The following is a 124,721-nucleotide window of genomic DNA, read 5'->3' as shown; positions in this document are numbered from 1 at the left end:
TGCTAGAAGGTTTTTGCCAAAGCTCATAATTTGGCTAGGGACCTTCCCAACTAGGGAGTGTTACTGAGGTGGAGTCAATTGATACCTTTGCTAGGGATCCTTGATTTTTTGAAGCTAATTAAGACCAATCTCTTCCTTCTACCATCTAACCTTGGGCAGAACCTGGGCTTTGTGCATGGCAAATGTAGCCTACCTAACTCTGAATGGATTACTGAACAAAAAGGCAAAAACGTATTTTTCTCTTCTCCCATGGCATAAATGAACTTAGGTAAATCACAGTTTAACCCCTGCCATTATATGAGAGACACAATGCTTGCTGATTTGGCTCAATCATTGCAAAATATTGCTGAGGTGAATCAATCAGTCAATGTAAATGTGAAAAGATAAACAAGCATTGAATCCCCCTGTGAGAAAAAGCCCAACAACTGAGCCTCAGGATGTTTGTCCCTGGCTTGTCCAAAGAGAACCTCATTGTTTCCATCGAACATACAGATCAAGATAGCCACCCTACCTTTGCTGGACTATAATCTATTTTAAGGCAAATGAACTGAGCATCCAGTAAGGCTGCAGCAGCTTGTGCTAATCTAATATGGTTGCCATGGTGACTGGTTGTTGCCAAGGATACCTGGAATCCTGAATTGCAGACATTCAGGTTACGCCTTTATAAGGCTTCCATTATGATCCCTAAGTAGGAAGAGGAGGGGGCTTCTTCCAGCTTTGTCCTGGACTAAATCACCAGGGGTACAAAACTTTAGGAGATATCAACATATGTACACACAAGTACATTATACATATGTGTGTGTTTTCTCATTTGAGTCATGCTTGATCCTTGTTGTTTTGTTCTATTTCCTTCAGAATTTTGGGTGTTTTTCCCTTGGCAAATGTTACGGCTATTGTGTATGCTGTTTTCTTGGTTCTGCTTGCATCACTCTACATATTAGTTCATATAAATCTTTCCATGCTCCTCTAAATTCATCATGCACATCACTTCCTACAGTATAATAATATGCTGTTACATTAATATACCACAAATTATTTAGCTATTTCTTATTAGCCTTAGAAATTTACTTGTTTCCTCTTGTTATCCATCACCAAAATTCCTTGTTAAAAACTTTTTCAAGAATGTAGGACCCTTCTCCTTATCATGGCTTCCATGGGGTATAAGGAAAGTAATGGATTCTTTGATTCAAAGGGTATGGATATTTTAGATACTTTATTTGCATAATTACAAACTGCTTTAAGAAGTGGTTAGACCATTTCACAGCTCTACCAACAATGTATTCGTGTGTCTATCTTTCAACAATGAATCCAAGATACAGAGTTTAAATATATTAATTGAATCAAACATCACCAAGTTCTGCAAGCAATGGAGAGTTGCTGGTCATACCTGACCTATCAGTGGATCAGTGATACTGATCTGCAAAGGCAATGGTGAAAAAAAAAGGAATAAAGGTGAGTGAGTGGTTTACAGGGTCAAATTGAGCATTAGCAAAGGGGAAAAGTTAACTCTTGTGGTCTGAGGATTTAAAGAGGCTTCAAGGGAATGGGTGAGGAGAAGGAGGGAAGGATTCAAAAAGGAAACAATAGAGGAGGGAAGGTTTGTTTTGTCTGTAGGAGGGAGAAAGTATGGCAATGAGAGGTAGATATGGAGGAAGAAGTAAATAACCTGAAAAAAAGAAGCAAAAGAATTGGAACTAATAAGCAAAACCCCAAAGAGAAAGAGTTAATGAAAAGAGGTAATCAGGGGTGAAGAGAAAAAAAGTTGTTGGAAATAGAGCTATGTGAAAAAATAATTCACCAAAATAATTGAAGGAACATAGTACTGAGTTTATAGCTAAAGAGGGTGTTGAGGTTCAAAGATATCTCAAAAATCTGGGGTTTCAGAGCATTATTGTGAGGTATCTCAAAAGAATTTGTAGGCTTGAACCCATCTCCAAGTCAAAGGGCATAGTTTATTATAATTGTAATGCCAATTGAAATATGCTAAGTTCCAAAAGAATTTAGCAAAGCACTAGGAGCAAGAAGTTAAATTCATTGGAAAAAGTTAGAGACCAGGTAATTTTTGTTACTTATTTGCTAATTTTATGGCTTATAGACAGGTTTGAGGGGTGGTCTATTCACTGTTGTCTCAGGAACTTGGTTATCATTTATCACTGACCAACAAATTATTTGTCTGACGTTCAGAAATGTTGGTAGGACTATATTACCCCTAAAGCTATGGGACTTCATAGTTATTGCCACTCCTTAGGGTTATTGACAAAGAGATTACTTATCTGACAGTCACCAACATGTTGGAGAGGAAAACAGAATTCTTCAATACGTTATTTGCAATAAATACAACTGAAAAACAAAACACAACAAAACAAAAAGACAAAGACATATACTAAACATAACTGAGTTGATGGAGGGAAAAAATCATATTATGCCATGCATGAAGTCAGGCCAAAAGAGTAGCCAATGGAACCATAGAACGTGACAAAGCAAAAGCAGATATTCAAACACTACCAAAGATCAAAAAAGAAAACTACATTGGACTGATAGGAATCATAAAAAGTAAACCTGTCAGACCGAAAAAGTAAACCTGTCATACCAAGGTCACTGTCCTTTGATCCTGAAAGGCACAAGGAAAAAAATAGAGGATACAATGAGCACCAGAGGGAGGGGACCTTGAATGCCAAACAGATGATTTTATAGTTGATCCTTGAGGTGAAAGGGAACACTTTAGGTGTGTGTGTGGGGGGGGGGGAGGTGGGGACATCTTCAGACCTATGCATGAAAATGGCCACAGTTGGGAGATGGAGTGTCTTGTGTAAAGAACAACAAGGAGCACGGGTCAGTGGATAACACATTGTCTGGAGAGAGGAGGTGAGTGTGTAAGAGAAATGCACAATTGGGGCAGATTGTGATGCGGCTTTTGAATGTCAAACAGAAGATTTCACTTGATCCTTTTCCAAATATATATGTGTGAGTATGTATGTATATATATATATATGTGTGTGTGTGTGTGTGTGTGTGTGTGTATGTATGTATATATATGTATATGTAAGTTTTTAACATTTATCTTTGCCATATTATTTCCATTTTTCATCTTACCTATATTCTCTTCCCTTTTCCCAAGATTTCAATCAGTCTAATATATATTATACATGTTCAATCACATTGAGCCTAGTTTCATATTAATCATGCTGTAAAAGAAGAATCATAACAAAAGGGAACAACACGGGGGAAGAAACAGCAAAAAAAGAGAAAATAGTATGCTTTATTCTGGATTCAGACTCCAGAGTTGTTTCTCTGGATATGCATAGCATATTCCATCATGAGTCTTTTGAAACTGCCTTAGATCATTATATTTCTAAGAAGTGCAAAGTCTATCAAAGTTGATCATCTCCACAATGTTGCTGTTACTGTGTATAAAGTTCTGGTTCTGCTCACTTGACCCAGTATCATTTCATATAAGTATTTCCAGGTTGCTCTAAAATCCACATGCTCCTCATTTCTTATAGAACAATAGTATTTTATGATATTCCTATATCACATTTCGTTCAGCCATGGGCATCTTCTAATTTCCAATTCTCTCCCACCACAAAGAGAGATGGTATAAACATGTTTGTATACATGGGTCCTTTTGATGAGAAATAACTTCACTGGACTTGGGAGGGGTGAAGTAAAAGGTATTTATGATGAGGTTAGTGTTCCTGGTGGTCAGGGAGTTAAGTAATAAGGTTAGTGGCAGGTTCGGGGTTCAGGGAACCAAATGAAGATGTTTGGCTCCCCTAAATCCCCTTAGAATTCGGCACAGGGCAGGGAGTTGGGGGAACCCTTTCTGGCAGCACAGGGGTCCTTCATAAAGGAATTTACAAACCCGAAAAGCTAGACTGGGAAAAGAAGTTTATTATTGGCATTGGGAAGTCAGCCTTTGATATGCATGAATAGAAAGACTGAATTCCTTGGTGGCAAAGTCCCAACAAAGTAAAGTTTCTAGCAGAGAAATCCTGACAGAGAGGTATAAAATTTTGTTAGGGAAATGGTGAGAAAGAGATAAAGAGAATATCGCTGAAAGAGAATATCATTTTAGTGGGCAGAGGTTGCTGCTATGCCAGGGAGAGAGGGTCCTTGGCATATTAGGTCCTCTGAAAGGACTGAGCCCCAAGTTGGCTCATTTTATAATAAAAGCCTAGGTTAGCAGCTCTTGATGGGGGCTGGGTGCAGCCTGGGCTGGAATCAGAATAGAAAATCTTGAAATTGAATGACTCTCTGGGCTAATCTTCAATTCAATAGAGTTGGAATTCTCCAGCTCCAGACTCAATTAGCCCCACTTAGATAACAGAATAACTTTTTCTTGATTCCCTGGGGCAGATCTCTCAGGGGAGAGCTTCTCTGAGAGAGTTTCCAAGCTTTCTCCCCAAACTCCGAAAGAGAGAGTGAGAGAGAGTTTCAGGGCTCCCTTCCTCATTGATACAACAAAAGAAGTGAGTGACCAGTATAAGCACACTTACAGGACCAAGGACTATCCTTTTTTATACCTCTCAATTCTCTCTTCTATTTTCCCATTGACACAATACTATAGAGTTCAACTCTATACATTTTTGCCCTTTGCAGTGTACACTTTCTACCACATGCATCCCATGATCATTAAAGTGAGTTTTTACTCTTCTCAGAAGAAAAGTCAATATTCATAACTTACTGAGTACAAGCATTTCAGGCAAGTCTTAATCTTTGTCCTAATTAACTGATTCCTAGCCCCAAAGTAGAGTAGAACCAGTTGGATCTTGTTTTACTTATCTTCTCTGCTTTTAACTGCTGCCTAATTTGAATAATCCTCAGTCACAAAGGACAAAAAAGGTCTCTGACATCCTGTTCTGTTTAATTTCTTCTGGTGGCAAATATAACCACATATCCTTTTATGGAAATAAAAAAAACTGTTTTGTAGCTTTCATTTTCTATTTTTATAATCTCTTTGGGATTGCTGGATCAAAGTATGCCCAGTTTTATATTGCTTTGGGCATAATTCCAAATTGGTTTCCAGAAGGTTGAATCAGTTCACAATTCCCCCAGTAATGCATCAGTGTTCCAAATTTTCCACATTCTCTCCAACATGTATTTTCCTTTTCTGTCATATTAATCAATCTGATAAATGTGACTTGACACCTCAGAGTTGGTTTAATTTTCATTTTTCTGATCAGTAGTGATTTAGAGCATTTTTCCATATGACTATGGATAACTTTAATTTCTTTATATGAAAACTACCTGTTCATATCCTTTGACCATTTATCAGTAAGGGAATGAACTGTATTCTCATCAATTTGACTTAGTTTGACTTAACTATATATTTTAGAAATGAGACCTTTATATCAGGTGTTACAAGTTTCCCAGCTTGCTGTCTTTGTTCTAATCTTGGTTAAAATGGCTTGCTTTGTACAAAATGTTTTAAATTAAATATAATCAAATCATCCATTTTGCATTTCATAATGTTCTATCTCTTCTACTAGTCATAAATTTTTCCTTTACTCATAGATCTCACAGGTAGATGATTACATGCAGTCTTAATTTGCTTATGGTATTACCTTTTTTGTCAAAATCATGTACACATTTTGACTTGATCTTGGTATATGTTTGTTTATTACTGAGTTTCTGCCACACTATTTTCCAGTTTTCCTAGCAGTTTTCGTCAAATAGGTTTTTTTCCCCTTTCATTTTTGCATTTTTTATACTTCTCATGAGTTCTATATTTGAAGATCAAATTTTCTGGTCAGCTCTGGTCTTTTAATAAAAAATAAATGGAAATCCCCTATTTCATCTTCCTCTATAGGTAACAGGGGCTTCACACTGCCTTGGGGCTGGGGCTTTCTTCCTGTACTGCATGGGTGTGGCCAAAGTTGCCAAACAAATCAATACCACCCCTGGCCTCATTTGAAGTATAATTTGGACTGCATTTTATGGGGCAGAGTCTATTAGTGACAGAACAAATTTAGGATTTCAAAGGAATAAGGAACCTTCACAATCATCCAGTCTAATACCCTTACTTTAAGAATGTGAAAACTGAGGCCCAGAGGATGTGAAATTACATGATCAATATCATGCAGATCAGAAATTGGAGAATCAGTATTTGAGCCTATGTGTTTCCATGAGTTTGAGTCGGTACCTTGGAGGCAATGGGCATTCAAATGTGTTTAAGGCTTAATGTAAGAAGACATAGCCTCTATATTCAAGGAGCTAAAAAGCTATTTATCTATGAAGACCCTAAGCAAGAGATGATCTATGAGGTATAATTGCTAAATTATAAAATCTTAGTTCAGTCATTTATTAAAAACTACATCTAGGCAAAAGTTTGCTAAAAGCTTCATTCACTAAATTAATTCTTTAACATATCTCAATGCCATTCTTAAGAAATTTGATAAAGAGGAAGACAAAATTTAGCAATATATTTTTGACATTTGACAATTTGACATTACATATTTTGTAATGTCTGGGCTAGCTCTCTGGAGGGCTTTGGAATCAGTCAAAATCAGGATCAGTCAAAGTCCTTGGTCTTTAGGAGAAGTGAAGGAAGCAGGCAAGCGGCCATGTGGCTCTTCAAAGATAGATCCTGGACTCTAGAGTCTGGAGCCTGAAGTCTTCTCTGCTGAGTGCCCTTCAGCAGAGAGATTGATTCCTTCAGCACTCCAACCGTTCCCTACAATTACCACACCACAACACATTCAGCAGGTGCCAATCTTGAGGAGAGCCATCACATTACCATTTTATCTAAGTATATGTTTGTAGAACCATTATATCACATTGAATAGGTACTTAGCCTTAAGTATTCTGTTGTCTTAGATTCAAGTACACCTTTTCAGAGTTCCAGCCTTCTTCAATTGTTCCAGCTCTCCCAATTTCTTTTATTTTAGAACACAAGTGGTCAAGTTGTCCCTGACTTCTCAAGAAAGTCAGAACCCCCAAAAGGAGGTGATTACACCCTCCCTGACCTCAGGAAAGGGGCTGAAAACACCAAAAAGGAGGTTATCACGCCCTCACTGACTTCTCAGGAAGAGAGGTGAAAACACTAAGAAGGAGATGATCACAACCTCCCTGACTACTCAGGAAGAGAGATGAAAAACACCAAAGGGAAGTAGGGAATCAAACCAGATATTGTTAGCGAGTTTTTTGGCTGAAGGGTCTCACTTGAAACAGGTATACATAAATCCATCAGCATGGGAGGTATTACACAAGCACATAGCAATATAGCACAGGCTAGTAATGATAGCTCTCCCCACACCCAGCACAGCTCAATGTGGTGTAACAAACATAAACTGTACATGTAAGTAGTGATATAACAAACAATATGAATCAACATGGTGTTGTAAAAGATTTCCAGAAGTCCTGGAAGGAGGGTATGTAAACAACAGTCACACATACACCTTCTTCAGCAGCCAAGAGATAGTCCAAATTCAATCTGTTGTCCATTACTTCACGTGTCAGGGAATCCAATGATACCTGCAAGTTTTTGAAGTCCTACAACAGTCTTATCATGTCTCAGGGAATTCAATGATTCCTGTGGGTTTTGAAGTTCTGCAACAGTCTTATCAATAATTGTTGATACTCATGAGCCAATTGCCATAATTGCCATGCTCTTTCTTCCTTCCTTCCTTCCTTCCTTCCTTCCTTCCTTCCTTCCTTCCTTCCTTCCTTCCTTCCTTCCTTCCTTCCTTCCTTCCTTCTTTCTTTCTTTCTTCCTTCCTTCCTTCCTTTCTTTCTTTATTCCTTTCTTTCTTTCTTTTTTTCTTTTTAAAATAGTTTTATTTACCAGATATTTGCATGGGTAATTTTACAACATTGACAATTGCCAAACCTTTTGTTCTAATTTTTCCCCTCCTTCCCCCTCCCCCACCCCAGATGGCAGGTTGACCAATATATGTTAAATATGTTAAAGTATAAATTAAATACAATATATGTCTACATGTACATACAGAAAGAATTTGGACTTTGAAATAGTGTACAATTATCCTGTGAAGGAAATCCAAAATTCAAGCAGACAAAATTAGAGGGATTGGGAATTCTATGTAGTGGTCCATAGTCATCTCCTAGAGTTCTTTCGCTGGGTGTAGCTGGTTCAGTTCATTACTGCTCTATTGGAACAGATTTGGTTCATCTCATTATTGAAAATGGCCACATCCATCAGAATTGAACATCATATAGCCATGCTCTTTCAGTGGTGGGGACAGTCAACAATAGAACCACCTGATGTTCTTTGGGTCTTCTCCTTTGTTTCAAGGGTCTTCTCTATCTCTCTCCAATGGACAAGGTGAATGCAGTTCTTTGGCACCTATCTGATTCCTTCTCCATCTGTAGAGATATAAGCAAACCCTCTCCCCCAAGCAGTTAACCTATCTGGTCCCTTCAACTAACCACTTTCTGGATCTCTCCACATCACCTGGTGATTATCTAATGATAGTGGAGCTGCGTGCACTGGACACTGCCCTTCCCGTGGGTTGTAAAACCTGTCTGCTGGAGTCCTTGCATCTTTATAAAAAATCAAGAAGTTAATTGTATAAAGAGCTAAATTTAGAAATTCTCTAGGGTTACCTGTGGCTCCCCTTTTCTTTTGTTTTTGGAGGAGTGTCTTGATGTCTCTGTTTCTCCTCTCTACTATTGCCTGTCCTTGAGGATTAAAGGGTATACCAGTGGTATGTACAATCTGATACTGTGCACAAAAGTGTGCAAAATTTTTAGAAGTATATGCAGGTCCATTATCTGTTTTTATTGCTTGTGGCACACCCATAATTGCAAAAGCTTGTATAAGGAATTCTTATAATCCTTATAAGGAACTTGGGCTGTCTCTTTTGCTGTATTACAAAAGTAAATCCTGAAAAGGTGTCTACTAAACATGGATAAAAGACAGATGACCAAATGATTTATAATGGGTCACATCCATTTGCCAAATTTCATTGGGTCTCAAACCATGAGGATTTTTCCCTAGAGGGAGGGTAGGAGGGTGGAAAGGAAGGCAAGTTGTACAGGCTTTTACTATGCTCCTAGCTTCCTCTCTTGTTATCCCAAATTGTAAACGTAAATCCTGAGCAGCCTAAATCATTATCCTGAATCAGATATTATATTTATAACTCCTGGATAATAAGTAAGAGCTAGAATGATTGCATACAATTCATTCTGCTGAGTGGATTGTAAAGGAGTTCTGTTCAATTCTGTTCAATTTCTGAAAATCATTTAAGGTGTTTAGCTTCTCTGTTCTTAAGGAAAATTTTTGTACTGTAAGCACCTTAGAATATATTTCATATCCTAAATATTGAAAAGGAGTGTGCCTTTGATTTTTTTTTTCTGGAGCTATATGCAATTTGTAGTTCCTTAGTGTTTCTTTGGTCTTTTGTAGATATGCTTCTAACATTTGTTCCTCAGGTGCACATCCCAAGATATCATCCATGTAATGTAATAACATAACTTTTGGAAATGCTTTTCTAACTGGAGTAAGAGTAGCAGCAACATACATGTGACTCATAGTGGAGCTATTTTTCCTTCCGTGTGGAAAAACTCTCCATTCATATCTTTTATAAGGCTCATCTAAGTTAATGCTGGACACTAAAAAGGCAAATCTTTTCATATCCTCCTTATCTAGAGGATAGAATAGAAACAATCCTTAATGTCTATAACCTAAAGAGGCCATTCTCTAGGCAATTGAGTAGGAGATGGAAATCCAGGCTGAAGAGTTCCCATAGATTCCATTTGTTCATTTACCTTTTTTAAATTAGTCAACATCCTCCATTTTCCAGAATTATTTCTTATAACAAATACAGGGGAATTTCAAGGACTTAGAGAATGTTGTAAGTGTCCTTGGTCAAGTTGCTCTTGTACTATATCTAACATGGCCTGAATTCTATCATTCACTAAGGGCCACTGTTCTACCCCACTTGTGTATCAGTTTTCCACTGCATAGGAACAGGTGAGAGTGTTGGCAGACCTTCTGTAGAGGGCTGAAATTCTGAAAAGTTGTACTTGAATCAGTTAGCAGAGCACTTAAGGCTAATTACCTATTCTGTGTGTGATAATGGTTCTGTATATATACATTTAGTTGAGATGATAATGTGATGGCTCTTTTCACCATTGGTTCTTGCTGAATGTATTGTGGTGAGGTAATTGGAGGCAAAGATTGGAGGGCTGAGGGAGAGGGTTAGAGTTGCTCTGCTGAAGGATGAGGAGGAGATAGATTTCAGGCTCTGGACTCCAGAGTCCAGAATTGATCTTTGGCAAGCCTCATGGCAGCTTGCCTTCACTTCTCCCACTGAAGACCAAGGATTTTGATTGATTCTGACTCTGACTGATCCTGAGGCCCTCCAGAGAACTAGCCTGGACATTATAGCCTTCATCAGCAGCCCTGCCTAAAAAGCCGAAGTACTTGAGTACTTGTAATCCTATCTGTTGTAAGATGTCTCTTCTCCACAGATTGATGGGGATTTTATTTACTACAAAAGGAGTAAAAACTACTATTTCACCTTCAAAGATCCATCTCAAAGGGGTAGCACTAACTTCAGATGCTATTGATCCTCCTATGCCAGATATTTAGGTGTCTGCCTTAATCTTTGGGCAATGACTGGCCAATAGGCACCTTTAATGACTTTACAATCTGCACCTATGTCTACCAACCCTTCCAATGGTATGCCATTTACATAGATAGTGAGCATAGGTCAGTCAGCTGTAACTGCTGCTGTCCAGAATATTCCTGGATTCTGCTTTTGGGAGCCAGAATCTGGGCAAATATCACCAAATTGCCTATTAGGAGTCTATATCAGTAAACCTGATGCTATTACTTCTCCCGGTTGATAAGTCACACATTGTCTACCTGTATTAGTGACTGGGATGTTATTTATACATTCTCCAATTTCCTACATCAGTGTATGGATGAACATTGCTTTGTAAGTACTCTCAGAAGGTGAAATGGTCAAGCCTACTATGCCTGGAGGCAAAGGATCCATAGGCTGGAGAGGAACAGATTTCACCTCTCCAAGGGCTCTGTAGTACCAGCTGCATACAACTCTATTCTCCCCAGTTGTAATCCCTTTCCCTCATCAGGTTGCTTCTTGGCTGATTGGTCATGTCTAAGTACTGAACTTCCAAAGACTCTCTGGTTGTAACATCGGCTGCCATCATGCCCCAAGTGTTTTTTGCCTGGGTCCCTAGGGCTGAACCCTGCATCCTGTTTCCCTGAATCTTCATCCTGATGCCCAATGGAAGCCTTTGTTGCATTTTGGACATAGGATTTTGGATCTTGTTCTCTCACCTTGTCTTTTATGCCAACATTGAGCTTTCAGATTTTTTACTTTACTACATTGAAAGCACTGACAAATTTCTCTGGAAGTCTCTTGCCAAAAGAGACCCTGTCTTCCCATGTTCAGATCTTGGGAAGTCTACATCATAGCCTGAGTATAAAAGGTATTTTTGCCCACTATGGCACAACGTCTTATGATCTCCTCTAAAGGAGCATCCTTATGTAGTCTTAATATAATTCTTCTACAAACCCCATTAGCATTTTCTTTAACAAGATGGCTTATTATAATTTCTATTGCTGCATATTCACCAATAGTTTGTATGACAGCTGTCTGCAGATGTCCCAAAAAATCAGCAAAGTGTAAATTTGGACCTTGTGCTATTTTCATGAAGGCTTCCCCTCTTATCTTGCCTTCCTGTGAAGGTGTCCCATGCTTTGACAGCAGCAACAACAATTTGCTCATATGCTATCAAAGGGTAATTATTCTTTGCTAAAGTGTCTGCATAAGGACCTACACCTGTTATTTGGTCAGAGGTGACAGGTATATTAACTCCAGGTTGCCTATTTCTTTGGGCTTGTATTCTACAGAGTTCACTATACTCAGAAAGCCACAACAAATTTTGTCCAGGTTCTAAACATGTCCTTGCTATATGTTTCCAATCATTAGGGGTTAAAACTTCAAAAGCCAAACTCTTTAATTTAGTTAAACTGAGAGGTGTGTAATGGTATCTCAGAGTTTTCTTAATTTGCATTTCTCCCATCAATAGTGATTTGGAGCACCTTTTCATATGACTAGAAATAGTTTCAATTTCTGCATCTGAAAATTGTCTTTTTATATCTTTGACCATTTATCAATTGGAGAATGGAATGAATCCTTATAAATTCGAGTCAATTCTCTATATGAACAGACAATTTTCAGATGATGAAATTGCTGTGCACAGTAGTAGCACTGCTGGATCAAAGGGTGTGCACAGCTTGATAACTTTGGGGACATAATACCAGATTGCTCTCCAGAATGGTTGGATTCATACTCAACTCCACCAACAATGTATCAACTGTCCCAGTTTTCCCATATCTCCTCCAACATTCATCGTTATTTGTGCCTGTCATCTTAGCCAATCTGACAGGTGTGTAGTGGTATCTCAACTCTGAGAGTGGTATCTCAGAGTTGTCTTCATTTGCATTTCTCCAATCAATAGTGATTTGGAACACCCTTTTATATGAGTGGAAATAGTTTCAATTTCATCACTTGCTCTCCAGAATGGCCGGTGAATCCAACACTTCTTGTGCAACAAGAGAATTGTATGATTCTGCACACATATATTGTATCTAGGATATACTATAACACATATATATGTATGGGACTGCCTGCCATCTAGGGGAGGGGGTGGAGAGAGGGAAGGGAAAAATCAGAACAGAAGTGAATGCAAGGGATAATGTTGTAAAAAATTACCCATGTCTAAGTTCTATCAATAAAACGTTAAAAAAAAAAAGCTAATGATAAGATAAATGTGATTTAAGACCACAAAAATAAATAAGACCTTTATCAGAACTTTTGAATAGAAAAATATTTTTTCAGTTTATTGCTTCCCTTCTAATATGTCTGCATTAGTTTTGTTTGTACAAAAACTTTTAAACTTAATATAATCAAAATTATTTATTTTGTGATCAATAATGATCTCTAGTTCTTCTTTGGTCACAAATTCCTTCCTTGTCCATAGATCTGAGAGTTAAACTATCCTATGTTTTCCTAATTTGTTTATAATATCATTTTTTATGTCTAGACCATGAACCCATTTCGACCTTATCTTGTTATACAGTGTTATGTGTGGATCAATGTCTAGTTTCTGCCGTACTCATTTCCAATTTTCCAATTTTTGCCAAACATTGAATTCTTATTCCAAAAGATGGATGGAGGCTTTTGGTTTGTCAAACATTAGATTGCTACAGTCATTGACTATTTTATTCTGTAAACCTAACATATTCCACTAATCAACTAGTCTATTTCTTAGCCAAACTTAGCCATTTGATTTTGATGATGATTTTGACTGCTTCTTTATAATATAGTTTTAGATCTGGTATAGTTAGGCCACCTTCATTGGCTTTTTTCATTAATTCCCTTGAAAGTTTTGACATTTTGTTCTTCTGGATGATTTTGTTGTTATTTTTTCTAGGTGAGTAAAATAGTTTCCTGGGAGTTTGATTCATATATCACTAAATAAATCATTAGTTTAGATATTATTGTCATCTTTATTATGTTCACTAGACCTATCCAAGAACACTTAATTTTTTCCCAATTGCTTAGATCTAACTTTATTTGTGTGGAAAGTGTTTTATGTTTTTGTTCATATACTTCCTGACTTTCCCTTGGCAGATAGATAAACAAATATTTTATATTATCAACAGTTATTTTAAATTAAATTTTCTTTATATCTCTTGTTGTTGGATTTTGTTAGTGATGTATAAAAATACTGATGATTTATGTGGATTTATTTTGTATTCTGAAACTTTGATAAAGTTGTGAATTTTTTTTTACTGAGACAGTTGGGGTTGAGTGACTTGCCTAGGGTCACACAGCTAGGAAGTGTTGTTAAATGTCTGAGATTAGATTTGAACTCAGGTGATCCTGACTTCAGGGCTGATGCCTCTATCCATTGCACCACCTGGCTGCCCCAAATTATTTCTAATAGCTTTTTAGTTTATTCTTCAGGGTTTTCTAAGTATACCATCATATCATCTGCAAAGAGTGATAATTTGGTTTCCTCCTTACCTACTCTAATTCCTTTAATTTATTTTTCTTCTCATTGCCAAAGCTAGCATTTCTAATACAATATTAAATATTGGTGGTGGTGGGCAACCTTGTTTCACCTCTGATCTTATTGTGAATGCTTCCAATTTATACCCATTACATATGATGCTTATTGATTGTTTTAAATAGATGCTACTGATTATTTTAAGGAAAAGTCCATTTATTCCTATACTCTCAAGTGTTTTTAATAGGAATGGATGTTGGATTTTATCAAATGCTTTTTCTGTATCTATTGAGATAATCATATTATTTTTGTTAATTTGGCTATTGACATAGTCAATTATGCTAATAGTTTTCCTAATATTGAACCATCCCTGCATTCCTGGTATAAATCCTACTTGGTCATGGTGTATTATCCTGGGGATGATTTTCACTCATCTCTTTGCTAATATTTTATTTAAGATTTTTGCTTCAATATTCATTAACAAGATTGTCTTTAATTTTCTTTCTCTCTTTTCATCATACCTGGTTTATGTGTCAGTATCATTTCTGTGTCATAGAAGGAGTCCTTCATTCCCCATTTTTTCAAATAGTTTATATAGTACTGGAATTAATTGTTCTTTAAATGTGTGGTAGAATTCACATGTAAATCCATTTGGTTCTGGGGATTTTTTCTTAGGGAGTTGATTGTTCCATTTCTTTTTTCTAAAATTGGACTATTTAAGCAATTTACTTCTTCCTCTGTTAATCTGGGTAAGTTATATTTTTGTAGGTATGCCTCCATTTTACTTAGGTTATCAGATGTATTTGCATTAAAGTTGGGCAAAATAACTCCTAATTATTGCTCAAATTTCCTTGTTATAGGTAGAAAGTTCTCCCTTTTTACTTTTGAGACTAACAATCAAATTAACTAAAGGTTTATTTTGTTGTTTTTTTCTTAAAACCAACTTTTAGTTTTATTTATTATTTATTTATTATTTATTTATTAATTTAATAATTTTCTTACTTTCAGTTTTAGTAATCTCTCTTTTTATTTTTAGAATTTCAAGTTTGGTATTGAATTGGGGGTAATTAATTTGCTCTTTTTCTAGCCTTTTTCATTGCAAGCCCAATTCACTGATCTTCACTTTCTCTATTTGATGCAAGTAAGCATCTAGAGACATAAAATTTCCCCTTATTACTCCTTTGGCTGCATCCCACAAATTTTGGTATATCGTCTCATTATTGTCATTTTCTTGGATTAAATTCTTGATCGTGTCTGTGCTTTGCTGTTTCACCCAATCATTTTTTACGATGGTATTATTTAGTTTCCAACTATTTTTGGTTTATTTTCCCCTCACCTTTTATTGAATGTCATTTTTATTTCATTGTGATCTGAAAGAAATGTATTTATTATTTCTATTATTTCTGCCTTTCTGCATTTGATGTTGAGGTCTTTATGTCCTAATATATAGTCAATTTTTGTATAGGTTCCATGAACTGCTGAGAAGAAAGTGTACTCCTTGCTGTCTTCATTCAATTTTCTCCAAAGATCTATCCTACCTAGCTTTTCTAGTATTCTATTTACCTCTTTAACTTATTTCTTATTTCTTTTGTGGTTTGATTTATCTAATTCTGAGAGTGCAAGGTTGAGATCTCCCCTATTATAGTTTTGCTGTCTAATTCTTCTTGCAGCTCTCTGGACTTCTCCTTTAGGAAGTTAGATGCTGTACCATTTGGTGAATATATTTAATATTGATATTGCTTCATTATCTATGGTACCCTTTTGAAACATACAGTTTTATTCCTTATCTCTTTTAATTAGATCAATTTTTGTTTTTGCTTGATCTGAGATCAGGATTGCTACCCTTGATTTTTTGACTTCACCTGAAGCATAATAGTTTCTGCTCCAGCCTTTTATCTTTAATCTGTATGTATCACTCTGCTTCAAATGTATTTTTTTAACATATTGTAGGATTCTGGCTTTTAATCCAGTTTGCTATTCACCTCTGCTTTATGGGTGAGTTCTCTCTGATGATTTCTTGAAAAATAGTGTCTATGCTCTTTTTTTCATCATGGTTTTCAGGAAATCCAATAATCCTTAGATTGTCTTTTCTCAATGTATTTTCCATGTCAGTTGTTTTCCCAAGTTGGTATTTTACATTTTTTCTCTATTTTTTAATTTTTTTTTTGTTTTGCTTGACTGATTCTTGATGTCTCAATGAGTCATTCATTTAAATTTGTTCATTTCTGATTTTTAATGAATTATTTTCATTTACTCTTTTTAGTTCTTTTTGTATTTGTCCAATTGAATTTTTAAATGAGTTTTTTTGTTCTATGGATTTTTTCCATTTCACAAATTGTATTTTTAAGGAGTTATTTTCTTTTTCCATTTCACAAATTGTATTTTTAAGGAGTTATTTTCCTTTTCCATTTCACAAATTGTATTTTTTAAGGAATTATTTTCTTTTTCCATTTTGATAAATCTATTTTTAAGGTGTTATATGATTTTTCCATTTCACTATTTTGTAGCAAATTTTCTTCAGATAATTTGTGTTGTCTTTTCCAAATCCTTTTGTAAGGGTCTCATTTCCTTTCCCCATTTTTCTTCCAGCTCTCTTTTATGATCTTTTATAGTTTCTTCTAGGATATCACCCTTTGGGGCTTCATCTGGAGACAATCTGCTTTTAGTCTCCTCAGGGTTTGAAATCTGTTCTTCTCTTTCACCATAAATCTATCTATGATCAGAGCTTTTTTGCTTTTTTACTCATTTTTTTTAAAGTTGAGATTTGCTTTTAGGGCAAGGAAGGTTGTCCAAATCTGCTCTACAAGTGTCATCAGCTGCACTGAGTCTGTGCTGACTCCTAGTGCTGGCTGGGCATTACAGTGTTTACTATTTACCTTTTGTATTTGTGTTGGATGTTTTATAACTTCTCTGCTGATCTACTGGCTTGAAACCAGGGCAGAATAGCCAACATTGCTATAGATTCCTCCCTGTAGATTCTCGACCACACACCACCCCAAGTCTGCATTGCCTGCACTTGGCGTTCATGCTTGGCCTGCTTGTACTTGGTCCACCTCCCTCCATGGCAATTTTTGAAATTGTCTTTTGCTGGTAATTTGATACACTTTGATATTTGTGATTTCTGCCAGTCCAGAGTTAATTCAAAGACTGGATTTGGTAATTAGTGTGAGGGTAGTTGGAGAACATGTGCCCTCTCCACCATTTTGGCTCTGCTCCCTTACACCCTCATTCTTTAGGATTAAATTATTTAGTATCCAATTAATTTTTGGTCTATTTTCCCCTAGCATTTTATTGCATGTAATTTTTATTGCATCATGCTCTGAAAAAATTGTATTTACTATTTCTGCCTTTCTGCATTTGATTTTGAGGTCTTTTTGTCCTGATGTATGATCAATTTTTGTACAGCTTCCATGTACTGATGAGGAAAAGGTATATCCCTTTCTGTCTCCATTCAATTTTCTCCAAAGATCCATCTTACCTAACTTTTCTAGAATTCTATTTACTTCTTTAACTTCTTTCTTATTTCTTTTGTGGTTCAATTTATTTAGTTCTGATAGTTCTGAGAGCAAGGTTGAGATTCCCCACTAGTACAATTTTGCTGTCTAATTCTTCTTGTAGCTCTCTTAACTTCTCCTCTAGGAATTTGGATGCTATATCACTTGGTGCACATATGTTTAGTATTGGTACTGCTTCATTATCTATGGTACCTTTTAGTAGTATGTAGTTTACTTCTTTTTCTCTTTTAATTAGCTCTATCTTTGCTTTTACTTGATATGAGATCAGCATTGCTATGCCTACTTTTTTTTTTTTTTACTTCAGCTGAAGCATAATAGATTCTTCTCCAGCTGTTGACATTTACTCTGAATGTATCACTTTGCTTTAAATGTGTTTCTTGTAAACAACAAATTGTAGGATTGTGGCTTTTAATTAAGTCCACTATCCACTTCTGTTTCATGGGAGAGTTCATCCCATTCATATTCGTAATTAAAATGGCTATCTCTGTATTTCTTGCCATCTTATTTTCCCCGTCATATGTTTTTGTTTCCTTTCCCCCTTTCCCTCACCCCAATATTTTCCTTCTGATCACCCCTCCCTCAAACAGACCTCCCCTTTTAAAGCCCCTCTCCCTTTCTTATACCTTTCCCCTCTACTTCTGTTCTCCCTTCTAATAACCTCCCCCTTTCCTTTCCCCTTTCTTCTTCAGTTTCCTTATAAGGTGAGATAAGCTTCTTTGTGAAGCAAGATGTGTCTGATATTCTCTCTCTGAGCCAAATCCGATGAGAATAAGATTCACACAATGCTCGTCACCCTTCTTTCTTTCCCTCAATATAATAGATGTGTTTTGCTTCTCCATGAGATATAATTTACCCAATTTTAACTCAATTTTCTTCTTCCAGTAATTTAGTTTCTGTTTATATCATCACAATAAAATGAAATTATACCTGCACCCTCTATGTCTATTCATGCCAAGGATACAGATCTCAAAAATTAAACATATCTTCCCCTATATGTATATAAGCTTTTTAACTTTTAAAGACAGTTATTTTTTTCTTTCCTTTTCAACTTTTTATGCTTCTCTTGAGTTCTGTATTTGAAGATCAACTTTTCTATTCAGTGCTGCTTTTTTTTTCATCAGAAATAAATGTAATTCACCTGTTTCATTGAATGTTCATCTTTTTCTCTGAATGATAATGCTCAATTTTGCTGGATAGTTGATTATTGGCTACAGTCCAAGTTCCTATTCCCTGAAGAATGTCAGATTACATGCCCTTCATTCCTTTAAGGTGGAAGCTGCTAGATCTTGTGTAATCCTGATTCTGGCTCCTCAGTATTTGAAATCTTTCCTGCTGGCTGCTTGCAATATTTTCTTCTTGATTTGATAATTCTAAAATTTAGCTACAATTTCCCTTGCAGCTTTCATTTTGGGTTTCTTTCAGAAGGTGATTGGTGAATTCTTTCAATGGCTATTTTATCCTGTGGTTCTAAGATACCTGGGCAGTTTTCCTTGATGATTTCTTGAAGGATGATGTTTTTTTTTTTTTTCTATCATGATTTTCAGCAAGTCATATAATTCTTTGAGTGTCTCCCCCAGATCTATTTTCTAGGTCAGTTGCTTTTCCCATAAGGTATTTTGCATTTTCTTCTTTTTTTCATTTTTTTGTTTTGTTTAATGTGTTCTTGAAGTCTCCTCAAGTCATTCACTTCCATTTGTTCAACTCTAATTCTTAGTGAATTATTTTCTCCATTTAGCTTTTTTATCTTCTTTAGCATTTGGGTAATTAAACTTTTACATGTTCATGTAAAAGTTTACATGTAAACATTTTTCTGTTCATTCATTGAGTTTTTTTTTCCCTTTACATTTCACAAATTCTGTTTTTCAACGAATTGGGTTTTTTTTTTCATTTTTTTAAGGAGTTATATACTTTTTCCATTTCATTAAATTGATTTTAAGGAGTTCTCTTCATATAATTTCTTTTTTCCTTTTCCAAACTCTCTTGCAAAGATTTCATTTCCTTTCCCCAAGTTTCTTCTAACTTTTTTTAAAGATCCTTTTTGAATTCTTCCAAGAGAACCTTGTGCAATGGCAATGAGGTCGTATGACACTTTGGGGCTTCATCTGTAGAAGATTTGCCTTTAGGATCTTCAGATTTTGAGGTCTGGTAATCGCTTTCTTTCTAAAAGCTATCTATGGTCAGAGTTCTTTTTATTTTTTTTTAAAGTATGAGGTCTGTTCTTAGGGCAAAGGGGCAACAGCTGCTTTAGGCTGCCCTGGGGCCAGTGCTGCTGACTGGCTTTCTGTGCTGGATAGACGTAGCCAGGTCCCATGTTTTTCTTTGGTTCAGGGGCTTTGATATTTGTGTAGATAAAAATCAAAATGAGAGAGATTGAGGAACGATTAAAAATAAATAAGAATAATCTAAGAAAAAATTATGAAAAGAAAGTCAATCAAATGATATTTAGATCCCTGATCTTAAGAAAGAAAATGACTCCTTGAAATCTAGAATTGGACAAGAGAAATCCAGTGATGTTAAAAGAAACCAAGAAATAATAAAACAAAATCTAAAGATTAGTGAAATGATGAGAAAGTGAAACATTTATAAATAAAACAATTAACCAATAGTTCAAGAAAAGATGAGAATAACTGGACTACTTGAAAGCTACTATGAAAACTAGAGTCTTGATACAGAAAGACAAGAAATAATTAAAGAAAAATATCTTGTAGTATGAGAACAAGAGATGAAATTAGAAGTAGAAAAACTCCACTGATCACCACCTGAAAGAAATCATACCTTTGGTTTTTAAAGTTTTGAAAGTTCTTCTAGGAAGGACACAGCTTCTCTGGACATAGCTCCACCTCATATAAACACATCTGGTTAGCTATATGGAGGCAGCAGGTAGAAAACACATATGAGAGACTTGAAGATTTTGCTTAGTGTGGGATTCATGGTCCAAAGGCAAAGATACTGGGATATGGAAATGGAGGAGCCACATTGGAATCCTAGCTCTACTATTGCTACAAAGATCCATCTAGAGTCTCCCTGACACATTTTTTTGAATTTTACAGTGAGTTGTGCTGAATTATTTTTACTCTTTAACAAATACTATTGAACATATCATGTGGTGCTCTGGGAGAGAGAAGGGATGGGATACATAGGATAACTACAATGAACCATAAAAAAACAACAATAAAAACTTTTTCTTTTAAAAAAGAAAAATTAAACCATAACATAGAAAAATATTGAGTGAAAATTTCAGAATTATTAGACAAACTGAAAATTATGCCATGCAAATAAGTCTATATATAATATTTCAAGAAGTTCAACAAGAAAACAATTGAGACCTCTTAGTACCAGAAAACATAGAAGAAATGGAAAGAATCGTTAGGTCATCCCCAGAAAGGATTCCCCAAAATGAAGTCTCCTAGCAACATTTCATCCAAAATCCCAAGATAACAGATCAAAAAAATATTGCCAGCAGCATGAAAAGAAAAGATTCAAATACTAAAGAGCCACATGTAGGAATACACATGATTTTCACATTTTCCCTAAAAGTGTTGAGAGCTTGAAATATGATATTCCAGAATACAAAGAATATTAAAAGTTATAAACAAAATAACTTAGCCACCCAAATCTCACAGAGGAAATCACAATGTATATTGAAATGATGGACATCCAAATATTCCTGACGAAAAGCCTAGAGTTGCATAGAAACATCAAGGTGTAAACAAACAATTCAACAAAAGCTGGGCAAAGGTCGTAGGTGAAAGCATGTGTATATTCACTTCTAGGACTTGAGTCCCATCTATGAGCAACCTCCAAAGCTCATCATGCCAACGTGGAGATCTCAGGAGAGCAATAAAATGGAAGGTGGACTCCAACAGAGAGAAACAGGTGGCTTCTTATGCAGAGGGAATTCATGGATCTTGGTGAGAGAAGACCATTGGAGAGGAAGAAGAAAAGTCTTAACTTTTATGGATCCAGTCAATTCAACAAGCATTTATTAAGTGTCTGTTGTGCATATGTGATCAAAAGCAAATACTTTGTAAAATGGTAAAAATAAAACCTGTCCGATATTTTCATATTACTAGCTTGATTGGTCACATGAAAGCTTAAGTCCTCTATGCATGGGTAATTTTTTTACAACATTATCCCTTGCACTCACTTCTATTCTGAATGTTCCCCTCCTTCCCTCCACCCCCTCCCCTCTATGGCAGGCAGTCCCATACATGTTAAATGTGTTATAGTATATCCTAGATACAATATATGTGTGCAGAACCGAATTTCTTGTTGCAAAGGAAGAATTGGATTCAGAAGGTAAAAATAACCTGGGAAGAAAAACAAAAATACAAACAGTTTACACTCATTTCCCAGTGTTCCTTCTCTGGGTGTAGCTGATTCTGTCCACCATTGATCAATTGGAGCTGAATTAGATCTTCTCTTTGTTGAAGATATCCACTTCCATCAGAATACATCCTCATACAGTATTGTTGTTAAGTCCTCTACTCTTAATCTAAGAACAATTTAAAGGGCAAATTCTGATGTCCCCTGGGGAAACCATGGTTTTGTGGTAAAAGGTACTCTGAGAGCCAAATTTTATTCTGGAAATAACTTCAGCTGTATTGGGGTCAGAGGACCTGGGTTCAAATGCAGCTTCTGAGGCTTAGTACCTGTCTGACCCTGGACAGCAACTTGTTGAGCATCAGTTTCTTCCCTTCTGGCTAGGAGATCAGTGGGATCACCAGAGAGCCTGGTATGATGTTTACAACAGCTACTTGCTTTACAGGTCTTCTTATGCATATTATTCTGCAGTCAGCATCTATATTTCTCCAGCTCTGGCTCTGGTTTTCCCTTTCTCTATCTCTACATTTCCAGATATATCTTTGTTCTCTGTCAATACATATAACATATACAATGCCTGTATGTACACATGTGGGTATGTCCTGATACTTTGTAGACCCTGGTGATTTAGATCTGCTCCCACTTGACAGTCCAGGACAAAGCTCTGAAGAAGCCTTCCCCCTTCCTCTCGAAGAGAGATCATAATGGATGCCTGATAAAGAGGCAGCCAAAATGCCCTCAACTCAGGATTCCAGGTATACATGGCAACAACCTGTCACAATGGAAACCAGTGATTGAAACCAGCTGCTGCTTCCATGCTAGACACTAAAATTTGCCTCTACAAGGGTTATGTTTCATCAAAGGTGGGCTGGCTGACTTAATCTTGATTTCCACTAGAACAGGTCTTATGACTCCCATCTGATGCCCTGTCCTTTCAACAATCCAGAGAAAGCATACTAGTGCCTATTGATTGAGCTTTTTGATATTGGAGGCTTCACTATCTGTTTATGCTTTCACACTACATTCATTAAATGACTCAACTCAATAATAATTTGCAGGGAATGAGCCAAATCAACTAACAGCAATCACTCATACTGTGGTAGGGGGTAAACTCTACTGGAGTTATATAAATTCCTTTACGGTACCTGGCAAGGAAAGAATTCCTTTTTCCTTTTTTAATTCAGGTATTACTAAAGATCTATATTTGCCCCCCTTTACACATAAGCTTCTACCAGAGGTCAGATGGGGGTCAGAAGAGTTTGGCCTTAGTTAGCTTTGAAAAATTAAACTTGGCAACTATAATAGGAGTTCCAGTTCTTTAACTGGGAAGCTCTCTAGCATAACATATGTGAATTTAGGCAAATACCCTTCCAGCAGTAATATTCATTCCCCACCTGTCCTTTTTTTAACTGATCTAATTAAAAATGAAACTACTATTTATTTATTAATAACATTCCTTTTGTTTTAAATTTTGAGTTCAAAATTCTCCCTTGCCCATCTAGCCCCTTTTTTGCCTACTGAGAAGCAAGCAATATGATATCAATTAGAAATGTGAAATCATGACAATCCTATTTCCATATTAGCCATATCAATAAAACAAGAAAAATAAAGTGAAAATAATATATGTAAAGGAGTGAAACTCTGAAAAGGTGTATTTAAGATTCAATATAGTTGATGAGATAATTCTCTAGCTATTGATGTATTCACTCTAGTCAAATACTTAAGGTAATAAGGTGATGTGATGGCTCTCCTGACAAGTTGGCGCATGCTCAAGTGTGGTTGGGGATGCTCTTTGTGAGGTAGTGACGTGATTGTACTGGAGTATTTAAAGGAGTCACAGAGGACTCGTGCTTTCTTGGAGGTGGTGATCTCAGCCACAGAGAAGACTTCAGGCGCCAGACTCCATCTTTGACCAGCCACCTGTCTACTCTCCTGCCTCCTTCACTTGACTCCCCGACTAAGCCCAAGGCCTCAGGCTGATCCCAAGGCCCACCAGAAAGCTAGCCCGGACATTACAGATACATTTCAGTTTGCATTCAGAATCCATCAATGCTTATTCTAGTGGAGAGAATTTTTCCATCATGAGTCCTGTGGAAGTGTCTTAAATTATTGTATTGATCAAAGTAGCCATGTCTTTCAGTTTGTCATCCTTACAATATTGCTGTTATTTTGTACAATGATTTCTTATATCAGGCCCCCTCATTTTGCATGAGTTCATACATTTCTTCTCAGGTCTTTTTGGACCATTTCCTGGTCATTTCTTATATATAGCACAAGAGTACTCTGTCAGAATCATCTTTTCACAGCTTCTTGAACCATTGTCCCATTGAGGAGCATCTCCTCAATTTCCAATGCTGTCCCACCACAAAAAGGGTGTTACAAATATTATATGTATGACTCTCTTCCTTTGATTTCTTTGGATACAGGCATGTTAGTGAAAGTGCTAAGTCAAAGAGTTTATAGTTTTATACCCTTTTGGGCAGAGAATATTCTCCAAGAACGGTAGGACCAGCAGAGAACTCCAACAATTCATTAGTGTGCTTATTTTCTTTCATCCCCTCTGCCATTTGTTATTTCTGAAGATGTGAGGTGTACCTCAGTTGTGTTCATTTGCATTTCTCTAAAAAACAAGTGGTTCAGAACATTCTTTCATATCACTATAGATATTTTTCATTCTTTTGATTTTGTGTTATTGCAAAATGAAGCCCCAATCCACTGAACAGCCAGGAAATGGAAGGTCCAGAGTTAGGAACAACACCTTCTAGACCCTACCTACAATATTACATTGTCACAATCACTATCCAGGATAAAGGTGAGGGAGTTAGTGTGGCCAGTGGGGAAGAAGAAGAGAAATTGATCACTGCTGGAACTAGTGCATTTGTATAAACTGCATGTGAGCTTGTACCCAGCAGAGTGCCATCCCTCAACTTTTCTGTCAGTGCTCCCATTACCCAGCTCTAGTGGAAGAAGTCCTGAATTCCTGTTCCATTATGACCTTTATTCCTATTTGAAAGGAAATGTCCTTCCCTATGGTGGTGATGGGGGAAATCCCCTCCAGACTCACAATTCTGCAAGCCAGGCTCCCCGATATTCTTAAGGAAATCCTGGGCCTTGTCATTTGCCCTGTATAGGCATCTATAGTGACTCTGGCCTTTCCTTCCACCCTGAAAGTAACCCTTTCCATGGACATTGTTCTCCACAATTAAAGTAGGACATCTTTAAAAAAAAACAATCTACTTGTAAAATACCTATAATCATGGTTTGGGGCACATAGTAAGCACTTAACCCATGCTCTTCATTCATTTTTTAAATTATACTACTAGTGCTTTGAGTCTTGTGAGCTTGTGTGCTTGTCAATATAACTGATACAGCTGGAGGAGGTGGGAGTGGATTGTTACATGCTGAAGTCGCCATATTACCCAGAGGTGTGGGAGACTAGGTCAAAGACATGAAAGATCTTTAAAGGTATCTGTATCATTCATGATAAGAGGGAGCTTCTGATCAAATGTCATTTGTCTTTGTCCTCCTTTTGTGATAGGGCAAACTCTTCAGAAAGTGATTTTTAGAGGACACAGGGACCAAGTCCTCAGCTGCATGGCAAATTGAGAGAATGAGGTCCCCTAGGGAGGGCAGGGATGTGAGTGACATTGTATGTGTGTGTGTGTGTGTGTGTGTGTGTGTGTGTGTGTGTGTGTGTGTAACTCATGTCTGTTTGTCCAGTGCTCTATGCCATAGCTTCTATAACTAGGGGCAATTCAAATTGCATTAATACAAGAATGGGATGGAGTCTGAGATAGACAACAGGGGGCTAGTCTTGGAGCCAGAGAGACATGGATCCATGTGTTCCTTACTGGCTTGGCCACATGAACATAAGCAAATCATTTCACCCTTCTGTGTCCCAGGCAGCAGGCCTCTCCGAGGCAGAGTGGCCCCACACTAGAGAAATCACAGGACTGGAGAAATTAACCACATAGATGAAATAGCAGTGGTAAGAGTAGTTAGTGGAATAAAAAGGAATACCTTTTTAATCAGGTAGTATTGATGGTTTACTTTTGATTGTAGGATTAAGCTTCCTTCTTTAGGAAAATGTAATCCTCATAGCTAAACCAAATTAACAAAGATATATGCTCTTATGTCTAGGTTACTTATAGATCTAGAATGTTAAGATGAAAATCCTGAAAATAAAACCTGAGATTAAGAACATTTTTTTAAAAAATCGAACTAAAAATTAAAAGTAGGTGTTGGTTTTACAAAAATACTAATAAAATAGATTAACTACTGATTAATTTGATTAACAAAAACAAAGAAGAAAACCAAATTACCAGTCTGAAAAATGAAAGGCTGAATGCATAACCAATGTACATAAAATTAAAGCAATGTTGAGAAATTACTTTGTCCAATCATATGTTAGCAAAAGTGACAATTACATGAAATGGTTGAATACTTATGTATTCCCACGTTGATAGAAGACAAAACAGAAAATTTAAATAATGCTACCTCATTTTTTATTAGAGCTTTTTATTTTCAAAACATATGCACATATAGTATTTAACATTCATCTTGCAGAAAAACCTTGTAATAGCCCTATCCTAAAAAAAGAAACTGAACAAAGTATAAATGAATTTCCCTGGCCAGAGAGATTTGAAAGTTAATTCTGTCAAACATTGTCAAAACATTTCATTTCAAATCTAGATAATCTATTTCAAACAAGTAAAGTAGTCCTGTCAAATTCCTTTTATGGCACAAATATGGTTTTAATACCTACACAAGGACATGGGAATATGAGCCAAACTCAGGAATAATCAAGTGGATTCTCAATGAAAGGAACACCATGAGAAACTGAATCAGAAGGATCCCACCTTAAGCAGATGCCAAGGTTGACCTCCCAACTCTTACCCAGATACTTCACCTGTAACAATTCAGGATCACATTCCTCTAAATAGCTGGTGGCATATTCCTTTCAGATGGTGTATTACTAGCTTGGTGATCCATTACAAAATCAGACCTGAATTCAAAACTCCAAATAATGTCAGCTACAGTCTCAAGAGATTTTATCTCAAATACAAAGTCTCATTAATTAAAGCTTCAAGTAAATTTACCTCTCAAGGATCAGTTGTTCTATATAAATCTTGACTATACCTACTTACATTGATAACAGTAAGAGATTCATCCTAGATGGTTCGCAGCTTATCTTTATATCTAAGTACATGGATTATGTGTTCAACATTACACAAATCATTTTATTTTAAGATGCTTAATAACCACTCTATATCAAAACATGTTCGGGTATTAACCATGTTCAAAAGGAAAACAACATAGAACACTACTCTCAGAATCTCATTAAATAATGGGAAAAGCTTTAAGATGAGTCAATACAACCAATAAAAAACTCACAGAGTATAGAATATATTGTCAATTTCACATCGAAAAACTATTAGAATTAACATTAACAATTTCTTCACCCCAAAAAAATGTTAATTCAACTTCCTCTAGTTGAGGATTCCCTATAAACTTTTCTGGAAATAGAAACAACAGATACAACACCAATATTGTTAAAATTCCTCTGAGCACAATTAATCTCCCTTCCCATCAAAAGATTCCTATTGCTCTAGTGCAAAGTTAATTTTAGAGAGTATTCATTCTAGAACTTCCTCCACAGGTCCTTTAACCCTGATGTTCTCAGCCTCCAGTCTCAGTCATCTATAAAATCTTATAACTTTCTTCTCACTCTGCTTTATCCAGGATTAAATAAGTACTTACTCTCCTGGAATTGCAAATTCCAAAGGTGCTGTCTGGGCCAGCAATCCTTGATTCCCAAGGGCGGAAAAAGATGGGGACACTGACGATATATAATTCCTTAAAAACTTATCTTTTATTTCAAAAGGGTATTTCCTTTTCTCCTCCCAAATAAAATAATGTAAACAGTATCCCAGATCACTTTTAAGAACAGCTCTAATTCTTTAACAGAGCAATAGGCAAACATTTAGTTCAAGGCAATTTAGTCTCTAACATCAATTGAATAATCCATTTCTTAAGAATCTGATTCATTCTTTCCACTTTCCCTGATGAGGAATTCAATTAAAAGAGAGGCAGCCATTTCAGAGGCTAACCCGCTGATGAGTCCAAGGAAAAGAGCAAGTAACCAAGCTCAGAGGCTGTGCTCCAGGTCAAAGTGTTGATGTAGCTCATTTACAAGGACAGAATTTAGAAGAAAAATGTGCAAGAAAAGGGCTGACCTGAGTTATTAAGGATTTTTGTTAAATAACTAGCCAGTTTGGGGCAAGACTACCAGTGACAAATCAGGAAAGCCCAAGCATGGTGTAAAGAAAAATTAACTTTACAGTATACAAAAAATCAGACACTGAGAAAGACTGAAGGTATCTTTGTATCAGTGATAGAGCTGGGATTGCATTCTAGTTCTTTCTAACCCCATATCCTACTAATCTTACCACCTAACCATAGTCTCTATCCCAAACAAAGTCTCTCTTTCAAGTCTCTTATGTGTGTGCTTTATCTGCTTGTCTCAGTTCCCTCTTCACCCAGTCTTTACCTCAAATCATCAACTGGGTACAAGAGACTTAAATCTCCAGCTCAAGCATGCTCAGAGTTTACTTCATCCAATCACTTTATATATACTAGAGAGGAAAGAACCGAACCCCAGAGTGGTGATTAGAGTTGTCTGAGGATACACAGCAAGAAAGTGTCCACAGCTCGTAGATCTGAATTGAGATTTTCCTTATTCAGAAATGAGCAGTTTGGTTGTTAGATTGTGCTGCCTTTTATACTCTCATCTCTTTAGTGTACCCTCATGTCTCTATTTGTTCTAAAACTAGAAGGATGAAAGGTAAGTTTCTTTTTCAAATGCCAAGAGAAAAGTCATTCCCTCAAGAAAGACCCATCCAACTTCACCTCATTAACATTCAACAGTCACTTATTGGTCTGAATTAATGTCTTTGGCAGAATTCCTGTCTACATCCTTCTCTTTCTCTATCACTTCAGCACCCAAGACCCTGGAAAGCTCTAGCAGGTGTCCTCTCAATAAACTCCTAATCTAGAAATACTCACATAGACATAATAATGACCCAACATGGACATGATAGCCCAGCCATGGGCAGCTGGGTGGTAGAATAGATAAAACGCTGGACCTACATAGCTTGTGTCCTATTGAGATTTATGTCCCCAGAGATTTATCAAAAAGTGAGTTCTTATCACAAAAGCTAGGGTCACTGAACTTATCACATACTGATTTATTTTTGTTGTTAACTCCTATATATTGTGTACCAAGTCTATTCCACTACTTTCATTCTTAGCCACTGCTAGAGAGTACTGATATTTACTGCTTTATAATATAGTTTGGGGTCTAATCTTGATAAGCCACTTTTTTATTAATTCCCTTGATATTCTTGCTTGATCTTTTGCTCTTCCAGATGATATTAAATTTTTTTTTCTAGCCCTATCAGTTTGGAAGTATGACTGGTATGGCAATAAATATATAAATTCTGGCAGAATTGTCATTTTCAATTCAGCCTACACATGAGCAACTAATATTTTTCCATTTGTCTAAATCTGATGTTAATGTTATGAAATGGTTTTGTGATTGTGTCCATATAGTTCTTGGGTTTGTCTTGGCAGATACATTCCTAAGTATATTTTATTATTTACTGTTGGGATTCTTACAAAGTGCTAAGTCCCTGGAATGGATATAATTATCTAATTTAGCATGGTAGTTCATTAATGTACTTACTAGAATTCCATGAGATTCACACCTTTAAGAGAGCATACTTTTAAGGAACTCCCACAAGCCCAGGGAGTACCCACAAGCCCACACTCTGGGAGGAGATTCACAACTAGGATTGACTTCTGGGAAACCCACCGTCCCACACTCTTGGAGGCAGAGTCTGATTCATTCCCACATCTACCTTAGTGCTGGCTGGAGACATTGGGAGGATGAGAGGCTAAAGCTGGCTAGAGACATTCTGACAAGAGCTCATCAGGGAACCAAGGAGAGAGATAGGCTTCTATTAAAGATAGCCAAACCCCAGGAAAAGATTCAAGACTTTGAAGGGCACAATAAATGATCCCTGCTTTAACTGCTGGCTGCATTTTGGGATTATTGAACTGAACTGAAGCCAAGGCTGCCTCCAGTCGCTCTCCAAGAAATCTGTTCCCAGAGAAGGATTATAATTTAGAGAACAGAACACTACAATTTACAGTTATTTTAAAGTAATTTCCTTTTCTATCTCTTGCTCCTGGGCTTTCTTGGTCATATAAAGAAATGCTGCTGATTTATCTGGTTTTATCCTATATCCTGTCATTTTCCACAAGTTTTTGTTTCAAGGAAATTTTAATTGATCTCCAGGATTCTCAAAAGTATACCATCATATCATGTGCAGAGTGATACTTTTGTTTCTTCATTACCTATTCTAATTCCTTTGATTTCTTTTTCTTTTCTTATTGTGAGTTAACATTTTTAGTTCTATACTGAATAATAGTAGCAATAATAGGTAGCCTTGCTTCATGTCAATCTTACTGGGAAGGCTTCTAGTTTATGATCATTACTAATAATACTTTCTGATGGTTTTAGATAGATACTACTCATTATTATTTTAAGGAACACTCCTTTTACTATGGTCTCTTGTGTTTTTAATAGGAATGGAACTTGGATATTGTCAAATGTTTTTTCAGTACCTACTGAGATCATTGAAGATAACCATTTGATTTCTGTTGCTTTTCCTACTGATATGGTCAGTTATGTTGATGGTTTTCCTAATATTGAACCAATCATGTATTTCTGGTATAGATGAATATCTCATATAACTAGATACATTCAAAACAGTTGCATGATTTAGACATAAAGAGTGACATATGGCAATTAGAAGAGCAAGGAATAGTCTACCTGTCAGACCTATGGGAAAAAGAAAAGTTCATGACCAAACAAGAGATAGAGAGCATGATAAAATGCAAAATAGATCATTTTGATTATATTAAATTAAAAATCTTTAGCAAAAACAAAACCAATGCAACAAAGAACAAAAGGATAACAGAAAGCTGGAAAACCATCTTTACAGCAAGTGTCTCTGATAAGCACCTCATTTCTAAAATATATGGAGACTGTTTAAAATTTGAAGAATACAAGTCATTCCCCAACTGAAAAATGCTCAAAGGTTGGGTCCCCTAAAGGCATAAAAATCCCAGCAATGGGCAGTTAAGACTTTTCAAACTTGGTGGATTTATGAAGACCACTCAAGTCCTCATACTCTTCCCTGACACCCGTCTCTGATAACCATTTGCCTGTTTATATAAGAGAGGAAAGGTGTTCAGAAAAAACTGTGTCACTATATTGTTGTTCTATTTCTTTACTGTGTTAGCTTAATGCAAACCTGTTCTTGTTAACTAGCCAATGACATTCCAGTACCTGATTTCATACACATCCTGTCCTTGAATTAAGAGATTGTTGGTGATCAGACCTCGTCTAATAGCCTGGAACAAGACGGATGCTGAGAGACTTGTGGACACAATGACACTGTCCAAAAGAAGCCTCCTCATGACTGTAGAGCCTGTAGGGCCAAACATTGTCCTGTTTGTTACAGTCAGAGAGAAGAAAAATCATAACAACTCAGTATGTGAAAGTGTTGGGAGGATTGGGAACACCATTTCTAGGCTCAAAAACTTTGAAAAAGCAGAATTGACAAAACAAAATCAGGGTACTAGTAGTTCCTTGTTTATTTGATTTTGAGTCAAATTACTTTAGAACATAAAACATTTGGTGATTGCCTACTGAATGTGGAGCATAATGTTGAGTTGTACAGAGGAGTGATAGGGGACAAGAAGGAGGAAGAGTGGAGATCATGAGGAACAGCGCCTCTGAGGCAAGTTCCAGGACTAAGTAGGCTGGCTCTATTCTCCTGATTCCTTTTTGTCTGTATTACCTTGCAACCAGATAGCATGATTCCACCAAAGTAGACATATGTTGGGGATAATAACATGGAAAAAATGAACATGGATTTGTGTGGTCCAGAAAGTGGAAGTGGAGATTGCCATTGGGGCTATGTAGTACAGTTCTTTGTTTTTGCATTCATTTATTCGTGACTGGCAGAAAGGAGCTCTCCTTAAAGAGATGATGGTTTGGCAACTGTTAATCAAGAGGCTCCAAGAATTTTTGTCTGGAAAAAGTCTAAAGGAAATGTCAAAAACATCATGAAAATTCAAATGGGACAAGAACTTGAGAAGGTAGTGCTGTCATGGAAACTCTAGAGCAGCTAAGCCTTTCACAGTTGATCATCATTACAACATTGGGGTTCCTGTACACAGTGATCTCTTGTTTCAGGTCACCTCAATTTGTATGAATTCAAATAAGTCTTCTCAGGTATTTCTGAAACTATCACCCTGGTCATTTCTTAGAGCAAAATAGAACACTGTCGCAGTCATGTGCCACAGATTGTTCTGCCATTGCCCAATTGAGAAACATCTCCTCAATTTCCAATTCTTTCTCACCCCCAAAAAAGCTGCTTTAACAGTTTTTGTACGTATGTCTTTTTCTTTTCATCCCTTTGAATGTAAACCTGATGATGATATTGCTCTGTCAAATTTGTAGCCTTTTGAGCCTAGTCCAAAATTGTTCTCCAGAATAGTCAGACCAAGAAAACACTCCTCCAACAATTTATTAGTGCAATTATTTTCCTTCATCCCCTCCAGCATTTGTCATTTCTGATAGAAATAAAGTGGTATTTCTGTGTTGTTTTCATTTGCATTTGTATAAAATTAATCATGTAGAGGTACTTTCATATGACTATAGATAGCTATGATTTCTTCTTCTGAAAGCTCCTTGCTCATATCATTTGACTATTATTCAGTTTGAAAATGACTCTTATTTTTATAAATCTGACACAATTTGTTTTAATTTTTACTATTGTATATCCACTATGAAAGGTATTTATCAGAGAAATGTGATGTAGAAATTTTATATGAATTCCCTAACTGTGACAATTATAATTTCCCTAATTGTGTCATTGAAATAGGCCTCTTTTTACTTAGTCTGAGATCATGATGTGTACCCCCTACCTTTTTTGCTTCAGCTGAAGCAGAATAGATTGTGCTCCATTGACTTATTTTTACTCTGTGTGTCTTTTTTGTCTGTTATGTTTCTTGAACTAAACAGACTCTGGTTTCTAATCCATCCTGCTCCTAATCCATGTTTTATAGGAGAGCTCATCCCTTTCAAATTCATAGTTATGATTACTAACTGAATATTTCCCTCCATCTCATTTATTTTTGTTTATTCTTATTTTCTGACTCTTTTATATACTGTCCTTTCTGTCTATACTGTCCTATACTATTTTGCTTCTAACCATTGCCTCCCTTAATCTTCTCTTCTTTTCTTCTCCCCATCCCTTTCCTCTTATCCCAAGTAAACAAAAAATAACAACAACAAAGGTGGAAATACTATGTTTTGATATACATTCATTCTCCATAGTTCTGTCTCCGGATGTAGATGGTGCTTTCTATCACAAGTCTATTGGGATTGACTTGAATCATCGCCTTGCTGAGAAGCTCCAAGTTCATCGAAGGTGTTCAACACATAATTGTGTTCTTACTGTGTATAGTGTTCTCTTGATTCTGCTCACTTTCCTCAGCAGGCTTTTCTAAAGTCAGTCTGCTCATTATTTCTTATAGAACAATAATATTCGATTAACTTCATATACCATAACTTGTTCAATCATTCCCCAACTCATGAGCTTCAAATCAGCTTCCATTTCCTTGCCATTATGAAAAGGGCAATATAAACACTCTATAACATAAACATTTGATAACATTTAATACATGTGGGTCCTTTTCCCATCAGCCTATGTTTCTCTTGAGTCTTGTATTTAAGAATGCTTAAAATTTTCTATTTCATCAAATGCCTATTTCCCCCATGAATGATTTTACTCAGTTTTGTCACATACTTTGTTCTTCATTTTAAGCCTGCTCTTTGCCTTCCCAAATGTCATATTTCAGGCTTGTGCTCCTTTGTGTGATCCTGACGATAGCAATGTCCCATAGAGACTAAATGAATCACAGGGACTTGCTACTGCATGAAGAAATGGAGAGAAAATCCATTAATAATAATTTAGTAATTGATTAAATACAATAGAAAAAATAGTTTCTCTCAGTCAGATGAGATTTGGATGCAGCAAAGCCTGTTTGGAATCTCAGCCCAAGTTCAGTGACTACAACTATAGCATCACTATATGATTTTGTATACTCCCAGTTTTTTTTTTCTTATTGGCCCTAGAAAAGGCAGTTAGGAATATCTGAGTTCAAGTCTGGCCTTATACACTTAGACTCTGGGCAAATAAATTAACCCTTATTTGCCTCAGTTCCTCATCTGTAAAATAGGAACACACTGGAGAAAAAAAAAAAACAACCCATTCAACTATTTTCTAAGAAAACCCCACGAATAAAGGTCTATGGCATCACATAAAATTCCGTGTCACTGAGTAACTAAACAACAACAACTCTGGACAAATATTTAACTGACTGCCTGATTTCTAGGTTATAGTCTCATTCAAATTTTATATTTCGTTCATCAATTTCTTTCAGAACTTAGTGATTTGGGGGTATTTATTTTTCTCAAAATGTTTGACTGTTGATTGGGCAAAATTAAGACTCTATCCTCCTAATTGCTATGGAATTTGAAATGTTCTTGCCACTGCTAGCAAATCTTATCCTGTATCAAATAACTTTTAATATGATAAAGAGCATATTTAGATGTTGATGATTTCGTCTAAATTCCTACTGACACTGAAGGAATTCAATATTCTATTCATTGCATCAGTTTAGGATTTCATAAACTTAATTTCCTTCTGCCTGCTAAACTAGGAAGGAGCTGTAACATGGCCTCAGTTTAATAAAGATATAGTTTAAAATGCCTCTCAGGCTTTGACACAAGATGGCTAAAAGTCGAATTAGACTAAAAGTAGAATGCCTTTATTGGCAACCAGAAAGGGATCTAAGCTGTATAATCTCTCTCTCTCTCTGGCCTACCAGTTTCATTACAATTCAACATTAAGTCTGTACACAAGATAGCAAATAAAATCGCAAACTCCTGAAATGTTGACCATGACCACAAGGTGTCACCAACGATAATGTGGATTATTCACTCAAATTTTTTTTTCCCTCCAATTTCTAATCACTAAATTGGTTTTTAAAAAATTATTTATTAGCCTTTTATATGTCACAATCTATTCTGGGTGCTCAGAATCTAAATTTAGAGAGAAAGTATTCCCTGTCCTCAGAGATAAGTATAAGCATATCTTTAAACATTTCAAAATGATTTTTAAAATATTTTAAAACATCAAGAACCTGTCCAGAGGTGAAAGATCCACAGGGATGATTGAATGCATTTATCAGACATTTTTAATATTTTGACTCATTTTCTTGACTTTTTCTTTATTTTCTCCTGTAGAATGGCTTTCTGTATACTTTTGTTGTTTAGTCATTTTTTATTTCTGTAAGGTCCTTCCTGAACCCATTTGGGATTTTCTTGGCAGAAATATTGCAGTGATTTGCCATTTCCTTCTCTAGCTTCTCTAGCTCATTTTACATGTGAGACAAACAGGATTCAGTGGCTTGCTCAATATCACAAAGTAAATTCAGTAAATCACGATAAACATAGGAACCATCAAGATCAAACTTCTTACAGTGAATGGTAGGGGACTAGAGAGCTGAGCTCTAATGGGGGTCCTTCCTTCCAGCAGCATTTCCTCATCCAAGCCTCTGACCCTCTTGCCTATTAACCTCATTCATATTCAGCTTCCTCATCTCTAAAATGGCAACGATCCTGGCTTTTGTAAGGAAAGTACTGTACCCATCTCAGAACTGTACAGAAATATGAGTTTTTCTTTTATTATAATTGTGTCAAGGGAATTCTGTCTTGGGAATAGGAGAGAAAAAAGAGGAAGGCAAATAAGAGGAAGCTTGTGCAAGGATGAGAAATGGCAGCAAAGTGAGTAGCCCAAGTACAGGAAATACCAAGTGTTCTGGGCCAAAATTCTTGTACTTGAAACAAGGATTCTTACAAAGTGTTAAGTCAATGGAATTGATGAGACAATGGTTATCTACTTTAGCATGGTGGTTAATAGTTCTCTAGTTCAGTACATGTACTTAATACTTAATATAGTTCCACAAGATTCACACCTGTGATAATGTAATTAGAATAGAGCATATAAGCTGGGACAAACTCAGCCAGAGGAGAGCCAGAGAAGACAGAGGACGGAAGCTCAAGCTCTCAGAGCCAAGGAGAGACATTCATTCCATCTTCATCAGCCTTGTGGTGGCTGGCCTGGCCTCCTGCTCCCCCCACGGAGACCAAGGCCCGTCTGAAGGGCCTCCAGAAAGCTGGCCTGGACCCCAGGCAAGGAGACAGACTGTGAAAGAAACAATAAAGGATTTGGACTTTAACATTTGGCTATTCTTGTGGTGATTACTCTACTGAAATGAAGGCTGCTCCAAGACCTCCAGAAAACCAACAAGAACATTACAACCAGGGATCACTAGACATGTAGGGGAGACTGAGTCCTGGGAAGGGGAACTTTCCCAGTGGGGTGTTGAAGGGAGCATGAAGTCTGGGCCAGTAAGAGACGGGCAGGGACAGGTGGGAGTGGGCCCAAGAAGGATGAAAAGGGATTTCCCACATCACTCAAAGGAAGGGAGCCAGAGAGCAAGGCCCTGAGGACAAAGCCTGCCCCAACAGGGGAGTGGGGGGGGAGGGAGACACTGGTGCTGCTTCAAGGCCCCTGAGGGCATGAAGCCTATGGACCTTAAACATAATGTCCTTCTGAGAAGAGAAAGGGGATGGGGAGGACAATAGGGTGGGCAGTGGTTAGAAGCAAAATAAGCCATTGAGGAGGGACAGGATAAAAAGAAAGAGAAAAAAAAATCAGAAGAAAGTGGGATGGAGGGAAAGAAGCTGAGTTCATCCATGAAACAGAAGTACATAACTGATATATTAAAAACTAGAATCCAACAACATGGTATTTAAAAGAGACATGGCTAACACAGAAAGACACAGAGCAAGCTAAAATAAGGAATTGAAACAGAATCTATTATGTTTCAGCTAAAGTTAAAAAAAAGGCAAAGGTACAAATCATGATTTCAAATAAAGCAAAATTAAACTTGATTTAAAAAAAATCAACCAGGGGAAAAATAAAAATAAATCAATTGGGGAAACTAATTTTACTAAAAGGTAATTAAAATAAAAATATAACAGTATTTATTACAAGAGCTAAGCTATTATATTTCAATGCAACAAATTAGTTGAAAAACAAAACTCATTTACTTGGGGTTTAATAATAGGTGATGTACCTAGCTCTACCTAAATAATGAATTTGGTTAAATTGTTGAGGCCATTTGTACTAATCATTTTAGCAGGAAATTGTTCATGTGAGTTTATTTCTATAATATTTATTAAATAATTTTGGATCAATGTAAAGGGCTAGAACTTAGCAAATGCACTTGGATAATGGAGCACTTGAGACTAATTGCCAATTGGACGGTTCTCTATTAACTCGTGTGAAGGTTGACCCTCCCCAGCTGTTCTGTGCTGACTTGATTGGTGGGACAAAGAGGGGGAAGTGACGTGTGTGGAGGGAGCAGGAGGAGGAAATTGAGGCATTCTCTCGTGGCGGTTGAGAGAGGAAGGTGGTGTGGAGAGTACTAGATCTAATCCCCTGATGGTGACCTCAAGAGACCAAGAATAAAGACTTTTGGTGATCCTGACTCCGGCTGATTTCTGGGAAGACAGAGTTCCAGCAGATCAAAAAGACAATAAGGTTCAAAGTCATCAAATTACCTATGGAGACTCCAACGTATGAGTGTGAAGATGATTCTCTTCTTGTTTACTGGAAAACACTTTCAGCACTTGGTGATGGTAAAATATGACCAAAGGAAGAGATAATGGTCAACATTGGCTGGAAATACTGTGTCCTCTTGAAAGAGTTAGTGAAGCATTTGTGGTAATCTTTGTGACTAGCTGCTCCAAAAGAGCAATTAATTTGCACATATTGTAAAAGCCTCTCACCTTTAGAGACCATCCTCTATAAGGGGAATAGCTTTTCCACCATGCCACATGGAAAAATTGAGAAATAATTTGATGGACCTATTTTCCAATCACTGAATTGACCTAAATGTACTGTTTTAACCTATAATAGAATTATTCTATTTCTTCTTCTATCTGAAGCCTGATTTGATGCTAAGCCATGACTCAAAACTTTTAAAGTTTTTCCATTAAAATTTTATTTTTTAAAAATCGAATAAAATGAGCCAAGGATTAAGGACTTTTGAAAGCAAAGTGCCGTGTCCATCTCAAACCTGTACAGAAATATGAGTTTTTCTAGCATAATTTTTGTTTTAAGGGATTTCTGTACTGGAAATAGGAGAGAAAGGAGAAGAAGGCATCTTTATATTCTGTTTTAATTATGATAAAAATTTTAAATGTTTCCCTTAAAACACAACCCACTGAGTTTCTTTATAAGTGTAAGTAGAACATAACTTCTGTTGAAAGATGAATAGTGTGCTTGTGCTGTTACGAAGCATTACCCAAGCAACACTGTTTAATAAAGCTTCTGTTTCTGAGTTGCTTTTACGAAATAACACGCTCCATCTCCAAGAGTTCACAAAGTGTGGAAATTCCCACATTTTAAATCTTGTATCAACTGTTAACGATACTGCCATTGTGGCAGTCACCAAAAAACTATTTTGTCTCTTTTTCTTAAAATGTTAATAAGCTAAAGGATGAAAAAGAGTGACACAGTGATGGCTGCCTCAAGCTAGAAGGGCCATGTTTTCTTTTTCTCCATTGAAATCTTGGTGCCAACTTCATACATAATGGAAGCTAATCAGTACTGAAAAAATTAGTGACTTTGTCTCCCTTTTCACAAGTTGTGTTATTTCTCAAAATCTTAATATTTTAAGTGAATGGCCAAGAATATATTAAAATATAAATTAAAATTAAAATATTAAATATAGGCTAACATCACATCTTACAATTTATTGTGAAATGGAATCACAAACATCCCAGCTCTGTTTCTTTTTTTGTGATCTTGAGCAAAAGAATTAACTTTTTAAGCCTCATTTTCTTATTTTTAAAAAGGAAACAGTTGAACCAGATGATTACTGTGGTCCCTTTAGCTCCAAATCATAGGATTTTGATATAAGAAATATTTTTGCTATATGATTGATCTTGGCAGTGCATTTTTTTTAGCAAAAAACAATCTTGACAAATAAGAATAAAAATATTTTCAGCATGTTAACATCATCTCATCTAGTTTCCATGTCCTACAGATGAAGCAATGAATACCAAGAAAAGGTAAAATGACTTGCTTAAGAAAGTAAAAATAATTTCATTCATGTCAATGAGGAATGCTTACTTTGGCCGTTATTTTCTTGTGTGTTAAAATAGTAGTCCTTTGTAAGAACTTACAAAATAGATTTTAATAATCTTATTAACTTGCCTTTTGTTAAAGCAATTTGGAGTTCCAAATTTTCCCTGCCCCCTTCCTTTCTCTATCCATAAAAGGATAAGAAATTTTGTCGAAGTTATATATGTGTAATCATGTACAACACATTCCCATAGTAGTCATGTTGTACAAGATGAAACAGACAGAAAGAAAGAAACCATAAAAAAAGGGGGAAAATAATATGCTGCAATCTGTATTCAGACTCTCAGTTCTTGCTCTGGTTGTGAATAAGATTTTTCCTAATGATTCCTTTCCAAGTGTTTCAGATCACTGTGTTCCTCAGAAGAGCTAATTCATTCCTAGTTGATCATTCTACAGCGTTGCTGTTACAAGATTCTCTTGGCTCTGCTTACTTCTCTTAAATCTTTCCAGATTTTTCTGAAATCTGTCTGTTCTTCATTTTTATAGCAAATCATATTCCATCACATTCCTATATCCCAACTTGGTCAACCATTCTCCAATTGATGGGCATCTACTCATTTTCTTATTCTTTGCCACCATAAAGAGTCCCTACTATATTTTTGGACTTCTGGGCCCTTTCCCCTCTTTTATGATTTCTTTGAATCATACAGTGCTACAGAGTAGCACTGTTGGCCAATCTAATAGATGTGATGTGGGATCTCAGAGTTGTTTTAACTTGCATTTAGACTCATCAATAATTGTTTAGGTCTATTTTTCATGAGTATTGATAGCTTTGATTTCTTCAATTTTACATCACTTGTTCATATCCTTTGACCATTTATGCATGGAGAATGACTTGTATTCTTATAAACTTGACTAAGTTCTTTATATATTTGAGAAATGAAGTCTTTACCAGAGATGTTTGCTATAATTGTTTCCCATCTCTGTTTTCCTTTTAATCTTGGTTGCATTCATTTTGTTTATGCAATAACCTTTTTTTCATTTCATATCATCAAAGTTACCAAATTTACATTTCATTATTCTCCTGATTTTTTATTTTATCCTACATTCTTCCTTACTCCATAGATCTGACAGGTAAATGCTTCCATCTTCTAATCTGATCATGGTATTACCCTTTATGTCTAAATCATGTACCCATTTGACCTTCTCTTGGTAAACAGTGTAAGATATTGGTCTATACTTAGCTTCTGTCATATTCTTTTCAAATTTTCTTGGAAGTTTTTGTCCAATAATGAATTCTTGCCCAGAAATTAACATCACAGGTTTTATAAAATGCTTGATTTTTACAGTCATTTATTACTATGTTTGTGTATCTAATCTGTTCCACTGATCCTTTACTTCTTACACAGTACAAGATAATTTTGATGATTACCACTTCATAGTACACTTTGAAATCTGATATGGTTAGTCCACCTTCTTTCTCATTTTTTTCATTAATTTCTTTGATATTGTTGACCTTTTGTTCTTCTGGATGAATTTTGTTACAAGGTTTTTTTTTTCTTTCCCGGCTCTATAAAATAAGTGTCTAGTAGTTTAAATACATATATTAAGTAGAATTGTCATATCTGTTATATTGGTTCATTCTGTTCATGAGCATTTGATATATTTTCCAATTATATACATCTGACTTTATTTGTGTGAAATGTATTCTGTATTCATATGGTTCCTTGTATTTGTCTTGGCAGGTAGACTTGTAAGTATTTTATATCAATATTATTTTAAATGGGATTTTTCTTTTGCTACTCTTCTATTTCTTTGTTACTACTTCTCTTGCTACTAGTCTTTGTAGAAGAAATGTTGATGATTTATGTTGGTTTATTTTATATTCTCCAACTGGGTTAGAATTATTAATCCTTTTAAATAGTTTTTAGTTTATTCTCTAAAATTCTCTATGTATACCATATGCAAAGAATGGAAGATTTTTTTCCGTCATCCTATTCTACTTCCTTCCATTTCTTTTTTCCCTTTTATTGCCAGAGCTAATGTTTATAGTGTCACATTGAATAATAATGGTGATAATGGTCATCCTTGCTTCATGCTTTACTGGGAAAACTTTTTACTTATTCCCCTTACAGATAATATTTGCTAATGGTTTTAGAAAGAAACTATCATTTATGGAAAGTTTCATTTTTTCATATGTTCTCTCCTGCTGACCCAAGGACAGGTGGGTTAGAGAAAGAGTTTCTATATCATACAGTGTTAAAGCTGAGAGTATCCTTTTGTAAAAATGTAGAACTTCACCAATGATTCCAACCCCTTTAAAAATAAGTAAACTCCATCCATAGGAAAGAACAGTTATTAATAGAGTCAATCAGTCAGATCCAAGTGAGAACAGATCTTCTGGAAAGAATGAACAGCACTGCCTGAAAGGGTTTGGTTTTACCTTACAAACCTGAATGAAAAAGAAGATTTGAATGAAAAAGAATGAAAAAGAAGTTTGGAAACAGAGAGGAAAGAATAAAGTCATAACCATCTGAGTTAAGAACTGGTAGAGTTGGATCAACCAAAAACAGGAGAAAGAGAAGTAAGAACTGATGTCTGGCAGACAAAAATATTTCCAAGATAGACACTGACTTTATGAGCATCTCAGAATGGAAGAGTTCTGCTTCTTTCCCAACTTACCTTCTAATCAAAGATACTACAGTAATATGCTTTTTAGTTGTGCAAAGGTTTCTAGTAATTTGAATTTTCCTCAAATGCAAAGAGGCCAGGAGCAAAATACAGATATAAATGTCAGTTTAATAAGTAGAGAGCCCAAGGTCTGCCTAAATGTTAGTTTTACCAAACCAGAATATTGCATCAAAAAGAAATTCCTTAAACCTACAAAAGAGGGAACCATGTCACCCCCACCCATTCACTTTCAAAATTAAATCATGATTGTAAGGGGGTATTATGTTTAGTTAAAAGATCACAGAATGTCAGAGCTGGAAACACCATAGAATCTGAGATCTGGGTGAACTGAGAGATAAGAGCATATGCTGGAGCTCACAGCTGGAAAATCCCTGGAGAACAAACTTTAGAGGATCATGTTAGGACCCTAAGATGCCAGAGCTTAAAGGGACCTTGGAATACACAATGTCACTGTTCCAAGATCCCCTCTGACTATATATAGACTCTTTACACTAGAGGGGTTTTCAAAATCCAGACAGAGGTGGGAGAGCCTTCAGAACACTGACTCTCATTGTTAGGAGAATATTTGCCTAAGCTCACACAGTTTAAGTAGAGACCTTCCCAGTTATGGCGTGGAAGTGAGGTGAAGTCAATTGATGTCTTTACTCAGGATCCTTGATGTTTCAAAGCTAATTAAGACCAAATTCTTACTTCCACCGTCTGACCTTGGGAAGAACCTGAGGTTTGGAAAAGGCAAATATAGCCTACCTAACCCTGGAGGGATTACTGAACAAAAGACAAAAAGGCATTATTCTCTTGTCAGATGGCATAAATGAACTTATGAGTTATAGTATACACTATGCCATTATATAAGAGATGGATGCTTGCTGGTTTATTTCAATCATTGCAAATTATTGCTGAAGTGAATCAATTAATCAATGTAAATGTGAAACAATAAACAGGTAATGAGTCCCCCTGTGCTACAAAGCCTAACCACTGGGCCACAGGATGCTTGCCCATGGCTTTTCCTACAAGAACCTCACCTTTTCCAGTGGAAATCCAAATCAAGACAGACACCCCATGTCTGGTGGACTATAATCTCTTTAGAAGCAAAATCATTGAACATCCAGTAAGGCTGAAGCAGCTTGTCCCAATCTCACGTACCAAAGAGTGCACAACTTCCTAGTTCACCTATTACATGTTTGCCTTTTGTTATGTCTCCCTTCTACTATGTATCCCATGACTACTGAAACGAGTCCTCACTCTTCAAAGAGGAGGAGAAATCAATGTTGATGAGCTTATTGAACATGAGCATTCCAAGGAAGGCTTAAACTTTCCCCTGCTTAACTGACTCCTAACCCCAAAGTAAGATAGAAGTAGGTGTATCCTATTTTATTTAGCACCTCTGCTGATATGAACTCTTACCTTATTTGAGTAACCCTCAGTTCACAAAGGCCAGATAAGGTCTCTGAATCCTGTTTTGCTTAATTTCTCCTGCTGACAAACATAATCGCCTATTCTTTTATGGAAACAAAAAGACTGTTTTTAATCTCTCATTTTCCATTTTTTATGACCTCTTTGGGATTGCTGGATCAAAGGATATGATCCATTTTATACTGCTTTGAACATAACTCCAAATTACTTTCCAGAAGGGTTGAATCCATTCACAATTCAAACAATAATGCATTAGTGTTGTAAATTTTCCGCGTTCTCTCCAACACATATTGATATATTAGTTAATCTGAGAGCTGTGACATGATACCTCAGAGTTGGTTTCATTTGAATTGTTCTAATCGATAATGCTTTAGAGCATTTGGCCAAATGACTATAGATAGCTTTAATTTCGGCTCATATCTTTTGACCATTTACAAGTTGAGAAATTTGAGATGTATTCTCATCGATTTGAATCATTTCTCTCTATGTTTTAGAAACGAAAAAGAAATCCCTTAAGCCTTTGGAAATCCAGCATCCTAGGGTTTTTCTTCTGATCTTCTTTGATGGTCCAGAGTTGGGGTAGAACATCGGTCTTCCTTGAACCAGAAATGAATGATCAGAAGATCCCCGAATGCAGGTTTAGCCTTGTGCCATGTGGCCACCTTCCCACTGTCTCTGATTAACCAGCGAGGTGGCCACAAGGACAAAGGGAAAGGAGAGGTGGAATGGCGCAGATCATTTCATATTAGAGAGGCAGAAAAGCTTTTCTACACTAACTCGTGTTTATGTTTATCACTCTACTTTCACGTGAGGTGCTATTTTGTCTCGGCACATCTGAAGAGCTTAACATTTCCTGATTTTCTCAGAATCCTCTTCTTTGGAGTCATTATTTAAAGGGATTTGGAGGGATTTAAGGGAGAGTTGCTCAGGCCATTCCCTGACTTCACTCTGCCATCTTGCTTCCTCCACCGACAGAAAAGAATCAATCATGACGGAAGCAAGTTCCATAAAAAGGCTAATAGTTAATAATATTTAATAATCAAAACACTTGCCACAAAAATAAAGTCAGATTTAAATAATTGGAAAGACATTCAGTGCTCTTGGATAGGCCGAGCGAATATAATAAAGATGACAATACTCCCCAAACTAATCTATTTATTTAGTGCTATACCAATCAGACTCCCAAGAAACTATTTTAATGACCTAGAAAAAATAACAACAAAATTCATATGGAAGAATAAAAGGTCGAGAATTGCAAGGGAACTAATGAAAAAAAAAAGTCAGAGGAAGGTGGTCTAGGTGTACCTGATCTAAAGCTATATTATAAAGCAACAGTCACCAAAACCATTTGGTACTGGCTAAGAAATAGACCGGTAGATCAGTGGAACAGATTAGATACAAAGGACAAAATAGGGTACATCTATAGCAATCTAATCTTTGACAAACCCAAAGATACCAACATTAGGGATAAAAATTCATTATTCGGAAGAAACTGTTGGGAAAACTGGAAATTAGTATGGCAGAAATTAGATATGGATCCACACTTAACACCATATACCAAGATAAGATCAAAATGGGTCCATGATTTGGGCATAAAGAATGAGATGATAAATAGATTAGAGGAACAGAGAATAGTCTACCTCTCAGACCTGTGGAGGAGGAAGGAATTTAACTAATGCAAACAAGATTAGAAGGGAAGTAACAAATTAGGAAAATATTTTTAAAAGCAAAGGTTCTGACAAAGGTCTCATTTCCAAAATATATAGAGAACTGACCCTGATTTATAGGAAACCAAACCATTCTCCAATTGATAAATGGTCAAGGGATATGAACAGACCATTCTCAGATGATGAAATTGAAACTATTTCCACTCATATGAAAGAGTGTTCCAAATCACTACTGATCAGAGAAATGCAAATGAAGACAACTCTGAGATACCACTACACACCTGTCAGATTGGCTAAGATGACAGGAACAAAAAATGATGAATGTTGGAGGGGCTGTGGGAAAACTGGGACACTGATACATTGTTGGTGGAGTTGTGAAAGAATCCAGCCATTCTGGAGAGCAATTTGGAACTATGCCCCAAAAGTTGTCAAACTGTGCATACCCTTTGACCCAGCATTGCTGTTATTGGGCTTAAATCCCAAAGAGATATTAAAGAAGGTTAAAGGGACCTGTATGTGCCAAAATGTTTGTGGCAGCTCTTTTTGTTGTAGCTAGAAACTGGAATTTGAATGGATGTCCATCAGTTGGAGAATGGTTGGGTAAATTATGGTATATGAAGGTTATGGAATATTATTGCTCGGTAAGAAATGACCAGCAGGAGGGATACAGAGAGGCTTGGAGAGACTTACATCAACTGATGCTGAGTGAAATGAGCAGAACCAGAAGATCACTGTACACTTCAATGCTGTATGAGGATGTATTCTGATGGAAGTGGAAATCTTCAACATAAAGAAGATCCAACTCACTTCCAGTGGATCAATGATGGACAGAAATAACTACACCCAGAGAAGGAACACTGGGAAGTGAATGTAAATTGTTAGCACTACTGTCTATTTACCCAGGTTACTTATACCTTCGGAATCTAATACTTAACGTGCAACAAGAAAATGGGATTTACACACATATATTGTATCTAGGTTTTACTGTAACACATGTAAAATGTATGGGATTGCCTGTCATGGGGGGAGGGAGTGGAGGGAGGGAGGGGATAATCTGGAAAAATGAATAAAAAAAATAAAAAAATAATATTTAATAATAATATTTGGTCACGGTTTCAAAGGGGCTTTGGAAAAATCTTCTTTGAACCTTGTAAGACCCTCGAATTTACTTAGCATAGGTATTATTAAACGCACCCGCTTCCATTTTACAGATAGGAAAATTGAGGTTTAGCGAGTTTTAGGGGCTTGCCTATGGTCACACAGTACGACAGAGCTTCGGCCTGGGCCTTGTCACTCCCATTCCAGGTGTGTGTCCTCTATGGTAAGTGCTGGGGGACAAAAACCATTCCCAAATCTGAAGTCGTTTGAAAAGGAAGTGCAGTAGAGAAGACTGCGTCACCAAGGAGGGTGTGAGTCCCCCTCAGCCGGCTTGCTCCGTGCCCAGAAACAGCCGGGGTGCCCACCGTCCCTCCCCGCCCGCTCTGCTCTTTGTCTGCTGCCTGGGGTGGGGGTGGGGGGCTGAGAGGCGCCGCTTAGGCAGAAGACGCCCTTCCTCCTCGGCGGTCCGCGCTCTCGGGGGTCCGAGGCCCGTTCCGGGGCTGCTGATGCTTTAGCTCTGGCGCTCTTTTCTCCTGTGGAGCCAGGACACCCCTCCTCCCACTTTTCCCCGGCCACCCTCCACCCCGCAAGCGGCGCTCGGCCGCGGTCCCCGCTCCCAGCCCCCCAGCCCGGCCCCGGGGACCCAGGACCCTGGTCAGCGCCGGCCCCCCCCCCTCGGCCGCCGGGGTGGAGGAGGGCTCCCGGCGCTCCGCCCACGTCCCCAAACCCCACCCCGCGGTGACGTGGCGACCACTTCCCCCTCCCCCCTTCCATTCATGGTTCGCCTCCTTTGTGTATGGGGACTAGAGCGGCTCAAGGTCTTCGGGCCCCTCTTTGCGTTCCCTTTCCTTCCCCCTTGAGCCCCTCCTCTCCATCACCTCATCTGTCCGAAGCCGGCTAGCGCCTAAGTGGTTGCGGGAGGTAAGCGCCCCCGCCCCTCATCCTGCTGCGGCCCCTCCTTTTTCTCCTCTCCTCTCCCCACCCCGCCGGGTCCCGAACCTCCCCCCCCCCCCCCCCCCCCCCCCGGCTTCTTTCTCGGGACGGGAGGAGGTGTGGAAGATGGGAGGAAGGCCCCGGAGCATCCGCGCCTCTGCTTTTGAGTGCGGTAGGCTAATCTGAGAAGGTTGGGGTGGGTGCGCATGAAGGTCTGTGCCCCCCCCCGGGACTTCCCTGCCTGCCCCGAGCTGCCTGGAGGGCCGGGGGACTAGCGGGAGGGTGTCGTCTGACGGTCTGGGGCGCCGGGGAAAGCGGCGGCCCGTGGGGACACCTCTTCCGCCTCCTCTGCAAGTGGACGTTTCCAGCCTCGCTGCTTCGCGTCTGTCCGTCCGTGGCCTCGGAGCTGCAGAGAAAGGAGGCAGCTTAAAACTGTTCGGTAAAGCATATTAACCCAATATGTATTGCAAATCTTATTGGGAAGATCGAAGGGAACCAAAATTGTAGGAACACCAGCCTATTTTACTCTAATAAAATCCGTTACAAAAATATAAGCTTTTGTACAAAAATAAGGAGTGATTTTTTATTTCTAAAAATCTCCCGTTTACAAAATTCTTCACTTTTAAGTGTTTTTCCCCTTAAAATATTTTCCAACAAAGTATAAAGATAGTTTTCAATACTCCTTTTTGTAAGACTTAAAGTTGTCCTCCTCCCCTTCTCCAGATTGTCTTTGTGGTCTGGTTTGTTACAAAGATGTTTTCTCCAACTTCGTGTTTCCCTTCTGATTTTAACTGGATTTGACCTGTTTGCCCCCAAACGCTTCAACTTTATAGAAGTGCAATTATTTTATTTTCTGTGATTTTCGCCGATGCTTTTTCTGCCATAACCTCTTCCCTTACACACAGATAGGAAAAGTAACTCACTCCTTGCTCCTTTAATTTGCTCTTGATTTCCCGTTTACATCTAATTCACGTGTTCATTTGCACTTTCATTTGGTGTGAGATATTGAAGTCCTATCAAATTTCTGCCAAATTGTTTTCTCCTTTTCCTATTGTTTTTTTTTTTTTTTTATCATTTAGTGTGTATATTCACAAATATGTGAATGGAAGATGGTTTGGGGGCTGTTAAGTAATCAATAGCTCCCCCCACTTGTTCTCTGGAAAATCTCAAAAGACAATCTCAAAAAGCTCATAAAAATGCAAGTGGGATGAGAATTGGAGAAGCTGGAGTTTCCATGGCAAGCTCTCTGCAGCTGTTTTGCAAATTATACAAATAGTGTCTGGGGAGGGGGAAAATCACAATTATATAAACACTTAATGTTGTCAAAAAGCAAATGCTAAGCGCCTTCTGTATGCCAGGCACTATGCTTATTGCTGGAGATGCAGAAAGAGGCAAAAGACAGGAGCCTTCAGTCTACTGGGGAGACATAAATGAGCTGGAGAATACCAAGGTAGGATGAACAGGCGAGAGGCTAAATTCATGCCATTTGAAAAGGAAGAAAACTAAAGCGTCTCAGTTATTCGTTCAATCAATAAAATAATACATTCTTTCAATAAATAAATAAAATATATTTTTATAAATATAAAGGGCCTATAAGTGCCAGGCACGTAAAAATAAAAACAAAAACCAAAAAAACTTCCAAAGACAATCCCTTTTCTCAAGGACTTCGCATTCTACTAGGGGAGGCAATGTACAAACAGCTGAAGTGCAAACAAATCCTGTACAGGATAAATTGGAAATAAAAGAGCAAGGGTTTTAGAGGTAAGGAGGCCCAGGAAAGACTTCTTGTAGAAGGTGGGATTCTAAGTGGGACCTGAAGGAAGTTGGGGAAACCAGGAGGCAGAGATGAGGAGGGAGAGCATTGAGGGAGGAGAGGCAGCCTGTGAAAATGGAGCAGGAGATGGGCTGTCCTGTGCAAAGAGCAACAAAAAGGAAGGTGTCACTGGATCACAGACAATCTGAAGGGAGAGTGTGGATGTAGAAGTGCACAGATGGGGGCAGGTTGTGATGGGATTGGAAAGCCAGAGGATTTTCTATTCCATTCCTGAGATGAAAGGATGTTGAAGTCCAGCTCCAGTAGTGATAAAGGGTATGGAATCAAGAGCCAGGCAGAAGAATGGCTTATGCAGTCTTCAAATTTAATGATCAGAGAGACTACACACACACACACACACACACACACACACACACACACACACACACACACATATGTATATATATATAATTTCCAAAGCTTATAGAGTCAATACCTAATACACTCTTTGATATTCAGCTCCAGGGATCCACTGAAATGCAAATGGTTAGGCCTGGATTTTGGCCACTTTGACAGAATTGGAAATAGTGGTGATGCACATTACAGCAAAATTACCATACCAATGTCTCCAAATACATTTCTCCAAAATGTCTTTTATCTGTTGTATAGTAGAATACCTTTTCCTGACCTAAGTTCAAAAGTATGTCTTTTATGTATCGTATAGCCAAGTTTGCTTTCGTGCCATTTGCTGGCATTCTCTAATCCATGTATTAGACAGATCTCTCTGCGAATGTTTATTAGTGAGCCCAGAGTAATATTTTTCCTGACCCTCTACGAAAGGAAGCTGCTCGGGCATCTTGGGGTGGGGGGTGATGAGGTCAGACCTGTGTGTTAGGGAGATCACTCTGGCATCAAGATGAGGACAGACTGCAGTGGGCAGAGCCTTATGGCAGCAAGGCCATCCACCAGCTATTGGAGTAGTTCAAACATGAGGAGAGTGGGGTGTCTGCCCTGGGTCTTCTCCAGAATCCCCTGCAGCTTCTGCAGGTATATAGAGGGAGGGCTCTTGTCCAATGGATCAGAGCAATGGATGGATCTTGCAAAAAGACAGTAAGACCTGATGCAAAAACGCCCACCCCAGACTGATTAGGAGAATCCCAAAGTAAAGTGAAGCCCATGCTGCCTCTTGCCCCGCCCCAGGTTGCTTTACTTCTTCATCTAGCCTTCCCTGCCTGACTTATGAGGAGGCACCTGCTGGGCAGTTTAGTGGAGCTGCTGGCCCCCTCTCTGGGGGACACGGTTCCCCAAGCTATGACTTGGGGATGGGCTGGAAGTAGGTTGGCTGGGCTAGAGACCGCTGCCACTGCAAGGACACCGAGGTGTTTTTGTGTATATTGGGACCGTGGGTCAGCAGGTGGTGCTGGTAATGATGAGGAAGTGGGCTCTGCCTTTCCAGTGATTTCTCCCCTCCCTGATGACTGTGCCAGCTGGGATAAAGGCAGAGCTGTTGGCTTGGAGAGGGGCCATTCTTTCCTAAGCTCTGGAGTTTAGGGCATGGATCTGTCTCCATCTGGGCCTCTGGGGAGATGCTGGACTAGGTGAGGGTGATGTATTGACTTGTCTGCCACATGCTGCCCCCCTCTCTCAACTGTCTTTGAAAGGCAATAGCCACCACTGTGTGAAACAGTTAATACACCTAAAGAAAGCATTTCCTGAAGGACAATTTCCAGGCACTATTTTTGTAATCTGCAAATAGTGAAGGAAAGGGAAATTGCCAAGGCAGTTCCATCCCCTCAAATTCTCATCCCACTTGCATTTTCTTGATATTTTTTGACATTGCCTTTCCATTTTTTTTTCAGAACTCAACTGGTGGAGGCTACTGATGACTTGAGTCCCAAACCCATTGTCTATTTAAGGAAAGATGTGTTCTGCCAGCCGCGATTGAATGAATTTATGAAAAAGTATTTGTTGAGTACTTACCATGTACACAGAATTGTACTACGTGATGAGGTGCTGGGTGGCTTGGTGCAGTTGGCAGAGAAAGACTGAGGATGAAGAAAAGTATGATATATTTATATTTAGTCAATAAGCAGTTACAAAGTGCCTACAAAGTGCCAGGGATTTGGAAAGAAAAGCCAAAGATAATCTCTTTTCATAAGGATCTCATATATAATAAGGGAAGCAAGATGCAAACAGCTGAAGTACAATGAAATCATAGACAGCATGAAAATGGGGGCAGAATTAGACAGGACAGAGTTAAGAAGAGGGAAGAAAGTAAATAGAAGTGACTGTTATAAATGGTTTCCTCAAGGAGTTGCACCCCAAAATGGTGGTGGTAGATGGGATGATGATAAGAGGGAACAGATGAATCCAAATAAAGTTGTTTTTAAGGATGGGGGAGAGGGAGACATGTTTGTAAGCAAGAGGAAGCAACCAGTGCACAGGGAGATGTTGAAGTGAGACAACTGGATAAGAGAGGTAGCAGTCTGCTGGAGGAAATGGGTTGGAAGCGGATCAGTCATGCAGCTAGAGAGGGGTTTGGCTCAATAATGAGTAAGCACATCTCTGTGTGTGAGACGGGAGCTGAGGAGGAGACAGTTGGAGATGACTTCTGAGTGATGGGCCATGAAGAAGAGGGAACAAGATGGAAGTCTCTGGGAATGACTTCATTATTTTCAGTAAAATATAAGGCAAATTTCTCAGCTGAGAAAGTGGGAAGTTAGTGTGAGTAGGAGCCGTGAGAGTTTTGAGGAGGGATGAACATTTCCTGAAGAGTCATTGTGGTGAGTGGGAAAGTGACTTAATTAAAGAAGTATAAAATGATTGCCTTGGGGCTGTAGGAGTAGCTTTGTCAACTTTTGGGCAAATTAATTGCTGTTTTAGTAGGGAAGAAAAAGGCATGGATCAATCCTATGTGGAGAAATAATGGTGGATATCAGACCTCTGACACATGACTTGAAAGTGAACTAAAAATACCATGATGAATTTAGCCCCAGCCCATTACCAATTGACTGTCAAACATTTTCAGTTTGGGAAATGGAAATTAAATGACATTGTGGGCTATGTCTTTCATTACTTTTTTAACATCATAGAGCAGCTGTAGGAAGGATGTGGTTTTGAGGAAAGTGAGCTTCCTTTAGCAGAGGATCTGTCTTTCTTTGATGATGATACAGGATACCTTGTTATCTGTGCTGATGCCCAATGTGGGTCTGAGTGCATCTGCCCGTGGTTGGGTCATTTTTTAATTGTGTCCTATTCTATGTGACCTATGGAGTTTTCCTGGCAAATTTATTAAAATGATTTGTCATTTCTTTCTCCAACTTATTTTACAGATGAGGAACCAAGGCTAAGAATATTAAGTGATTTGTCAAGGATTACACAGGTAGTAAGTGTCTGAGGCCAGATTTGAACTTCTAAATTTAAGCCCTCCTGACTCCAGATCCAGCGCTCTATCCACTGAGCCACCCAGCTGCCTGTGGTTGTGTTGCCATGTCCCCACGGGGTCCCTTCCATGCATAGGTGAGTGTTACCGGGGTAGGTGTCTCACCGAGAGCCTGCCTGGCAGAGCTTTCCAGGGACTTTGGTGCTGAAGTGATGCTTTTATCTCTGATAATATCTCATCTAAGCTTAGCTGTTGTGTAAGTCCTTGAAAACTCGTTTCAGCAAATGGTAGGACTGGGAAAAGCACTCACATTAGAGGGGGAGTAGGATGTGACAAGAATGTTGCCAAAGAATTCAAGCAGTTGAATATTCATGAGGTGAAATTGGATCCTTGTGGGAAAGGACTTTTAGCATTTAAAGAAGAAACTTACCCCTCATCCTTCCTGTCATGGGAGGTTAAGAGGCAGCCCAGTCTAAAGGCTCTACCCTTCAGGTCTGGGACAGGGAAATCTGGGTTCACATTCCTCCTTTCTAAACATACCTTACTTGACATTCACTGACTGAATGATCGCAAACACCTCCCATCACCACTCTGGCCTTCAGTGTTTTTTTTTTCCTCTGTAAGAAAAAGAAGTTTCAACTATGTAATATTCTCTTTAAAATGTAATGTTTCTCTGTTGAGGTTTTCTTGGGGTCTCTGGAGCAGCCTTCCTTTCAATTCAGAAATCACCCCAAGAACAGCCAGGGGTGAAAGTCCGAATCCTTTATTGTCTCCTTCCAAGTCCTATCTCCTTCACTTGAGGTTGGGCTAGTTTTCTGGAGGCCTTCCGGATCTTGGTTTCAGAGGGGAAGCCAAGGAGGACAGCCTGCCACCCCTTCTCTGTCTTCCCTAATTCTCATTCTGGCTGAATTTGTCCCAGCTTATATGGTCTCTTATCAAAGGTGTGAATCTTGTGAACTATAGGAAGTACTAAGTGCAAGTACTGAACTAGAGAACTGTTGAGCACCATGCTAAATAACCATTGTCTCCATCAATTCCACTGACATAGCACCTTGTAAGAATCCTTGTTTCAACTTCAGAGTTCTGGTCCATAACACAACGAATTCACCTTGGAGTTTGCTTCCAGACCTCTGAGCCTAAATGAGATGTAGGGCAAGCCCCTTTGTCTCTCTGGGTTTCATTTTCCTCTGTAGCATAAGGGGATTGGACAAGGTAGACTAAGCATGCTTTGAGCTGGTGATTTAAGTCTATGATTCTCTGGCTCCATTTGGTGGATAAAGGTAAGGACTGGATGAAGAGGGAATTGAGGCAGTAGATGGAGAACACACATAAGAGATTGGAAGGAGAGGCTTGGCTCAGGGTGGAGGCCATGGTCCAGTGGCTAGAGCATGGAGGTGGAGGAGACAGAATGGAGCCCCAGTTCTACTGCTGATACAACAATATGTTTGTAGTCTCCTTTACTGTCCGATGTTTTTATAATCCAGGATTAATTTTACTTTGGACTTTGGCCTTTCCTGATTTGACCCCAGTAAAGTTTTGGCCAAAATTGGCTAATTATTCAACAAATATCCTTCATACTCAGACTGGTCCTTTTCTTGTACATTTTCCCTTCAAGTTTTGTCCTTATCAGTGCCTGGAGCACAGCCTATGGGCCTGGTTGTTTGCTCATTCACCTGGTGGTGAACCTCTGACATGGCTGCCTCTGTGAAACAGAACATGTTATTGGTCTCTCTAGCTTCTTGGGTCAGGGGTGACATGAGCGACAGTTTTTGGACTGACCTTGAGCCCTCCACCAGCTTTTGCCTATGTTTATTGAGGGTACTGAATCAGCTCAGGTCTCCATGTTCCAGGCAAGTTTCTGAGAGCCTCTGGAGGCTCCTGGCTAGATGCTAGGATTCCCAGAGGTCCCTTGGATAACCTCAATGATATTCCTTATGGGTAAGGTAGCCTCATGAGAGGTCTTCCAACTTCTGCCCTAAATTTTCTTCCACGGGGGAATTGCCCAGCAGCAGTTATCTCCAGTTTTAGCCCAGATTTGGCCAGGGGCAGACTTGCATACATGCCAGGGTGTCCCAATGCCCCCCTCAGCCCCTGACCTGCCTCTGTCTCCTCCTGCCTGGGGAAAGCAGAGTGAGATCCACCCCTCCTCCAGACCAGCCCCTTCCTCCTCTGCTCTGGAGCCTGTCAGGAATCCAAGTCCCATTCAGGGGTTGTAGCTACTGTGCTTTTCCCTTCTGCGGAGCCCAGGACAGCCCTTCTGCCTCTTTGCTCTGCCAATTTCTATAAAAGGAGTGACCTCGGACAACCACAAGCTAAGCTCTGCCCCTTCCCTGCCTAGGCCGAACAGCTGCCCTGGGAATCTGCTCAGTCCCAAGCCCTCCTTCAAGTGGAAGATACATTCTGGCACCCTCTTCTCACCAGGCTGGGTGATAGAAATTGAGAGAAATGATGGGGCAGGGCTTGCATTGCTCTGAACTTGCTGAAAGAGAGCCTCCTCCCTTCTCTTCTCCCCCTCCTTTTTCTCTAGGTGGAGACCAGCCCTGCTGGTAGTCTTCTCTATCAGAGATGGAGGAGGAAGAGGAAGAGGAAGAGGAGGAGGAGGCGGGAATTCCCTTTCCCTTGAGTATGGAGGGGGCCTGTGTGCGGCTGGAAATCTGTGTACCCCCAACCTCCCATTCCATCACCCTTCACAAAGACCCCCCATTCCTGCCTGACAGATACAGAAGTTCCTGTACTCATCTACCTACATATGTGTGAGGTAAGCTCCCCCCTTCCTGGCTCCCTCTCCTGCTTCACGTCCCACATTCCCCCATTTATATTCTCTTATGTCCCCCCCTTAACCTTATTCTGAACCCTCCAAATGTTACTGTATGTGGGCAAGGGTGTCAGGTCACGGACTATGAAGACATTTTTAATGCCTCTGTTGTGTTTTAGGTAGCATCGTGTGTGTGTGTGTGTGTGTGTGTGTGTGTGTACATGTGTTTACCTGTGTGGATCTGCTCCTGTAGGGCTGCTCCTCCCTGGTGCTTCCTACCGGCATCCTATCTCTGTTTGGGTGCCCAGGGGCAGTCTGTGGGGTGGGGCGGGGTGTGGTGAAGACCAGCAGGGAGAAGCCTTTGGAGATATTCCCTCTCTCCCCCCTTCAGCTGGATGTCCCTATCCTTTACTCAGTCTTGGAGCTAGTAACAGAGGATACAGTCTAGGAATTCTTCCCATTCTATTCTCCATGTCTTCTCTTCTGTTTGGTGTTCTTTAATTTAGTTTTTCTTCTGCTTTCAACCTGCACCTGGTAAATGAATCATTTCCACATACCTAGTTTTGGAACAAAAGGAGGGACTATGCCTGATCCCATGGAGCTCTGTGATTTACAGACTGTAAGAAGGGAATTCTTCTCACCTTCACTTCTCTCATCATGAGGGATTTTGGAGCATTTTGTCATCAGGCTCTTGATAGATTGGATTCCATCCTTTGAAAGATGCCTATTCTTTGACGTATCAGAGAGAAGTTCTTAATCTTGGAAAATAGAATCAGTTCCTTCCATATCTTGCACATGTACCAGTCCTTAGGGAACTTTCCTGCAAAGATGCTTTTCCTCACTTCACTGTTACCCTTCTCATTTTCACTGCATTTGATCTATTTGGGCAAAATCATTTTGTAGAAGTAGAATTATTCATTGTATTGTTATCCTCTCCATATCTTGTCATAACCTCTTCCCCTATCCATAGCTGTGAAAAGTAATTTCCTCCTTATTCCTTTAATTTGCTCATTTTTGCCATTTTTACACCTAATTCATGCATCTCTTGTAGTTTAACTTTATAGGTGTGGTGTGGCGCTCATGTCTTGTCAAATTTCTGAAATTTGAAATAGGTTATATATGTACAGTCATCTAAAACACATTTCCATGTAATCATTCTATGAAAGAAAATACAAAGAAGCCACACACACAAAGAAAACCCAAGAAAAAGAAATCTTTAATTTGCTTTTAGACTCTACTGGTTCTTTCTTTGTTGATGGACAACACCTTTCATTATGAATGCTACAGAAATGACTTGAATTACTGTTTTGTTGAGAATAGCTAAATTACTCATGGTAGATCATCATACAATATTGCTATTAGTGTACAGCAGGGGTTCTCAAACTACAGCCTGCCCGCCAGATGCGGCCCACTGGGTTATGGCAAATGGGCTGAGGGGCGGAGACAGAGTGTGAGCTTTTGTTTTTACTCTAGTCCGGCCCTCCCACAGTCTGAGGGACAGGGAACTGGCCCCCTATTTAAAAAGTTTGAGGACCACTGGTGTACAGTGTTCTCCTAGTTCTGCTCATTTCAATTTGCATCAATTCATGTAAATCTTACCATGTTTTTCTGAGAGAATCGTAACCATTTCCAAAAACACTGTAGTATTCCATCGCAATCATAGAAAACTATTTCAGTCATTTCCTAGTTGATGGATAACCCCTCAATTCCAATTCTTTGTCATCACAAATAGAGCTGCTATAATTTTTTTGAACACACAGATCCTTTCCCTTTTTGCTTTCTATCCCTTTCAAATACAGACCTAATGTAGCTATTACTTGGTCTAAGGATATGCATGATTTTACAGCCCTTTGGGCATGGTTCCCAATTGCTTTTCAGTATGCTTACATTGGTATGCAATGTCACCCATAGCACATTGTTTTAATTTATGTATGTATATATATGCACATATATAAAATTAGCATATTTTGTACACACAAAGACACAGAAACAGACTAATCCTCCCTCATAGATATACATTATATATTATATATATACACACACACATACATATTTACATATATATTGTCTTCCTTGATGTAAAACATGCCTCTGAAAGAAAGAGATTGTTTGGTTTGTTGGTATCTCTAGTACCAGGAGGGTCTTTCAGTATTCATGAAGTTATATCATAGACTTAGCTGCCTCACTTAGCTTATGCTTAGCCTTAGCAGGGAAAATATAAATTAGTATAGAGCTTGGTGTATGGTGTTTGGTGCCTTTGCTATACTTTGGGGGTAATGGCACACCTAATAATATTTTTCTCCATTGTCCCTTTCCAGCCACCCTCCGCTCTCAATCATGGTTCCAATAATATAGCTCTGAGTTTCCCAAGTCCCTACTCTTCCCTATTCACCTGACTCTCTTGCTCTGTTCTCTTGCAAACACACACCTGCATCTTATGGCAATCCCTGAACCTCTTATGTATCTCTGTGCCTAGTACCTTAGACATTCCCTCAAGTCAACCATTGACATCCCAGCCCTGAGGACATTTCCTCAATCTAGCTCCACTGCCCCTCCTCTGAAGAAGCTGCTTCCCCTAGCACTTCCTGCACAGGGCTGAAGATGTGGAAGAAATCTTCCTAATCCTTCCGTGACTCACCATGTGTTGTTTCCCTGCATGCAATTTTCTGTTAGACCACAGGAGGTCAGACTCATGTAGCTGTCCTTTACCAAGTGCTGATCTGCTTGGTGACTCTCATTCTCCCGAATGTTGTTGTCCAACTTCCTGAAAATATCTCCCTCCTGCAGAGCCCTCCATGTTTTTCTGAGAAAGGCAACCTGTGCTCTCTCCAGGCACAGGTATCTCTGGTGGAACTCCTCAATTGAGGTGGGTGGAAAGGAATGAGAGACTAATCTCTTTGTACAATATGCTGGGTCCCTTCTACTAAGTCAAATAGTGCCACTACCCCCACTTTAAAAATCAAGTTCCACCATTTCATCATATTCACGGCTTGTTCCATTTCATATTGGAGTAGCTCATTCTTATGTTATTGCAGGAATTTTCATGGTGTACATTAGCTTCAGATATGAAGGATGTAAAAAGGGGCAAAACTTGCAGTTCTGTGGGGCTCCTAACTAGGAGGGTGATGGTGTGTTCAGTTACTGAATGAAATCAAATGTGATACCTCTTGTAAAGCCCTTTCTACTGCTCTTCTTATTGAACTAGGGTGAAAGCGCTTGAAATGGTGTCATCTAAACCATGGAAGGACCTTTGTGCTTGGAGGGCTATGTGTGTGATTTTACTAGACCAGTCAGTTCTTAGGGTTCCCACAAAGAGGCCTTTGATATTGATTCCCATGGCTTCCTCCAGACAAGGACCTGCCTTAATGCTGAGCAGCCCAGATTCCCCTTTGCAGATGTTGTTACTATTCCAACAGGGCGGGCATGTGTTGCACCCCTGGCATATTTGCCAGGTGTCCACATGGAGACAAACTGTAAGGTATTTGCGGGCAAAACTCCCGAGGGTAGAATGTCATGTGCCGTTCTTGACCATCTCTGCCACTGACAAGGAGCCCTAGTCCTGCTAGAAGGGCGCAGGTAACAATGGAAATACTTCTTTATACAGTCCCATGTTTACTCTGTGTGTATTCTGGTCTTTGGACGTCCATAGGTAACTTAGCCATTCACTGAAAAATGTTTGATGCCTTTTGAAGGAAACCAACTGAAACCCTTCTTGATGAAGGTGCTATCCCCAGGAAAACACTTACAGGGCAACAAAATCAGTCCCTGCTTAAACTTTAGCAAGTTCTTGTATTTTGCTAAGAATCCCTTCTCTCTGTTCCTAAAAGAAGTCTGCCTAGGTGAAACAAGAGTGGCAGGTGTCTTCAGAGCATGCTTAGAGAGCTTTATGATTGGGAAGCCTTCCTTGGCTAGAACTCCATACAACATTTGTTTTCTATTGCCTCATGACAGAAAAAAATAGTGGGAGATGCATGCTCCATCTAACTAACAGTTAATAATTAACAATAATATTAATAATAAATAATAATAGATAACAATAACTTCTTTATTGTGTCATGGTTTGAAAAAGCACTTTGAAAAGATCTTGTTTGAACTTATAACCACCCTATAATTTACTTAGCATAGGTATTATTATCACCCCCATTTTACAGATATGAAAATTGAGAAAAGTTTTGGGGGCTTGCCTATGGTCACCCAGTGAGTAGAGCAGAACTTAAGTCTATGTCTTGGGACTCCAATTCCAACTGTCCATCCACTATGGCAATTCATCAGTAATAGGGCAGCTGGTGTTGGGGAGAAAAAGATTCTAAATCTGAAGTAGTTTTAAAAGGAAATTTATGGAGAAAACTGAGCCCCAAAGGAGGGTATGGCTTTCTCTTGGTGAGACTCTGGAAGATTTGTCTTGTATAGGATTTAATCCCCTAAATAAAACAGCAGGGGCAGAGACCTGTGCATGCGAGGGTGCTCCCCCTTCTCTCCCACCCATTCTGCTCTTTTTTTCCTGCTTGGAGAAAGGAGGATGCTGAGAAGCACCCTTTGCTGAGACTAGCCCCTTCCCCCTCTGCTCTGGGGGCTGTCAGAACTCCAAGTCCATTCAAGGGCTGATGCTTTAGAGATGTTATTGCAACTTTTATGCTCTTCCCTCTTGTGGAGCCCAGAATACCCCTCCCTTGGTCTCCCCCTTTCCCTTGTGCGTCCTCTGCTTCACAGTTTCTGTAAATGAGCCACCGCCCCCAAACACCCCAAGCTAAATTCAGGGGCTGTCCCTCACCCCCAGCCCTAGCACCCTGGCCTCAGGAAGCTAGGACCCTGGTTAGCACCGGGCACACTTCTAAGTGGAAGATGCACTGCAACCCCCTCCTGTAGTTAGGCTTTGTGATAGGGCTCAGAGCCCTGTGGTGACATCACAGTGATTATCCCCTCTCACTTTCTTTTAAATGTAAGTGTCCTTTTCCTCAATGTGAGGATTGGAATAGTTGAATATTTGCGTGCCTCTCAGTCAGTTCCCTTCCCCTTCCCTTCCCGCTTGAGATCACTCCTCTCCATTACCCCCATCTTGCAGACTGACTGATCCTGAGGGTCTTGCTAGTGCCTAAGCAGCTGTGAGAAGTAAGTGCCCCCTCCCCTGCTCCTGCCTCAGCCCCTCCTTTTCTTCTCTTTCTCTTCTCTTCCTCCCACTCTTGACTTTTCATGAACCTCTCCCCTTCCCCAGCGGGCTTCTCTTAGTGCTTGGGAAGATGTGTGGAAGCGTGGATAGAAGGTCCTGGGAGCATCAACACCTTTGTTTTTCAATGTGTTGCATTTTAGGTAGGATCATTGCTGTGTGAGGATGTCTGTGTTGGTGTGGGTAGGGGTGTACACACCTGTGTGAATCTCTGTACCTGCCCCCCCTTGGTTTCCTCTGCTGCCAAGGGCTCTGTCTGCAGGGCTAGGGGGTTGGTGGGAGGGAGGGATCATAGGGTGAGATGGGGTGTGGTGGAGACAGGCATGGAGAAACCTTTGGGGACACTCCTTCACTACCCTTCTCAAATGGACATTTCCACCCTTTCTTTATCCATTCCTTCCATCCTTGACTTGGCCTTGGAGCTTCTGAGAGAAGAGAAAGCTTAGAAAATCTTATGGGTCTTTGTTGGAAATACCAACAAACCAAATCCAGAATAAATTGCAAATATACCAGGGGACAAGGGCCCTAGAAGTAAGGATGATCAACAAATTTGATAACCTAAGGGAAATGAGGAATACCTACAAAAATATAGGTTACCCAGATTAAAAGAGGAGTAAGTAAATTGCTTAAATAGTCCCATTTTAGAAAAAGAAATAGAACAAATTATTAATCAACTCCCCAAGAAAAAATCCCCAGGAACAGATGTATTTACATGTGAATTCTACCAAACATTTAAAAAACAATTAACTCCAATGCTATATAAACTATTTGAAAAAAATAGAGAATGAAGGAGTCCTTCCAAATTCCTTTTATGACACAGATATGGTACTGATACCTAACCAGGTAGGTTGAAAACAGAGAAAGAAAATTATAGACCAATCTCCCTACTGAATATTGATGCAAAAACTTAAATAAAATATTAGCAAAGAGATTACAGAAAAACATCCTCAGGATAATACACTATGACCAAGTAGGATTTATACCAGGAATGCAGGGCTGGTTCAATATTATGAAAACTATTAGCATAATTGACTATATCAATAACCAAATTAACAAAAACCATATGATCATCTCAATAGATCAAAAAGCATTTGATAAAATCCAACACCCATTCCTATTAAAAACACTAGAGAGTATAGGAATAAATGGACTTTTCCTTAAAATAGTCAGTAACATCTATCTAAAACCATCAGTACGCATCATATGTAATGGGGATATACTGGAACTATACCCAATAAGATCAGAAGTGAAACAAGGTTGCCCATTATCACCATTACTATTCAATATTGTATTAGAAGTGCTAGCTTTGGCAATAAGAGATGGAAAAAGAGATTAAAGGAATTAGAGTAGGTCATGAGGAAACCAAATTATTGCTCTTGCAAATGATATGATGGTATACTTAGAAAATCCTAGAGAATCTAGTAACAAGCTATTAGAAATAATCCACAACTTTAACAAAGTTGCAGGATACAAAATAAATCCACATAAATCCTCAGTATTTTCATACATCACTGACAAAATCCAACAGCAAGAGATACAAAGAGAAATTCCATTCAAAATAATTGTTAATTAGTATAAAATATTTGGGAATCTATCTGCCAAGGGAAAGTAAGGAACTATATGAGCAAAACCTCAAAATGCTTTTCTCACAAAGTCAGATCTAAACAATTGGAAAAAATATTAAGTGATCTTATATAGGTCAAGCAAATATAATAAAAATGACAATACTACCTAAACTAAGCTACTTATTTAGTGCTGTACCAATCAAACTCCCAAGAAACTACTTTAGTGACCTAGAAAAAATTACAACAAAATTCATCTGGAAGAACAAAAGATCAAGAATTTCAAGGGAACTAATGAAAAAATAAATCAAATGAAGATGGCCTAGCTGTACCTGATCTAAAACTATATTATAAAGCAGCAGTCACCAAAACCATTTGGTATTGGCTAAGAAATATATTAGTTGATCAGTGGAATAAGTTAGATCCACAAGACAAAATAGTCAATAACTATAGCAATCTAGTGTTTGACAAACCAAGAGATCCTAACTTTTGGGATAAGAATTCACTATTTGGCAAAAACTGCTGGGAAAACTGAAAATTAGTATGGCAGAAATTAGGCATGGACCCACACTTAACACCATATACCAAGATTAGATGAAAATGGGTCCATGATTTAGCCATAAAGAACGACATCATAAATAAATTAGAGGAATATAGGATAGTTTACCTCTCAGACTTGTGGAGGAGGAAGGAATTTGTGACCAAAGAAGAACTAGAGATCATTATTGATCACAAAATAGAAAATTTTGATTATATTAAGTTAAAACAGTTTTGAACAAACAAAACTAATGCAGACAAGATTAGAAGGGAAGCAATAAACTGGGAAAATATTTTTACATTCAAAGGTTCGGATAAAGGCCTCATTTCCAAATTATATAGAGAATTGACTCAAATTTATAAGAAATCAATCCATTCTCCAATTAATAAATGGTCAAAGGACATGAACAGACAATTTTGAGATGAAGAAATTGAAAAGGTGTTCCAAATCACTATTGATATCAGAGAAATGCAAATTAAGACAACTCTGAGATACCACTACACACCTCTCAGATTGACTAAGATGAGAGGAAACAATAATGATGTATATTGGAGGGGATGTGAGAAAACCGGGACACTGATACATAGTTGGTGGAACTGTAAACAAATCCAACCATTCTGGAGAGCAATTTGGAACTATGCTCAAAAAGTTATCAAACTGTACATACTCTTTGATCCAGCAGTGTTTCTACTGGGCTTATATCCCAGAGAGAGCTTAAAGGAGGGAAAGGGACCCACATGTGCAAAATTGTTTGTAGCAGCCCTTTTTGTAGTGGCGAGAAACTGGAAACTGAATGGATGCCCATCAGTTGGAGAATGGTTGAATAAACTGTAGTATATGAATGTTATGGAATATTATTGTTCTGTAAGAAATGACCAGCAGGATGATTTCAGAGAGGCTTGGAGAGACTTACATCAATTGATGCTGAGTTAAATGAGCAGGACCAGGAGGTCATTATACACGGCAACAACAAAATTATACGATGATCAATGATGATGTGGCTTTCTTCAACAATGAGATGATTCAAACCAGTTCCAATTGTTCAGTAATGAAGAGAGTCAGCTACACCCAGAGAGAGAATTATGGGAAATGAGTGTGGATCACAACATAATATTTCCACTCTTTTGTTATTGTTTGCTTGCATTTTTGGTTTATTTCTCAGGTTTTTTCTTTCTTTCTAGATCCTATTTTCTTGTGCAGCAAGATAACTGTATAAATATGTCTATATACATTTGGTTTTATATATACTTTAATATATTTAACATGTATTAAACTACCTGCCATCTAGGAGAGGGAGTAGGGGGAAGGAGGAGAAAAGTTGGAACAGAAGGCTTTACAAGAGTCAATGTTGAAAAATTACCCATACATATGTTTTGTAAATAAAAAACTATAATAATAATAATAATAATAATAATAATAATAAAAGAAATAAGGAGGCTCAAGAAAGACCTCTTATAGAAGGTGGGATTTTAACTGGGACTTGAAGGAAGGCAAGGGAATTAGGAGGCAGAAATAAGAAGGGAGAGCAATGCAGGAAGGGAGAGCAATGCAGGAAGTAGGGGCAGCCTATGAAAATGGACAGAGCAGGACTCTGCACAGAATGACTGTGCAAAGAGCAGCTAGGAGGAGGGTTGTTGAAGTCCAGCTCCAAAGTATGATAAAGGGTGTGGAATGAACAGATGGCCAGGCATAAGACTGGCTTATGCAGTCTTCAAATTTATTGATCAGAGTCAAATAGGAGGAGTGCACAGGTTGTGATGGACTTTGGATGCCAAATTTGTATTCAATCCCTGATGTGGAAGAGAGCTGCTAGGACATCTTGGGGGTGGGGATGTGTGTGACAAGGTCAGACCTGGTGTTAGGAAGATCACTCTGGCAGCACAGTGGAGGACAGACTGCAATGGGCAGAAACCTCTAGCAGCCAGGCTAACCAGCAACTGTTGGAATAGTCTAGGAAGGAGGAGAGAAGGGGTGTCTGTCCTGAGCCTTTTCCAGAATCACTTGCAGCTTCTTCAGGTGTATGGAGGGAGTCCCCTTCTCAAATGGATCAACAAGAGGTCAGGGATCAGAACAATGGGTATATCTTACATAAAGAGAGTAAAACGATGCAAACACCCAAGAATCCCAAAGTCACATGAAGCCTGTACTGCCTCCTATCCCTCCCCAGGTTGCTTTGCTTCTTCATCTACCCTGCCCTGCTTGCCCTGTGAGTGGTACCTGGTTGGCAGATTAATGGAGCTGCTTGCCCCCTCTACATGGGACATACTTCCCCCAGTGATGGCTGTGAGAGATGAGGTGGAAGGAGGCTCGCTGGGCTAGAGACTGCTGCCATTGCCAGGACTTTGGTGTGTTTTTTGTATTGGGACAGTTGGTCAGCAGGTGGTGCTGGTAGTGATGAGGAAGGTGGGCTCTGTCTTTCCAGTGATTTCTTCCCTCCATGATACCTGTGCCAGCTGAGATAAAAGCAGAGCTCCTGGCTTGGAGAGGGGCTGTTCTTTCCTAAGCTCTGGAGTTTAGGGCATGGATCTGTCTCCATCTGGGTCTCTGGGGAGATGCTGGACTAGGTGAGGGTGATGTATTGACTTATTTGCCACATGCTGCCCCCCCTCAACTGTCTTTGAAAGGCAATAGCCACCACTGTGTGAAACAGTTAACAGACATCTTCAGGTAATTAGGATATGAAGCAAAATGCTGATATTATTCATATAAAATGCCAAATATTACAGGGAAGGTTGCCATGCCAACTTCATCTCATCCTATTTGCATTTTAATGAGGTTTTTGACCCTGCCTTTTGATTTTTTTAGAGAACAACTTGTAGAAGCCATTGATTACTGAATAGCCCCAAACCTATCTTCTGTATTGCCAGCCATGTATGAGTGAATGAAACTAATGAAAAAGCATTTTAAGGACTTACCATGGGCAAAGAACTGGACTGAGTGCCATAGTACCTACCTCCCTTGCAAATTAGATTCTAACTAGATGGAAGTGTCCTAAATGATTCAAAGGAAATGAAGTGAAACAGGAAGGAGAACAGAACCAGCTCATCTAGTTCTGCAGCTATTCCCCACAATCTCCACAACCCCCAATTCTTATCAGTCCATCACTCCTCTGCACAGCCGGACACTATGGTGAACATTCAGTGAGTGCTCAACAAATGGTTTATATTCTAAAGCAATTTGACTCAAAATTGAGTAAGCGAGAAAGTGCCAACCTCAGATTTTGTTTTGCTAACTCTGCTCTTCCTCAAAGTTTTTGATCTAGGAATGGCGTTCCCAATTTTCCAATTCTTTCATGTATATAACTGTTGCTAGGATTTTTCTCTTCTCTGATTCTAACAGACAAGAAAAGGTTTGACCTTGAAGCCCTTCAGTCTGGAAGAGTAGTCCTTTGGCCAGGGTCACTCTGTTCAGATGTTTCTGGGTATCTCTCTTGGGCCAGGTTGTTAGAGGACGCTTGCGTGCCAATTATCTCTTTATTCGTGGTCATTGTTGGAATGAAATGAGGTCCTGGGTAGTCACTGGACAGTTAACAGTAGTGGGTTTACCTTGAGATAATACAGAATCGCGACGCAACAAGAATATAATAACACAGCTTCTCTGAACACAGCCCCTCTTGTCTCCATATAAACATACACGAAGTCATCAATGGAACAGGAGATGGAGAGCACACATAAGAGATGTGAAGGAGAGGATTGGAGTGGGATGGAGGCCAGGGTCTAGTGGCAAGAATAGTGGGATGTGGAGTTAGGGGAGCTCAGGGAGTTGCAGCTTTACTACTGCTACAAAGATACATCTAGAGCAGGGGTTCTCAAACTGCGGCCCGCGGGCCGGATGCGGCCCACTGAGGACGTTTATGCGGCCCACCCGGGTTATGGCAAATGGGCTGAGGGGCAGAGACAGAGTGGGAGCTTTTGTTTTTACTGTAGTCCGGCCCTCCCACAGTCTGAGGGACAGGGAACTGGCCCCTATTTTAAAAGTTTGAGGAGCACTGCTCTAGAGTCTCCCTCAATGTGTGATTTTTATATATTCCAGGGTAAATGTTTCTTTCACATTATGCTTAAGCTTCCCTGATTTGATACTGCTAAAGTCTTGGTCAAAATCGATTAGTTCTTTAACAAATATACTTATAGTTCAAACCAGCCTTTTTCTTTTACTTATTTGCTGCAAGTTTTGTCCTTGTCAGTGGCTGCATTAACACTTTGCCTGGATCATGACCTCTAGGCTTGGTTGCTTGCTCATCCCCTTGGACTCACCTGTTGGTGAGTCTCTGACACGGCTGCCTTTCTGTTATTCAAGCAGAAGAGCATGGCCATTGGTCTCCCCAGCTTCTAGAGCAAGGGTGACCTGGAAACCAGTCTTAGGGATATCCTTTCAACCTTCCACCACCTGCAGCCTAAATTTATTGAGGATCCAGAGTCACCTAGGGTCTCTATGCTCTAGTCAAGTTTCTGAGAGCACAAATTGCAGTGAAGGTGTCAAGAGAGGGATTTTCCTTCTCTGGGAGTCCCAGAAGCACTAATTCTTGCAGCCACCTAATCAAAGTGACTTCTCCTCAGCCTCTAGGGCCTCCAGTCTCTGGATGATGCTCCTTGTGCACAGGGCAGCATCCCCTTATCCCTCAAGTCTCTTCCTTCATTGGAGGGGGAAGGTGGCTAGTAGCAATTGCCTCCAGTTTTCTCAGCCCAGGATAGGTCAGGGGTATAAATGGGTGCCTTCCAGGGTGCCCCCTTGCCCCTCCTAGACCTTGGCCTGGTCTTGTCTTTTCCTGCCTGGAGAAAGGAGGCAGAAAGCTACCCTTCCTCAGACCAACCACATCCTTTTCTGCTCTAGGGGTTGTCAGGAATCCAAGTCCATTCAGGGGCTCATGGTTTGCAGATGCTGCTGCAGGTATTGGGCTGTTCCTTTACAGGAAGCCCAGGACAGCTCCAGCCCACCTCCCTGTCCTTCCCTTCCAGTTTTAAAGATACTGACCCCAACAATCCCACCTGAACACAACAACCTCCTAAGCCCCTGTTCCAGCAGCCTGTCTTTAGGAACCTGGGACCCTATTAAGTCCTGGGCCCTCCTGCCTAGCCCCTTCCCCTCATCAGACTGTTTCTTATATCAAATCTAAATCTATCTTTTTGCAAGATCCACCCATTACTCCCCCACCCAGATCTGCCGATCCATTTGATAAGGGCCCACAGACTATATATCTAGGGAAAGTGCAGGTGATTATTCTGGAGAATCATGGGGGAGACATCTCTCATTTCCTCATGCCTGGACTATTCCAATAGCTGCTGGGTGACCTTCCTGCCACAAGTCCATATCACTGAGGGTTTACTGAGGTCAAGTCATTGTTGCAGTTTCCAGGGATCTTTGATTCTTTTTTAAAGCTAATTAAGACCAAACTCTTCCTCCCACTATCTGACCTCAGGCAAAAGCTGGGGTGTATAGGGTACAAATGTAGTCTAGATAACCCTGAATTGGTTTTTGGTGATAACTGAATATAATAAGCAAAAATTAAATGTTTTCCTTGTCTCCTAGCACAAATAAGCTTATGTAAGCCAAGCAAAGTTTAACCACAGCCACTGAATGAGTGAATGATGAGTGCTGGTTTGGCTCAATCAATGCAAATTGATATTAAGGTGAATCATTTAATCAATGTAAATGTGAAAGTACAGACAAGCATTGAATCCCTTGTGGGAAACTGCCCAACTACTGGACCCCAGGATGCTTGCCTCTAGCTTATTCAAAGAGCAAGAAACAGGATAGGAAGGTCACACCTCTTCCAGTGGAAATTCAAATCAAGTAAGCCACCCAAACTTTGGTGGAATATGCTCTTTATAGCGGCAAACTTTAATGTTCAACAAGGAAGCAGCAGCTAGTTCCAATTAATTACTGGTTACCGTGGTGATTGGGCATGGCCAACAATACCTGGATTCCGGAATTGCAGGCATTCAAACTACCTCTTTATTAGGCATCCATTATGATTCCTAAGGAGGAGGAGAGGAGAGTTTCTTCCCAGCTCCCCATCCTTCCCATCCTGCACTGCCAGCTGGAAGTAGACCTAAATTACTAGGGGCTACCCAATATCAGGAGATACCCACATATTTACACACAGGCACTGCTTATACTGTATATACTGAGAGACAGAAAATGAAATAAAGATATTAAGAGATGCAGAGACAGAAATGAACAGAAACAGAGATGTCAGTTGTAGGAGAGTATGCACAAGAGGACATACAGAGCAAGCAGCTGTTACTATAAAACATGCATCAGGGAAGAGAACACACATCATCCCAGGCACTCTGATGAGCTCACTGATGTCCTTCTCACCTGGAAACAAATAACTGAAGCTAAATAAAAGTTATGTTTTTGCTCAGGGTCACACAGATACTTAAGTATCAGAGACAGAATCTGAATCCAGGTCCTCTGCCTCCACAGAAGCCAACGCTCTTTCCAGAATACAATTCTGCCTCCCCGTGCAGCTTTTACCATTCAACTGAGGTTTCCTCAGGAGAAATCAGAACTTGGCTTGCAATTCTCCACAAAGAAAGGGTAAAGGATTTTAAGGTTACATGTGAGCAATCAGGCTAATAATAACAAATATGAGATAGCTTTTATGTTTACCTGGTGAAAAATGAAAAAATGCAAAGAAGTTGCACTTGATCACAGTTCCTAACAGATGAGCAGCTGGCACTTAAGAGATGCTTCTTTTTTAGAGTAGACCCATAAAAGTCAACACAACTTTTCTTTCCTCTACAGTGGTCCTGTCTATATCCCCAGAGTTTATCCTTAGGCTGAGGTCTTCCATCCAGCAAAAAGAAAGTCTTGGGATGAGCAAAATTCACCCTTCTTTCTCTGTTGGGGTACACTTTCCACCTTCTTGTTCTCATTAGGTATCTGTGTTAGCATGATGATGCTTGGGAGTGGCTCACTGATGAGACTCTGGCCTGAGAAGTGGATTTAGACAAGTTTCTACCTGGGAATTTGAGCACCTTTCTGTTGAATTCCGTGTTTTCACTTCCAAACTTCTATGCAGCTCTAGGATTTTCTTTTTATTACTAGTAGTATTTAGTATTTTATTTCCCCCAGTTACATGTAAGACAGTTTTTAACATTTGTTTGAAAAAGTTTGAGCTCCAGATTTTCTCCCTTACTCTTCATCCCTTCCATTGAAAAGACACATATGGGGAGGTGGAGCCAAGATGGCAGAGTAGGCACACACTTTTTAAGTTCCTCTCATGCCCTCACTACCAATCTTTGAATTCAGCCTCAGAAACAGTGCTTAACTGGTGAAATTCATGAAGATTAAAGGCACAACAATTTTGATTGCCAGAGCAGGTTTGTCCTGAGGGGAGGGAACAGACCAGCAGCAGATAGGAAGATAGGAAAGACTGGCATTCTGAGTGGACCAGAGACAGGGGTAGCTTCTGTGGCCAGAAGAGCAGTGGAAACAACCCTGCCATAGTCTGACTGCTTTGCCTTGATTGTAAAGCAGTGGACCAGCACAGAGATTAGAGCCGGAGGTAAAGGGTACTCTAAAAATGCCAGAACTGTACCCCCCCAAAAAAAATGGAAGTGACTCAGCATAGACCAGCACAACTGTGCAGCTGCACGCTGAAGCACTGCCAGGGCAGCTGCAAATCTACACAGCAGGGGGGTGCAGCCCTGGATAGCCTCTTATCTGCACAGTAGGGGGCTCAGCCTGGGGAAACAGAACTTCCATAGCTCGACTTTGCTTCCTGGGCAGAGACACTTCCCCTCTGTGCAGGGCTATTCAGCTGGTCAGCTGCTAATAACCACAGCCCCACAGCCGGCTTTGGATTGGGGTAGTAACACTTTCACTGCTCAGCCTCTTGCCTCAGGGCAGTCGTTAATCCACACAGAGGGGTTCTTAGCAGGGCATCCCCTGCAGCCGGGCTGTGCAGATCTGAGTAGCTTCCATTGGGGAACTATTTCCCAGAGCACTCCCATACCTGGCCACTCTTTGTAGCTGGTTGACAGGCCATCCATATACCTATCCCTGTTTTGCAGAGGAAGCTGGTAACCTCCTGGCCCTGAAGGCAGACCTTACAGGCTTTTAAAAATGGGTAAAAAAAATTTAAAAGGACAATTGATAGCTTCTGTACAGAAAGAGAGCAGGTTTTCAACCCGAGGAGACTAATAGCAGACGGTCTCCAGACAATTGTTGGTCCCCAACACAAAAGGCTCTCCTAGAAGAGAATACTAAAAATCTTAAAAGAGAGCTAGAAGAAAAATGGGGAAAGGAAAGAGAAGCTATGCAAGAGAATAACAACTTCCCGAAATATGAATTGGAAAAGGTAAAAAACTCACAGGAAGTGCAGGGAAACAAAATTTGTGAATTGGAAAAAGTAAAGAATTCCCAGGAAAGTAGGATTTGTGAATTAGAAAAAGAAAATAACTCACTAAAAAAAAATTAGTGAAATGGAAAAAATTCCATAGAGCAAAACACCTCATTTAAAAACTCAATTGGACATATACAAAAAGAAGTTTAAAAAAAAAGCTAATAAAGAAAATAACTCGTTAAAAATCAGAACTGAACAAATAGAAACAAATGATTCCCTGAGACATCAAGAATCAGTCAAGCAAAACCAAAAAAATGAAAAAATAGAAAGAAATATTTCATTTCTACTTGGAAAAACAACAGACCTTGAAATAGATCTAGGAGAGATAATCTGAGGATTATTGGACTTCCCGAAAATTATGATGAAAAAAAGAGCCTAGATACTATTTTACAGGAAATCATCAAAGAGAACTGCCCAGAGGTAACAGAACCAGAAGGGAAAATAGGCATTAAAAGACCCTAAAAAAGACCCTAAAAAATTCCACGGAATATAGTGGCCAATTTTCAGAACTATCAGACTAAGGAAAAAATATTACAAGCAGCCAGGAAAAAAAACAATTTAAATACCGAGGTGCTACAAAAAGGGCCACTCAAGATCTGGCTGCATCCACATTAAAGGATTGAAAGGGCCTGGAATCTGATATTCCGAAAGGCAAAAGAACTTGGAATGCAGCCAAGAATAAACTACCCAGCTAAGCTGAGCATTTTCTTCCATGGAAGAAGATGGACATTTAATGAAACAGATGAATTTCATTTGTTTCTAAGGAAAAAACCAGATCTAAACAAAAAGCTTGATCTCCAACCATATGACTCAAGAGAAGCAGAAAAAGGTAAAGGGAACTCTTGAGAACTGTATTTCTGTTGTGGATATACATAAAGTCCACATGTATAATTTTATTTTACTGATATAACATAAAAAAGGGAAGTAGAAATGGAAAGGGGATAGTGTCAGAAAAAGGGAAAAGGGGAGATAAAAAGAGGGAAACTACATCCCATGAAGAGGCAAAGGAAACCTTTCATATCTGAGAGAAGTTAGAGAGGGGGAGGAACATTGTGTGAATCTCACTCTCATCAGAGTTGGCTCAAAGAGAAAATAATTGACATATTTGTTTTACAGAAAATTCTCTCTCACCTCATTAAAAAGTGGGAGAGAAAAAGGGGAAAGGAAAAGAGTAATAAGGGAAGGGTACAAAAAAGGGGAAGGGATTTAAAGGGAGGAGGGAGGTATACTAAAGAGGGAGGGCTGCGTGACGCAAGTGGGGCCCATAAGTTTAATACTGGGGGAGGGGTTCAGTGGGGACAAGGAAAAAAAAAGCATAATCCAGGGATATTATGATGGCAAGAAATACAGAATTAGTAATTTTAACTGTAAATGTGAATGGAATGAACTCTCTCATTAAGCAGAGGCAGATGGCAGACTGGATAAAAAGTCAGAACCCTACAATAAGTTGTTTACAGTAAACACATTTAAAACAGGGAGATACATAGAGTAAAGGTAAAAGGCTGGAGCAGAATCTATCATGCTTCAGATGAAGTAAAAAAAGCAGGGGTAGCCATCCTTATCTCAGATCAAGCAAAAGCAAAAATTGATCTAATTAAAAGAGATAAGGAAGGAAATTATATCCTGCGAAAGGGTAGCATAGACAATGAAGCCATATCAGTACTAAACATATATGCACCAAGTGGTATAGCATCTAACTTCCTAAAGGAGAAGTTAAGAGAGTTGCAAGAAGAAATAGACAGTAAAACTATAATAGTGGGAGATCTCAACCTTGCACTCTCAGAATTAGATAAATCAAACCACAAAACAAATAAGAAAGAAATTAAAGAGGTAAATAGAATATTTGAAAAATTAGGTATGATAGATTTTTGGAGAAAACTGAATGGTGATAGAAAGGAGTATAATTTCTTCTCAGCAATTCATGGAACCTATACAAAAATTGACCATATATTAGGACATAAAGATCTCAAAATTAAATGTAGGAAGGCAGAAATAGTAAATGCTTTCTTTTCAGATCATGATGCAATAAAAACTACATTCAACAAAAAGTTAGGGGTAAACAGACCAAAAAGTAATTGGAAACTAAATAATCTCATCTTAAAGAATGGTTGGGTGAAACAGCAAATTATAGACATAATAATTTCACTCAAGATAATGACAACAATGAGAGATCATACCAAAATTTGTGTGGAATGCAGCTAAAGAGGTAATAAGGGGAAATTTTATATCTTTAGAGGCTTACTTGAATAACATAGAGAAAGAGAAGATCAATGAATTGGGCTTGCAACTTAAAAAGCTAGAAAAAGACCAAATTTTAAAACCCCAATAAAATAATAAACTTGAGATTCTAAAATTAGAAGGAGAAATTAATAATATTGAAAGTAAAAAAAAACTAAAACAACTAAGAGTTGGTTTTATGAAAAAAAAAACAATAAAATAGATAAATCTTTGGTAAATCTGATCAGAAAAAGGCAAGAGGAAAATCAAATTGTAAATCTTAAAAAAGAAAAGGGGGAACTTTCCACTGAAGAGGAAATTAGAGCAATAATAAGGAGTTACTTTGCCCAACTTTATGCCAATAAATTTGATAACCTAAGTGAAATGGATGACTACCTCCAAAAATAAAGGCTTCCCAGATTAACAGAGGAGGAAGTAAATTGCTTAAATAGTCCCATTTCAGAAAAAGAAATAGAACAAGCTATTAATCAACTCCCCAAGAAAAAAATCCCCAGGACCAGATGGATTTACATGTGAATTCTACCAAACATTTAAAGAACAATTAGCCCCAATGTTATATAAACTATTTGAAAAAATAGGGAATGAAGGAGTCCTACCAAACTCCTTTTATGACACAGACATGGTACTTATATCTAAACCAGGTAGGTTGAAAACTGAGAAAGAAAACTATAGACCAATCTCCTTAATGAATATTGATGCTAAAATCTTAAATAAGATATTAGCAAAAAGACTACAGAAAATCATTGCCAGGATAATACACCATGATCAAGTAGGATTTATACCAGGAATGCAGGACTGGTTTAATATTAGGAAAACTATTAGTATAATTGACCATATTAATAATCAAATTTAAAAAAAAATATGATCATCTCAATAGATGCAGAAAAAGCATTTGATAAAATCCAACATCCATTCCTATTAAAAACATTTGAGAATATAGAGAATAAATGGACTTTTCCTTAAAACAGTCAGAAGCATGTATTTAAAACCATCAGTAACCATCATATGTAATGGCAATAAACTGCAACCTTTCCCAGTAAGATCAGGAGTGAAACAAGGTTACCCACTATCACCATTACTATTCAATATTGTATTAGACACACTAGCCTCGGCAATGAGTCGAGAAAGAGATAAAGGAATTAGAGTAGGTAATGAGGAAACCAAACTCTCTCTCTTTGCAGATGATATGATGGTATACTTACAGAAACTCAGAGATTCGAATAAAAAAGCTATTAGAAATACTCTACAACTTTAGCAAAGTTGCAGGATACAAAATAAATCCACACAAATCCTCAGCATTTTTATACATCACCAACAAAATCCAACAGCAAGAAATACAAAGAGAAATTCCATTCAAAATAACTGTCAATAATATAAAATATTTGGGAATCTATCTACCAAAGGAAAGTGAGGAATTATATGAGCAAAATTACAAAACACTTGCCACAAAAATAAAGTCAGATTTATATAATTGGAAAGATATTAAGTGCTCTTGGATAGGCCGATCAAATATAATACTCCCTAAACTAATCTATTTATTTAGTGCTATACCAATCAGACTCCCAAGAAACTATTTAATGACCTAGAAAAAATAACAACAAAATTCATATGGAAGAACAAAAGGTCGAGAATTGCAAGGGAATTAATGACAAAAAAATCGAATGAAGGTGGCCTAGCTGTACCCGATCTACAACTATATTATAAAGCAGCAGTCACCAAAACCATTTGGTATTGGCTAAGAAATAGACTAGTTGATCAGTGGAATAGGTTAGGTTCACAGGGCAAGATAGTGAATCAAAATAGGAATCTAGTGTTTGACAAACCCAAAGATCCCAACTTTGGGGATAATAATTCATTATTTGACAAAAACTGCTGGGAAAACTGAAAATTAGTATGGCAGAAACTAGGCATGGACCCACACTTAACACCACATACCAAGATAAGATCAAAATGGGTCCGTGGTTTAGGAATAAAGAACGAGATCATAAACAAATTAAAGGAACATAGGATAGTTTACCTCTGAGGCTTGTGGAGGAGGAAGGAATTTGGGACCAAGGGAGAACTAGAGATCATTATTGATCACAAAATAGAAAATTTTGATTACATCAAATTAAAAAGCTTTTGTATAAGCAAAACTAATGCAAACAAGATTAGAAGGGAAGTAGCAAACTGGGAAAATATTTTTACAGTTAAAGGTTCTGATAAAGGCCTCATTTCCAAAATATATAGAGAACTGACTCTAATTTATAAGAAATCAAGCCATTCTCCAATTGATAAATGGTCAAAGAATATGGACAATTTTCAGATGAGGAAATTGAAACCATTTTCACTCATATGAAAGAGTGTTCCAAATCACTATTGATCAGAGAAATGCAAATTGAGACAACTCTGAGATACCACTACACACCTGCCCGATTGGCTAAGATGACAAGAAAAAATAATGATGAATGTTGGAGGGGCTGTGGGAAAACTGAGACACTGATACCTTGTTGGTGAAGTCGTGAAAGAATTCAACCATTCTGGAAACCAATCTGGAATTATGCCCAAAAAGTTATGAAACTGTGCATACCCTTTGATCCAGAAGTGCTACTACTGGGCTTATATCCGAAAGAAATACTAAAGAAGGGAAAGGGACCCGTATGTGCCAAAATGTTTGTGGCAGCCCTTTTTGTAGTGGCTAGAAACTGGAAAATGTATGGATGCCCATCAACTGGAGAATGGTTGGGTAAATTGTGGTGTATGAATGTTATGGAATATTATTGTTCTGTAAGAAATGACCAGCAGGAGGAATACAGAGAGGTTTGGAGAGACTTACATGAACTGATGTTGAGTGAAATGAGCAGAACCAGGAGATCATTATATACTTCAACAACAATACTGTCTGAGAACATATTCTGATGAAATGGCTATCTTCAACAAAGAGAAGATCTAATTCAGTTCCAATTGATCAATGATGGACAGAATCAGCTACACCCAGAGAAGGAACACTGGGAAATGAGTGTAAACTGTTTGCATTTTTGTTTTTCTTCCCAGGTTATTTTTACCTTCTGAATCCAATTCAACAAGAATTGGTTCTGCATACATATATTGTAACTTAGATATACTATAACACATTTATCATTTATGGGACTGCCTGAAATATAGGGGAGGGGATGGAGGGAAGGAGGGGAAAATTCAGAATAGAAGTGAGTGCAAGGGATAATGTTGTAAAAAATTACCCATGCATATGTACTGTCAAAAAAGTTATAATTATAAAATTAATAAAAAAATAAAGTATAAAAAAAAGAAAATGAAAACCTGAGAAATGACTAATTCTATCTAAATTTATCCTCCTAAACAAGCCTGGATTTAACAAAAACTTTTCTAATTTTGGCCCAGATGGCCAGTTTTGTCAAGTATGCTCATTTAATATTAAGATTAAATTCTATTTATTATGTCTTTATGGGATTGAACTTAATGAACTTTTAAAATATTAAAATCATTTTTCCCATGGGAAAAAAATGAAAAGACATATGTGAAAAACATTTCTAAAAAAGTCACGGTGTAAAAGAAAACAAATCCCTTCAAAATGCTTCAAGAAAAGTAAAGTTAAAAAACCTATCTTTCAATCTGTTATTTAGACACAATCTATACCTTCTCTGGGGATGGATAGTTTTTGCCATCATAAGTATTTCAGAGTTGTCTTGGATCATTGCACTGCAGAGAATGATTATGTTATTTACAGCTGATCATCTCACAATATTGTAATGAGTGTATTTCACTTTGTATGACCTCATGAAAGTCTTTCCAGGTTTTTCCTCATAATTTCATCATAATTTCTTGTAGCACAGTAGCATCCCATCATAATCACATACTACAATTTGTTTAGCAATTCCCCAATAGATGGACATTCCCTGAATTTCCAATTCTTTGCTTTAAGGAAAAAAAACAAAGTTGGTATCAATATTTCTGCACATATAGGTTCTTTTCCTTTTTTGTCTCTTTTTGAATGCAGACCTAATAGTGTTATTCCTAAGTCAAAGGGTATACATAGTTTGATAGCTCTTTGGGCATAGTTTCAAATTGCAATACAGAATGGTTGAATCAGTTGTACGAAAAGTGCATTAATGTCTAATTTTCCCTACATTCCATCTAACATTTTTCATTTTCCTTTTTTTGTCCTATTAAACAATCCGATAGGTATGAGAAAGTACTTCAGAATTATTTTAATTTGCATTTCTCCAATCAATGATAAGTTAGAGCATTTTTTTCTTATGGATACAAATAACTTTGATTACTACATGTGGAACCTTTTCAAATATTTTGATCATTTATCAATTGGGGGAAAGCTCTTATTTTCATAAATTTGATGAACTTCCTGATATGTTTTCAGAGATCTTTCTAGGGACCTGTAAATTTTTACTTCTTACAAAGTGGTATGATCTAAGGAGAGGAGGAAAGTGATGTTTATTGAGGGAGTGCAGACCTTGGGAATGGTCTGATCTCCGATGTTCCTGCTGAACCCAGCCTGTTCCCAAAGTCGACCTTATCTTACAGAAGGAGGAGGCCACATTCCTGGGACTGTTATCTTGTCAGCAAGTCCAAAGCTTGCCCAGTGCTTCAATCAGCAAGGACGCTGCATAAAAGATACTCTTGCCCAACAAGTAAACTTTGTGTCAAAAACACCTTCTTTACTGTGCATATCCTTGTTCCTGGATTCCAGTCATGCATTTGCTGACATAAACATAATGCTAATCAAATTCACTTTTTTTTTTTTTTCTGAAGCAATTGGGGTTAAGTGACAGCCAAGGTCACACAGCCAGGAAATGTTATGGTCAGATTTGAACTCAGGTCCTCCTGACTTCAGGGCTGGCACTATATCCACTGCACCACCTAGCTGTCCCTATTAAGTTCACTCTTGACTAGAATCCTCCTTAAGTCCTCCCTAACTCTCTAGATCCTGTCCTCACTTCTATTCCTCCCAGCCTCCAACTTTTAAGTCGTGCCTCTTTACTCACCTCCCTTTCCACCTACTTTGGTCACTTCTTATGCTTTTCACAAAATATAAAGTTCCTTTTGTCTATGAGGACTCCTTTGTAACATTCTGAGCCACTCTCTCAGAACCTTGTGTTTTATCATTTGCTATTTTCTTGACCTGTGCTCTGGTCTGTGAATGACCCTCAAATTGTGAAGTGTGTACTAGTGCTCCTGCTCCTGCTCCTGGGATTGTGAGCCAGGACTGCATTCCAGATTTGAGTATGGGCAAAGCAACAGAGTCCTGTCTTGGGGATAGCAAAAAGACTCCTTGAATCTCCTTCTGACCAGCTGTTTGACCCGTCTTATTGTATGTGGGCTCAGAGCTCTGGAAGCTGTAGCTACCACTGCTGATTCATTGATTCCCAAAGCCTATTCCTCATTATCTGGAGCAAGGGATGTGCTGTTCTTTCACCCTATTGCGACAAACCTTTATTGCTAACCTGAATAATCTTTGGCATCTGTGGGCTGAAAGATCTGGAAAGTGTCACTTCTGCCACTGATTTAGAGGCTCCAGGACTTCTGGTTTGCTGGGACCCAGTGGGTGTTGGTACAGCTTGCACTGGACTGTGTTCCACTTTATGATCAGAATGTGTATACTAAAAGTAATATCAGAACTGATGAATTGAAATCTGCATAGAAGAATCTATCTAAAAGAAGAAAAAATCAGTATTTTTTACATTTTCTTCATTTTTTTCATTTTTGGGGGGTTTTGTTTGGCTGATTCTTGATGTCTCATTGAGTCATTCATTTAAATTTGTTTAGTTCTAATTTTTGGTGAATTATTTTCTTCAGTTACCTTTTTAGCTCTTTTTGTATTTGACCAATTGAATTTTTAAATGAGTAGTTTTGTTCAATGGACTTTTTTTTCATTTAACAATTCTATTTTTCAAAGATTTTTCAAAGAGTTGTTCTCATTTTCCATTTTATCAAATCTATTTTGCAAGGAGTTATTTGCTTTTTCATTTCACTAACTATTTTTAACAAGTTTTCTTCAGATAATTTCTGTGTTTCCTTTTCCAAATGCTCTTGCAAAGTTCTTATTTCCTTTCCCCATTTTTCTTCTCTCTTTTAAGATCTTTTTTGAATTCTTTAAGATGGGGACCAATTCATATCACCCTTTGAGGCTTCATCTGGAGATGATTTGCTTTTAGTGTCCTCTGAGTTTGAAATCTGTTCTTTTCTTTCTCTATAAAAACTATTTGTGGTCAGAGTTCTTTTTTTGCTTTTTTGCTTATTGTTTTAAATGTTGAGGTCTGCTTTTAGGGCAAATGGGAGATTGTCCAAACTTCCTCTACAGGACACAGTAGTTGTGCTGGGTCAATGCTGATTAAGTTCTGGTGCTGGGTGGACATGGCCAGGTCCTGCATTATTCTGGGATTCAGGGGCTCATTATTTGTCTTTTGTATTTGTGTTGGATGTCTTGCAGCTAATCTGCTGATCTACTGGCTTACAACCAGGACAGAGTAGCTAACACTACTGTAGATTCCTCTGGTTATATCCCCCCAGCTCGAGGGACACCACACTGTCCTGGGTCCCTGCTCTTGGCCCCGTCCTCCATGCTAGATTGAAACAGAGCTTTTCTGAAGTTCTTCCAAAATATCTTCTGCTGGAAATTTGTTACACTCCAATTATTTGTGGGTTCTGTCACTCCAAAACTAGTTCACAGGCTTGCTTTGGCATTGATCTGAGGGACATATCAGGGAGAGCTAAGATAAAGATGTGTCTCCTCTCTGCCATCTTGGCTCTGCCCCCACCAATAATATTTTTTAAAAGTATGCCCACTACACAAGAAACACATCTTCAAGACAGGTAGGATATAGATAGCATAAGAACCAAAGAGGACCAAAACCCTTAGCACTATATTGCAGAAAGTTAGAAGAAAATTGCCAGATGTTCCAAAGAAAGAAAATGAAATACCAATTAACAAAATACATATATCACTTCTAGAAAAGAGTAACACAAAGGATGCAATTTCAGACACATAGAATTTGAATTTCATAATTCAGTTGAGAAACACCAAGGTGTTTCAGTTGAGAAACACTATTGCTTGGTGTTTCAGTTGAGAAACACCAAGCAATAGACAAATGCTGGTCACACCCTGTCTGTCAATTAATCAGTGATATTGGTGGGACTACAAATAAAATGGTGAATGAAAGGGGAATAAAGGGGAGTGTTTGATGTCTGTGAGTTAAGTTTAAGGATTAGCAAAGAGAACAAATTAATCCTTGCCTTCTCAGGAAATGAACAGTCTTCAGAGTGAGTAGGAGGAGAGAAGGATTAAGTGGAGAAGAAGGAAAGAATGAGGCTTTTTGGTAATGGGAGGAGAAAATCTACTGTACTAATTGAGATGGGGGACATGAGGGAGGCCAGAATAAAAAGCAGAAATATAACTAGGAAAAAAAGAAACACAAATCAAAAGAGATATCAGGAAGAGATGATCAGTGATGAGTAGAAAAGAGTCATCATAGTGAGTAGGAACATGAGTTAATTACAGAAATATAAAAAATATGAAAAGCCCTGAGGCTATAAGAATAGCCTTTGTCACTTTGGGGGGCAAATTAATTGCAGTTTTAATAGGGAAGAAAGAGGCATGGATCGAACCTATGTTGTGGAGAGATACTGTTGGAGTTAGTCCTATGATAGATGACTTGGAATTGAAATTTAAAAATATTGTGATGAATTTGGCACCAGCTCTTTACCAACTGACCACCACATATTTTCAGATTTGGAAAAGGAATTAAATGGCATGTGGGTCCATGCCCTTCATTATTCTGTTAATATAGCACAACAATTGTAGGAAGAATGCGGTTTTGAGGGAGGTGAGTTCCCCTTTGTAGAAAAATCTGTCTTTTTAATTTGATGATAATACAGGATACATTGTTGTCTTTGGTGATGACAGGTGAACAGTGTGCTTGTGGATGTGTCTGAACATGCTTGGGTCATTTTTCAATTGTGTCCGACTCTTTGCAACCCCATTTGGGGTTTTTCTGGCAAACATACTGGAGTGCTTTCCTATTTTCTTCTCCAACTTATTTTACAGATGAGTAACAGAGGCATAGAGTGTTCAGTGATTTTCCCAGGATTACACAGCTAGTAAGTGTCTAAGGCCAAATTTGAACTCCTGAAGATGAGTCTTCCTGACTTCAGGTCCAGCACTCTAACCATTGAGCCACCTAGCTGCCTATGGTTGTGTTGCCATGTCCCCACTGCCTCTCTCTAATGCCTAGGTGAGAGTAAGTGGCTTGTAGAGAGCCTGCCTGGCAGAGCTTTCCAGGGTCTTTGGTGCTGAAGTGATGTTATTTATCTCTGATGATATCTCATCTAAGCTTAGCTGTTGTGTAAGTCCTTGAAAACATTTCAGCAAAAGGTAAAGCTGGAATAAGGACTTCTCACATCAGAGGGAGAGTAGGATGTGACAAGAATGCTGCCAAAGAATTCAATTCAGGAAATGAGGGAAAATTGGATCCTTTTGGGAAATGCCTTTTAACATTTTAAAAAGAAAGTTACCCTTCTTCCTTCCCATCTTCTAGACATGAGGCTACACTAGTGACATGGGAGTTTAAGAGCAGAAAAATGTAATGAACACACTGCTCAGTTTGGGGTTGGCAAAATCTCTGTTCACACTGAGAGAAGTAATACTCTGAACCCCAAAAAGGGTGCAGTGAATGAATAGACTCAGGATAAGCAAAGCAATTAATCTTTTTAATACAGTCTTACAAGACTTTATCTACATAACTCACGAGTATGAGAACCTACAATTATATCTTCTAATCCCACCATAACCCTGCCTCCTCCTCCTTTCCAGAGTTCCATTCAGAAGTCTCACATGTCATTATACTCTCACTACATTCAGTCCTTAATATGTCCCCCCTCTCTGACTATATGTAGCATGATTGCCTTTTGGACAAATAAATAATAAATAAAAAATAGTTCTAAATTGTTCTCTAAAATAGTTAGAAAAGTTTACAACTCCACTACCAGTGCATTGAAGTTCCAATTTTCCCACATTCCCTCCAACATTTATTATTTTCCTTTCCTATCATAATGGATAATCTAATAGGTATGAGGTGTTTCCTCAGAACTGTTGAAATTTTCATTTCTGCAAAAAGCAATAATTACTTTAGAGCATTTTATATGACCATAGGTAGCTTTGAATTCCTCATTTGTAAAACCTGTACTTATCCATTGACCACTGGAGAATGATAACATTCTTATAAATTTGACTCAGTTCTCTATATATTTTAAAAATGAGGATGTTATCAAGGATATTTTCTATAAAATTGTGTCTAAGGCCAGAGAGGGATATATTATGCAACTGAGATTCCTGTCTGATTGCCAATGCAGACATTAGACTTTTAGTCTGCCATCTCATGTCCAAGCCTGAGAGGCATTTTAAACTATATCTTTATTGAATTGAGGCCATGTTATAGCTCTTTGATGATTGAGCACATAGAAGGGAACTAAGTTTATGAAATCCTAAATTGATGAAATGAAGAGAGTACTGAATTTCTTCAGTGTCAATAGGAATTTCAGGCAAAATAATCAGCATTCAAATGATCTATTGTGCTCTTTATCATATCAAAAGTTATTTGATACAGGATAAGACTTCCTAGCAGTGGTGACAGCATTGAGCTGATTTCATCTTCTATTGCATTTAGGTAGTCTTAATTTTATCCAATCAAAGGAGTGAAATTTTTTGAGAAAATAAACTCCAAAAAATGACTGAGTTTTGAAAGAAATTTGTGAAAGAAATATTGTGTAAATGAAATTTTACCCATAAGAAATCAGGCATTCAGGTAAATATTTGCTTAGAGTTATTGCTGTTCAGTCACCCAGTGATATTGGTCTTTATATGATGCCATCGACCTTTAGCCATAGAGATATTGGAGTGGACCTATTTCTCTGAGTAGCCATGGATGCTCACCAGCTCCCTGCTGTGTTCAGACCAGGCCAGGCTAGCATAGCAACATAACTGATCAACCTAAAATGTTGCTGTTAGTGTGTATCTCTTGGCTCTGCTTACTTCACTATTTAAAAGTTCATATGATTATGTTCAGTTTTTTTCTGAAATCTACCTGCTTATCATTTCTTATAGCACGCTTGTATTCCATTACATTCTATATCCCAACTCGTTCAGCTATTTAATCAATTGATTGACATCCCCTCAATGTCTAATTCTTCTTTGCCGTCTTTGCAATTATAATTATTTTTTGTACAAATAAGTCCTTCTCCCCTCCCAACTTTTTTTTTATTTCTTTGGGACACGAATCTATTAGTGGTATTATTAGATCAAAGAGTATATACATCATGATTGCCTTTTGGACATAGTTCCAAATTGTTCTCCAGCATAGTTGGAACAGTTCACAATTCTACCAACAGTGCATTAGAGTTCCAATTTTCCCACATTTCCTCCATGATTTATTATTTTCCTTTTCTATCATATTAGATAATCATTAGATTATTAATTATTATCATTAATTAATTATTAATCATTAGATTATTAATTATTATATAATTAATTATATAGATTATTAAATTAGGTATGAGGTGGTTCCTCAGAACTGTTGGAATTTTCATTTCTGCAAAAATCAATAATTACTTAGAGCATTTTTATATGTCCATAGATAGCTTTGAACTACTCATCTGTAAAAACCCTATTCTTATCCATTGACAACTGGGAAACGATAACATTTTCATAAATTTGACTCAATTTTCTATATATTTGAGAAATGAGGATATTAGCATGAATATTTTCTATAAAAATTTTCCAAGTTCTCTGCTTTTTTTAAATTATAGTTGCATCAGTTTTGTTTGTGTAAAATCTTTTTCATTGACTTTCATGAAGATGACTCATTTTATACCATATAAAGCTCTTTATCTCTTGTTTGGTCCTGAATTCTTCCATTTTCCACAGATCTGACAGCTAAACTACAACACACTCTCCTAATTAGCTTTTGGTACCAACTTTTATATCTAAATCATGTGTCCATTTTGACTTCCTCTTGGTATACAGTGTAGATTATAGGAATATACCTGGATTCTGCCCTATTCTTTTCCAGTATTTCAAGAAGATTTGGTACAGTAGGTAGTTCTTGTCATTTATCAAACACTGGATTGCTATGGTCATTTACTCCTGTGTCTTGTGTACCTCATCTATTTCACTGATTCACTATTTCTAAAACAATACCAAATAGTTTTAATGATGACCACCATATAAAATAGTTTGAGATCTGGTATGTTTACTCCACCTTCTCTCTCATTTTTTCACTAATTCCTTTAATAATCTTGAACTTTTATTTTTCCAGACAAATTTTGTAATGATTTTTTCCTAGCCCTATAAAACAAATTTTAGAAGGTTAATTGAACATAGCAATGAATAATGAAATTGTCATTTTTATTATATTGTTCATCCTACCCAACTGATCAACTGATACTATTCCAATTGCTTAGACCTGACTTTATTTGTGTTAAAAGTATTCTGTGCTCACATATTTCCTGAGTTTATCTTGGCAGGTACTCCCAAATAGTTTACAGTACCAACAGTTATTTTTAAATGGATTTTTTTTCTCTTGCTGCTGGGCTTTGCTGGTTACATATAGAAATATTAATAGTTTGTGTGTTTATTTTATATCCTGCAATTGTGCTAAAGTTCTTAATTATTTCAACTAGCTTTTAGTTTATTCTCTCTTTTTCTTTCTTTCTTTTTTCTTTTTCTTTTTCTTTTTCTTTTTGCTGAGGCAATTGGGGTTAAGTGACTTGCCCAGGGTCACACAGCTGGGAAGTGTTAAGTGTCTGAGGCCACATTTGAACTCAGGTCCTCCTGACTTTAGGGCTGGTGCTCTATCCACTGCACCAACTAGCTGTCCCCTTTTAGTTAATTCTCCGGAATGCTCTAGGTATGCCATCTACACAGAGTGAAAATTTTGCCTATTTTAATTCCTTCAGTTTTTTTTCTTCTCATATTGTTTGAGCTAACATTTCTAGGACAATATGAAATAATAGATGTGATAATGGGCATCCTTGCTTCATTCCTAATCTTATCCCCATTGTAGATAAAGCTTGATGAGGGTTTTAGATATTTTAAAGATAGCCCCATTTATTTCTTTCTGTTATACTGCTGGCTTGAGGAAGGTTATGTTGGGGAATAGGGTCTTTACATCATAGATTGTTAGAATGGGGAGAATCCTTATGTAAAATATGGAACTGCCCTGATTAGACAACCCCCTTCAAAGTAAGTAAATACCTTTCTTATTCAAGAGTAGTTATTGTTTGAATCAGTCAATTGGTCAATCAGAACCAAAAGTGCACCAGGATTGTATATATCTTATAGAATCAATCAACAGTGCTGTCTTAAGGAATTTAGCATGCCTATAGGAAATTGTATGAAAACTAGGAGGCATCTCAGCCAAAAAGATCAATATTCCTTGTGCTGGGAAATAGGAAGGAGCAGTCAAAGGAAGCTGAGCCCAGAACTGGCAGAGGTGGATTAACCAGGAAAAGGAGAAAGAGAAGGAAGGACTGAGCTCTGGCAGAAAAAGAAAATCTCCAAAATGGCCACTGAGCATTCAGAAGACCCAGGCTGGTGGCAACCGTGTAGCCACTTACTTGAGTCCTAAGTCTTCAAGAAGAGATCCTTTCCCAACTTCCCTTCTAAACACTACTGTAATCTGCTTCTTAGGTGTACAAAGGATTCTAGTCATTTGTATTTTGTCTCAGTCACAAAGAGGCCAGAGGTAAATTAGAGACAGATAGAAATGTCATTTTATGTAGAGAGCCCAACCTCTGCCTAAATATGAGAAAATTTTCTAACACATAATGTTTCAGCTAAAAAAATTCCTTAAACCTGCCAAAGAGGGAACCATGTGAGGCAAGGTATAATATTATCCATAGGCTGAGTTTCATAATGATTCATGGTTGTAAGGTGGTGTTACACTCAGAGATCACAGAATGTCAGAGCTAAAGGAGACCCTTCAACTACAATGTCACTGCACCAGGAGGACATGTGACTATATATTGACTGGCCACACTAGAAGGATCCTCCGCATTCAGACAGACAGAGTTGAGAGGGTCTTCAGAACAATGAATATCACTGTTGGAGGGGCATTTGCCAAAATTCACATACTTTATGCTAGAGATCTCCAGTAAGGAAGTGGCACTGAGATCTTTTATTGTTATAGTTGTCAAACAAGTTGAATCATTCAAAACTAAGGCCAAACTCTTCTGACCACCCTCTGACCTCTGGCAGAACCTTATGTTTGTAGGGGAAAATGTAGATTTTTTAGTAAAACTTGCATTAAAAAAGCAAAAATGAATACTTCCCTTACAAGGTAGCACAAATGAAATTGTATAACTCTAGCAGAGCTTATGCCATGCCACTGTATGAGTGACTGCTACTAGCTCGTTTGGCTCAACCTCTGCAAATTATTGTTGAGCCATTTAATGAATGTAAATGTGAAATCATAAACAGATAGTGAAGCCCCCTGTATCAAAAAGTCAATTGGTACCAGGGTGCTTTCCTTGGCTTGCTGAAATAGCAGGGGGTCATATCTTTTCCAGTAGAAATCAAGATTGTCTCAGCCAGTCCACCTTTGGTGAAATATAACCCTTGTAGAGGCAAATTTAAGTGTCCATTATGGAAGCAATAGCCAGTTCTAATCACTGGATGCCATGGTGACTGGTTGTTGCCAAGGATACCTGGAATACTCAGGCTACCTCTTTATCAGGTACCCAATATGATCCCTTTGTGAGAGGGAGAGGGGAGACTTCTTCGGAGCTTTGTCCTGGACTGTCAGATGGGAGCAGATCAAAATCACAGGGACTACAAAGTATCAGGACATACCCACATGTGTACATACAGGCACTGTGTATATTGTACATATTGACAGAGAACAAAGATACATTTAGAGATACCGAGATAGAGAAAGGCAGAGCCAGAGCTGGAGAAATATAGGTGCTGACAGCACAATAGGATGCATAAGAAGATCTATAAAGCAAGCAGCTGTTGCAATGAGACATGCATCAGGAAAGGAACAAACATCATATCGGGCACTCTGGTGACCTCACCGATCTCCTAGATAGGGCAAGAAACGGACCCCCAGTAAGTTGCTGCCCATGGACACACAGGCACTAAAGCCTCAGAAGCAACATTTGAACCCAGGTCCTCGGACTTCATGGCAACTGAAGTTCTTTGCAGAATATAATTTGACCTCCCAGAGTACCAGAAAGCCATGGTTTCCCCAGGGGACATCAGAATTTGACTTTTAATTCTCCACAAAGAAAGGGTAAAGGATCTTAAGCTTGCATGTGACAAATTAGACTAATCTATGACAAATATAAGATCGTCTATTTTACCTGGTGAAAAATGCAAAGTATGAAGGATTTGTCCTTGATGACAGTGCCTGGCATATACACAGCAGGCACTTAATAAATGCATGTTGGATTGGCTGGTTAAGACAACTCTTCTTTCCTTTCCTGTGGCCTTCTCATCTTCCTCAAGATCCATCCATTACTTCACTTTGGATCAGAAGAATCCACCTGTCTCCCTCTGTTGGAGTCCACTTTCCATCTTGTTATTGTTCTGAGACCTCTATTGTTGGTATGATGCTGTTTGGGAGTTGTTCACTGATGGGGCTCTAGCTCTAGAAGTGAATATAGACATGTGAACTTTAGCTGTCTTTTACTGAGTGCTATGCTTGCACCCTGTAGTTTCTATGCAACTCTAGGCTTTGCATCAAGAATAGTTGGAAGTCCATCATTTCAATATAAGTCCATGATTTCCCCGGGAGATTACCCTATTTGGGTGGCTCTTTTGCATATAAATTGTAATGGTCTTTGCATTTTGGAATATGGTATTTCAGACTCTCAACTCTTAGGCAAAGGGGTGACTAAGTTTAGCTCGGCTCCACGAATCCTTTCTTTTCATGCTGCTGGCAATGATGTTTTGATTTGCACGGCAATGAATGGCAAAAAGGGAGAAGCCAAAGCCAAGAATATTTAAAGAAAATATTCTCAATATATAAGAAGCACCTTCTGGCTGGATCATAGAGAGCAGAAGTGATAGGCAGGATGGAGAGAGGGGGTGACAGTGCCACGCAGGAAGTTATTCACGAGAGTCCCCGCATTCCCGAGATAGCTAATGATACCAAAATGCGCAGATGCCTTCTGGAAAAGAAACACCAAGAGCGCAATTTCCAAGACGCGTCGTGCTTGAATTACTAAGTTAACTGGAAAACCAGCTCTAGAAGCAAATGAACAGAGTTGGATCCGAACCTGTCCGGGATATTGAGGGGAGTACAAATGGGCTGGTAAATGGGAAGGGAATAAAAGGGAGTGTGGGATGCCTGTGGGTCAAATGGAGGCACAGCCAAGAGGGCAACGGAAATCTCGTAGTCTCAGGAAGTGAAGAGTCTTCAGGGAAATGGATGAGGAGGGGAAGAGGGCAAGGTTTAAAAAGGGAATGAGAGAGGGCTTGTTTTGGTGGCGGGAGGAGGCATCTATTGGAGTAACTGAAAGGGAGCAAAAAGGAGGGAAAGTAGAGGCCTGAAAGAAATGAAACAAAAAAAAAAAAAGAAGAAGCAAAAACGTAAAGAGAAAGGGAGAGGAGGAGGAGGGGAGATGGAGGGGGAAAGAGCTGTTGGGAAGGGGGCCATGGTGACAGAAGGGGCTTCCAGGCCACCACCTGGAGGAAGACCCCGCTGAGGATACCGAGAAGGGGCCGCCAAGGGGAGGGGCCGTCAGGGGGAGGGGCGCCAAGGGGAGGGGCGCCAAGGGGAGGGGCCGCCAGGGGGAGGGGCCGCCAGGGAGAGGGGCCGCCAGGGGGAGGGGCCGCCAAGGGGAGGGGCTGTCAGGGGGAGGGGCCGCCAGGGGGAGGGCCGCCAGGGGGAGGGGCGCCAAGGGGAGGGGCGCCAAGGGGGAGGGGCCGCTCGGGAGCTGGTCCCGTCTCTCAGCTTTCCTGGCATTTTCGGCGCTTGCTACAGTGGCCGGTACATCATAGATACTTAATAAATGTTTGTTTACTGCCGGAAAGGAGAGACTGCCCTGCGGGGAAGAACTGGAAAAAAACTTAGATAAAAGTATCCAGAGCAGCCTTAATCACAGTGGGAAAGTGCAAAGCAATCGGGAAAAGTGAAGGTCAAGAAAAGAACATGGCATTTGGTATGGAAGAGATAATGAGAAAAAGCGTGAGAAAAGTTTCAGTGCAACTAGGAGGGCAAGTTAGAAAGTTGGGGGGTGGGGGATGAGCAGATCTGCACTCCCTCTCCCACGTGGAGTGGGGGGCGGGGTTGAGCCGCCGCCTTCTTTTCCGCCCCCTGGTACAGTTGGATCCCGGGCTGTAGCCGCACAGCCGGGGTTTGCATCTCTATCTCCCCTTTCCCTCATCCTCCTAACCTCTAGTGAGAGTGCCCTGCTTGCCCCCTTCCCCTATTTCCCGCCCTCTCCTTTCCACACACAGGACCCCCTTCGACCATGGACCGGGGCAGCAGCGGCGACCTGAGCGGCAGCGGCAGCGACTCAGCGCCCGAGTGCTGGGACCAGACGGACACCGAAACCTCGAGCCCCGGCGGCGCCCTTCCAGCCGCGGCTGCCGAAGCCCAGAAGCTCAGCGCGGCCTTGCGTGAGCAGCTCAACGTCCACACCGGTGAGTTCGTGCAGTCCCCCTTGCAGGGCCCGGGCCGGCCGCCATCGCCGCCCTCAGCCGCCGCCACCACAGCCACCGCCGCCCCGGGAGACGGCTCCGGAGCAGCAGGCCCTGCTGGCCCCGAGGCACCTGTGGAGCCTTCTCAAGAACAGACGGTGTCTTATGAAGGTTCAAATTCAGCGGCTGGCATGGAGGCTCCAGAACCTGTCATAAAAAGGGGAGAGACAGAAATGTCTCCCGAAGAATCATGGGAGCGCCAAGAAGGGCCCGGGGAAGCGGAACCGGGGGAGGGCTCTTTGGGAGCCGAAGGACCTGCGGAGGTGAGTGCCCCCAAAATGATGATGGGGAAGGAGGGAAAAGTACCAAAACGTAAATCTGCGCTAGCGCCACCAGCTGCGGCCAAAAAAGAGCATGTCAATGTCGTGTTCATTGGGCATGTAGACGCTGGCAAATCAACCATCGGAGGGCAAATAATGTACTTGACTGGGATGGTGGACAAAAGAACCCTGGAGAAATACCAGCGAGAAGCTAAAGAAAAAAACAGAGAGACTTGGTACTTGTCATGGGCCTTGGATACAAATCAGGAAGAGCGAGACAAAGGTAAAACTGTAGAAGTGGGCCGGGCCTACTTTGAGACGGAAAAAAAGCACTTCACCATCCTAGACGCCCCCGGGCACAAGAGTTTTGTCCCTCACATGATTGGCGGCGCTTCTCAAGCTGATCTGGCCGTGCTGGTCATCTCCGCTCGCAAGGGAGAATTTGAAACTGGATTTGAAAAGGGAGGACAGACGAGAGAGCACGCCATGTTGGCAAAAACAGCAGGGGTAAAACACTTAATAGTGCTTGTTAACAAGATGGATGACCCAACGGTAAATTGGAGCAATGAGAGATATGAAGAATGCAAAGAAAAGTTGCTGCCATTTTTGAAAAAAGTGGGCTTCAATCCCAAAAAGGATATACACTTCATGCCCTGCTCGGGACTGACCGGTGCAAACCTGAAAGAGCCATCAGATTTCTGTCCTTGGTATACTGGCCTACCATTTGTTTCCTATCTGGATGATTTGCCAAACTTCAACAGATCAGTGGATGGACCAATCAGGCTGCCAATTGTGGATAAATACAAGGACATGGGCACTGTGGTCCTGGGCAAGTTGGAATCAGGCTCTATTTGTAAAGGGCAGCAGCTGGTGATGATGCCAAACAAGCACAACGTGGAAATTCTTAGAATCCTTTCTGATGATGTAGAAACTGATTCTGCAGCCCCAGGGGAAAACCTCAAGATTAGACTGAAGGGAATTGAAGAAGAAGAAATACTTCCAGGATTCATACTTTGTGATCCGAAAAATCTTTGTCATTTTGGACGCACATTTGACGCTCAGATAGTGATTATTGAGCACAGATCTATCATCTGCTCAGGTTATAATGCAGTGCTACACATCCATACCTGCATCGAAGAAGTAGAGATAACAGCCTTAATCTGCTTGGTAGACAAAAAAACAGGAGAAAAAAGCAAGACCCGACCACGTTTTGTCAAACAAGATCAAGTATGCATTGCCCGTTTGAGAACAGCAGGAACCATCTGCCTGGAGACCTTCAAAGATTTCCCTCAGATGGGGCGTTTTACCTTAAGAGATGAGGGGAAGACCATTGCAATTGGAAAAGTTCTGAAACTGGTTCCAGAGAAGGACTAAGCATTTTTCTTGAAATGGACTCTGCACAAGCCTACTTCCCACCGCTTCCTCTTATTCTCTGCCCATCGATAAACTTCTTCCCATAGTTTGCAAAGACAAATTGCACAGCAAAAGTCCACATTATGTCAGCTTTCTCACACTGAAAGCTCTGCTATGTCACTGTTGCTCCTTCCAAATTCTGCTTCCTTGGACAGATTCGGCAACCGCTTTATAAGTGATGTGGACATGATTGCTTACATTAATGAAAAGCCTAAATGAATTTTTTACTTTTAATTTTCTCCTTAAGCATAAACATGTTTTTCTAAGCAGATCATTTAGAGTGTGCAGGTATGTATGCACATTTACAAAGACAACTACCATGTTAATAAAATATTCAATTTGGAATTCTTAAAAAAAAAAAAAAAGTTGAGAATCTCTAGAAGGGACATCAAATAAAGGTGATTTTGGAAATGGACTTAAGTAATTTGGCCACAAAGGGGAGGGGCTATATGGGAGGATAATCAGAAGGGATGAATAGACCCAGACAGAGATGGTTTTAAGGACTGGGGAGACACAGACTTGTTTATAGGCTGTGGAAAGTAGCCAATACCCAGGGGGGTATTGAAGTGAGACATGATAGAGGAAGTGCTCTGTTGGAGGAAATGGGTTGGAAGGGGACCACTCATGCAGGTAGAGAGGGGTTTTGCTCAATAAGCAGTAAATACGTCCTTATGTGTGAGACAGAGGTGATGGAGGAGACAGTGGCAGAGGGCACCTCAGTAATGGGAGAGGAAGAGGGAGAGGAGAAGAAGGAGCTCTCAGGGACTGACCTACATATTTTCAGGAAAATCTCCACTGAGATCATGGGGGTCAGGGTGGTAAGAAGCCATGGGAGATGTGAGGAGGGATGAACATTTTCTGAAGAGCCATTATGGTTAGTGTAAGAGTGAGTTCATTAGAAAACAAAATAAAGATAGCCTTGGGGCTGCAGGAGTAGCTTGGTCACTTTTTGCAGCAAAGTAATTACTATATATGTAGCCAAGAAAGAGGCATGGCAGGTAGACAGTGGTCCTATCATACAGGACTTGGAATTGAAGTCTAAAAATACTATGGTGAGTTTGGTATCAGCCCTTTACAAATTCACTGTCAATCATTTTTAGATTGGGAAAAGGAAATGAAATGGCTTTTGGGACCAAACCTTTCATTATTCTGTGTTTTTTTTCTTGCTGAGGCAATCAGGGTTAAGTTACTTGCCCAAGGTCCCACAGCTAGTGTCTGAGATCAGATTTGAACTCGGTCCTCCTGACTTCAGGGCTGGTGCTCTAACCACTGCACCACTGCTCCGCATTGTTCTGTTAACATAGCACAGCAGATGTCAGAAGAATGGGGCATTCTGGAAAGTGAACTCCTTTTTGCTGAGCACTTTTTAAATTTTTTCTTTGATGATGATACAGGATACATTGATGTCCGTGGGGATGACAGATGATAGACGTGAGTCTAGGTGTATCTGACCATGGTTGAGTTTCTTTTCAATTGTGTCTGAATCTGTGTGACCCCATTTGGCTTTTTTTTTGAGGGGGGGCAAAGATTCTACAGTGGTTTTCCATTTCCTTCTCCAACTTATATTATCCACAAGGAACTAGGGCAAAGAGTGTTAAGTGATTTGCCCCAGATTTCATAGCTAATACAGATCTGAGGCCAGATTTGTATTCCTGAAGATGAGCCTTCCTTACTCCAGGTCCAGTGCTCTATCTCCTGAGCCACCCAGCCGCCCGTGGTTGTGCTGCCATGTTCCCACGGGTCCCTCTGATGCCTAGGTGAGTGTGACTAGAGTAGGTGACTTAGGGAGCCTGCCTGGCAGAGCTTTCCAGGGTCTTTGGTGCTGAAGTGATGTTATTTACCTCTGATGGTATCTCATCTAAGCCAAGTCATGTGAATCCTTGAAAACTCATTTCAACAAAAGGCAAGGCTAAGATAAGGACTTCTCACATTAAAGGGAGAGTAGATGTAGACAGAAATCCCATAAACAATTAAGTTCAGGCCAATAAGCAGCTGTTGAAAGTTCATGAGGCAAAATTTGATTACTTTTAGAAATGGCTTTTCTTTTAACATTTAAGAAATAAATTTACCCCTTATCTTTCCAGTCATCTAGAGATGAGAGTGCACTAGTGAGCTGGGAACAGAAGAGGCAGTACCATCTCATGGACCACCCCTCAATTCCAAGTTGGCAAAATCGAGGTTCACACTGTGAGAAGTAATACTCCGAGTCCTCAGAAAGGCACAGTGAATAAACAGACACAGAATAAGGGAAGCAGTTAATCTTTTTAATACACTCCTGCAGGAGCTGGTGTGAAAACTCCATAATTTACCCTCACAACTCACAGGTAGAAGGCCCACAGGTATACCCTATAATCCTGCCTAACCCCACCTCCTCCTCCTTCCCAGAGTTTCCATTGAAGGAGACCTTTTAGAAGCCACATGTCATTCAAGTCCCACTACATACAGTTCTTAATATGTCTCCCCTCCCTGATCATACATCCTATGTTCAAAGATGGCGACTAACCTCACCCTTGGGGTGTATCAGTTAATATTCATGAGGTTGATTCAGCATGGGTGCTTCTAAAAAGCTTATGGCTTGTCATTGAGGGCAAGAACTTACTTTTTTTTTGGGGGGGGAGGAATAGCAACAATACATAGAAAATGAAAGCCATAATAACTCACATTTCTATTGTATTCTGTTTTATAAATGCTTTACATATATTATCACATGTAATCCTTACAATAACTATTTGAGGTACATTCTATTATCACCCACATTTTCTTTTATTTTTTTAATTATAGCTTTTTATCGACAAAATATATGCATGGGTAATTTCTCAATATTGACCCTTGCAAAAACTTCTGTTCCAACTTTTCTTTCCTCCCACCCCCTTCCCTAGATGGCAGGTAGTTCCATACATGTTATATATGTTAAAGAATTATGACGAATACAATATATGTATACATATTTATACATTGTCTTGCTACACAAGAAAAATCGGATTTAGAAAGAAGGTAAAAATAACCTGGGAAGAAAAACAAAAATGCAAGTAAACGATAACAGAAAGAGTGTAAATGCTATGTTTTGGTCCACACATTTCCCAGTGAAGAAGTTACTTTTTTACAAAAGCTTCTGAAGACACAGGAAATCAGGATGTCAGAATTTTAGCATAGATCAGTATCTTCACAACATAAAACAAGATAAGTTTTAAATGCATTAGCTAGATATAAAGAAGACAGTATAAAAAATTCCAGAACTGAGTAATTATTTTTGGAAGTCTTCAATGACCAAAAAGAGAAAGAGAGGATCCCAGATGGTAAAATTGATCATTAAAATTACATAAAACTCACATTTTTGTAAAAACAAAATTAATGCAGCTAAACTTAGGAAAAAGCAATTAAATGGATAAAAACCTTTGTAGCAAGTTTCTTTGATGTGTAAAATATATAGAAAATTGATTCTAATAATCAGAAGGGAAATTTCTCAACTGATAAGTGGTCAAAGGATATGCACAGGCATTTTTCCAAGGAAGAAATTTAGCCTATCCATATCTATATGGAACAGTTCTACAAATTACAAATACTCAAGAAAACACAAAGCACCTCTGAATTCTACTTTACAGCTATGAATATTAGAGCTTTGATACTGAAGATAAGAAGATAGCTAGTTAAGAGACCAGTTCATTGACCTTTATGAAATGATTTATAAAGATGACTTTTTTTTAAAAAAAAGGAAAATGACAGTTTTTGGAAGGAAGGTGGGGAAACAGCCTTACTGTTTTTTCCCTTTTGCCACTGTCTAGCCATTCTGAAAAATCTATTTTAAAATATGTTCTAAAAATACTGAATTGAGCATATCTTTTGGTATCATGACTGAGTCTGTACTGCAAGAATAGCAAAAAAAGAGGAAAAAAAACTCATGTGTAAAAATATCTTTATAGCACTTTTTTGTGGCAGTAGTAGTAGTAGTAGTAATAACATGGAGACTAATGGGGAGCCCTTCAATTGGAACAATGTCTGAACACATGTTATATAAAACAAATTATGTTATATAAACATAATGGGATATTGTTACACCATTAGAAATTCTTAAATGAACAGTTTGAAAGAAACCTGGGAAAACAAGAACCAAACACAAAAGTCTCTTATGTAGATGAAAGATTAGAGGTCAGAATTATAAGTAATAGTTGGAAGTTATGAAGAGTCCAATTTAGGCATGAAATAGGAAAAATCTTCCTAAATAGGAAAATTTTCCCAAAATGCAATAGTCTACGTTGAAGAAATAGGGGGTTCCCCTTCCTTGGAGGAGAAGCAAGGAAAAACTGGATGACCATTTGACTCTGGGTATTCCTTTCCTTTGTAGATTAGATGAGATGACTGCTATGATCCTTTCTAATTCTCAAATTTTGTGCAAATTATGTGTACCAAATTTGCCAAGGGAATCTGAGGGCAACATAGGGATTTAAAAAGTTGTTTACGGGGGTTGGGGCAGATCACGTCTATAGAGCTGACCTGCACTCTCCCTGGACACTTCTGACAATGGCAGACTGGAGGTTAATGAAGAAATCTTTTAGTTCCAGGGACAGCAGCAAGAGGAAGCAGACCACCTGCCACCTCTAATCTCTCTTTCCAGGTGACTCACTCTTTAGCTAGACTCACTATCCTGCCCCATAGGGAACAGGTGGTGGGAATGGCCGAGTGGCCTCTCCTTCAGAGGAATTGCTTTCTCCAGAGATGACTGCAGGTGCTGAGATGGAAGCAGGGCCAGTGTTCTGAGAGAAGCACATGGATTTGAGAGACTCAGGCTCAGGCTGCTGAGTTGTTTCCATCATGGACTCAGGGAAGTAGTGGTTGAGACGGTGGTAGTAGTTTGACTGGCCTGGCCCAAGCTGCCTCCTGGCTCTCCCTCAGCAGGACTTGTTGCTTCAGGAAAGAATACACGAGGGTGTTGCAGAAGGGAAAAATGTCCCGATTAAAAAAAAGACAAGGGAATGGAATCCACCACTTAGAGATGAATGAACTTCAAGTTTGATTTCTGGGAAGTTCTCTAGACTGTATTTATAGGGATGCTGGGATTTTCATTGGCCAAAATAGAGTACCAAAGCAGGTTTGCTGCTGACAGATATGCATAGTAATGGTAGCATTAGGGGTAAGATGGAGGAAGAACACTGACTTCGGCTGCTCAGACTACTTTGTATTATGACTTAAATTCATTGTCATCTAATTCTGAATCTAAGTGTGAAAATCTATCTGATTATCTACATTAGATAGTTAAGTATAAAAAAAGCTTTAACTTAAATCCAAAGAAATGGGTAGATACAGACATACCTAATCCTATCTGGGGACTCCCTGCCTATATTTATTCTGGGAGGGGGAGATGAACATCTAGAAAAGGGAATGAACAGGTAAAATCAGCATGACCATCAAAAATAGCCCAAGCAAACTAACTTCATGTCTATCTTTGACATGGTTGCTAAAGTGCTCAACCATGAGAACATGCTATGGAGAGTTTGCATAGATTTCTGCAAAATCCTTGAGAAATTATTCAGTGCTTTTTTTGTGGAAATGATGTGCACATGTGGCCCAGATGATAGGGAAATTAGATCTGGGATTGGCTGAAGGACTGGAGGATCAGGGTTGCTTGTGTCTCCAGTGGAGTGACTCAAAGTTCTGTCCTGGGCTCCTTGGTGCTTAATATCAGTCTAATCCTTGGGACTCCAATACCAGTCATCTATCCAGGATTCTAGAGGCAGGGCAGCTGGTGTTGGAGAGAACAAAGCCCCAAATCTGAAATACTTTTAGGAAGAAATTGATGAAGTCACTTGGTAGAGGAGACTGAGCCAGAAAGGAGGGTGTGGCACCCTGTGTCCAGGCTCTGGGAGGTTTTTGTTTTAAAGGATTCAGACCAGAGTACCCACATATAATTAGGGGGCAGATGCGCCCGTGCATGTCTGTGTGCCCTCTGTCTCTTTCTGCCAGTTCTGATCTCTATCTCCTCCTGCCTGGACAAAGCAGGTTGCCCCTCCTGTCACCCCCTTCCTCCTTTGCTCTGGGGGCTGTCAGGAATCCAAGTCCCATTCAAGGGCTAGGGTTTTGCAGACGCTGCTGAGCTAGTGTGCTCTCCCCCTTTGTGGAGCCCAGGACACCCCCCTTGGCCTCCCCCCTTAACTCTTTGTCCTTCCCCTTCCAATATTTATAAAGGGGCTGCCCCATAACCACCGAAAGCTGAGCTCCGCTGCTGCTCCTTGTCCCAGCAACCTGGCCACAGGAGCTCAGGACCCTGGTCAGCACCAGGCCCACGTCCAGGTGGAAGACGCATTGTGATGTAAAGCTGAGTAAAGGGAACCCAGAGCCCAGAGACAAGGCTGGAGGTGGGGATCCCCACTGCTCCGGGCCTGATGTCCCTCTTCCCTCCCCCCTCCTCCCTTTCCCCTCTGCTCTAGGAGACTAGCCCCACCTTTTAGTGATATCACAATGACTGCCCCCCCACCTTCTATAAAGTGTAAGTCTTCTTTTTCTCTCAGAAGATGAGAGGAGGGTGTGAGCTCACACCCTCTGCACCCCCTTTTCTTCCTGTCATCCTGTACACTCCTCCCCATTACCCCCATCTTCCAGACTGACGGATCCCGAGGGTCCTGCTAAGTCCAAATGGCTGTGAGTGAGGTGGGTGCCCCCTTCCCTGCTCCTGCTTCAGCCCTTCCCTGTCTTCTCTTCTCTTTCTCTTTTCTTCCTTTCCCTGTCCTCTCCTCTTCTCTTTCTTTTTTCTTCCCTTCCCCCAACCTTTCCCTGTCTTCTCTTCTCTTTCTCTTTTCTTCCTTTCCCTGTCCTCTCCTCTTCTCTTTCTCTTTTCTTCCTTTCCCTGTCCTCTCCTCTTCTCTTTCTCTTTTCTTCCTTTCCCTGTCCTCTCCTCTTCTCTTTCTCTTTTCTTCCTTTCCCTGTCCTCTCCTCTTCTCTTTCTCTTTTCTTCCCTTCCCCCAACCTTTTCATGAAACTCCCCCATTTCCAGTTGGCTTCTCTTGGTGTTTAGGAGCATGTATGTAAGGGTGAGTGGAAGGTGCTGGGATCATTTACACCTTTGCTTATGTGTGTTATGTATATATACATATACATATACATATACATATACATATACATATACATATACATATATATATATATGTATATAGGTAAGAACTGTCTGTGTGTGTATCTGCATCTCTGTATGTGTAGATACACGTGTGTACCTGAATGTGCCTGCTTCTTTAGGCTGCCACTACCTTTGGGCTTCCTGCCTTCCCAGGCCTGGGGCCTGGGGAGGAGGTGAGCTGAAGCTCAGATAAGGCCAACAGGGAGAAACTTTTGGGGCCATTCCCTCCCCTCCCCACCCCAGGTGTATGTTTCCATCCTTTTTCTCCTTTCTTCCCATCCTTGGCTAAACCTTAGGGCTAGAGAGGAGGAAGTCCAGGAACTCTTGCCCTCCCCTTTTCCATATCATTAATAGTTTATATTATATTTCTGGTGAAATGTGGAAGAAGAGATGGTCCCTGAACCTGCGGATCTCTCTGACTGACAGATTGAAAGAGGAGAATTATATTAATGTGCTCTTCTCTCATTTTTTTCCCCCTGAGGCTGGGGGTTAAGTGACTTACCCAGGGTCACACAGCTAGGAAGTGTTAAGTGTCTGAGACCAGATTTGAACTCTGGTCCTCCTGAATTCAAGGCTGGTGCCCTATCCACTGAGCCACCTAGCTGTCCCGTGCTCTTCTCTCATTAAGAGGGATTAGTACATTTTATCTTTGAGCTATGATTGCTTGGATTTCCCCCTTTGAAAAATTCCTGTTTATCTTTGCCCTGTTGGGGAATGGCTCTTTTTGAATATTGGAATCCCTTCCTTCTATATCTTACATATGCAACAATCCTTTGAGAACTTGACTGCAAAGCTGTTTTTTTCTCACATTATTGTTATCTTTCTCATTTTAGCTGCATTCGGTCTGTTTGGGCAAAAACATTTCATCTTCATAGAAGCCAAATTGTCATTTTATTTTCTGTGATCCTTTCCATCACTTGTTCTGTTATGACCTCTTCCCCATCCATACATTTGAAGAGTAATGTCCTTCTTACTCCTCTAATTTGCTCTTGGCTTTTCCATTATCACATCTGCTTTTGTAAAACTCAAATAACGTGCCCACCCCATTGCTGAATTTGGATGCATTAAATGCTATGTTATTTTATTTGTTTGCTTCTGTATATGTCATACCTTATTTTTTCCCATTCATCAATCTTTCTATTGTTTTCTGGGCAAGTGAGATGTCCCACAGAACCTGAAATCAGTAAGACTCATCTTCCTAAGATCAAATCTGGCCTCAGATGCTGGCTAGCTCTGTGGTTCTGGGCTCTGTTTACCTCAGTTCTTCATTCTGTCAAGTGAACTGCAGAAGGAAATTGCGAACCACTCAAACCCAAAATGGGGTCAGAAAAAGTCAGACAGGACTAAATGACAAACTATTTTGTTGTATAATTTGAGATCTGCTACTAAAAATCACTAATTCAAACCCTTTTCTTTCTTCCTTCTCTCCCTCCATTATTATTATTGACATTCTTGACTTCTTTAAAAAGTGGATGTACTCTTTTTCTTTTTTATAATAACTTCTTTATTTTTCAAAATGCATGTTAAGGCAGTTTTCAACATTTACCCTTGCAAAACCTTCTGTTCCATATTTTGCTCCCTCCCTCCTTACCTCCCTTATCCCTTAAACAGCAAGTAATCCAATATAGATTAAACATGTGTAAATCTTCTAAATATATTTCTACATTTATTATGCTGCACAAGAAAAATCAGATCAAAAAGGGAAAAATGAAAGAGAAAAAGCAAGCAAGCAAACAACAACAAAAAAGGTGAAAATACTATGTTGTGATCCACATTAAGTCCCCATAGTCCTCTTTCTGGATTCAGTGTTTTCTCTTTCTTACATCAATAGGATGTCCTATGTATCCCTTCTTCTTCCTGTCCTAAAGAGCTATGCCACGTGTGACAAATAGTATTTTTTTGTTTTAGGGAGGAAAAACGGAGCACCATTAATAGATGGATTCTTCAAGATTGTGTGCAATATGTGACTCCTCTGGATCTCTCACCACTTAGATGTACAGTAGGGTGATGGTGTCTTCTCATGTTTCCTTTGCAGTCCCACTTGATCTTTAAAATTTTCTACAGGTACTTTGAATTTTTTGCTATCATTATTTTCATTTAAATTGTTGTAGTTACTTTGTATATATACTGTTCCTTGGCTCTACTTATTTCACTTCACATAAGTTCACAAAGCTCTTTCCCTACCTCTCTGTACTCATAACATATATTTTTTCTTACAGCTCTGTTACAGTGTTTCATGACATTCATATTTCATGCCTTGTTTAAGCATTATTCAGGTGATAAGCATCTACTTTGTTTCTAATTCATAACTGTCAGATTAAGTGCTATTATGAAGATTTTGGATTGGAAGGGGACATTTTTCTTACCGATTGCCTCCTTGAGACATAATGGAGTCTTTGTATTAAAGGCTTTGGATATGTTTCTTACTTTCTTTCATAATTCCAAATTAGTTTCCAAAATGGATGTGTCATTTTACAATTCTACCAATCATGTATTAATGTGTGCATATTCCCATACCCTTGTTTAGATATCAAAAACATTCGTGCCATAAAATGAATTTGATAAAACTTTCTTTACCAGTTGTTTCAAAAAATTCATAGTCTTGAGATGAAATATTTTTTCAATGTTTGGCAGAATTTCATCTTTATTGATTATGCATTTACCCTTTCATTTTTCAGACTGGTGATTGGTTATGCATTTACCCTTTCATTTTTCAGACTGGTGATTGGTTATGCATTTACCCTTTCATTTTTCAGACTGGTGATTTGTTTTTTTTTTTCATTTCTTTTTGTTAATCAAATTAACCAATAGTTAATCTACTTTATTTGTATGTTCATAAAACAGCACATATTTCTAATTATTAGTTTCATTTAAAATTTTTTTTCTTAACCTCAGCTTTGATTTTCAAAATTTCCACCTTAACAATCACAATCTAGTTACTAAATCTATAAGCAACCTAGACTTAATACAATACTTTTGTTTATTTGGCTTAGCTGTGAAGGTTAAATTTTCCTTTAAAAGGGAGGTTAATCCTACAATAAGACCAAAATAAATCAAAGCAATCAATACTACCTTTTTAAAGGTTTTTTTTTTTTAAAAACTCTACCACCTAACCCTACCACTGGTATTTCACTTACATGGGCTCCAGGACAGTCCCTATGCCCATGTTACAGATCTCTTCTTCTAACCTCTCAATTTATCTTGAGCTTCAAAGTATGTCTCACCTTTTGTTGGCTCTCCTGCTGGAGAATTTGATTTGACTCATTTTAAAGTCCTTTGGAAGGAAGTTTTGGAGGACTAGGCTGAGTGCTTCCTTTTCTTATTACTTCCACTTTACACTTGCATGTTATCTTCTCCATTAAACTGAGCTCCAGCAGAGTAGAGACTGGCTTTTCCCCCTTTTTTTTTTGTCTTTAGCACTTACTTAGTAAAGTACCTGGTCCATAGTATGTGCCTAACGATATGTTCATTAACTGACTTATGGATCAGATTCTCAGTAATAGGAGAAACTGATATTTAAGGCCTACAGAGAACAATTTCTCATTTATAAACATAAGAAGAATTTCTCATTTTTAATTTCCTAACATAAATTGTCAATTGAAGAAATCTAAACTATTTACAAACATATGGAACAATGCTCAAAATTTAAATAACAAAAAAAAATGAAATTTAATGAATCTTTGGTGTTTTCCTTAATAACCATGAATAACAGGGCATTAATACCAAAGATAAGGAGATAGACAGTTAAGAAAACAATTAAATTTCTCTTTATGAACTTATTGGCAAAGATAACCCTTTAAAAAACAAACTGACAAGTTTTGGAGAGACTGTGGAAAACAGGCCCAATAAGAAACTGTTGGTGTAGGTATGAGTTAGTACAGCCATTCTAAAAACTAATTTTAAAGTATCTTCGATAAACATTGAACTGAGCATACCTTTTGACTAATTTTACCACTTCTGGCCTATATACCAAAAAGATCAAAGAAAGATTGGAAAGACACGTATACAAAAATATTTATAACATTTTTTTTGTTTTAGATGTAAAGTGGAGATTAATGGAGTGCATTGGCAGAATTATCTAAACAAGTTATGCTTTATAAATATAATGAAATATTATTGCACCATAAGAAATGCCTAAATGAAGGCTTTCAAAGAAACCTGTGTAACCAAGTATCAAAAATCAAAGATCTGCTATATGGATAAAGGATTAGACTTGCTCTTCTAGGCTTCTAGGTCAAAAGCATTTGGAAGTGAAACAGAGGCCACTTTAGGTCTGACAACAGGAAAAATTTCCTAAAAATATGTTTTCCAAAAGTGCAGTGGGCTGTCTTGAACATGGGATAGGTTCCCCTTTCTTGGACGTTTTTAAGGAAAAGCTGCATGACCATTTGTCTTCTATACTGGAAATACCGGTCATGTATAACTTGGATTATTTGGACCTTCTAAATCACAATGTTTATGCAAGTTATTTAAACCAAGGCTGACAAGGAATCTGAGGACAACACAGGGTTTTTAAAATAATATTTTATTTCTCCCAGTTACATATAAAGACAATTTTAATATTCGTTTAATTTTTATAAGTTTTAAATATTCTCTCTCTCTCTCTCTCTCTCTCTCTCTCTCTCTCTCTCTCTCTCTCTCTCTCTCTCTCTCTCTCTCTTTCTCAATCTCTCCTTTCCCCTTTCTGAGACAGTCAACAATTTAGTAGGAGTTATACATGTTCTATCATGAAAATCATATTACCATATTAATTAGGTTATGAAAGAATACACAGAACCAAAGGGAAAAAATTATGAAAAATACAAAAAGTGAAAAATAATGTATTTTTATCTGCAGTCAGAGTTCATCAATTCTTTTTCTGGAAGTGGATAGCATTTTTCATCATGAGTCCTTTAGAATTGCTTTGAATCACTATTGTAGAGTATAGTGAAGTCATTCACAGTGGATAATTGTATACTGTTACCATGTACAGTATTCTCCTGGTTCTACTCACTTCATTTTGCATCACTTCATGGAAGTCTTTTCAAGTGTTTCTGAAGTCTCCAGTCTTATTTATTATACCACAGTAATATTCTATAGCCATCATTTGGGTATGTTGTACTGCTTGGGCTACATCCTACAAATTTTGGTTTGTTGCCTCATTGTTGTAATTTTCTTTAATGAAATTATTGATTGTTTCTATGTTTTGTTCTTTGGCCTACTCATTCTTTTGGATTAGATTATTTAGTTTCCAATTAATTTTTAATCTCTCTTTCCATGGCCTTTTCTAAAATGTAATTTTTACTGCATTCTGATTTGGATGCATTTAATATTTCTGCTTTCCTGCATTTGTGAGGTTTTTATGCCCATGGTCAGTTTTTGTGTATGTACTATATCCCCTTAAGGAAATGGTATATTCCTTTCTATCCTTATTCAGTTTTCTCCAGAGGTCTATCATAGCTAAATTTTCTAAAATTCTAATTTCAAGTTCTGTCTTGTTTGTTTTGTGGCTATATTTACTAGACAGAGAGGAAAATTAAGGCCTTCAGTATTATACTTTTTACTGTGAATTTCTTCCTCTAATTCCTTTTCACATACGGATGCCATAGTATTTGCACCAAATATGTTTACTATTGATACTGCTTTGTTGTCTCTGGTACCTTTTAGGAAGATGTACTGTCTCCCTTTATTTCTTGTCTTTGATTGTGATGGCTTCCCCAGCTTGTTTTGTTATTATTTTTAATTTCAGCTGAACCATAATATATTCAGCCTTTTACCTTTGCTCTGAATATATGTCTGCTTCAAATGTGCTTCTTATAAACAAGATGTTGTAGGATTTAGGTTTTAATCCACTCTTTCCATTTTATGAGTAAATTCAATCTATGCACATTTCCAGTCATGATCAGTAATTGTTTATTTCCACCCATCCTGGTTTTTTCCTTTTTATACTTTTCTCTCTGTCTCCTTTCACCATCCCCTCTTCACTGGTCATTTGTTTCTGACTAACTCTTCCTCAAATCGTTCTATCCGTCTCCCCCCATGTTTTCTTGTTCTCTTCCCCTGCTTCCTTAGAGAGCAAGATAGATTTCTGTACCCAAGTAAATGTGTATGCTATTCACTTTTTGAGTCAAATCCATTGAGAGAAAGGTTCAAGCAATGCTCATGCCATCCCATGTTTCTCTCCATTGTAACAGGTATTTTCTACCTTTTAATGTGATGTGAGTTATCCCATTCTTCCTGTTCTCTTCTTCTCCCAGTTGAATCTTCTTTCTCACACATTAATTTTTTGTATCATTCCATCAAAATCAATTTATACTCACATACTCTGTCTTTGTATACTCCTAAATCTGCCCTAATAGAGATATAGTTCCTGAGAGTTAAAAATATTATCTTCCCATGTAGGGATGAAAACACTTTAACTTTATTAAATGGCATATTTTTATTTTCCCATTTACCTTATTATGCTTCTCATGAGTCTTACATTTGAAAAATCAAATTTTTGTTTGTCTGGCTTCTTTTTTTTTTACTAGGAATATTTAAATGTCCCTTTTTACATTGCAAAATCTTGTGTAATTCTGAATGTGGCTCCCTGATATCTACATTGTTTCTTGCTGGCTGCTTGCAGTATTTTTCCTTGACCTGAGAATCCTGGAATTCAGCTATTATAATCCTGGTAGTTTTCATTTTGGGAACTTTCAGGAGGTAATTGGTGAATTCTTTCAGTGTCATTTTGACTCTGATTCTAGGATATCTTGACAGTTTTCCTTGATAATTTTTTGAAAGAAACTATTCAGGCTCTTTTTTTTTTTTTTTTGATCATAGCTTTTAAGAAGTCTCATAATTCTGAAATTATCTCTCCCGAATCTGTTTTTAGGTCAATTGTTTTCCCAGTGAGGTATTTTATTTAAATTTTCTTCTAGCTTTTCATTCTTTTGATTTTGTTTGATGTGTTATTGCTTTCTCAATTATTAAATTAGCTTTCACTTGCTGAATTCTAACTTTTAAGGACTTTTTTTTCTTTGCTTCAATTTTGAATGAATTCACTTTTCCATTTGGAAAATTCTACTTTTTAAAGGGTTGTTTTACTCAGATGATTTTTTTTGTATCTCTTTGTCCATTTTTCTTTGTGCTTCCTTTTCCAAGCTGTAAACTTCTTTTTCATGTTTGTCTTTTAAACATCTCGTTTCTTCTTCCAATTTTTCTTCTACCTCTCTTCCATGATTATAAAAATCCTTTTTGTGTTCTTCCAGGAGGAATTTTTGGGTCTGAGACCAATTCATGTTTCTCTTTAAGGTTTTGCATGTAGATGTTTTGGCATTTGTTGTTCTCTTCTGAATGTGTGTTTTCATCTTTCCTTTTGCCAAAGTAAGCTTTTTATAGTCATACTTCCTTCCTTCCTTTCTCCCTCCCTCTCCTTTCCTCCTCCTTTCTCCCTTCCTTCCTTTCTTCCTTTTTACCTTCCTTCCCTCTTTTCTTTGTTCTTTCCTTCCCACCTTCCTTCCTTCTTTCTTTCCTTCCCTCCTTTCTTCTTTTTCCCTTCCCTCTTTTCTTCCTTCCTTTCTTACCTCTTTCTGTTCTTCTTCCTTTCTTCTTTCCTTCCCTCTTTTCTTCCTTCCTTTGTTCCTTCCTCCCTTCCCTCCTTCCTTTCTTCTCTCCTCCCTTCCTTCCTCCTATCTTTTCTTTCTTTCCCTTGTCTTAGCTTGCCGTTCTACTACTTCAGAGGCTTACCTGTTGTTCCTTTGCCTCCACATCTCTCAGACTTGACCACTGGCCTAGTGATTCATGAGTCTCCTCTTGAAACATGACATATTTCTGGAAGACATTCCACACCTATCCTACCCCACAGAAACCAAACACATAAGGTGAAGCAAGCACAGATGTTCAACAGTTGTTGAATCAATGAATTGTACACATGCCTCATAGGCTGAACTCTCTTGATTTCTTGAGTGCTTGGAGTCAGAAAGACCTGTATTCAAATCCTGATCCTGATATTCACATGTTGCACGACCCTGGCAAGTTCCTCTCTTCACCATTGGTGAAAAAAAGGACTGGGATAGATCCCTGCACCCCCATTGGGCCAAGTCTGGTATTATATAGAACCAGAACAAAAAAGGCCCCAAATCAGGATTGACTGGAGGTCAAGTGCAAGTTTCCCCTTGGGACAGGTGAAGCTTCTCTTACTGTTTATATTAAAAGCAGTTTATATTCTCTGTGGGGTTGTAGGTCCCACTCCCAGACCCTGTGCCCACCACACACAGAGATAATTGGGGAGTTCCTAACTCAGGTAGGACAGCCAGAGTTCTACCTCAGAAGGGGCCAGCACTTGCAGAGTACTGAGAGAGAGATCATTTCCTACCCTTGCCTGGCTTCAAGGCAGCCTCCTGAACTTGGCAGCAGTCTTCTGGGATCTCTGAGTCCTTCCATCTAGGTGGTTCAGTGGTTAGAGCATGGGACCTGGAGTTAGGAATATCTCAGTTCAAACCCAGCTCCAGGCACTAATTAGCTACATGACCTTAAGCAAGGGCAAGTGAGAAGGTTCCAAGTCAAGTACTCCTTCCTGTTTCTGCCTCCTCAGTAAGACAGACAGCCCATCTGAAAGTCTCTGTAATCTTCGAGAGTTGCTTGGAGCACTACGGGTTAAGTGACTTGACTGTGGTCTTGCTGTTAATATGGGTCCAAAGCAGGACTTTGATCCTTCCTGACTCTGAAGCTGGCCCTCTCTTCCGTGCAGAGGAATCCCTCTCTTCCATGCAGACACAGTTCAAGCATCATGTCTACTATGAAACTTTTCTTGATTCCAGCTGCTAGTGGCCTTCCTCTTGAAACACCTTGTATTTTGTTTTATTTGTATTTATTCTCTACATACTTTTCTGTGTTTTTGGTCTATTTAGAACATAAGCTTCTAATGGTTTGGGACAGTGTTCTTTATAGTGTTTGCATCTCTCAAACTTAGCACAACGCCTGTAATGCAGTAGATACTTAAGAAATGCTTGTTGGTTCCTTAATTAATCCAACTGCCTGGCTATGTGCCCAGCATGCAGTAGGAGCTGAATCTATAGCTATGGAAAGAATGGATCCATGAGTTGTAGACTTAGAGTAATTATTAATGATTATATCTTTTATTTTCTCTCAATCAATATTCATCACCTATCACTATTATTTTATTTATCATACCTAATTCATGGGTTCCTTTGTACTTTAAATTGATACATGGTATGAGGTGTTGATCTCCATCAAATTTCTGCCAATCTACTTTCCACTTTTGCCATATTTTTTTTATCAAGTGCTTAGCATAAGTGGCTCGCCGGGCAAACGTCAGTCCAGCAATTTCAAAATGATGTGAATTTGCTCACAGACCTAGTTACAGGGGAGAGAGAGAGACAGGTAGGAAAGAAAGCGGCTGCCCTTCTTTGAAGGGAGGAGGCCAGTAAATGGTTCAAGCACACATACAAGATCAGGGATGCTAAAGCGAGAGTAGGAGTAGGAGCAGGCAGATGTAGGGACCTATGATGGCCCAGTCAGAATTGAGAGCAAGATCATGTGAAAGACAGACAAGTGGAGACCTGACATGGCCACACACACGAGAATACAGGCAACACAGAGACTGAGGAAAGACACAAGGTTCCTAAGTATAGATGGACAGGAGATAGACATGCAGATGCCAGATACATGGATCAGTGAGCAGGGAAGGTCTTAGTGAGGGAGGTCTCAAGCCAAGCTCTGATCCTGAGATTGCAGAGGGGGAAGGAGTTCCCCTGTCTTTCTTTCTTGTTAATTTTTCAGCTATTTCCTGTTCCTTACCTCACTGTATCCTCTGCCTTCCTTCTTCTCCTGCTCCTACCTGAGAGTCAGGGCAGGTAACAAAATGGTGTTTTTTGTTTCAGGAAAAAAAATGTCAGAACAACTATATAGTACACAGATGAAAAGACATTTGGAATGGGACAACATTTCGGTTACTACAGGCTTACTCTGTGGGGAAGCACAGCTTCCAAACACTGATCAGACAAGGTATTTGAGGTTGAAGACACACTCTCTGAGAACATTCCACTTACTATGGGTTTGCTTTCTGGTGCATCTAGTCTCAGAATATTCAGAGCAAAAGATACTTGTGGCTGGAGACCCTGTCTCTGAGAACATACTAGTTACTAAAGACTTACTTTCTGGAAAAATGCATCTAGTCTTAGAACATTCAGAGGAAAATACTTGTGACTGGAGACACTGTGAAAAGAAGCATTAAAAGGTAACTGTGAAAGGGAAATCATAAGCCACCAAATATGATTAGACTGTGTACTCTTCTATACAGCAAGATGATAAACATATCTTGTAAGACTCTTGTTATTCGAGCAGGTAGAACGATTTTATCAAGAAAAAGCATTTAGAAGTGAGGTGGGGTGATTAATATGGGATTATGTAAATTAGGTGGAGATGATGTGAAATAAATGGATAGGCTAGAAATATGGATTCCCTAGGAGAAAGTAGAAGGAAGAGAAAGAATGGAGAAAAGGAGCTCACATAAAATAGATTGCAAGGAAGAGCTTTTACAGTGTAGCTGAAAATGGGAGGGGCAACCAATATTACATCTAAATGAGTTCAAAAGGGAAAATATATACATATTTATGTGTGTGTATGCATTTATTCACTTAGTTTTAAAAATCGATCTTACCAGATGGCGCAGTAGATAGAGCACCAGCCCTGAAATCAAGAGGATCTGAGTTCAAATCTGGTCTCAGTCACTTAACACTTCCTAGCTCTGTGACCCTGGGCAAATCACTTAACCCCAATTGCCTCAGCAAGGAAAAAAAATCTATCTTACCCTATAAGTAAGTAGAACAGGATAAGACAAAGAAAAAGTGGTGATAAAAAGGTGGACACATAAAAAACAGTAGTAATTTGCCAAACAGATATTATAGGAGGGAAAGGACAAAAAAAAAATAAGGAGAAACAGAAGAAAATAGGATGGAAGGAAATGCATAATTAATAAGAGCAACTATGAATGGGATGAACTCATAAAATGGAAGTGGATAGCAAAATGGATTAGATTATGATTATTAGGTTATGGTTTTATTTATTTATTTTTTAAAGGTACACACTTGAAACAACAGGAGAACCACAGAATTAAAATAGGAGGCTGGAGCAGAAACTGGTATACCTCAGCTGAAGTAAAAATGCAAAGCTAGCCATCACAATCTCAGATAAAGCAAAAGCAAAAGTAGTCTAAATTAAAAGGATAAATAGGGAAACTATGTCGGGTTCAAAGCAACAATTGACAATGAAGTGATGTCAATAGTAAATATATATGTGGGAAATGGCATAGCATTCCAATTCTTAATGGAAAAATTGAATGAATTTCAGAAGGAAATAGTAAGACTGTAAGTGAGGGATCTCAACTTTTGCCTTTGAGAGCTAGATAGATTTAATTATAAAATCTTTAAGAAAGAAATCAAGATCAATAGAATCTTTAAAAACTCTGGTAGTAAGACTTCTGGAGAAAATTGTTACACCCCTATGGACTATTTTAAACTGGTAGCTCCCCTTAGAGCTACTCTTAATGCCCATCCATCGATGGCACGGCTAGGCCACACTTACCTGTCTTCCAGCACCCACCCAGATCCCATAGAGACAGAACACCAGGAGGTAGGGGTGAAGCGAAAGAGAACTTTATTCTTAGATAGCATATATTTATACCCCCTTGAAGATCTGGGGGAAGAGGGGGGTCCTCTAGGAACTTGGCATAATGGGATTGGCTCAAGAAGAAGGAGGGAGGCCTGCTAGGCTTTGAGAGCACTAAGGAGGGAGGCGTGGTACCTGGAGTCAGACACCACCTCTTGGGGCTGTGCCCCACCTCCATGTAGGACTCGCCTGTGCCTCGGAACCTCTCATCCCTCAGTTCCTCCCACATGCCTTGAACTGCATTCCTTGTTTCTAGAGGCTTTTTAACCCTTACATCTCCCCCTCTTTTATTAATAAGACCAAATGTTCTCATGTTGACAAATGAGAAGTTCTTCCATAAGCACCTCTAAAGAATTTTTTAAAGAATACATATAAAGCATCCTGGCAAAGTAGGCAAAAGCAAAAGAAGCAACAATACAAAAATGGGATACAATAGAAGGGGTTGGGAAGGGAAGTATGTTGGATCCAATCATTAAGTTGGTCTGGCAAGGGTAGTCATCTCCCTGCTATGGCACAGTTGAAGGCATTTCTTGGGTCATCTCCTTCTCTTCTTCAGCCCCTGTTACAATAGGGGCAATTCTCCTTGTCCTTCTTTCTGGAATCCAGCGGCCTTCCCCATCAGGATCTGCAAGACATAAATATCCTGGCCCTCTCCAAAGTATTAAGGATGGACCTTGCCAACGTCCTTCCTCGTCCTTCCAAAGGACCTTTTGAATGTTCTCTGGCGCTTGAAGTGCAGTTTTTATGGAGCTTAGTTTTCTGTTCTGTCTATAAGATTGTGCCAAATGTATCATTCCTGGAGAGAGGCTGATATCCCTATCCAGGCACAAAAAATTGCAAGTATATAAAGTCTTATCCATGTCCACCTGTGTGGGCCATCATGGGTTCTGTCTATTTACTCCCCCTTTCTGTTTAGCAAGGGTGATCTTCAGAGTATGATGGGACTATTCCACCAGAGCCTGACCCTGAGAATTATAGGGAATCCCTGTAACATGCTTAATGGTGAATGTGGCAAAGAAGATGGCCATCTGCTTAAAGGTATAAGCTGGCCCATTGTTGGTCTTTATGGTCTATAGGAACTCCATGAGAGGAGAACCAACTACATAAATGTTTAATGACTGAAGGAGTGTTCTCATAGGAGGCCACTGTGGCCCAAAGGAATCTAAAATAAGTGTCAATACAGATGTGGATGGCCACACGGCCTACATGTGTCATGTCCATTTGCCACATCCTTGGGGAACAAACTCCTGGGATTAACTCCTTCACTAGGTGGAGGAGGGAGAAACTGAGCACACTGCTTCCCTATCTGTTGGGCTTGTTCCCAGGTTAGGCCATAAAGGCTATGTAGAGAATTAGCGGGTAAGTGGAGGAAATCATGGGCACATTCAGGAGGTGTGGTGACTGTGAGAAGGGAACATTGTAAAGCATGGTCCACCACCTCATTGTCAACAAATATGTCTCCTGCACAGCATTGGTGAGAATATACATGCAGGATGTAAATGGGATGTTTCCTAGTCTGTAAAATCAGCTGCAATTCATCAAGAAGGTCAGCAATTGAAGAATTCTGAGGCTGTAGGACAGCATTCTCAATGCCTCTGAGTACTTGGACAGCATATAAGCTGTCTGATATGATGTTAATGGCTCTGTGTATCTCTTACACCCTTTTAAGATGTCATATAAAGGCTGCATCAAAGAAATAGGAATAATGACACGAGCCTTTAACCACTGAATTTGTCCAACTAGTTTCTGCAATAGGTTCAGAGTATTCATCTTGTCTAATTGTAAGTTAGGTATCTGATTAGTAACTGCAGAAGTCCCCATGTAGAGTCCCAGGTAAATGATGGGATACTTATGTGGGATCTTTCCTGGGGTTATCACCAGTCCGTGTGGAGCAAGAATGCTCATGTTCTCTTTAAACAGGGCAGACAGATCTTTCTCACTGCTCAATGATAACAGTATATCATCCATATAAGGCAGTATCATGGCATGAAGCCACGCCTTCCAAATTGGCTCTAGCACTTGCACTATGTACACCTGACACAAAGTGGGGCTACAACAAATCCCTTGGGGGAGAATTTTCCATTGGTAGTGCAAATCAGGTTTTACATTGTTTATTGAGGCAATGGTAAAAGCAAATCTTTTCTTATTCTCTGGGTCCAGAGGGATGGAGAAGAAACTATCTTGTATGCCTATTACTGTAACTGGCCAGCCAGTGGGTACTAGATTAGGAGATGGCATGCCAGTCTTTAGGGCTCCCTTAGTTACAATAGTAGCATTAATGGCCCTAAGGTCCACTAGCATTATGAATTTTCCAGATTTTCTCTTTTTAATAAATACAAAGCTATTCCATGGGCTGGACATTGATCCTATATGTCCAGCCTCCCACTGTTGTTTTATAATTTCACATAAGGTTCGGGTTTTATAAACTGAGAAAGGCCATTGAGGTACCCAAACAAGGGTGTTAGATTTCCATGTTAATGGTGTGGGCGTGATATGAAACAACACCAAACACCCAATGACCCCAATTAAAAATCCTGTGGAGGTGATCTATAGATTGACGCTGCACAAGCTTTCATTATGTCCCTGCCCCATAGATTGTATCTGAAACTTGCAACCACCAAGGGTAGGAATATCCCCTGTATGCCTGCAAACTGCCAGGGCAGGTCTTCTGCTGCAATCTCTTTAGATATAGCAGCTTCAAGGGCATCCATTTGAAAGGCACTGGAGCCGACATTCTCCCATCTCTTTATCATCTCTTCCAGGCCAGCCTCCCCAGCTACAGTGAGCATGGCCTTCTGGCAGTTAGTATTAGCATTATCCCCTGCCAATTTCTGTATAAGAAGGCTGGAGGCTTCTCCTCTGTCCACTGACCTCTCAACAGCCACCTGTAGGTGGGCCACAAAATCAGGAAAAGTGTCATCTGTACCTTGTTTAATCCTAGTCATTGAGGGCTTCTGCTTTCCAGAAGCTTGAATTTTTCTAAATGATCTTTGGGCACATTGAGACACAGCTGCATATACTGCTACATCATATTGCATTTGATCCTCATTTCTTTTGCATTTTCCAGCTTTCTGTATTATTTGTCCTGAACTTGTCTGGGAATCTGCAAAGCCTTCACAAGCGGGCACAGAGGGAGCTGACAAGAGATATATGTCTTCAGGGAGGGCAGGGGACAAGGCGGGAGGGCAGGGGACAAGGCGGAAGGCCATGCCTCGGAGATGGAGGCGACCTTCCCTCTGTTTGCTTTCTCCTCCCTCTTCTTATCACCCTCCTTTACTTCAAGGTCATATGTCTCTCTGTTTACTTTCTCATTACTCATCTTATCCCTGCCCCCTCCTGCTCCATCATATCCACTTCCTGCTTCTTCCTTACTACTTCCTTCTTTCACGTCACATCTACCTCCTTCATCTTCCTGTTTATTTCCTGATTCTTTCCCACAGCTAACTTCTCTTGGCTCCATTTTATGGGCATGGCTTGTCCCCTTGAGTTTTATGACTCTCATTTTTTTTATGATTCTTCCTTTACTCTTCATTATCTACTTTTAATGGATTGTGGCTTGCACCTCTTAAAGTGCCCGCAATCACTTGATGCCATTCTGGGATGGCTATGGGAGTTTCCTTATCATAGGAAGCCATCTGATTACTTACTACCTCCCACTTTTAAAAATCCATTTCTAATTCTACTTGCTTTACTATTCTAGAAGCTTCTTTCCCTGGTACCTTCTGGTCTGGGACCCTCACAGTAACCTGTCCCATTTCCTAACTTTCTACTCACTTTAGAGCAGAGTTCTGTCTCTCTTCCCACCTGTAGGCCTGCTACAAGGTGAGGTCCTAGTCAAAAATGTCCCTGTTCAGGTGCCACTTGTTACACCCTTATGGACTACTCTAACCTGGTAGCAACCCTTAGAGCTACTCTTCTTAATGCCTGTCCGTTGATGGCATGGCTAGGCCACACTTATTCCACTCCAAGCACCAACCCAGATCCCATAGAGACAGACCACCAGGAGGTAGGGGTGAAGTGAAAGAGAACTTTATTTTTAGGTAGAACATATTTATACCCCCCCTGAGAATCTGGGGGAAGGGTGGGGGGGTCCTCTAGGAATCTGGCATAATGGGATTGGCCCAAAAAGAAGGAGAGAGGCCTGCTAGGCTTTGAGAGCACTAAGGAGGGAGGCATGGTACCTGGAGTCAGACACTACCTTTTGGGACTGTGCCCCACCTCCACGTAGGACTTGCCTGCCCCTCGGAACCTCTCATCCCTCAGGTCCTCCCACATGCCTTGAACTGCATTCCTTGCTTCTAGAAGCTTTTTAACCCTTACAAAAATTAAATGGGAATATAAAGGAGTATAGGCAGATCTTTCTTGCTAAATTCACATTATGCAAATTGTAAGGAATTCTGAAAGAAATCATAATTCATTTTAAAAAAAATTCCCTGTGTAAACTGTACCACACAATACTGGGATCTCTTTCTGCTCCTATCCCTCAGCTTGGCACCCTATGGTCTCCTAAATTTTTCAGCACTCCCCCAAAAAAGAAAAAAGAAATAAACTTTATCTCCAAATCCTCCAACTGAAGTCAGAAGAACAAATCTGCAGAGAGACAGCCAACACCACTGTTGGATCTGGGCTTGACTGAGACCTCCAAAGAGGAGATCCTGTTTGTAGAGTTTGAACTTTGTATCTTTGGTATTTTGTCCATCCATGTTGGAGCCCCAGCTGTTTGTCCCTGGTCTACTGTGGCACCTGTCTTCTGAAGGTTTCTATGTCCAGCCCCCACATATCTGCTTGCCAACATGTTTTTTCTGTTTTGTTTTGTTTTTTTGCTTTTTGTTCCAGTCAGGTCCTCATGGGGCTATTCTCAGAAGACATCTGTTCCTCCTCATGCTCCCACTTCTTTGTGCTCAGTCCCTATGTATCCTTGAACCAGATCTTGACTCCTTCCCAACAAGTGTGCAAGCCTCTGACTACCTCCCTCCTTATCTCCTCCATATCCTTGGGTAAATTCACATTACATAAAAATTGTTTTATATAGAGATTTTTATATAGAGATTTGGGAAATAGTTCACCTATGTAAAGTGAGAATTATCTGTATACGTTTTTCACAGCTGTATGTGGCAGCTTCACAAATAATGAACTATAAATCTGTGCCTTTGGCCCAATAATACAGTTATTAAGTCTGTATCTCAAAGAGATAAAGAAAAGAGAAAAGAACCTGTGGAATCTCTTTCTATGGTGGGCAAAGAAGCAGAAACTGACAGATGCCTCCTAATGGGGAAAACCTGAGCAAATTGTGCAGAATGAAAAATACTAATTTTAAATTTTTTCATTGTTTTATTTTGTTTGCATTGTACAGCATAAAGTTATCTGTTCCTGAGAGTACCTTGACATTGACCTTCAATCTGTGAGTCCAATGTAGTGACTGAATACAGGGCTTGCTTCCTGTCTTCAGGTTAATTGCTTAAAAGCAGTGAACAACATAAAGGTAAATAAATTCCAATTCTACTTTTATTCTTTTTTGAATTTAAAAAATGGTCTAAAACATTCCTTTTTGTAAAGTTCTACATTGTGATAATAAAAAATTCATACTTCCTTCCTGCAATCAATCTGTCTCAACTATAAGTACAGTTTTAAAGATACCTTTAATCTACAGTTAAATTCAAATCAATTTCACAGAGAACCAATTTCTCTTTTTCAAATTCTGAGTTGTGGAATTATTTAAATTTATGAAAAGTTTACTCTAATTCCTCCTGTATTCTTTATTTTTTTTTATTTTAACACTTTTTCTGAATTTACTGAATCTCTTTTTCACTGACTTCTCTCTGTAAAAGATTCCATGTTTAATATACATTCCATGTTTAAAATATAGCTTCAAAATTAATTTCTAGTCATTTTAAAGTTCCCCTTTCATGGGATAAGTAATCTATCAATTTTGGTTTTCATTAAATTTTACAAAGTCTGTTGGCACCTTAAAAACTTTAAAATACTTGCTAAAATATTCTAATTGATGAAGTCAGGGTAGCAATTCCTAGTTTGAAATAAACATATGACAAATTCACAATGGCCATTCTCTTTGCCAGAAGGATGTTACAAACAAAATAAAAGGTAAAATAGGCACCAAATGTGGCAAATTTAAAATAGAGTTGAGAGAGAAATAGAGTTACCAAGGAAAGAAATTTGGAAGAATCTATTAAAGGAATATGTCTTGAGTCCTGAGTATGCCATTGCCTAACAGGTTAAATCCATAGAGGAGTTTAGCAGACAAAAAAGTATTAACTAGAAGAAGGAGAAAGGCACAATTAAAGGGAAGGCACTCTGAGGAGGAGAGAAAGAGTGGTTCATACTGAGCTTAGTCCCAAAAAGAACTTAGCAGAGATCTTCATCATGAGCAGATCTGTTATAGGGAAAATACAGCCTTGTGGGATTTTTCAGGAAAACTAGGGAATCAAAGGCAGGGACTTAGAAGGAGGGATCAAGAAGCCAAATGGAATGCACCTAGGAGATCAGGTCCCAGATCTGTCTAAAAGATATGCTAATCAATATCTCAAAGGTTATTTAAAGATGCCCAGAAGTTGGTGGATAGACAATGGAGGTTGATAAAGAATTCCATTCTCACAATCACTCTATACAAACAGGATAGTCTGGGAATTGGCTATACCTGATAATAGCCAGATGGGCTTCTTCCTGACAGGGGAAGAGAGTAAGTTCACTTCATTTAGTATTGGAAATAGATAGAGAAAAGAGAGATTCTTCTGAAAATTCTATTAAAATTTTGCTTTTTATACTCTTCTTCCTTTGGTTGATTTATCCAAAGGGGGTGGAAGGGGGGGGGGCTTGGAACAAAGAAACTCTTGGAAGCACCTTCTAGTGTAAAGGGTCAAAACTCTGAAAAAGTATACTTGAAGCAAAAATACTTACAGCAGGAAGTTTACTCAGTGTAATTGATTAGATAATGGTTCTCTAGTTCACATATACTTAGTACTAGTGTGATATGGTGATGTAATGGTTCTACAATTGGCACATGCTCAGTGTGCTGTAGTGATATAATTGTACTAAGGTATTTAAGGGCTGAGAGGACCACTTTTAATCCTCAAGGACAGGCAATAGTAGAGAGGAGAAACAGAGACATTAAGATACTCTAAAAACAAAAGAAAGCGGGAGCCACAGGTAACCCTAGAGAACTTTTAAATTTAGCTCTTTATACTATTATACTTTTAATTTTTATAACTCACCAGAAGGACAGTGTCCAGTGTGAGCAGCTCTACTATCTTTAGATAATTGGCAGGTGATGTGGAGAAATGTGGTGAATGGAAGGGACCAGATAGGTTAACTGCTTGTGGGAGAGGGTTTGCTTGTATCTCTACAGATGGCGAAGGAATCAGATGGGTGCCAATGAGCTGTATTCGCCTTGTCCATTAGAGAGACACAGGACAAGGGAAGACTTTTGAAACAAAGGAGAAGACCCAGGAAACATCAGATGGTTCCATCTCTGACTACATATGCACCTGAAAGAGCATGGCTGTTAACCCTATGAATATGACAATTGACTCATGAACATCAAAAATTGTTGATGAGACAGCTACAGGATTTCAAAATCTGCAGGAATCATTGGATTCCCTGACACAGGAAGTAATGGACAATAGACTGGTTTTGGACTATCTCTTGGCTACTGAAGGAGGTGTTTAAGCGATTGTTATTTATATACCCTCCTTCTAGGATTTATGGGCATGTATAATTCCTCATGTTGATTCACATTGTTTGTTACATCACTGCTAGCCTGTTCTATATTACTATGTGCTTGTATAAGACCTCCCATGCTGATGAATTTATGTATAGCTGTTTCAAGTAAGACCCTTCAGCCCCGAGGAAACCTGCTAACAATATCTGGTTTGACTCCCCATTTCCCTTTGGTCCCACCTTCCTTCCTGAGAAGTCAGGAAGGGCATGACCACTTATGTCTAAAACAAAAGCAGGTGGGAGATGTAGAGGGCTGGAACTCTGAGAAAAGTATATTTGAAGCTAAGCTACTTACAGCAGTGTGTTTACTCAGCGTGATTGATGATATAATGGTTCTCTAGTTTACATATACTTAGTATGATATGGTGATGTAATGGTTCTACAGTTGGCACATGCTCAGTGTGCTGTAATGATGTAATTGTACTAAGGTGTTTAAGGGCTGAGAGAACTTGAAATAAGCAGACTTGAGTGAGAGTGTGCTCAAGATCAACCTCAGACTCCAGACTCCAGATTCCAGACTCCGGATTTCACATTCCAGACTCTATACCTGACCATCCTTGTGGTGACTCTCCTGTTAAGACCAAGGCCCATCCAGAGATCCTCCAGAAAGCTAGCCAGGACATTAAATTCTAGCATGGATTAGCACAAAACACAAATATGGTAGTACAGAGCACCCATTGTATCAGGTTAAAGCCTTTTGATCAATGTTCTTCTTTGGATTTCAAAAATTTTTCCAATTGTATAAGTTCCCTTTCTATATGAAGCTAAGAACCTACTATTTATAAATTTAGTTCTATTATTCACAAAATTAACACACGTTGACAGAACATTAGAAAACAAGTCTCAGTTTCTTCAAAATTCTTTTTAGGAGATTTTAACAGTTAGGTTCTTGAGAGGATTTGAAGAAAGGTGGAGCAGGTAAAAAAAAAAAAAAACTAGAATTCTCCAAATTTCCCCCACAAATAAGACAAAATATCACTTCAGGGTGAATGTAGAGTGGTAAAAAGAAAGAAGACTTGGGGCAGAACAGTGGTCCTACAGCGTATGAGGTAAAATTGTAAGGTTTTGTTTCCACGATTGAAAAGTTTCAGAGTCTCACAGCCTCTCTCTCCATTGCCATGGTAGAAAAGAATATGATATATAAGTTTTAGAATCAATACATACTGGATGAAGAGAATTAAAGAATGTCTTAAGTCAACAGAAGTGGTTGAAAACAAGTGCCCTGGGTTTATTCTTTGGTCAAGCTAAAATTTTAATTATCTATGCTTAATAAGCTTCATGTATATTAACTTTTCCTTTCTTAAGCAGGAGACATTCACCATTTTTGAAAGTATGATGATTGGCAAGGGGAGAGAGAACATGGAAACATCAAGGAGTATATGTAGTGGAAGTGTCATGAAATGTTAGATTTTTGAAGGGCCTCCTCCAAAGAAAATTCTGAGGAAGGGATGAGGAGACAGAGTGAGATTGTAGAATATAACTGCTGGTTCTGGCCTCTGTAAACTGTGCATGTGCTCTCTTAAAGGGGTGTCACCGCCCACTTCTTGCAAGAAATGAAATAAAGCTTTCCTCTACCCACTCCAAGAATTTGAGTCTGAAGTTTTAATTTCTAACATCCAGTGACAACCAGGAAAATCCAAAGAAAGATAACAATACAGAGTTGTCTGGTGAAGGTATTTTATCCATTCTCTCCCAAGTGCTTCATGAAACAATTAGGAAACTATCCATGAGAAATTTAGAATGAAGGTAGAATTATATTGTATGTGACTTAGTGACCTTGTGAGTCTATGTTGCTGGGCACAAAGTGGAGCCTGAGTTGCTACAGACACTCTCAAGTGTAAAGGACCTTGTAGGTGAGGGTTTAATGCACTAATAACTTAAAAACCCACATTTAAGTTCTACATTTCTTGATTAAAGTGGCCCTCTTCCCCATAGGTAGATGGAATACTTGTGATTGTGGTGTTATTAAGAGAAAGAGGACAGAAGTAATGGTAGGGGACACAGATGCTGCCTTTACACTGGGAAGCACACGGGGACTGGGTGTCTTCTCAGCCAAGAATAGAGCAGGGTTTGGGGGAGCAGGCTGTCTAGGGAGAACCAGTAAAATGGAATCCTCCCATTGGGGTCATGATCCAGGCTTCTAATGGGACAGATAGGGCTAAAGCTTCAAGGGGCTGGGACCTTGAGTAACAAGCCCAACAGTCATTTAAATTGTGTCTTTATTTTTGCCATTGGTAATGCCAATTTTCTTCTTTTTTGTTAAAGTTTTTATTTACAAAACATATGCATGAATAATTTTTTCAACATTGACCCTTGTAAAGCCTTCTGTTGCAAATTATCCCTTCCTGCCCCCCATCCCTTTCCCTAGATGGCAGATAATCCAACACATTTAAATATGTTAAAATATATGTTAAATTCAATACATGTATACAAATTTATGCAGTTATCTTGCTGCACAAGAAAAATGAGATCAAGAAGAAAAAAACTGAGAAAGAAAACAAAAGGCAAGCAAACAAAAAGAAAGAGCATGAAAATGCTATCTTGTGGTCCACACTCAGTTGCCATGGTCCTCTCCCTGGGTATAGATGGCTTTCTTTATTACTAAACAATTGGAACTGGTTTGAATCATTTCATTGTTGAAGACAGCCATGCCCATCAGAATTGATCATGGTATAATCTTGTTGCCATGTACAATGATCTCCTGGTTCTGCTCATTTCACTTAACCTCAGTTCATGTAAGTCTCTCCAGGCCTCTCTGAAATCATACTGCTGGCCATTTCATGCAGAACAATAATATTCCATAACATTCATATACCACAATTTTTTCAGCCATTCTCCAATTGATGGGCATCCACTCAGTTTACACTTTCTTGCCATTACAGAGAGGCTGCCACAAACACCCTTTCACATATGAGTCCCTTTCTCTCGTTTAAGATCTCTTTGAGATATAATCCCAGTAGAAACACTGTTAGGATTCTTACAAGGCGCTAAGTCACTAGGATGGATATAATTATCTAATTCAGTATAATTGATCTGATCCTACAAGGAGATGTTATGGGCCAGAACTTGAAACAAGGTACTTAATGTACTTAGTTCACACCTTTAAAGGAGTTCATACCTTTAAAGGAGTTCGCTCATTGGTTCACACATTAGATTTCACACATTTAGAGAGCATATAAAAGGACAAGCCCACTGATCAAGAGTCAGAATTCAGTAGGGAGATTTGCAAATCCAGGAGATTCACAAGTCTAAAGGAAAAGCCTGCTCATGGACTTCTGGGAGATTCACAACTAGGATTGACTTCCAGGAGATTCATAAGTCAGAGGTCAAAAACCAACAAGCCCACTCTCTGGGAGGAGGAGTCAAGGTTCATTCCAACTTCCACTGTTGTGCTGGCTGGAGACATTGGGAAGATGAGAGGCTGAAGCTGGCTGGAGAGATTCGGAAAGAGCTCTCGAGGAACCAAGGAGAGAGACAGGCCTCTAAGAAAGCTAACCGAGCCCAGGAAAAGATTCAGGACTTTGAAGGACAAAATAAAGGATCTGGACTTTAACTCCTGGCTGCATTATTGAACTGAACTGAAAAAAAAAAAAGAAAGGCCTGTTCATGGACTTCCAGGAGATTAACAACTAGGATTGACTTCCAGGAGATTCACAACCCCACAGAAACCCACAATCCCACACTCTTGGAGGCAGAGTCTGATTCATTCCATTTTTCCACCTTTGAGCTGGCTGGAGGCTGAAGGAAAAACCTTTGGATTCAGAGACATTTGGAGGGAGCTGTTGGAACCAAGGAGAGAGATAGGCTTCTAAGAAAGCTAACCGGGCTATTTTTTTTTCTTTTCTTTTTTTTTATTATATATATATATTTTTTTTAATAATATTATCCCTTGTATTCATTTTTCCAAATTATCTCCCCCTCCCTTTATTCCCTCCCCCTGATGACAGGCAATCCCATACATTTTACATGTGTTACAATATAGTCTAGGTACAATACATGTGTGTGAATATCATTTTCTTGTTGCACAATAAACATTAGAATCTGAAGGTACATGCAACCTGGGCAGACAGATATTAGTGCTAACAATTAACATTCACTTCCCAGTGTTTCTTCTCTGGGTGTAGCTACCTCTGTCCATCATTGATCAACTGGAAGTGAGTTGGATCTTCTTTATGTTGAAGATTTCCACTTCCATCAGAATACATCCTCATACAGTATTGTTGTTGAAGTGTACAGTGATCTTCTGGTTCTGCTCATTTCACTCAGCATCAGTTGATTTAAGTCTCTCCAAGCCTCTCTGTATTCCTCCTGCTGGTCATTTCTTACAGAGCAATAATATTCCATAACCTTCATATACCACAATTTACCCAACCATTCTCCAACTGATGGACATCCATTCATCTTCCAGTTTCTAGCTAGAACAAAAAGAGCTGCCACAAACATTTTGGCACATATATGTCTCTTTCCGCTCTTTAGTATTTCTTTGGGATATAATCCCAGTAGTAGCGCTGCTGGGTCAAAGGGTATGCACAGTTTGATAACTTTTTGGGCATAATTCCAGATTGCTCTCCAGAATGGCTGGATTCTTTCGCAACTCCACCAGCAATGTATTAGTGTCCCAGTTTCCCCACATCCCCTCCAACATTCATCATTATTTGTTCCTGTCATCTTAGCCAATCTGACAGGTGTGTAGTGGTATCTCAGAGTTGTCTTAATTTGCATTTCTCTGATCAGTAGTGATTTGGAACACTCTTTCATGTGAGTGGATATAGTTTCAATTTCTTCTTCTGAGAATTGTCTGTTCATATCCTTTGACCATTTATCAATTGGAGAATGGTTCGGTTTCTTATAAATTAGGGTCAGTTCTCTATATATTTTGGAAATGAGACCTTTGTCAGAACCTTTGTTTTTAAAAATATTTTCCCAATTTGTTACTTCCCTTCTAATCTTGTTTGCATTAGTATTATTTGTACAGAAACTTTTTAGTTTGATGTAATCAAAATCTTCTATTTTGTGATCAATAATGATCTCTAGTTCTCCTCTGGTCATAAATTCCGTCCTCCTCCACAAGTCTGAGAGGTAGATTATCCTGTGTTCCTCTAATCTATCTATTATCTCCCTCTTTATGCCTAAATCATGGACCCATTTTGATCTTATCTTGGTATATGGTGTTAAGTGTGGATCCATATCTAATTTCTGCCATACTAATTTCCAGTTTTCCCAACAGTTTTTTCCGAATAATGAATTTTTATCCCTAATGTTGGTATCTTTGGGTTTGTCAAAGATTAGGTTGCTATATATGTATCCTTTTTTGTCCTTTGTATCTAATCTGTTCCACTGATCTACCGTTCTATTTCTTAGCCAGTACCAAATGGTTTTGGTGACTGCTGCTATATAATATAGCTTTAGATCAGGTACACTTAGACCACCTTCCTCTGAGTTTTTTTTCATTAGTTCCCTTGCAATTCTCGACCTTTTATTCTTCCATATGAATTTTGTTGTTATTTTTTCTAGGTCATTGAAATAGTTTCTTGGGAGTCTGATTGGTATAGCACTAAATAAATAGATTAGTTTGGGGAGTATTGTCATCTTTATTATATTCGCTCGGCCTATCCAAGAGCACTGAATGTCTTTCCAATTATTTAAATCTGATTTTATTTTTATGGCAAGTGTTTTGTAATTTTTCTCATAATTCCTGACTTTTCTTTGGTAGATGGATTCCCAAATACTTTATACTCTCAACATTTGTTTGGAATGGAATTTCTCTTTGTATCTCTTGCTGTTGCATTTTGTTAGTGATATATAAAAATGCCGAGGATTTATGTGGATTTATTTTGTATCCTGCCACTTTGCTGAAATTTTGAATTATTTCTAGTAGCTTTTTAGCAGAGTCTTTGGGGTTCTCTAAGTATACCATCATGTCATCTGCAAAAAGTGATAGTTTAATTTCCTCATTTCCTACTCTAATTCCTTGAATCTCTTTCTCGGCTCTTATTGCCGAGGCTAGCGTTTCTAGTACTATATTGAATAGTAATGGTGATAGTGGGCAACCTTGTTTCACTCCTGATCTTATTGGGAAAGGTTGCAGTTTATTTCTATTGCATATTATGCTTACTGAAGGTCTTAAATATATGCTCCTGATTATTCTAAGGAATAGTCCATTTATTCCTATACTCTCAAGAGTTTTTAGTAGGAATGGATGTTGGATTTTGTCAAATGCTTTTTCTGCATCTATTGAGATGATCATATGGTTCTTATTAATTTGATTATTAATATGGTCAATTATATTAATAGTTTTCCTAATATTAAACCAGCCCTGCATTCCTGGAATAAATCCTACTTGATCATAGTGTATTATCCTGGAGATGATTTTCTGAAGTCTTTTTGCTAATATCTTATTTAAGATTTTAGCATCAATATTCATTAAGGAGATTGGTCTATAATTTTCTTTCTCAGTTTTCGATCTACCTGGTTTAGGTATCAGTACCATGTCTGTGTCATAAAAGGAGTTTGGTAGGACTCCTTCATCCCCTATTTTTTCAAATAATTTATATAACATTGGGGCTAATTGTTCTTTAAATGTTTGGTAGAATTCACATGTGAATCCATCTGGCCCTGGGGATTTTTTCCTGGGGAGTTGATTAATAGCTTGTTCTATTTCTTTTTCTGAAATGGGACTATTTAAGCAATTTATCTCCTCCTCTGTTAATCTAGGGAGCCTATATTTTTGGAGGAAGTCATCCATTTCACATAAGTTATCAAATTTATTGGCATAAAGTTGGGCAAAGTAACTAAAACACTGTCTTGTTCTCAAATTCCCTTTTTAGTCTTTGTTCACACAATTTGCACAAAACTTGACAGAGAGAAGGGACACTATCAGCCATCTAGTGCCACCTACCCATAAAAGGAATTTCCAGAATAATTCCCCAGAGAAATAGTTTTCCAGTATATCCTTGCTTCCCCTTTAAGGAAAGGGAGCCTATCTATGACTTCTTCGACCCATTGAACTTTGGGAAAATTCTCATTTTTAGGACATTTTTGCTGATTTCATACCTAAATGGATCTCTTCATAACTTCCAAATACTGCCCGTGGTTCTCAC

The 124,721-nt window shown here is 38.9% G+C and overlaps 1 pseudogene; it reads left to right on the top strand.

Moving 5' to 3' along the window:
• The first annotated feature begins 46,847 nt into the window (after window positions 1-46,847).
• Window positions 46,848-118,594, top strand: LOC141549201 (eukaryotic peptide chain release factor GTP-binding subunit ERF3A pseudogene; annotated as a pseudogene).
• Window positions 118,595-124,721: the final 6,127 nt, after the last annotated feature.

The sequence above is a fragment of the Sminthopsis crassicaudata genome, chromosome X (assembly GCF_048593235.1).
Source record: "Sminthopsis crassicaudata isolate SCR6 chromosome X, ASM4859323v1, whole genome shotgun sequence".
Classification (NCBI taxonomy): Eukaryota; Metazoa; Chordata; class Mammalia; order Dasyuromorphia; family Dasyuridae; genus Sminthopsis; species Sminthopsis crassicaudata.
Note: the sequence above shows the minus strand (reverse complement) of the source record. Positions and strands in the feature narration are given on the sequence as shown.